This window comes from Mesoplodon bidens (assembly GCF_964165515.1).
Source record: "Mesoplodon bidens genome assembly, chromosome: 9".
Lineage (NCBI taxonomy): Eukaryota > Metazoa > Chordata > Mammalia > Artiodactyla > Ziphiidae > Mesoplodon > Mesoplodon bidens.
The window spans coordinates 55,943,636-56,087,814 of NC_138166.1; the positions used below are offsets into that span (position 1 = coordinate 55,943,636).

The 144,179-nt window shown below is 40.9% G+C and overlaps 3 protein-coding genes and 1 long non-coding RNA gene across 9 annotated transcripts; 1 reads left to right on the top strand and 3 right to left on the bottom strand.

Annotated features, from left to right (window-relative positions):
* Positions 1-9,083: 9,083 nt before the first annotated feature.
* Positions 9,084-11,269, bottom strand: CYCS (cytochrome c, somatic). Of its 5 annotated transcripts, none has more exons than XM_081243720.1 (3): positions 11,134-11,269; positions 9,606-9,782; positions 9,084-9,492 (listed from the first exon to the last, which is right to left on the bottom strand). In XM_081243720.1, exons 2-3 carry the CDS (start codon positions 9,772-9,774, stop codon positions 9,344-9,346), a joined length of 318 nt encoding a protein of 105 aa, XP_081099846.1. In that variant the 5' UTR covers positions 9,775-9,782; positions 11,134-11,269; the 3' UTR covers positions 9,084-9,343. The 5 variants fall into 5 exon arrangements, with proteins under 5 accessions (XP_081099846.1, XP_081099850.1, XP_081099849.1 ...); XM_081243724.1 differs by lacking the exon at positions 11,134-11,269 and adding an exon at positions 11,047-11,105; XM_081243723.1 differs by lacking the exon at positions 11,134-11,269 and adding an exon at positions 11,043-11,066.
* A 110-nt stretch (positions 11,270-11,379) lies between these two features.
* LOC308622495 lies at positions 11,380-93,116 on the top strand. 2 transcript variants are annotated; one of them, XR_014016646.1, is made up of 5 exons: positions 11,380-11,447; positions 19,178-19,289; positions 19,917-20,033; positions 53,439-53,559; positions 91,648-93,116. It is a non-coding gene; the product is annotated as an uncharacterized lncRNA (long non-coding RNA). The 2 variants fall into 2 exon arrangements; XR_014016647.1 differs by lacking the exon at positions 19,917-20,033.
* SPMIP4 (sperm microtubule inner protein 4) lies at positions 21,943-49,498 on the bottom strand (the record flags this gene model as incomplete). Its single annotated transcript, XM_081244402.1, has 6 exons — positions 21,943-22,001; positions 25,471-25,650; positions 31,433-31,464; positions 33,650-33,721; positions 41,443-41,619; positions 49,368-49,498. 6 exons carry the CDS (start codon positions 49,496-49,498, stop codon positions 21,943-21,945), a joined length of 651 nt encoding a protein of 216 aa, XP_081100528.1.
* NPVF (neuropeptide VF precursor) lies at positions 73,664-76,956 on the bottom strand (the record flags this gene model as incomplete). Its single annotated transcript, XM_081244382.1, has 3 exons — positions 73,664-73,715; positions 75,237-75,643; positions 76,819-76,956. 3 exons carry the CDS (start codon positions 76,954-76,956, stop codon positions 73,664-73,666), a joined length of 597 nt encoding a protein of 198 aa, XP_081100508.1.
* Positions 93,117-144,179: the final 51,063 nt, after the last annotated feature.

The following is a 144,179-nucleotide window of genomic DNA, read 5'->3' on the forward strand; positions in this document are numbered from 1 at the left end:
AGGTCTTACATTTAAGTCTTTAATCCATTTTGAGTTTATTTTTATGTATAGTGTGGGAAAGTAATCCAATTTGGTTCTTTTACATATAGTTGTCCAGTTTTCCCAATGCCACTTATTGAAGAGGCTGTCTTTTCCCCATTGCATATTCTTGCCTCCTTTGTTATAGATTAATTGCCCATATAAGTGTGGGTTCATTTCTGGACTCTCTATTCTGTTCCATTGATCAATGGGTCTGTTTTTGTGCCAGGACCATACTGTTTCAATGACTGTAGCTTTGTAATATTGAAATCAGGGAGTGTGATACCTCCAGCTTTGTTCTTTCTCAAGGTTGTTTTGAGAGAGACAAAACAACCTGGGGTCTTTTAGGTTTTCATACAAATTTTAGAATTTGGTCTAGTTCTGTGGAAAATGCCACTGGTATTTTGATAGGGATTGTATTGACTCTCTAGATTGGCTTGGGTAGTATGGTCATGTTAACAATATTAATTCTTCCAATCCATGAGCACAGTATGTATTTGTGTTGTCTTCAATTTCTTTCATCAATGTCTTACAGTTTTCCAAGTACAGGTCTTTTACCTCCTTGGTCAGATTTATTCCTAGGTATTTTATTCTTTTTGCTGCAATTGTAAGGAGGACTGTTTTCTTATTTTTTCCTTCTACCAGTTCATTGTTAGTGTATAGCAATGCAATAGATTTCTGTATATTAATTTTGTATCTTTTGGTGACATCTTTAGGATTTTCTGGATATAGTATCATCATCTGCAAATAGTAAGTTTTACTTCTTTCCTTACAATTTGGATGCCTTTTCTTTCTTTTACTTATCTGATTGCTGTGGCTAGGACTTCCAATACTGTTAAATAGAAATGGTGAAAGCAGGCATCCTTGTCTTGTTCCTGAATTTAGAGGAAAGGCTTTTAGCTTTTCACTATTGTGATGTTAGGTGTGTGTTTGTCATCAACAGCCTTTATTTTGTTGAGATATGTTCCCTCTATACCCACTTAGATGAGTTTTTATCATGAATGGATGTTTAATTTTGACATCTATTGAGAGGATCATGTATATCCCATTGATTTATTTGTATATATTGAACCAACCTTGCATCCCTGTAATAAATCCCACTTGATCATCGTATATGATCCTTTTAGTGTATTGTTAAATTCAGTTTGCTAATATTTTGTTGAGGAGTTTTGCATCTATGTTCATCCATGATATTGACCTGTAATTTTTTTTTTTTTTTTTTTTACAGCTTTGTCTGGTTTTGGTATCAGGGTGATGCTAGTCTCATTGAATGAGTTTGGAAGCATTTCTTCCTCTTCAATTTTCCAGAATAGTTTGAGAAGGATGAATTAACTCTTCTTTAAGTGTTTGGTAGAAGTCACCAGTAAAGCCATCTGGTCCTGGACTTCTGCTCATTAGGAGTTTTTTTTGTTTTTCTTTTTTTAATTACTGATTCAATTTCATTACTGATAATTGGTCTGTTCATATTTTCTACTTCCTCCTGACTTGGTCTTGGGAGTTTGTATATTTCTAGGAATTTATCCATTTCTTCTCAGTTGTCCATTTTATTGGTGTATAGTTGTTCATGGTAATCTCTTATGACCCTTTATATTTCTGTGGTGTCAGTTGAAAGAGGCTTCTCATTCATTCTTGATTTTACTTGGGCCCTCTCTCTTTTTTACTGGATGAGTCTGGCTAAAGGTTTATCAATTTTGTTTATCTTTTCAAAGAACCAACTCTTAGTTTCTTTCTTTCTTTCTTCCTCTCTTTCTGCCTCTATTTCATTATATCTGCTCTGATCTTTATTACTTCTTTCTTTCTACTAACTTTGGGTTTTGTTTGTTCTCCTTTTTCTGGTTCCTTTAGGTGTAAATTTAGGTTATTTATTTGTAAGCATTGGTTCTTTAAATATCTTTTTTCCCCTTAATATTATTACGTGCATACCAAAAAATTAAGTCTCCTAACCTAGTCTGATTCAGGAGGCTCGTAAGTTAAAAATCTTTCTCATAGATCTCTTCCCAGTCTCTAACCTGTGTACACAGCATACAGTGTTTGTTTGGCTAGCATAGTGATATTTTCTTATATCACACATGCCCCATCCAAGAATTATATGAGGTGCTGGTTTCCAGAACTAACATTCTTTAGCCCTATAACTACTGAATATTGCTCAAGACAAGTTAGCAACCATTGTGAGGTAAGAAGCTTACAGGTGGACTCTGCTATCACCTGGATTAAGCCTACAGATAAACCTTTCTGGGACAGGGAATAGTGGTGGGCTGGAGCCAGCCTCCTCAACATTTCCTACTCTAAACTGCCTCTAATGCATGTATTTCCATATTGATATGTCTCCTTTCTTGAGATTATCCTCAAAGGTTCAGGACAAGTTGGCTAGGGCTGGCATAATCCTAGTAAATACAGTATTAAAAACTATGTCTGTTAGGTTACTGGATAAGTTAGACATATTTAGATGATGAGTCTATGAAAATTAGGTGCCCATTTAACCTTTTGACCAAATGTCTCAAAAAAGCTCTCAAAGTAAATGGCATTGGTGAAGGTTGTACTTCATTGATTCTTGGTCCTGGTCACTAATAGAGAATGAGACATCACCTAATGAGTGAGTTATTAGAATTATGGACCGGAGTCATGGATATAAATCTCTAATTCCAGGCACTTCTCTCCCACTAAATCACTTCAGCTAAAAAAGTCATTCCAGTAAGCGTCCTCCCCCTTCCATGCAATCTGCCCAACTGCTAATTTGACAAATTGCCCTGTCCAACCAGTTCAAAATTAGCTAATATTTAAGGATTTACTGAGTGCAAGGCAACACGCCAAGCACATTCACTTGTGTATGCCTCACAATAACCCTAAGGACTAATATAATTAAGGTCAGTTTGCAGATGAGGAAACTTAAGGCACAGAAGAGCTAATGTGTCTAAGATTCTGTTAAGCAACATCAGCAGAGAAATCAGACCCTTACGCTGTCTTCTTCCAACATTAACCAGTAAAAAGAACAAGAAATTCTTGTCTTACAGACAATACAGTATGCCCCAACTCATACCATAGGCAGGTGACTCAGAAATCTATAGATTTCCCCTATCATCCCAAACTGGAAAGATTTGTCATCTCTTGGTCCAGACGTATTACCCCTGCCTGATTCAGGTAGGTATCCTGAATTTCATTAAACTTATAAACTGAATAAGAAAAGCCATAATTTCCAGAACTTAGGCAGTGAACTTGTTCTGTTGGAGTGTAGCTCCCAATGCAAAGTTTCTGCACTGAAATGAAAGCAAGCATTTCTCTCTTTCATTTTCTATGGGAGAGGGAGGCAGAGGACAAGGGGGTTGGGAATGGGTGTTAGATTGACCACGCTGGGGTGTCCGTAACATCTGGAGCTACGTTTCGATGTAATTGAACATTCTGAATTGTATCTGAATTAAGAATAACATTGTTGAAGGTAGGGACAAAAGGTTTTATGATGCCTAGAACTTCACAGAAAGAAGTTCTGTGAAGTTAAAAGGTTTTGACAGAAACCTTCCTTGTATTCAGGAAGTAGAAAATTCCTATCTGAAATGGGAGGCAAGGCCATCTGCTGTGAGAGCAGGGGAGACCAGTGATATAAGCTTGAGGAGTATGATGACCTTCTAAATTAACCACGAGGAAAACAGGGAGAGAATGAATATATAAAAGGACAACTGCAAAGGGTTTCTGCTGATTCAGTTGAATCAAAGATAAGTTTACAGTGGCGCAATCAATAGAAGTGTGTGATTTTCTCAAACAGTACCCAGATCAGGTGTGGAAATGGAGAATGCAGATCTGGAAGATACCAAGACCACAAAGCCTCTGCTGTGGACAGTGTGAAGAACATGCAGGCTCCACTTGTGAAGGCGGCATTAGTGCAGAAGCCCGGAGAAAGCCCTGTCTTTCGCAACAAAAGGTGTGGGAGTTATATAAAGAGGCTAATAGGGATTTCCCTGGTGGCGCAGTGGCTAAGAATCTGCCTGCCAATGCAGGGGACACAGGTTCGAGCCCTGGTCCAGGAAGATCCCACATGCCACGGAGCAACTAAGCCCGTGCGCCACAACTACTGAGCCTACGCTCTATAGCCCGTGAGCCACAACTACTGAGTCCACGTGCCACAACTATTGAAGTCTGTGTGCCTAGAGCCCGTGCTCTGCAACGAGAAGCCACCGTGATGAAAAGCCCGCCTGTCACAATGAAGAGTGGCTCCAGCTCGCCACAACTAGAGAAAGCCTGCAAGCAGCAAATGAAGACCCAACGTAGCCAAAAATAAATAAACTAAAAAAAAAAAAAGAGGCTAATAGAGATGACTCACTTAATATGAAGTTTCATAACCATGAAAAGGCAGTGTCAGTACATGTGATACTACCAAGGTAATGTACCTGTATGTGACCTTTGGCAGTAACAACCTGAGCCTGTTTACTTAGCTATAAAATAGGGACAATTCTTGTTCCACATACCTTATGAGTTAGTGAGGGTGAAATGAAATGTGAATATACCTTATAACTATAAAGCAATGTAGTGATGGGACTAGAATTTGGGTAAAAAGCCATGCTGACTTGGATTACTAACAGACAGTTACAGCTATATGTGTACAAAGGTTTTATGATGCCTATGTATTTTATTCCATGAGTATGTGAAATTAATTTAAATGAGGGAGGTAAAAAAAATAAGAGCAGTCTAGGGTGTCAAATGTCCTAGAGTCATCAGAGCCATTTGAGAATAGAAAAGAAAGCTAGACACGACAATTAGGTAACTGCTAACCTAATTTTCCACTATGTGGCTTTCAAGGAACTTGATGAGGCTATAAAGTAAATTATTTCAGTGCTTACCAGTTAAAGAGCTTTCAGATGCCACTCAGTGAACGCTCAACAGCAGTCTTATGAGGTACAGGTTATTCCTGTTCTCCAGATGGCAGAAAAAATGTAACTGCAAAGCTCTAAACCAGGGGCCGAGAACTTCTTTCTGTGAGCACCAGTCACTATTTTAGGCTTTGTGGGCCATACAGTCTCTGTTGCAACTACTCAATTCTGATGTTGTAGCACAAAAGCAGCCCTAGATAAGACATAAATGAATAAATGTCGCCATGTTCCAATAAAGTTTTATTTACAAAAACTTTGGGACAATGGGCTGCTTACTAACCCCTACTCTAAACACGTATTTTCCAATCCCAAACCCAGCATTCTTTGTTACACCACAAATAAAATTAACTAGTCCAATGGTTGTTTTTCAAAGGACACTTCCAGCTATAGACACATATTTAATGGCACCAATGTGAACACAGGCACATTTCTAATGAATAAAGAGCAAAAAGGAAGCAGCCCATTTATATGTCTGGTAAAATGGGGTTAGACTAAGACCAAACTGTGGTCAAAGTATCTTGGTGGTGGTTTCAGCTATGTCATTCAGCTAGTTTTTTCCAGTGTAAATAATGTTTTTTTTTACTTCTTTAATCTTTCTTAGTATACATTTTTTAAACATCTTTATTGGAGTATAATTGCTTTACAGTGTTGTGTTAGTTTCTGCTGTATAACAAAGTGAATCAGCTATATGTATACGTATATCCCCATATCCCCTCCCACTTGCATCTCCCTCCCACCCTCCCTATCCCACCCCTCTAGATGGTCACAAAGCACCAAGCTGGTCTCCCTGTGCTATGCAGCTGCTTCCCATTAGCTATCTATTTTACAGTGTAGACAATCTTTATTGGCAGGTGTTGAGTGCAAGAAAAATGGTAACAAATCCAGAGGGATGGAAAAGGAGGCAGGGCATGTTCCCCTCCCCTAAGTGAGGACTTTGTAACCAGGTCACTGGAGCAAGAGCACCTGACTATGGCCACTTTGGGTCCAGAACCCCTCAAGTAAGCTCCCAGGCAGGAGGGCTCCTCACATGTGGGAAGGGAGCAACACTCTGGAAAGGGTATGGGCTATGTCCCACCCCAGGCTACTTGCCTCCTGCCCACAGCATACCTCAGTTCCTCAAGAGGAAGGCGTCACAGCTCACTGTAGGGGTGTTTCAGGACTGAGTTACTAATAGGTGTTACTAACCCTATCCCTCTCCAAACCCAGGTATCTGCCATATGCCTCAGTTCCCCTGCTCTGTGATTTGCTAGGTTGGACTACCAGGTCCTGTTAGTGGTCCAGCTCAACTGAGTAGTTCCCATAGTTTCCTGAGCCTAAATAAGTTTAACTTCACCTCTCATCTGTATAATAGTGCAGCTGGATTCTAAGAATCTCTAAGATCTCTTCCAGTTCCAATACTGAGACCTCTAATGCGACTAAAATAGCCAACTTTAGTTCATATAGGCATCAGCCTTGCCTGTATGAACTGTACCTTAATAGCCACTCTTATTCTGTGCTCAGCAATCTTACTTGGTATCTCAAGGTACTCTAATATGAAGAGCTAAAAGACCTCATCACTAGAAATGAAGCTAAGTTGTAGCTAAGTTGGTTTTGGTTTACTCTTGTGTGACCTTGATTGATATGAAATAGCTTTAGCCTAGTCAACTGGGGAGGGCGAGCCACTGGTAAGGCCTCTTCATAGACAGCATGTGAATTTCATCACACCATTTTCAATTTACACCAATCTTTAGGGGTTAAAGCAAAAATGTACAATATAATGTCTATAAAGAAACTGAAGAGGGACTTCCCTGGTGGTGCAGTGGTTAAGAATCTGCCTGCCAATGCAGGGGACACGGGTTTCAGCGCTGGTCCGGGAAGATCCCACGTGCCACGGAGCAACTAATCCCGTGTGCCACAACTACTGAGCCTGAGCTCTAGAGCCCATGAACCACAACTACTGAAGCCCGTGCTCCGCAACAAGAGAACCCACCGCAATGAGAAGCCTGTGCACCTCAATGAAGAGTAGCCCCCGCTCACCACAACTAGAGAAAGCCCGTGCACAGCAACGAAAACCCAGAGCAGCCAAAAATAAATTAATTAATTAACAATAAAAAATAAAAAAAGAAACTGAAGAAAAGTTTGAGGAAAAGGATGACAAAAAGGTGTATCCCTACATACCATGAGAATAACACCTAACTAAAATAAATTGCCAACTTATGAATGGAATATGTAGAATGTATGGTAAAATTATAAAGGTGAGCATATCAGATTTAGAGACAGGAACTGGAATCAGTGTTCCAGGGCACTTAGTGTACTTGTAAGAATCCTAGATTAAGAAAACAAAGAGTTCAGAGGAAGCACTTTTGTTATAGACCATGCATGGTTCTAGTTCTAGACCTGTGCTGTCAACACTCTCGCCATCTGTGGCTACGCAAACCTAAACTCATTAAAGTTGAATAAAATTAAAAATTCAGTTCTGTAGCCACACTACCCAAATTCCATAACTACACCTGGTTGGTGGCTAACTGGACAGCACATATTCAGTCTGTCATCACAGAAAGTGGTATTGGATAGTGCTATTCTAGACAAAATCCAGAATATAGGGGGCACCTGCAAGAAACACTTCTTAAATACACCTGGCTCTCACTTTTGATACTACTCACCAAGCCACCTATGAAGAAACACTAGGAATAAAGACATATGGGTTATACAGTGCTAGCTCTTTGGGTTTCTTTATTTCTAAGAGAGCACACACCCCTTACAGCTAGGAATGTCCCTTCTTTTGAATTAACTATAGGAACTTATAAATCACTAGAGGCACTTATTGAGTACAACTGGCCTAGAAAGCAGCAGGGACTCAGCAATTCTCTGCCAGCATAGGCCATAGTTGACTTGGGAAACACAGAAATAAATCAGTTCCCTGGTCTCCATGTCTTCCCATATTGGTCCAGAACTCTCTCAGAAGCTAATTCCTACACCATCTCTGGATACCATCTGAATTACAGCAGGCTTTCTTTTGCTTCCTCAAACTGTTTCTGCACATGTTTCCAGACTGACTGCTTTCTCACATTTCTCCAATGATTGAAAATAAGATTCACAAGTTACAAAGTGTTTTGCCAGGCCTTACAGGCCCACCTACTCATCCCCATCACTGTTGGTAAGGCTTCTTCCTGGTTTCCTCACTGTTACACAAAGAGATGGCTCTCACCACCGGCACAGACTTACTTCCCCCACCGAGAATTTCTCTCAGCATTCTTTATGGCTTAGTTCAAGCTCACCATTCCATAAAGTTTCTAGGGACTACTCTAAACATGCACAAACTGTGTATAAAATAATTTAGTACATATACTACAACCATGTACTGTACATACCACAAAACTATGGCCAGAAACACATTCTTCTTTCTACATTTGGCATAAATGCTGCAGTGCTCATTCTGGCCAAAGAAACCAGATGGATTACTGAAGTGTTCTGGGGCAGGCTGTCCTAGAAGACCAAGTAAACACAATCTAGTACTATGACGAGTAATAATGCTGCGTATTTTGAGGTATTATATTTTTCAACCATCTTGGTATGTCATTAAATCAAGCACATTAGAAAAATCATGATCTGTGACTTTGTTTTTAATTCTCAAGCCTTATGATCAGATAATTTACAAATCTGTGCTAATGATAGAGCTCCTCTACCGTAACCCTTCTGAGTTGGCAAAAGCATCATTACCAATCACACATCTACAGTAGTTCTACAGTTGTGTTTCTGAATACCTGTTTAAAAGACAATCCTGAATTATAACTTAATCTGACTTTGTAAAGAATTCACAAGCAAGTTTCCCAACCTATCATGTCACAGTGAATTTTAAAAGCATCTGATCTTAAAGATCATCTATAAAATGTGAGAAGTACTAAATATTCTTTATCTGATGCTATACATAAACCACACTAAAATGCCCTTCATTAAGTAAAATGCAATATTTTAGATGGAGAATTTTAATTAATTTGGCATATTTAGGACCAAAAAGATAAAGTGGACATTCTCAGTGTATCTTCAGCCCTTGCCTTAACAGGTGAATGAACACAACTTGAAACACAGGTGAATCTTGCTGGTCTATGAGACAGTGAAGGGAGCTTCTCAATATTTAAATATATTAATATAACCAGTTATAGAAATCTAAATATAAAACCAATCTCCTATAGGGTTTGAGAAGGCATTCACCATATCCCTGAAAAGTTTAACATTCCTTATTCAAGTTTAATCATCTCTTTAGAAGGGGAAAACAGGGATAGTACTTGCTGAACCAGAATTACTATCAAAATTCAAAAAGCTGACCATATTCATTTAGCCACAAGCCAATCTTATTTAAATCAGGACAGAAATATTACATCAGCTATTCATGGTCTGAATTCTAGTGTATGAGATCAATTTAAATATGGTACACATAAAAAGTCATGAGACATTTGTTTCATAATAAATAAGGCAGTGGCCAACTATTACTCATTAGTAGCTTTTTTGAGATAAGCTATCAAGTCTGCCCTTTCTCCCTTCTTCTTAATGCCAGCGAAGATCATTTTTGTTCCAGGGATGTATTTCTTGGGATTCTCCAAATACTCCATCAGCGTCTCCTCTCCCCAGGTGATGCCTAAACAAGGAGGGATGTATTGTTAAGTATGTCACACTCCTGAAAAAGTGTTTACCAAAGGTTACATTCATGCAATTTGTGCTTATGTTAGTTAACAATGGCCCCCCTCTTACCTTTGTTCTTGTTGGCATCTGTGTAAGTGAATCCGACAGCCTGACCTGTCTTTCGCCCAAACAGACCATGGAGATTTGGCCCAGTCTTGTGCTTGCCTCCCTTTTCCACAGTATGGCACTGGGCACACTTCTGAACAAAAATCTTCTTGCCCTTCTCAACATCACCCATTTTTAAATCTAAAAATGAAAGACTCAATTAATTTTTTCTCCAAGTAAAAAAAGTGTAAACCAATGATCAACTCTAGCCACTAACTCACTGCAAACTTATGACATTATATACCAGGTTGAATTTTGTTTTACTTAGTTCACTTGCAAAAGATTCTTTAACACAAAAAACACTATCTGGTAGAACTTCCTTAAAAACACGTCTCTGTGTGTGTGTCAACTAAAAACTGGCACTTGACATCTGCCTCTATGAGCATGAAGGCACAAGCCACCGCAGCTGCTGACCTTCAACACATCCTGAAAAGTTCAGGGTAGAGATCAGGAATGAGGCACTCTGTGGTCTGGGAAAAACTGGCAAAACAGGCCTTTAGATAAATAACCCCTGGTTGGGGAACCAAGATCCCACAAGCACATGCTGGGGCCGAGAAAAAAAAAAAAGAAATGCTGTCTCGCAGTCTCTGGTCCCCATTTTGCCCCAAATAGAACTTACAACTCTTACGCTGTGCATTTTTTTCCAGTTGACATAAGTGATGAAAGCAAATTAGGAACCTATTTCAAAAGATGACATCAAGGTCACAAAGTCACAAATCTGAATAAGCTGAACTATGAATATATTAAACCCAAACCACCAAAATTCCAACTTTTAAGGCGGTCTAATTATTCATACTACAATTTAAAGCCACCTCTCTCTGAAGATAAGGCAAAATACATTTTTACAAAAAGGGAGATAATGGTTGATTCAGCCTGCTCAGGTCCCTCTAAATTGCCTTGCTGTGGGTGGGAGGCCAGCAGCAGGCTTTTGAGGTCTCCCCGGGAATGCCCATTCTCCAGCTCTGGGATCCCCGGGGGAGACCACGAGGTCATCCATCCAAGCCAGTTTCAAGGAGACTGTGATGAAACCTACCTCTCCGAGGTGCCTGAGCAGGTTAAGGGGGGAAGCGACAGGTGGCCAAGAAAAGTAATGACTTATTGGAAGAGCAGCAGCTTCTGCTCTCTTGGAAAGAGGACGTGAAGCGCTGCGCACCGTCCCCCGACTCCCGCCCTCACTCCGGAGGAAATCTTGTCTATGATTGTCATAGCCCCGCAGTCCCGACAACGGAGGGCCCGCGTCTCGGAAGGAACCGCGAACAAGCCGCCTCCGAGCTTTCAGGACCTTGACCGAGACCACGCCACGACCTAGTTAGGGTCCCGCCCCACCTCACGCCGTAGCCCGCCGGGCCGGGCGCAGTCCGGGGCCCCCCACTCCCTGTCCCCCACCCGGCCCCCGCTCACGGGCCTCAGTCCACACGCGCACCCCCCACGCAGGCGCGCGCCCTCATGGCTCGGTTTCTCGCCCGCCGTGGCGTCCGCGCCCCGCGCCCACCGTTCTTTCTCCGTGTACGACTAAGCCGTTCCCGCTCCCAAGCCAAACGTCCCGCTTTCTAATCTCAAGGACACGCCGGTCCGCGTCTAAGTACGGGTGAAAGTGCAACCAAACTGGCTCCGCCCTCTGCCCTCCTGACGTGAGGCCCGGCGAACTGATACGTAGTGACGTCGCCGCGCCCCATTGGCTCGGGTCTCCGGGGCTGAGTTAGGACCCTGCGCGCGCGCATGCCGGCTAGTACTGTGAGGGGAACAGCGTGAATGCCCTTCCTCTCCCGGCCTTTTCCTCCCGGCAGTTACGACAGGCCATTAGAGGTACGACACCGGGGTTGTGCCGGGAGGGGCTGACATCACCTCGGGCCTTAGGGTGCATGCGCGTGCCGACGGGGAGGGTGGAGCGGAGTCGAGGGGTGGATCGAGGGCATTAGCCTGTAAGGTAACGGGTCTCCTGCTGGTTGATGTAATGCTGTTTGAGCCGCAAGTTTTGCCTGCTTAGAGGGAGACGGTCAACTTTGACAAACCTAGAGGTCTCCTGGCTATCATCCCTTCACCTGGCGACCTTTACCCAGACTCGGTCGTATCTCCGCGGCTGGCGCCAGCTGCACCCCAGAGAAATAACCCGAAACCAGGAGTTCAAGAGTTGGACACGAGCTCCTGACCTTGTGCTTGTTTTGCTTCCACCCTATGACTTTAAGTGATCTTCTTCCAAATCTCCCCTTGATGGAGCCTAGAAGACTGGGGCAGGTGCGGCAGCTGAGGCAGAGACTGGATTATAGCTCCGGTCCTTCAGCCGCCGGCTTCTTTTCTGCCAACACCTGCTTCTCGCGTTTGTGTGCAGAAAGAGCGAGGAGTGGGTGCGAACAGCCTCCAGGAAGAAACATTTTTACGTGGTTAGAGAATTCTTGGAAATCTAGAGAGAATTTGCATCCCAGCTAACCTAGGCGAAGGTCATATTCAATTAAACTAATGTGGTTGGCCTTTAGATAAATAACCCCTGATTGGGTAACTAATATTAGAAATTCTAATTCTAATATTAGAAATGCAGTTTTGATCACTACAACTTCCGGTAATCATACTTTTCCTCCAGAACTAGCTCCCCTTCCTGACATGCTCCGTTTTGTCAGTGGGAAATTTCTCGACTCCCTTCTCCCTCAAATTAAGCCCCCGAGTTCGAATGCATTTTCCTCCTTTCCCATATTCTGTCTAACGCTGCCGTATTCATTCAGTCAAGTGTTTACTGAATGCATATTATGTGCCAGGCACTGTCTAGAAACGTGGAGTAATCAGCGGGGACTTCTTCTCTGGTGGAGCTAACATTCTACCATCTTCCTCTCGCCTCCAGATTAAGCAATAGATACCAGGAGGTTAACCTAGATTGCCTCAGATCCCTTTTAAACCACAGTTCCTATAATTTTTGCTCCAGACCATTTATTTCCCCATATGACTAGATTATTTTTATTGTTTTCTAACTGTGTTCCGATTTCCCATTTCCCTCTCTCTAATCTCACACACTGCTGCCACAGAAGTGTGCTATAAAACAGAGCAGAAATCACAACTTGAATATTCAAGACATTTTGTGCCTTTTGGAGGGGACCAAGATTGTGTTTAAGTGTACTACTGAAGTAGGCTCATTTGGCTAGGTACCCAAGTTTTTGAAAGACCAAACTTAGCAACACTTTGCAAATTCAGCCTATACTTCTGAAGCCAAGTCCTTATCCCTTAAGGGATATCCCCATATCCCTTAAAAGAATACTTGGTCCTTAAATAGGTAATTGTCCTATTAAAATCTTCTGTGTTTGTGGTATCAGAAGTTACTAGTCTTTGTTCAATGGACTGATGGGGAGTAACAGCATAGTGCGGGTACTGCAGGTCATGTAGAAGTAGCAATAAATCAACTGGCTTAGTGAATTGACTGACATTTCAAGTTTATTCCTATGAGGGGGAGAATAGAAAACCAGAAGTTCTTAATACTTTTAACTAAGGAAATTGTGGATTAAGAGTCTTGTTATTGAAAGTAATGGGAAAATGAGGAGAAAGAGAACAAGAGCAAAAATGAACACTTGGTACATTCCTGTAGTAAAGCAGATACCATAAAATGTGTGCTTAATATCGTGTATTCAGGTTCTAAAGAGATTCATAGTGCTTACAGTGTATTCAAGATACCTGAGAGAATTAGTTGAGGAAAACAGTAATATTCTGCAAGTTGCTCTGTTTCGTATTCATATATCTGTTCTCTCCACCTCCATCTTTTCCTAGAGTAGTGGCTGGTAAGAGGTATAACCATTATAAAACAAATGCCTTAGATTTCTCCTTCCAGCAACACAATGGGTGACATATTTTTAAAAACCTTCGTGATGAAAAAAATCGAGTAAAATACCACCCCCTCAAATCAAAATATAATGAGGCTGCAAGAAAGTGAGGGAAATCTGGTTGGGGGCAGGGGTGGGGCAGGGAATAAGAACTGAAAACTGTGATAAGCATAAGCTGATTTCTAGAGCCACCTTATGGACGTTTGCTGAAGTGAAAGAGCCTTAGGCTTTAGGAGCAGCTCTGGAATAGAAGTAAAGCTTATACAAGGGAGGAGTGGGGGAGAGGGGAGGGGAAGGTTGGCTGAGACCCCTGCATAACGCTGGAACACTTGAATCTAAAGGATAAAATATAGTCTGCTTACTGGCAAAGGGAAGAACCAAGGTAGTCTTGTCTGGCTTGGCCTTAGGTACTGGGTGGGAGGAAAAAGTATCCCCTGATAATTCATAACCACAGGTCTGCCCTCATGCAGGTTTAGGGTTTGATTTTATTTTACCTGCATGGTCTGAGGAACCTCTAGCAGAAAAATGAGCAAAGTAGTTGTGTATGGGCAGTGTATTCTGGTGTCTGGCAAAAACAAACTCAAATTTCCAGAGGAATGTCTCAACCCAGGCCCCTTGAATTCCCACACTCTTAAGAAATGCCAAGCATGAGATGATGATGAGAAACAACAAAGAGAAAAATTACAGTCCATAGGTGTTGGAATTATTAGATATCGTTGGGGAAGTAAAAACCTTACCAACAAAGAGAGACCTCTTCACATCACTGTGGAAAGAAAGCAAACACATTTATTGTTGAATAAGCACATTATAAAATAGCTGTATATAGGTAATCCACAAGAAACTACCAAATCAGAATAAGACCTCACACAATTTATACAGCTAAGCTAATTATAATCCTTTTCTCTCATGCTATTTTTAGCTAGCATATAACATGAGGGTTTGGGATCAGTAGTACCCTATTTTCCATTTGGCAGCACGACTATCACTTATTATTTGGATTAATAGTAACTTGTTTTCCATAGGAGGATTTGACATCACAGTTTGTGGCCAGATCCTTCTTAGTTAAGTTTTTATTTTTTCACATTCCTTCACCCTAAGTTCACTTGGGATTTGTGGTAGCCATTTGTTTAATTAGTTGTCCTCATCTAAAAGAAAAATAAAACTTTTATTTTCCTGAGAAACAAATGGTTACACCTACATTAAGCTCCCAAGGTGAAGCTGTATCTGCCTAGGTGTTTACATTTCAAAACAGTTGAAGCCCAGGCCTTCAGAGAGACTTATTTATATTCCAAAAGGTTAGAGTGAGAATTTAGGCTCTTTAGAGTTTCCTAGGAAACACTCTTAGAAGGAGGGAGAGAGCAGAAATCGTTTCTTTGTCCTTTATAAACAGAAAAAATAATTTTTATTTATCTTTACAACGTATAGTATGAAATGACATTGAAAACATTTAGATAAACAGAAACTTGCAACAAACAAGGGACTATCAAAAATAATGTGGCAGATTTTAAAAAGAGCCAAAGATAATTTTGGTAAATTAAAGTTATAATCATTGAAATAAACTTAATATAGTATGATAAGCTTTATAGAAAATTCAAGGACAAGCAAATCTAAGCCTTAGCTACAACTAAAGGAAATGATAAACACAAATACATACTGTAATTCTGAGAGGGCAGGCCAGGGAATGGAATGAGGAGGAGCATATAGGTAGGTAGAGGTTTTTGATAATATTTGAGTGATTGGATTATAGATTAATTGGTTTTTAAAAAATATAAAATAAGTAAATATGGCCAGCCATCCCACATTTAAAAACTCAAAAGAATGGGCCACAAAGCACAGTTTAAAAACAATTTTAAAAAAGACACAAATGAAAGAAATAATGAACTGGAAGGTAGATATAAAGAAATTACTAAAGGTAATATAGAAAACAAATGGTAGACTATAGAAAAGAGAAATTAGAGAAGTTAAGACATAGGAAAGATAGAACAAGGAGGTCTATTTAGAGTTCCAGAACAATAAAATGGAGAAAATTGGGGAGACGCCTATGTTTGACAATATAGTGTCTGAGAATTTTCCAAAACTGATGTAAGACACGAGTCTCAGATTCAGGAAGCACATGAATGCAAGCAGGATAAACAAAATCAACATTAAGACACATATTGGTGGAACATCAGAACCCTCAAGACAAGGAGAAGTGTTTAAAATAATCAGGTATAGAGACTTCCCTGGGGGTCCAGTGGTTAAGACTCTGTGCTTCCACTGCAGGGGGCACAGGTTTGATCTCTGGTCAGGGAATTAAGATCCCACATGCGGTGTGGCCAAAAAAAAAAAAAAAAAAATCAGTTGTAAAATATTATCTACTTAAAAAATCGCAAATAGACGTATAACAGGTTTCTCAATAGCAACAATGAAAACCAGAAGTCAGTAGAGTAGCTGAATAGTAAAGTAAAGCAGTAGAGTAAAAAATAGAAGTCCTTAACATCTCAACTGATTGAAAAAATAGGTGTAAAGCCAGAATTATGTATCTAGCTAAACCTTTATTCAAGAATGAAGGCAAAAAATATTTACAGAAAAGCAAAGTGAGAGTTTATCACCAACAGTTTCTTACTAGAGAAACCTCTAAAGAATGTACTTCAAAAAAGGTAGAAAATTATCCCAAAGGAAGCCTGAAATTCAAGAAGGAAGGGTGAAAAAAGTAAATACGTGGGGTCTTCCCTGGTGGCGCAGTGGTTGAGAGTCCGCCTGCCGATGCAGGGGACACGGGTTCGTGCCCCGGTCCGGGAGGATCCCACATGCCGCGGAGTGGCTGGGCCCGTGAGCCATGACCGCTAAGCCTGTGCGTCCGGAGCCTGTGCTCCGCAATGGGAGGGGCCACAGCAGTGAGAGGCCCGCGTACCGCAAAAAAATAAATAAATAAAAATAAAATAAATACGTGGATAAATCTAATGAAAACATTAACTGTATAAAAAATAAAAATGTCTAATTTGGAAAGTAAAAGCCAAAGTAGTTAAAATATTCACTGTAACATTTAAGATGGGAGAGTATGATCAGAGTTTAGTTTTTTGTTTAAACAAGATGTTGGGGGTAGGAGTTTATTAATTAATTTATTTATTTTTGCTATGTTGGGTCTTCGTTTCTGTGGGAGGGCTTTCTCTAGTTGTGGCAAGCAGGGGCCATTCTTCATCACGGTGCGTGGGCCTCTCACTATTGCAGCCTCTCTTGTTGCGGAGCACAGGCTCCAGACACGCAGGCTCAGTAGTTGTGGCTCACGGGCCTACTTGCTCCACGGCATGTGGGATCCTCCCAGACCAGGGGTCGAACCCGTGTCCCCTGCATTAGCAGGCAGATTCTCAACCACTGCGCCACCAGGGAAGCCCCCAGAGTTTAGTTTTAAGTTCAATATATTGTTCTTGAAGTAGTCATGTTAAAACTTTAAGCATAACCACTAAATGGATAGGAATAGAGTGTATAACTTCTGAAACACTTAAAGGTAAAATGGAATTTAAAAATTTACCCAATCCTGAAGATGTTAGGGAAGCAGAAAAATAAACAGAATGTCAAAAGTTCTGCTTCCAGGAACAACAGAGTAGTTAATGCAGATGAACTCTTTGCTGAAGACAATTTGAAAAGCTGGGTGTTTTAGTTATCTACTGCATAACAAGTCACCCTAAAACTCAGCAGCTTAAAACACAAACATATTTATCATCTAACAGTTTCTGTGGGTCAGGAATCTGGAAGCAACTCAGCTGTGTTCCGATTCTGGCTCAGGGTCTCAGGAGTTTGTAGTCACAAACTGTTGGACAGAGAGCTCAAATAAGACTGGAGAATCCAATTCCAAGCTCATTTGTATGGTTGTCAGGCTTCAGTTCCTTGTTGGCTCTTGGCTGAAGGCCTCTGGATGGGACTGCTTACACTGTAGAAGCTTGCTTCCCCCAGACTGAGAGATAGAGAACCCAAGACAGAGGCCAGTCTTTTATAACCTTTTATAATCTTATGATATACCATCACTTCTACCATTGGTCACAGAGACTAACGCTGGTACAATGTAGGAGGGGCCTTCCCAAGTGTGTAAATACTATGATGCAGAGATCACTGGGCACACTAGGTGATAACAGCCACATGCTTATTTATCTATAGATATCTAGGTATCTACCTATATCTCTATAATATCAATTCAGCTCTTGCAGAGGTTATGGAACCTGGTACCTGGTAAACAACTCTTGCATTAGGTCAGCATTTCAAAGGGCTGCACCCTGGGTGTGAGGGTGAACTGGAAGGAAAACAGTTCATACAAGGTTTGTAGCCTGACTTCTTTTCTGGTTAGCCAAGGGAAACCTAAAATTTTGAATATGGAGTAAGGAATTCTGTTGCCTTCAGCCACCTGGCAAAACCAAATGAAAATTCTCTCTGGAAGAAGATAAAATCAGACTAGATCTCAAATTATTTCTACAATAAAGTTTTAAGATAAAGTGCTCAGCAAAGAAAGAAAGATAACTAGATACACAATATGAGTGAAAACCAGCAGAAGCAAGGAAGAGATCATAGGGACTCCAGATTTTGGAATTATCAGGCAGACTATAAAACATTTGTTTATTATGTTCTAGAGATAAAAGCCAGGCTTGAAAATTTTAGAAGGGAACTGGAAAGTATATTTTCAAAAAATATGACATAACAAATGTGAAAAAGAATCAAATAGAAATTTTGGAACTGATAGAAAACAGAAGAGAATACAAGATTAAAAAATAATACAAAAAAAGAAAAAAATTTAGGAGGATATGGTGATAATGTATAATGTACTTTTCATAGGGTCCCAGAAGGAGAGAAGAGAGAATGGGGTAGAAGCAATATTTGAAAGATATAAGTCCAGAGATTCAAGAAACCCTGTGTTTCCCAAATCTGTAAAAAACCAAAGACAAAGATAATAAAGCAAAATGAGAAAAACACATTCGAAGACCTTTTAGACAGTTAAGTTTTCTACAGCAACAATAGAAGCCAGAAGACAGTATATGGATAGCTTCAACGTACTGAAATAAAATAACTGTCAAGTTAAATTCTTTATCTGGCAAACATATCTCTTAAGAATGAAAGAAAAATAAAGACATTTCAAACAAAAACTGAGCTTGCTACCAGCATACCCACACTGAAGGAAATTCTGAAAGGTGTTCTTTAGACAAAAGGAGAATGATTCCAGATTGAGAGATCAGAGACGAAGTTAGACATTAACTCATTTTTTTAAAATACGTGATCGTATTGGCATTTTATTTATTTATTTATTTATTTATTTAAATTTATTTATTTATTTATTGGCTGCGTTGGGTCTTCGTTGCTGCGCGTGGGCTTTCTCTAGTGCAGGGAGCGGGGGCTACTCTTTGTTGCGGTGCACGGGTTTCTCATTGCAGTGGCTTCTCTTGTTTTGGAGCACAAGCTCTAAGTGCGTGGGCTTCAGTAGTTGTGGCATGCGGGCTCATTAGTTGTGGCTTGCAGGCTCTAGAGCGCAGGCTCAGTAGTTGTGATGCACGGGCTTAGTTGCTCCGTGGCATGTGGGATCTTCCTGGACCAGGGCTCGAACCCATGTCCCCTGTATTGGCAGGTGGATTCTTAACCACTGCACCACCAGGGAAGTCCCGAGATTAACTCATTATTGACCAAGGGATTTTTGCAGAAACTAATGCCCATGACCGGCGATTTTTATTTTGGCTGGCTAAAAATTAATTCTGTTATTTCACTATCACTTTGCAGGTTATTTACATTCAATAGTTACACCTGACACACCTGTAAAGTCTTCTAATTTTCATGAAATGTTGTCTTCAATCCACTCTTCTGTAGAAGCAAAGGAGCAATCTCCAGCACCGTGAGTTTCATTTTCACTTTCCACATCAGAACCAATCACTAAGGTTTTTTGTCTTTTTCTTGGCCTAATATTCACATTGTCAGAATCAGAACTATATTCCGAAGAACTATCATCTTCTGAGACATTAGTATATATGTTGCTGAGACAATCAGAGAAAGTATCTGCATAAAATTCACTGAAAAATTCTTCACTCAAAATTTTGTGATGCGTCATTTTTGAAAAATTTACTTTTATAATATACACAAGGTTGGAACAAAAACCTAATGGAGCAAAATGTGAATGATAACGACAATCACAAGTTGTATAATGAACCCTTGATAAATGTTAAGCTCTAACAACTTTGCATGGTGATGTTAATTGTGTCACTCTCTAAAAATGTATTAATATGTCTCCAGTCAATCATGTGTTTAAGAGCAATAAAATAGGTAAATATGTGGTTGAATCCAAATGAACACTGGTCAAATAGTAATGTCCTTTGTAGTTGAAATATATACATGACAGCAATAGCATATATGTCAATAGAAAAGTAAATAAAATTGAAATATTCTAAGATCCTTGCATTATCCAGGAAGAGGTTATATTTTCTTTCTTTCTTTATTTCTTTTTTTTTTTTTTTTGGCCATGCAGCTTGTGGGATCTCTGTTCCCTGACCAGGGATCAAAGCCGGGCCCCTGGCAATGAGAGTGATGAGTCCTAACCACTGGACTGCCAGGGAATTCCCTATTTTCGAGGGAAACTAATAAGGTAATATATCATATTAAAATAGTATATTTTCAAAGCAATGGGAAAAACAAAATGGTGTTTAATTTTTTAAAAAAATACAAGAAAAAAGAGAAAAACAACTTAAACAGGCAGAAAAAAAAACACCACATTGTAAGATGGTAGAGTAAAACCCAATTAGATCAGTTGTTATATTAAATGAAGTTAATTCTGTAGTTTTTTGTTGTTGTTGTTTTGTTTTGTTTTGCTTTTTTAAAAAAATCTTGGCCAGGCCACACAGCTTGCAGGATCTCAGTTCTCTGACCAGGGATTGAACCCGGGCCATGGCAGTGAAAGCGCCAAATCCTAACCACTAGACCACCAGGGAACTCCCTAAATTCTGTAGTTTTATTTTTTTTAAAGCATTTATTTATTTATTTATTTATTTATTTATTTATTTACGGCTGCATTGGGTCTTTGTTGATGCTCACAGGCCTTCTCTAGTTGTGTTGGGTGGGGGCTACTCTTTGTTGCAGTGCGCAGGCTTCTCATTGTGGTGGCTTCTCTTGTGGAGCACGGGCTCTAGGTGCACAGGCTTCAGTAGTTGTGGCACGGGGGCTCAGTATTTGTGGCTCACGGGCTCCAGAGTGCAGGCTTGGTAGTTGTGGCACACAGGTTTAGTTGCTCCGCGGCATGTGGGATCTTCCCAGACCAGGGGTCGAACCCGTGTCCCCTGCATTGGCAGGTGGATTCTTAACAACTGTGCCACCAGGGAAGCCCTCACAAATTTATTTTTTAACCTTATAATTTATTGAGCTGTAATTCACATTCCATACAATTTAAATTGTTTAATTTCAGTGATTTTTAATATAGTCAGAGATATGAGTAATCACCACAACAGTCAGTTTCAGAACATTTTTATCACATCAAGGAGAAAAACCCATATATTTAATTATTACTCCTCTGCCCCTCTATCCCCCCATTCATATCACCCCAATCCCCCAGCCCTAAGCAACCATTAATCTATTTTCTGTCTCTATAGCTTACTAAATCCTGGATTTTTGTATCAGTGGAATCATGTAGTATGTGATCTTTTGTGGCTTCTTTCACTTAGTATAATGTTTTTAAGGTTCCTTCATGTGGTAGCATATATTAGAACTTCATTCCTTTTTATGGCCAAATATTCCATTGTACTGATATACCACAATTTGTTTATCCATTCATCCATTAAATGATACCTGGGTTGTTTCCAATTGGGACTATTACAAATAAAGCTACTGTGAATATTCATGTACAGGTTTTGGTGTGAACATAGTCTTCATTTCTTTGGAATAAATGTCCATCAGTACAATTTATGGATCATATGGAAGTTGCATGTTTAGTTTTTAGGAAATTGGCAAACTATTTTCCAGCACTTGCTAGCAATGTTTGAATGATTCAGTTTCTCCATATCCTCACCAGCCCTTGGTGTTTTCACTATTTATTTTCGCCATTCTGATAGATGTGTCATGATATCTCATCGTGGTTTTAATTTGCATTTCTCTAATGGTTAATGAATGATGTTGAATGTCTTCTCTTATGATTATTTGCCATTTATATCCTCTTTGGTGAAATGTTTCTTTATGTCTTTTACCCATTTTCTAATGGGATTGTTTGTTATTTTACTGTTGAATGTTTAGAGTTCTTTATAAATTGCAGATATTAGTCCTTTGTTATATATATGGCTTGCAAAATATTTTCTCCCAGTCTATAGCATATCTTTTCATCCTTTCACCAGCCAAAGTTTTAAATTTTGATGAAGTTCAATTTGTCAGTTTTTTCTTTTATCGATCATGTTTTTTGTGTCAAGTCTAAGAACTCAAGCCTGAATGAAGCACAGACATATATTCTCAGTAAGGTACATCACAGACTTCCTGCACTTAGGAACAGTGCACATGCACTATCTTGGGCCATTTTACACAGCAAAATCACCAACAAAGGGCACAAAATGTGAAAAACGTGGCATGAAGTAGACTGCAAAAACGACACATGTTTACAATATGAGAGCTGAGACAAGAAGGGAGAGCATTGCCTTGTTCAACCTTAGCTGGGAACTCTTTCTCCTGGAGAGTTGATGTCTGTCAGTTTTCTGGTAGCCTAGCGGGGAAGGGAGCTGCACCTCTCAGCCCTCAGGAGTCACTGCACTGGTTGTCCTCTTTTTGCCTCTATAGATTCATTTCCCCCTTCTTTGCCTTAGGACATTGTTATCTAAGGACTGCATCACCTGGGTCCCCTTGCTCTCTGACTTCTGGTTGGATTTGGCTAGTGGGAGGCACTGTAACAGTGGGCCCTTCCCTTTTCCTTAAGGGATGGGAGTGGTCTTGCAATCACTAGTTCCTGGGAACCTCATTGGAGGCTCCCTTAACTCTGCCCACATCTTGTAAAGAGTCCTTTCGCTAAACTCCCCTCAGTGAAATCCTTTGAGGGTCTATTTCCTGCTGGGATCCTGACTGATACAAATACTTACTCCCCTGTTTTCAGAACAGTATCCAGTCCTCAGCTATGCCTGGTGTTCTCCACACCAGGAATACTCTTTTTTACCTTTCTTTGGAAAATAATCCCTCCAGACTTATATCAGGGTGGGCAGTTGTCTAGCACTGGGGAATGGGGTGGGGTGGGGCAGGGAGAGATTCTAAGAGTCTTAGCTTTCACCCAATCTTCCTTAATTTAGCAACCCTCCATCCCCGCCCTACGCCCTGCCTTTACTCCCAGACACGGTCACTCCTGGGACTGAGTTCCAGAGCCTTTTGAGGATTCTGCTGTATAAACTGGGCTGTTTTGCCCACTGCCAGTATAGGGTTCTGGTGGCTTTAGCCAGCAAGGATCTGTCTTTCATCATCTCCTTTCTAAAATGTTCCTAATGTCCCAGCTCTGCTCCCCCAACTGACCTGGCTAGTTTATGCTCTGGATAAAACAAAACCAAAATACAGTAAAAACAAAAAACAAACAAACAAAAAACAAAGCTAAAAGACTTTCCTGTAGTTTTACTGTGCTCTTTAGAGTGAGTGAAATTAGACGCATGGAGTCAATCTATCTTAATCCGGAAGCCTCCATAAAGATTTTTCAAAATTGAGTTTGTGATGAGCAAGACTTGGAGTGTAGATATTCTCTGCCACCAAATGAGGCCAGATCCATTAGCTTTAACAACCAGCAGAGTTAGGAGGAGAGCTGACATCCTCTTATGAGAGTTGAGGAGGATGTCTAAGACAGATGTCTGAAGAGAGGGTTGCATCACTTCTGCATAGAGGCGGATGGAGTGAATACCCATAGTCAGAATGCAGTTCTGCAACCCTGTGCCCCAGTGCAACCCAGGGAAAAATGTTCAGTTAAAATTCCAAATTCCTATACTCCAAAGTTTTTTCTTTGGGAGTCTAGTCTGATGATATGCTCTGTGATAAAAGGATCAGATTAGTTTGAGAAACGTGCACTCTATCCCCCTCACTTTAGACATTCGCAAATATGTTTACATGTTAAAGGCTATGGAGAATCCTGTGATTAAGTCATGTGATTGGCTTTCTTGCCCCCAGTTTTCCCAAATGTTATTTTATCATGTAACTTTTTGCTTTCTACAATACCTAATATAACTAGTGCTATAGAATAAAATTTGGAAAAAATTCCATAATTTTAGCCGAGAATAGTTGTAAAGAGGGTGTAACCAAACGACATGTTGGTCATGAAACAAAACCAAAAATTTAGAAAAAATCTCAACAAAACACTCATAGAAATTCCTCATGAACTTTCCATGGTAAACTGTGTCTAAAATGTACCTCTTGGCATAGTAAATGAGTTGACTCACATTTAGGGGTTAACTAAACCCTTGGTGGACACTTTCTAAAAATCATGATATTTAGAGACTTCCCTGGCAATCCAGTGGTTAAGACTCCGCGTTTCCACTGCAGGTGGCACAGGTTCCATCCCTGGTCAGGGAACTAAGATCCCGCATGCTGCGTGGTGTGGCCAAAAATTAAAAAAAAAAAATCGTGATATTTGGCTTTAGAATAATTGATATCAAGCCATCTGCTATGGTCTGAATGTTTGTGTCCCACCTAATTTATATATTGAAATCCTAACCCCCAAGCTTATTATTAGGAGGTAGGGGTCTTTGGGAGGTGATTAGTTCCTGGAGGCAGAGCCCTCATGAATGGGATTACTGGCATTATAAAAGAGGCCCAGAGAGATCCCTTGCCCCTTCTACCATGTGAGGTTGTGGTGAGAATACACCTGTCAGTGAGGAAGTAGGCCCTCACCAGACACCAAATCTGCCAGTGCTATGACCTGGACTTCCCCACCTCCAGAACTGTGAGAATAATGTTTGTTGTTTATAAGCCACCTGGTTTATGGTATTTCATCATAGCAGCCCAAACAGACTAAGACACCATCCTTTCTTGCCACAGAGTTCATCAGTTACTAATTAAAGAGCCATTGCTACATCTTCACAATGAAATCGTTTTTTCTTCATAGAAGAAATGGTTATGTTTCTATATCAGAAGGTTAAAGGAAAAGAAACATCCAACTTAGAATGCGTGCATGCAGAGCATTTTGGGTTTCGTCTTTTCTACTAACTTATTTTGTCCACATATTTGCATAAAGGAATAGGGTGCACACATTTACTTTATTAAGGTAATGTAGTTTGTAGAGCGGTCTGTCCTCAATTAACTAGGTTTTGTCTTTGTACCTAATGTTATTTTGTACAAACATTTACATATAGGGACAGTGTTCATATATTTATTTTATTAAGGCACTATAGTATATAGTATATACAAAATATACTTTGAAATGTCCCTGGAAATCCTCTACCTCCAGTGAAATTTTATTAGAGATATAAAGGTCTCTGAGGTACTCCTTTGGCTCAGCTTAGCCAAAATTGTGTGCCTCCCACTTCTCCTTCCCTGCCTGAAATGACACCATATGATATCTTTTATGGATTTCTGACGAAGGTTAAGTCACTGAAATTCAAATAAAAAATTTCATTCTGTAGACATAACTGCTTTACAAATAGAGTTTGTTTTGTATTTTCAAAAGGAGGTATGAGCATAAAAGTGAATGAATGAGTTTCAAATTGTTCTCATTACTTCCTGAGTCTTATTTCAATGATGATCTTTTCAGTTTTATCACAACAGCTACACCCATGTCTAGACTCTGATGCTCTGAACCAAACATTGACCTTTGTGCTGATCACTTGAGCTAGGATGGAATTTTTAAAAGCTAAACCATAGAATGGTAAGGAAATAAAAATTGAAAATACAAGTAGAATAAAAACAACTAATTCTACAATGTTTGGTTTCTGGTTCTATCATTGGAAGCTCTGTCTAAAGAAGAAAGGGCATCTGCAGAGAATCTGATTTCATTGGTCTGTGACGGTGTCCTTTCTTTAATTTTATTATTGAATAAACTCCAAATATAAAAAGAATTAATGCTGTTCTGATTTCAAATCACATTTTACCTCTTGTCTTCAAAACTGCTGCATTGTAAGGCCTTGCTGGCACAGTGGGAGGAAGTGGCTGTTGGCTTTGGGCTTTAACGCCATGGTAGAGACCCTCAGGTGATGGAGACATCGGGAACGTGGCTCCGCTAGAGCTGTGTGTGTGGTAGAGGTGTTCAGGCGGGTACGGGCAGCAGACTTCTCTGAGATTTAGTTGAGCCAACAAAACAAAACAGAATACAAAGAAGTACAATTGAAACAACTTAATCATCAAATATTTATTGGGACCCTTTCTTTGTGGCAGGTACTGTTCTAATCCCTGGGATATGACAGTGAGTCAAAGTCCTTGTACTCGTGGAATTAGCATTCTGGTGGAATATATACCATAAAACATATGAAATTTTCTTAATTTTTCTAGATAAATAAAAAATAAGTTTTATTTTTAAAATAAATCATACTGAATTCTTTATCAGTGCATAACTTTTGCAACTGATATAAAAATATGAAGTGGAAGATATATGAATTTTGTAGTTTTTGGAACATTACAGGAAGAATTTCTCTTTGCTTTCCATTCCTGCCCCTTGTTTGTAGAGGATCCCAGTACTTTATTTTATGGAATCCTTTTAGGCATTCAATTTTAATGTGCAAAATGATCCTTTACCATCTTGGACTGACCTTTCAACCAGATCATCTGTTTCTTTAAGCACTCAATCAACAAAATATGCCACCTGTTTATGTACACAGTGTACACAGTAAGTACTGTTTAGAAATCAAAAAGCCAAAAATAGCTCATATACTGAAAGGAAAAAAACCCCAACAATTTTAAAAGGCCATGGGGATACAATTTTCCTATCATTTGAAGAACTAGCAGAGTTCTTAAAAAGAACTAGGAGAGGTTTAAGAAAAAAACTGTGAGAGCTGTCTAAATTAGAAGAGAATCAAAGTTAGGAAGTCCATGGAATAGAGAAATGTTACATATAATTAGAAAAAAAAGTAAAAAATCCAAGACCAGGGCTTCCCTGGTGGCGCAGTGGTTGGGAGTCCGCCTGCCGATGCAGGGGACGCGGGTTCGTGTCCCGGTCCGGGAGGATCCCGCATGCCGCGGAGCGGCTGGGCCCGTGAGCCATGGCCGCTGAGCCTGCGCGTCCGGAGCCTGTGCTCCGCAGCGGGAGGGGCCCCAGCAGTGAGAGGCCCGCGTACCGCAAAAAAAAAAAAAAAAAAAAAAAAAAATCCAAGACCAGTGTTAGTGGGTGAATTATGTCCCTCCACCAAAAAAATGTGTATGTTGAAGTTGTAACATACAGTACCTCAAAATGTGACCTTATGTGGAAAGAGGGTGACTGCAGATGTAATTAATTAGGATGAGGTCCTACTGGAATAAGGTGAACCCCTAATCCAATATGACTGGTATCCTTATAAGAAAGAGAAATTTGGACACAGACATGCGCACAGGGAGGATGCCATGTGAAGATGAAGGTAGATCAGGGTGATGCATCTGTGAGCCAAGGAACACCCAAGATTACCAGCAAACTGCTAGAAGTCAGGGGAGAGGCATGAAACAGGGTGTCTCACAGCTCTCAGAACGAACCAACTTGGCTGAAACCTTCATCTTGAATTTCTAGTCTCCAGAACTGGGAGACAGTAAATTTCTGTTTTTCTTCTTTTTTTTTTTGTTTTTTCCCCCAGCAAATACAACCAGAGAGAATTCAGACTTCCAACAGAGCACATGCAAGCAGTGAACAGGAAACACACACCAGGAGTACAGGTGCTCTGGGCTCTTAAAGGAGAAGAGCTAGAGAAAGGGTTTCAAAGATGAACTGCATTCCTAGTGCTCACAGTGAGAACCCACAGAAGCTATGGGAAAGCTGTGTAATGTCTGTATTTACCAGGCCAAAATAAATGTACAGGTTATGCCGTAAATGTTCATGTTAGTGTCTTGTTACAGAAATTATTCTTTCACTATTACCCATCTAAGTATTGGCAGAGTTTATATAATAGCTTCTGCAAGTCACTATGGATGGTGTGACTATGAAATAATGAGAATAATTTCTATAAGAAACATTTTTAAATGTCTCATTGCTTTTCCATCATATGATATTTTTCAATCCCAGTCATTTTTGGTTGGTTTGGCCATGTGTTCTCATGACGCTGATGCAAATCTGTACTGAATTTAGCAACCTTGGCATCTTGGTGGGCTCTCTGAAATACCTCTCAGTTCAAGATTCTTAGGAAGTTCCTGGTCTCTTACAGACGCCACAAGAAGTTAAGATTGATTTGTAAGAGAAAAAGCCTGGACTCTTAAGCAAAAGTCATTTCTGAGGCCAGTCAGCTCTTTTTGTTTTTGTGTAAAGTGATTCGGTTTTCTTGCTCTTGTCACTTGAACACATTTTTGAATTGGGTATAGCATTATTTTACCGCTAGTCACTAAACACTTTTCCAGTTTATTTACTTTGCTTAAAAAGTGCCACATCAACTACTAGGCAGCTTGGTACAAGGTATTGAATATAAGGTTGTCACCTCTGTGATGACAGGAGAACACAGAATCAGGGCATTCCTGAATTCCAAATGACTGATGTCCCTGGGAGTCATGAAAACACTGGTGTAGTGACTGCTCTTTCATTGAAGCAATACTGGCTGTACTTCATTTTATTTGCTACACAATGATTTTCATTTGTTCTAAAGAAATATTACCAGTATCCAATTCAATGGATTCTATGGTGAACTAACCCCCCTTTGTGAGAGGAAATTATTTCCTCTTAACAATCTGTTTGAAAATAAGTGAGCATTTTTATAGTTTGAGCAAACTGTTTGTGTGAATAAAGCAGGAACAAACATGTCTGTGCTTATGGAGAGTGTCCAGTCTACTTGAATCAGGAAAGGATGGAGTTTCCTGTGGTCTAGTAAAACCCACGTTCTAAGGGAGGTCTCGCACATGCAAAGCCTTGGAGGCTTGCCTCATTCACCTTCAGGTAGAGCAGTCAGGAAGCAGGGAAGAAGGAAACCCTAGGGACAGTGAGGAATGAATGAGAAAGGCTGGGCTTCCAATATTGTCCAATAGCCAGGAGACACTGAGTCATAAAACACACTAGAAAGAATGGCTAATGGAGTAAATCGAATGCGAAGATTGTCTTAGTGCTAATTAACTTTTTCGGGGCAGAAAATTCATTTTGATTCTCTTGGGTTCTTCCCAGTATGTGCCAGGTTGAGCTAAGGTGTAAGAATCAGTAGTTATGTGGAATCCGTGGGATTAAATTTTGAACTTCTGATACCTTTTCCCATGGACTTGATGCGGTTTAAGGAAATGTGGTATGAGTACTTCCCAAAACGGTCATGTCTGCCCACTGTCCCTAGAAAATATCTCAGTAGGTAATCTGGGAAGGTCCTCAGGCATTGTAACTGCTGCATGGGCAGGAATTATACTCAGAGGACATTGCCTTTAAATGTTGTTAACTACAACAGTAACAGTAACTATGATGCTAATAAAGCACTTATGTGCCAGGCCCTGTGCTAACTGCTTTATCTACAGAGAATAACCTGCTGATATGCATTTAGCCCCAGGTCAGAGTGCAGGGCAAGGTGACCCCATGTTTTACTAATTTGATGTTGGTAAGAACTTCCTGAACAAAAGCCATTACATTTGTTTTCATTATATCTTGTTTTTGTTACAGAGACACCAAAAAGTAGAGATTAACTGGTTAATTTAGAAAATAAGTTCTAAAGGCCAAGAGCTTGTTAAATCACCAAAAAAAGAACCATGAGGATTCGATAAGCTATTTCTTTCTGGGGATTGGTCCCCTTGATAGGAAGTAAATCTGCAAAATGTATATCGGTAGTTCTTGGGATCTTCTGGTTTTGTCTGTGTCCTGGATTTTCGCTTTGTGTAGAAGGGGTAAAGGTGGGAGTTAGGAAGGTAGGGAGAGGCCCCAATTAATTCTTATCACTTGGGATTGAGGCCAAAATTTTCTTCCCCTCAGATTCTAGAAATGTATATTTCCTAGCAAATAGCATTAAGTTATAGCTGGTAATGATTTAGGAAAATGATTTTTACTTTTAAGACCTGAAAGCTATGGACTCTGTGTGTCTTGTGTCTATTACATTATGAAATTTAATTTAATATCCTGTATATGTTGCAAAGGTTATTTTTGTTTGTTAAAAAAATTGCAAATTATACCTTCAACTAAACTTTCAAGTTGTAACCCATTCAAGTTTTGAGTACAATGACCAGAATGTATATTTATTCCTTTAAATTAAGACTGTGTAGAAAATAATTATATTATATTCCTGTTATATTAAATGATTTATAAATATTACTTTTCATTTTGAGTCCCTAAATAGAGAAGAAATAATAAGGAAAAGGCAGAATATCAAACACTCACCTAACTACATACACATTTAAAAGGAATTCAGTTTCTCTTTGAATCATTCAGTTAGAGGCATGGGCTGTCTCTGAACTCAATCTTCCCTGTTGAGCAGGTCTACCAAGATTTTAATCAAAATCTTACACAGCTCTTCCAAGGGGATGTTTGAGGAGTTGAGGTCAAAGGAAGAGACTTTGGAACTTATCAGGCTACAAGCAGAAAGGTGATCCGAGAAAAAAAAAAACAAAGAAACAAAAAGGGCTTTACTTTTCATGTCGCTACAAAGAGAATTTGAAAAGTCCAAAACAAAGGTCTTCACATAGTTGATTTTTAAAAAAGAAAACCCCGAACAACCTAGACTGTAATTTTAATAGCCTTTTGAGCAGATCTTTGCTTTAACTGAAACACAGTTTTTAAATGCCAGCTTAGTATTTCCGGTTAAGATTGACAGGGACTCCAGTAGTATCAGGCACACCTAGTACTCAGATCGTGGATTCTCATACCATTGTCCAGTGGAAGGAGCTGCGCTCCTTGGAGAAATGGCTGGTTCTAGGGCTGGGGCAGGACATATATAAGATGAGCCTGCAGTATCTTGTAGTGCCAGAAAGTAAGGAAGTGCTAAAAGGAAAAAAGAAAGAAAGAAAGAAACCCCACAGTGATAAGTGATGAAGTACTCAAAAACAAACAAGGAAAACCCCCCAAAAAATCCCTTATACACAGAACCCCACAATGATAGGGGTGTGGATATAGGAGCCAACTGAAAGAGCTCTCAATGGCCAATTTGAGTGACAAAATTAACAAAGTAGTACAGGACTACTACTAAAGTATCAAAGTACGAAATAAAATCCATGAGTCCATACTGATATAAATAAGTGATTAAATAAATAAATGAGGGAGAACACACACTTTTCCCTTACAAAATACCAAATAATTTATGTTGGTACTCTGCCCTCAAGAAGGTGGAGTATAATTCCAGACTTTTAAGTGTGGGCTGCACACAGTGACTTTCTTCTAAAGAGTACAAGATGGAAAAAGGAGAAAAAAAGGTTAACTGCACACTGGGGGAAACTGGTAAACACTACCTCAGCTAGGTAATCAAGCTTAGTGTCAGCAGTGATGTTATGTTGATAGCATGTATACTTTTGATAGGATGTGATGAAAATGGTAGTTGACCTCTGTGGTCTTCATCCCCAAAATACACTACTCCAGTCTAATCATGGGAACTCTGTACTATTTTCCCAGTAATTTTGTAAATTGAAAATAGTACTAAATTTAAAAGTTTATTTAAAAAAAGGTTAGCAGGGAATATAATTGGGGGAAATCAGTAATACTGTTACTTTGGACTTGTACCAGCCTCTTCTCCTGCTTGTTTAAAAAAAAAAAAAAAGGGAGGGAGGGAGACGCAAGAGGGAAGAGATATGGGAACATATGTATAACTGATTGACTTTGTTATAAAGCAGAAACTAGCACACCATTGTAAAGCAATTATACTCCAATAAAGATGTAAAAAAAAAAAAACACTTCTGTGAAAAGTCTCACTTGTCCTCACACTGTCTGAGATATACAGATGGCCAATATTTTTTTCTTGATTATAACAGAGAAGGAAAATATAGTTGTCTACTTACCCCCTAGTGTTGAATTAGATGGTGTGGGCATCCTAGAATAAAAACAGGAAACAAACCCTAATTTATATTAAGGACTTTTTAAAGCTTACATTCCTGTTAGAAACTTGCTTAAGAATAAAGATGTATCCCATTTGCAAACTGCAGTGTTTTTAAGATAATGATTTTGCATTTCTAACTTCTTCTAATGATAATAGAGCTCCGGTGCTTACTGACGTTCACTCTCACAGGTAGAGCACCAAAGTGTTCTGAGGTAGCCTGACACCATGCATGGGGTACAATTACATGACCTAAAGTGATCTGAATGTGGCCTGGTTGGAGAAAATATATAAGTACAGTGTGTGCTTTGTCCCTTTGCCCAGGATTGCTCATCTCTCATGATAGTAAATGTTGCCCAGTTGCAGAGAGGCTAGAAGAAAACTGAACAAGTTCCCAGAGGCATGCCTTTTCTTTTCTTTTTTATTTTTTTACATCTTTATTGGAGTATAATTGCTTTACAGTGGTGTGTTAATTTCTGCTTTATAACAAAGTGAATCGGTTATACATATACATATGTTCCCATATCTCTTCCCTCTTGCATCTCCCTCCCTCCCACCCTCCCTATCCCAGAGGCATGCCTTTTCTGAATCACTTCATTCAAAGGTTGTGTACTTACTAATTACTCTGAGCCCTACATGCCAAGAAATAACAATGCAGCCCAGGGACAAAGTCCACACTAGAGAAGGATTGTCCTCTGCTTTCATTGGATTTCAGCAATTAGTTTCAGCCTATGCAAATATTTCTGAAATATTTCAGTTATGAAAAATGAACTGACTTATCAGTTAATAGTAAAGGCAGTAAAATTGAATATACTGTTTGCTTTTTTTATATGTTTCTCTATTTAGAAAGTGGTACATAAGCCATGTAAGTTTATTAGTCCATAATGTATTATAAACAGACAATTCATGTGAACCTTAAAAGGTTTATATCTTTCTTTATTTGGACTCTAAGTTTGTTGGAACTAAAAAAAAAAAAAAAAGCATGTTTTCCAGTTATATTTCTGGTTGAGTAGGGGAATGGGAAGCAATGACTATAAGAATCTATGAGATCTAGAGTTACCAGATTGGCTATTATATATGAAACATTAAATCAGCAGCTAAATTTTTTCTCATGTGACAAATTTAGCTGATATTGACAAGTACATGCCTAAAATTGATTTGATTCAACATGGATAAAATTATACATACATACACACATATATATGTATAACTGAATCACTTTGCTGTACACTTGAAACTAATACAACATTGTAAACGAACTATAATTTTAAAAAATGGAAAAATAAGAAAAATTAAAAAAGAAAACTTTCTTAAAAGTTCCAAGTTTGAAAGGATAAAATGAAAATGAAAAATGCTCAGAGACAGCAATTCCTTGACCTGAGCCTATCCATGATTTTACTGCCACTCTATCTAATACTTTTCAGTTTACTAATCCCAAAGGGATATAACAAGGCCCAGCAACCACAAATTTCATGTCTTTTTGGCTCCCTCTTGTGGCTGAACTCTATATTAACTTCTTACCTATAAACAGATTCCTAACAATTCTAACAAAGGTAAAAACGAATGTTTTCATTTTTACTTCAGTGCTGTTGGTGTTTTATTTTTATCTGAAAATTTAAAAGCATGCCTTTGTAATATATACAACAAACTATTTCAAAGAGCAAAAAACAATATAGTAGAAAATAATTCCTCTAAGCAAAGGGTAAATTAAGTATTCTTTATCTAAAAAAGAGACTTAGGGAGTAATTTTATTAAGAGTTATTTGTAGATTGTCATAACAACCTCTCTCATAAAATTCTGATTAAAAATTTTGTTGAGGGCACTGGGGCTTTTTATATGAAACTTTTAAGAAACGTAACAGATTCTTATTAGATTGAATAACTAGGTCAAAGGCAGGGAAATGGGCCAAGACGATCTGTATGAATCTTTTCAAACATTACTATTCCATATTTCCTACTTTTTTCTTTGTTTAAATGCAACAAACTGTTAGTGGATTTTAGTCTATTTGTTTTATTTTTGTTGTTTTGGTCTTGGTTTCTATAATCAATTATCTCTATTAAAAAAAAGGAACACTTGTTTTTCTATAAGTTCCCACTTTGGAGCTTTTTTATTTTGCATATAACTCATTTCCACTTGAAAATGTTATTTGATCTCATGTAAGGAAAAGAAACCTCAAACTTACAAAGAATCATTTCCATAGACATCACTTTTTTTGTTCTGTGACAGATAATAAAATTGTTCAAGAGGAAGCTTTCTGAAAAGAAAGAAAAGATTAAATTGAACATCTTTTTAATAACACAGTGTAATGGTGAGATAGTAAAAGATAAAAATAGACTAATACAACGATGTATATATGGTAATTCAGTATATGAAAAGGTGGCATTTTAAATCAGTGGAAAGAGTTTACTTTTCAATAAACAATGCAGGAAAAATTCACTAGCCATTTGGAAAAAAAGATTTTTATTTCATATTACTCACAGATAATTTCAGATGGATTAAAAATCTAAAGAATTAGGGAAAAGCATACAAATATTAAAAGAAAATATACAAGAATATGTTTTTTTTTTCTTAGTGGTAGGGAAAACATTTTAAATAAGATTTTTAAAAAGTCAAAAATCAAAAGGAAGTTTGATAACATCAAGTGAAAAACTTCTGAAGACAAGACAGCATAAAAAAGCTCAAATAAAACAAAGATTGGAAGAAATGTTTACAATAAAGACACATAAGGGATTAATATCCAGAACATAAAGAACCAATAAGAATCTATAACTAAAAGACAAGCAATAAAAATGGGCAAAGAATAAGAACAGAAAAGGAAATATAAACGGTCATACATAAGAAAACATAAACGTAAGAAAAAAAGTACTAACCTAATCAGAGAAATGCATTCTGATAACCATGATAACATTTTTTTCATTAGATAGGCAAAAATTATACAGTTTGATAATATAATACAATTGGCCAATAGTATGGTGAAATGGATACTTTTAGACACTACCATGAGAATATAAAGTATTTGGCTATATCTACTAAAATTAAAAATATTCATATATTGTGACCCATAACTTCGACTTAGGATTTTCCCTAGAGAAGCACTCATTTGTGTATTGAGCTCAAGGCGGCCTGTACAAAGATATTTATTACATTCAGTTAATACAAAAGAAAAAAAGAAAAAGAAAATACAAGAATGGCTAAATAATCTGATGCATCCATATTGTAGAACACTGTGAGAAATTAAAAAGAATGAGATAGATTGTATTTACAATCTTTAGATTGCAGTTTTAGGTTCACAACAAAGTTGAGAGGAAGGTAGAGAGATTCCCAAACACCCTTTACCCTGCACATGCTTATCCTCCCCCATTATCAACATCTCCCACCAGAGTGGTACCTTTGCTAGGACTGATGAACCTCCACTGACACATCATTATCACCTGAAGTCCATAGTTTACATTAGCCTTCACTCTTGGAGCTTGTGATGGGTTTTTTTTTGTTTTCTGTTGTTTTTTTTTTGCGGTATGTGGGCCTCTCACTGTTGTGGCCTCTCCCGTTGCGGAGCACAGGCTCTGGACGCTCAGGCTCAGCGGCCATGGCTCACGGGCCCAGCCGCTCCGCGGCATGTGGGATCTTCCTGGACTGGGGCATGAACCCGTGTCCCCTGCATCAGCAGGCGGACTCTCAACCACTGCGCCACCAGGGAAGCCCATGATGTTTTAATATATATTGTAGTGCTGAACTGTTCCTCGCTGCTCAATATCTTTTGAACACCCACCCTGTATCTCATCTACCCAATGTAGATTCCAAAAAACTTGCTTTCTCAGCCTTTGAGATTGGCCCTAAAGTATGAGGGTTATTCATACCCCACAAGAACGCTCACCGACAGAACCCCACACTGAGGGTGTTTGTAATTAGGTAGATAATATGATCAAGTCTGTGGGCATCAGCCAGGCTTTCTCCAGTCACCCTGGTGCTTGCTCAGTGGCTTCATAAACTAAATTATCATGGGGGCAGGGGCAGAAGTTCTTATTTATGGACTCAGCAACATGACTTCATCAAAGCTGACCTGGCCACATGTGAGTTTACCAGCAGTAGTTACCAACCCTAAGTAATTCATAGAGAAAAATCTCTCTGGGTGTACTGGTCAGCCGCCTGGTGGGAGGCTGATTACATTGAACCCCTTCCATCTTGAAAGATGATTTATCCTTACAGGACACTTCTAATTATGGATTTCCCTTTCCTCCTCACTTCACTTCTGCCAGTTACATCATCAGTGGAATGTAACTGAATGCCTTATTCACTGCATGCCATCCTAAACAATATTACTCTTGACTAAGGAACTCAATTTATCACACAAAAAATAAGGCAGTGGTTGAATTTAAGGGTTCACTGGCCTTGTCATATTTACAGAACGGTAGCATAGCCTATTGACAATTCAGCTATGGCTGAATGTTATCCTGAAGTGTGGCACATGTTGTGAAGCGGTGACCAATAAATAGTTTCCCCCATAGCCAGAATGCATGGTCTAAAAAGCAATGGGGGGAGGTGGGAGTGATGCCTCTCCCTCTTATTATTACACTCGAGGAAATCTTTACTTCCTCCCCAGCCACCTTGGGCTTTGCTGGTTTAGAGGTTAAGGGGGAAATGCTTCCATCAGATGACACAACAACGGTCCCATTGAACGGGAAGCTGAACTGATGGGGTCGTAATCTGGGGCTCCTTATGATTCTGGAGAAAACAGCCAAGAAAGAATTATTCCAAGTAGGCTGGGATGATTGATCCTAAATATCAAGGGTAAGAGGATTGCTGCTATACCATGCTGGGGGAAAGGAGTATTTCTAGAACCTAAAGCATCTTTTGGACACCTCCTAGCATAGCTTCCAGTGGCATAAAATTAATGGAATACTGTAGTATTCTATTACTGCACAGGCAGAACCACTAAGAGCTTAGATCTCTCAGGAACAAATTTGGGGCTGCCCCACAAGGGAATGAATTCCTACTAGCTAAGGGCAAGGGGACTTGAACTGGGTAGTGGAGGAAGGAAATTATAACACCAATAATAGCCTCATGACCAGCTGTAGACTGCAGTCACTTCCCATATTTCCTTCCTTGCCATGTCCCGTATACATACATAGATATATGTATATACATATATATATAAAAAACTTTATTTCCTCTCCCTTTTCCTTATTATTTCATATAGGGTGTGTTGGCGATGGTTTACTTTATTTAATGCCTAAGTGTGGACTATCAGGACAATATTATGACTGAAATAGAGAGGAGTGACCATCACCAGGTGATCCTGGACTCGGAGCTGGATGCAGGAACTGATGAGACTTTGGATCTCCCCTTTTGGGGAGGTGAGTGCATTTTCATTTGTATGAAAAATGTTGCATTTTCTTACACTGGAGCAGCAATTCTCAAACTTTGCTGCACGTTAGAATTACCTGAGGGATTTTATTAAAACGCACATTCTGTTTCAGTAAATCTGGGGTGGGGTCCAAGATTTTGCATTCACCATTTCCTAGGTGATGCTCATGCTGCTGGTCCGTGGACCACTTGTTCAATAGAAAAGCACGTTACTGTTGTTGCTGCTATTGTTTAAAGTGACAGTCAGCTGGCACTGATGGCTATCTAACATCTTTACCATATCCTCTGTACATTTTGCTAGCTTCCCACATTTTGAACACCCCACTTCCCTAGGTAGCATCCAGAAAATCTACTTCCCAGCCTCCCTAGCAACCAGGGTGCAAATGTGTACCCTAAGTTCTGCTGTCATCCACATCTGCACTAGACTTTGATTTAAATGTGAGTAGCCTCAGAACACAGGCTTCAAGTGGGGGGGGCATCCATATTGCTCATTAGGTAGAATCAGAGGTGTCCACTTCAGGGGTGTCCACTTTTAGCAGAGGCACTTCCCTGGATGAGGCCAGTCCTGGGAATGAGTCTGCCTACTATTTCTGGAAGCTTAGCAATTAGACTATTTCTCTAGCCCTCCTACAGTTTTGTGAGTTAACCTATTATCCTCTAATAACCTCTTCTTAAATGAGCGAGAATGGATTCTGTTATTTGCAACTAAAAATCCTAATGCATACAAATGAATAAGTTGTACAATTAAAATTTAATTTAAAAAAGGGACTTCCCTGGTGGTGCAGTGGTTAAGAATCTGCCTGCCAATGCAGGGGACATGGGTTCGAGCCCTGGTCTGGGAAGATCCCACGTGCTGCCGAGCAACTAAGCCTGTGCGTCACAACTACTGAGCCTGTGCTCTAGAGCTCACGAGCCACAACTATTGAGCCCACGTGCCACAACTACTGAAGCCCGCACGCCTAGAGCTCGTGCTCTGCAACAAGAGAAGTCACCAAAATGAGAAGCCCGCATACTGCAACAAGGAGTAGCCCCTGCTCGCCGCTAGAGAAAGCCCGCGAGCAGCAACGAACACCCAACGCAGCCAAAAATAAATAAATAAAATTTAAAAATTCATTTAAAAAAAAGAGGAGTGAGAGAAAGGGGCAGAAAAAAATATTTTAAAAAAAGAACAAAAGTAGTTTTATTAGAAACATGAACTTTAAAAAAAGCAAATGTAATTTGGTCTAAATGAGATGTCTATAAAACACTTAGCACAATGTGTGATATATAAAAATTCTTGATTAATGCTGCTGTTTAAAAAAGATATTTTCTTATTTTTATGGAATGGCACATCCTTATAAACATTTCAGTAAGTACAAAAAAAGCACAGGTAACCTCATATAGAACATGATTCTAGGTATCTCTCTAAAAAATAGATGTAAAGAAGTAAAGAACGGAGAGATGGACAGCTCTAGTCAGAACTAAAGTTTCAAGAATTGGATCAAAGTCCATGCAATTTCTAAAAGAAAATTAAATTTTTTATTTTGTTTTCTGGCCGTGCCATGTGGATTACGAGATATTAGTTCCCCAACAGGGATTGAACCTGGGCCCTCAACAGTGACAGCATGGAGTCCTAACCACTGGACCACCAGGGAATTCCCCAAATACTTTTAATTTTATTAGCATCTAACAGATGAAAAGGTAAACCTGAAGGAATTCCTGAACTATAGATAAATATCTCTTTATTACATAGATATAATTTTATACAGATATTTTAGAAATTTAGGAAAAAGTTTTTGAAACATTTAGGACTTTGGAATCATTATCATTTTTTAGATAATACTGACTCTCAGGCATGAAAGATAAGATGATAAAACCCAGTTTCACTGGCTTCTGTTTCCTTTCCCTGATCTCCCCATTTTGGTTGTTTATATAATCTGTACTTTGCCAGGGCTTATAACATTATTGTAGAACACTGGTTCTATAATAATAATTTTCCCTCTACAGGGGAAAATTCCCACTCCTTCCAGTCAGGGAAGTGCCCATACCCAGGGGCTTCTGCTCATTCCCTGAAGTCATCACTGCATTCCGGAAGAGCACACATTCTGCAGAGCTTCATCTCTCTTGAAATCTTGCTGTTTTAAAATAGGGGCTTCTACCCTTGAGGCTTTTTATCTTTTCTAATAGGATTATCTACTCAATCTTTTAATCCCTTCAAATTGGAGAATTAGCAGATTTTGTAGACTCACCTTGCCTCAGTATGCATTTGGAATGTAGGGGTGGGGTTAGGTATAATGCCTCTCAACCAATAGTGTGGCTTCCCCCTGTACTCCCAACACTTACAGGGAGAGTTTGAAAACATGTGTGGGTGGTTTCATTTTGGTTGTCACAATGAATGCAAGATGCTACCGGTATTTATAGGTAAAGGGACAAAGATGCTAAATATCTTGCAATGTGTGCAACAAAGAACTGCCCTGTCCAAAATGCCGTCTTGAGAAACACTTAGGAACTGGAATAAACTACACAGAATTATCTTTCCTTGGCACATTAAAATTAATGGCATAATTTTATGGCATCTTTTTGTTGTTTGGGGGCTGCTGGTAAATTTTGTATTTGTTTCATTTTTTAGGAGATAGGAGTGGGATATTCTGTGATCCTATTCCCCACAGGGAGTGGGGTGAGTTGTATCACAACACCCACCAAAAATCTCCTCCAGGGAAGGTGACAGGGTGTGGTTATGAGAACAAGCTTTTACATGGGCCAGAGGAGGCTTGACCCGTCAGAGAACTGAAAAATACTCTGTTAGTTTGTTTAAAAGGCTCTTCTTGGGGAAAAAGAAAAATATTGTGATAGAAGTTATTCCCTGTTAGGAAATAAGATAAAACCTATTCTGTAGTTGTTTCCCAAGTGATTTACATTGTATCAGAAGATATTTATACTTTGTCTTAAATATATTTTTAAGAGATAAATATGCCAAAATGATAACATTTAACATAAAAGGGTGTGAAGAGAATCCGAATACATTAGCCTGCATTTCTGAATCAGGGATGGCTGACATTTTAATTGGAACAAATATTTCCTCTCCCAGTATCCTAGGGCTGCATTCAATAAGATACTAAACACAAACCTCTCATTTCAAGCTGGGTTTCCCTTAAGAAGCTAGTCTTTTGCTTTCTTTTTACACACTGGAATTTTGTGAGTATACTTCTAATTCTTTTAGAATATTATGCATTTTTTAAATATACAGATTTTCGGGACCAGGGCTGTAAACTCCCTAAGGAGCTATACCCCTAATTTCTAGACCAATGCTTGCTATACTCAAATTACTGAATAAATGAATAGCTGGAATAAGCAAATGAATGAATAGATGAAAGGAATGTGGGATTTGGAGTTAAATAAAACTGGACTCAAATCCCTGTTCGGAAACTTCATAGTTGTCTGACCCAAGGAGAGGTAATGAATCTCTTGGGTCTCTATTTATTGTAAAACCAGGATAACAATATCTACTTTACAAAGATACCATAAATCTATATTATATTAGAAAGTAAGTTCCATGAGAGTGGGGGCTTAAACAAATCTGTTGGATGAATTAATGAACTTGAAGTCCTATCTATAATGTGTCAATATTTGCATCTTTCCAATTGGACTTTTCATTTGTCTGCTTTTTATTGCTTTATTGAGGTGTTCATAAGGCTGCCACATGTCCCTATTGTTACTGTTTTTCTCTCTAGCTGTGGCTTGTCTTTCCTGATTTATTTCTTTTAATCTAGTTAGCTAGATTGTTAGTACACTCGGTAACCAAGATTGGATAAAGCAGGAATAACCAGGCTCTGTGTGGAGAAGGTTTGATGGATTTTGCTTTGAGTAAATTTCATACTTCTTAGTACTTAATGTGACATCTAATTTACTGCTCAGATTTTTTTTGTGCTTTCTCTTCAGTTTTAACCTGTACTTTGAATAAAGTTGCTGAAAGGGTAACTTTAAGACTTATAAATGATGACTGAAATATTTTAATACTTGAAAACAATGCCCAGTAGATTCTAATTGATAAACACATTACAAATCAAAAGTTAAGAACATCTGGGTGACTTCCCTGGTGGTCCAGTGGTTAAGAATCTGCCTTCCAATGCAGGGGACGTGGGTTCCATCCCTGGTCGGGGAACTAAGATCCTACATGCTGCAGGGCAACTACTGAGCCCACGAACCACAACTAAGACCCAATGCAGCCAAATATATAAATTAATTAATAAAAAATATTTTAAAAAAAGAAAGTCAAGAACATCTGTAAAATTAGGCCAGCTATTTGCTCAAGCCAAAAAATAATAATAATAATTTAATCTCTCTCAGGAGCCTTCCTATTTAGTTTTAGATAAAATGTGATTAGCAAGGGAATTAAATTAATCAAAATTTCTGATCACATACTTAAACATCTCTAAGGAAAGCAAAGTCATTTATAGCAGATATTTTTTACTGACTTCACAATTAGAAATTTTATAATTAGTGTTCCCATCTGCGTCTTTCCATAAATAGTAAAAGTTGGGGAGTAGATTTAAGTTAACAAAGGACTCACAATAGAAATATAGATAATCAAATAATAATGACCTCTGTGTGAGGGACTGAAAATTTATTTACCTTGGCCAGGTTTCTCCACCAAATCCATAATGCTGGTGTCCTTTGCCCATGACACGAGGAGGTTCACATTTTGGCCTGTGTTCCTCAGGGAGTGAAATGGGTATTATGCCACCATATTCCCTTTCAGCGCCCCATGGAAGCCTACATCGTTGGAGTGACTCCCTTAATTCCTGATACCTGGGAAAAAAGAGAGACTTTTGAAATAGCTTCAGCATGGAATGCTATGGTCTGAATGTTTGTGTCCCCCCAAATTTATATGTTTAAATCCTAATGCCCAGTGTGATGGTATAAGAAGGTGGGACCTTCAGGAAGTGCCTAGGTCATGAGGAGCCTTCATGAATGGGACTAGAGCTCTTGTAAGAGAGACTCCCAAGGGCTTGCTAGGCCCTTCTACCATGTGAGGATACAGCGAGAAGGAGCTGGTCAGAAATACATATTCTCAGGCTCCGTCCCAGACCTAGGAATCAGAATTTGGGGGGCGGGTGGTAGAGCCCTGTAATCTGTTTTACACAAGCCCTCCAGATGATTCTTTTGCATGCTTAAGTTTTAGATGCACTGCTCTGTTCAACAGTTACCTTCCATAGAAAACAGGTCTCCAATAGTCCCACCCTTTACAGCTGTACCATTCAGTAGGTTGGAGACATGGAAGTTTCCTAAATCTGGCGGGTAGGGCTAGTGTGATGTTGAAAACTGGTAGTTCAGATGACTTTCTCTGTTCTTTCTTAACAAGGGAATAAAGGGCAAGGATGCTTACTCACTGTTGTAACCATGTTTTACAGGAAGTACTCAGTGGATGTCTGTTAAATGAATGCATGCCTGAGTGAATGAGCAAGGCCAAAGAGACTGATTTGTTTCCTGGACTGCAACTTATGACACAGAATGAAAGCTTCAGGCTAGGGAGAAGCCCTCACAAAACTCTTAAGAATATCTGGCTAAAGATCTGCATCCTAATTAGGAAGGATTTAATGTCTTCCAGTTTCCACTAATGGCAGTCTGAAATATTTGGACTAACCTTCCCACTGAAAATAACTAAAAATGCTGAAAAAGCAGCTTTGGGGTTGGTGAACATGTGGAGATGGGGGGGCAGTGGCGCCCTCAGACCTCATGTAAGTTCTGCGCCCCTTCCCACATACCTTGCCCTATGCATCTCTTCCATCTGGCTGTTCTTAAGTTATATCCTTTTATAATAAACCTGTAATCTATCACCAAAAGATAAACAGTACAGGGTTCTAGAGAATAAAGAACATTGATTCATCACAGTTTCCACAACACAGCAAAAAGAGGACAGGTCATTGTAGACAAGGACTCTGGCACACTCACCACGGAATCCCCAGGATATAGTATAGTACCTTGCAAATATATGGCGCTCAACAAATATTCATTGACTAGATGGTTTTCCTTGAGAGCAGACAATGACACGATAATCTTAGAAAGGGAACCAATTGTACTTTGGGTTAAATTTTCTTGGAGAAGTTGAATTCTCTTTTTACTTGACTGTTTTGATTTGCTGGGAGAAGACAAAATGAAAACAAAATGCTGAAAAGAAAAAAAAGAAAAGCATCTTCTTAAAAACAACTCATTGTTAATAAGACAGAAAGGGATACCAGGGCTCCATAAGAGGAAAAACAGGAATCCAGAGAGGTAAACAAGCACAGAAGCCACTTTTGCCCTTAGGGCAGTGCTGATTCTGCCCAATTTTTGTTTTAAGGGTTTTGCAGGGTGAGGAGCACAGAAATCAGGCAGGTGAGGAACTGAAAGGACACCATCTCTGCAATAAGCTGGGACCTTAAAAGGCTTCCCTCTCATGTTAAAAGTGAGTCAGGAATAAACCAGCTCTCTCGTCTTCTGCCCAAGTTTGCACCTGTCCATGACTTGAACTTAGATTTAAGTGGTCTGGGATACCTCCTGTACATATATATGCAAGACCAACAGGATTCCCTTCTGGAGGGAGGATTCTTGTGGGAATCATTGTCCAGGATGAGTTCTAAAGGATGAGTAGGACTTACCTAGGTGCAAGAGAGGGAATACCCTAGACAGGGGGAAATAACATGTAAAAAGGCCTAGAGGTTAGAAAGGTTATGGAATTGAAAATTCCTGACAGTGCTGGCTCCAGAATCCTTCTTGGGGAAGGACTTGCTTGTTTTATAAAATACTTTGTTAGGTCGCTTGGTAAAGAGACAGAGACTCTGCAAGTACGGGTGTTGGTAAGGACTCAAGCAACCCAAGATTTGTTAAGCTGCTCTGCAGTGGAAGGGATTTGGTTTTTTGCTCTCGAGAGAGGCAGATGAGAGGAAAGGGAAGTAAAGGGAGAGGAAGAAAAGAAGCCAGCAGGATGGTAAGGGATTGCATTGGGTGAAAAGCCAGTGAGAGAACTCTGGTGACAGCTGGGCTAAAGAAATTTTAAAAATACAGAAGCTATGGCTAATAAGGGGCTTTTAGTTATGTATTGTATGGTGTGATATGATTCTTCCTTTTGACCCCTAACTGATGAGTGAAATTTACCAGGCTCACAAGTGCTCTGTGTGGATGGGGTCTTTGGAGGAACCTAAAAAAATGACTGAGTTTCACACCTGGGTCAAAACGTTGTTGAACAGAATCAGTATAGGTGGAACCAGGAACCCAAAGTCAGTAATGACCAACCCCCCACCCCCATCCTGGGAATTTGGATAAATTTTGAGGAAGCCTTTGGATTTCCAGAAGGCACGGAATAAAGATTTGAGTGGAACTTATCTGGATCTTAAGGGCTGAGAAGACAGAGTTGAATTTTGGGTTATATCAGTAGAGCTGTGTGAGAGGGGAAGCAAGAGAGGAAGACGAGGACAATATCCTGCACAGCCTTATGGGCCCTTTGGACTATACCGTCTGAGCAATGGGGAGCCAGTTAGAAGCATGGGAAGGGAGCTCAGAGAGAGAGGTGTGGACTGTAGAGCTGCTTTCTTCTTTGTACCAGGATAGCGCTTGGCTTAATGTAATCCCCCTGTACATATTTGCTGAATGAAATGAAGGAGTAACACTTGGGACTGTCTTATTCGTGGAATGCATTAGCTCATAAAGTCACTAGACAGGGGTTGCACTAGATAGGCATTGGCAAATTATGGCCCACAGGCCAAATCCAACCTACTGCCATTTTTGTAAGTAAAATTTTATTGGAATGCAGCCATGACCATTCATTTATATACTGGCTATTGTCTATGGCTGTTTTCACCCTACAACAGCAGAGTTGAGTAGTCTGACGGAGACTATAGCACCTATAGTCTGGTCCTTTACAGAAGAAGTCTGTCAACCGCTGCATTAGCTAGTGAAGGAGAACCTGGTGACCACTGATTTGGGGTGCTGTAGAAGGGATGCAGGTATTCAGTTCTCAGACCTCTGAGGTGTGATCTATGACTGTGATCAACAGCCACAGTTTGGGGGGCATGACAAGTGAAAAATATTTAAACACATTTGATTAATGACAACCTAAGCTTTAATATCTAAGCTTTTAAAAGTTACATTTAAATTAGATGAGTTAATTTCTCAGCATCTGACCCTCCTATATTACACTAGCCTAGGAAGATGAGCCAGTCGCGTATGTTCATCAGTCATTTGGGTTGGCATTCATCTAAAGCCAGTAAGTTGCAGGAAACCATTTAAAATAAAAGGCAAAGCAAAAATAAGTCATATTTCTCTTTCACTTTAGGGTCTTACATTCCCCGCCCTAGCTTTAATATTAACAGAATTTGTAGAAGGAACTAATTAAATTAAATATTGAAGTTTTAGGATTAAATAACTTCATAGCTTAAATAATACATGTCTCCAAAGCAAATAAAAATAAATGATTAGTGCTGCACTCTTTAGCCACATAAAATTAATGTTTACTTGTTTTTGAGAAAGATACATTCCCTATGGATGAATCAATATCTTGCTTTGGAGTCACTGTACAGAATTTTGACTCAGGGGGGCTGAATTCGGCCAGTAATTATTGGAAGACATGATTAAAGGAAAGCCTAGAACAAACATTTTTAGACAGGAAGCTAACAGTCAAAAAAAAAAAATTCAGGAATCAGAAAGCAATGGGATGAAGCCAGAAACAAAAATGGGAACTTATATTTAAATCTTAAGCAATTCTCAAGACACTTCCTTAATTGATGTTTATTTTCCTAATGGACTAGGGAACTTGCTAGAGGTAAGGAGATGTCAACTGAATGGAAAAAGGAGGTAGGCGTCTGTGATTTTGAGTATCTGTACCTGCCATTCTTAAATTTTCAATGGAAGAAATACAAAAGAATACCACCTGCTTATTAATATTTTTAAAGGAGAGCAAGTAATTATACATAATAGTGACTAATATAATTGTTCCAAAATATACCAGTGAAGAAAGTAACTGAAGTACAAAGATTAATTTGCCCTTGGTCACTGGGTAAGCCAGAACTGCAATCCTGGTTTTCTTTTTGTTTACAGTGCTTTCTGCTAGCCCAGTGGTTCTCAAAGTAAGCTGAAAAACTTCTAAAAATGCAGATTCCCTAGACCCAACTCAGACCCAGTGAGTCAGAACATTTACAGATAGAGCTTGGGAACCTGTATTTTCAGAACACTCCTCATGTGATTTTGATGTGCCCAGTTGTCAAACCAATGCTGGGTAACCATGGAGTTAGACTGTGTTGTCTATTCTGGAAAGAAGAAAAAATAGGTGGATGTGAGGAAATAATTTTGCATCTCTGTAAAATTGCCAAGTTAGTTTAAAATACATTATAATATTTAAAAAAATCATCCTTTTAAGTACATCCATGTTTAGAAAATTAAGCTGCTGAGAGCTAACACATGCTAGGACTCACGTTCATCCTTACCATTATGAAGGCAATCCCTAAAAGCCAGGAGATTTTGTTTTTCATTGTTTTGTTTTGTTTTTGAGATACCTTGAGGTTTGAGCTGGGAGCTGTAGACCCTGAACCTGGTCTGTAAGAAGTAAGCCTCAGCATTGATAGGGCAGAGGTACCAATATTACCCTGATGACACTTTCCAGAGCAGTTCAGAGGAATACCACTGAGAGAAAAGAGAACTTCTTTTTCTGTAAGCTGCCCAGCTGCTTTTTAAAAGGAAGTTAAATGGAGGGGTTCTGAGAATACATGATCATCCTGGCTTTCCCATTTGGGGACTATGAAAGGAAAAAGTTCACATGGAATAAAATGGAAAGCAAATTTTATTTATTAGGAGCTAGGAACATGGTTGTACATAGATATTGCTTCGAATAATACCTTATTATAGTTTATAGGTAATTGAATATATGCTGTGTTTAATTTTGTAGTCAGTTAATGAAAAGCAATATTTTCTCAAAGATGTTTCTCTTAGATTTCATGCCAGTTAAAGGGTTTTGGAGCCAATTACTAACCAACCGTAGGACCACTTAGGTAGAGGGGATCAAAATTTCAGTGAAACGCCTACTCAGATCCCTTTGGGCCAAATATAAATCCTCACATTGCTGCTTTTGATCCAGGGACAATTGCCTATCCCCAGATCACACACGATCTGCTAAGGGTTTCCTCTGACTCCAGGGAAACCCTGTCTAATCTGATGGTCCTCGGAGCTGAGTAGGAATTTAGGGCTCACAGCCACTTTTGGGAAGCAGGTAACAGCAGGTGCAGCAGGGATTGAGTCAGTAGAAGTGAGCTGAGCCCTCTCTCCCACAAATATGAAAATATTTCTTTTCATTAAGTGAAAATAGCAGTTTACAGAAAATATGTTGAATATGATCTTTAAATTTAAAAACTGGAGAGGACACATATTGAGATATTAACAACGGTTATTGTTTCTGGATAAAGGAAGTACAGAGGTTTTCTTCCTTGTGTTTTAATTTCATAATTTTTCCTTCGGTTGGAAAAATGGAAAATTTGTTTTCTTTGTGGATTGCCATGATTTCTATATTATTTATATGGAAATGTGTTAGTTTTTGATTAGGGGGGAAAGCTATCTTTTTATTTTTTCATATAAAGAGTATGTTTACAAATTGGAATAGATCCATGAAAGTCTGATCAAGACAGTGAAAGCCTCGATGCAAGAAGAAAGAGTAAAGTCTGTTGAGAACCAGTGTTCGTCTGGCAAAGAGAACTTAGAGCCAAAAGAATCTTTAAACTCTTGAGGGCTGCTATCCTGAAGATAACAGATTATTCTTATTTTGCATGGCTTTAGAGGGAACAACCAGGGTCAGCAGATGGAAGGAGGAAATATTCTTAGTAGAAAGAAAATTATCTAACAATCAGGTGCATTAATGTGGTAGTGATGTCCCATTTTGGAAGTGTTTAAACTGAAGCCAGGTGACTTGTCTGATTTGTTAAGAAACAAATTCTTTTTAAAAAAAATTGAAATATAATTGATGTATAACACTATATTAATTTCAGGTGTACAACATAATGATTCAATATTTGTATATATTGCAAAATGATCACCACAGTAAGTCCATCCATCACTATACATAGTTACAGAGTTTTTTCTAATGATGAGAAGTTTTAAGATCTTTTCTCTTAGCAACTCTCAAATATACAATGCAGGGCCTCCCTGGTGGCGCAGTGGTTGAGAGTCCGCCTGCCGATGCAGGGGATACGGGTTCGTGCCCCGGTCTGGGAGGATCCCATATGCCGCGGAGCGGCTGGGCCCGTGAGCCATGGCCGCTGGGCCTGCGCATCCGGAGCCTGTGCTCCGCAACGGGAGAGGCCACAACAGTGAGAGGCCCGCATACCGCAAAAAGAAAAAAAAAAAAAAAAAAAAAAAATATATATATATACAATGCAGTATTATTAACTATAGTCACCATGCTGTACATTACCTCCCCATAACTTATTTATTTCATTACTGGGTGTTCGTACCTTTTGACCACTTTCTTAAGTGAGAAAGACTTCTTAGATGAGAGATTTGACCAAGTGAAATTATAAAACAGACAAACAAGCAAAAGCAAGAAAACAGGCTATTTTTCACCAAGGATTTTGAGATTTTTTTTTTTTTCTTAAAATGATTCAGGGGCTTCCCTGGTGGCGCAGTGGTTGAGAATCTGCCTGCTAATGCAGGGGACACGGGTTCGAGCCCTGGTCTGGGAAGATCCCACATGCCGCGGAGCAGCTAGGCCCGTGAGCCACAACTACTGAGCCTGCGCGTCTGGAGCCTGTGCTCCGCAACAAGAGAAGCCATGATAGTGAGAGGCCCGTGCACCGCGATGAAGAGTGGCTCCCACTTGCCACAACTAGAGAAAGCCCTCACGCAGAAACGAAGACCCAACGCAGCCAAAAATAAATATAAATAAATTAATTAATTTTTTAAAAATGATTCAAATAAATACAAAAAAGCTGGCACTAAGATCTTGGAAAATTACTTGTTTGTACCTGTTCCTCCATATGTGAAATGGGGGTAAGAATAGAACTTATAGGGCTGTTGTGAGGATTAAAAGAATTACTATATACAAAGCATTTGGTACAGTGCCAACACACAGCAATCACTCAGTGTATGTTAGATGCAATTTTAAGCATAATCTGCAATTAATGTTTTACAGGAAATTTGGTAAAGCAGAAGTTTAGATAGCAACTCTGAATAACAGATTCTAGGAGTATTTCTGAGCAGATGATATTAGCAGATGATAAGAACCCACTCTACCACTCTTTATAAAATAAAAAAAGTTTGATTAAAACATTAATTTACAAATGAAGGAACTGATCATTCTAGAGTTCTAGAATGTGGTAGATGAATTTGATGTTTGCCTTTTAAAAATACACACTAACTTTTTACTTCTTGCCAAGTTCCTAACAGATGTGGACACTTCAAGGTTTTTAGTTAATTGTCAGGTTATGCCTTCCCTATGATGTGATAAACAGAAGAGGCTCATAACCTTAAATGTTTTTTCTCACATGACAGAAGTACACTAATATATTTAAACCCTTCTTAGTTGTTTGCTTTTGTTTTACCTGTCCTCTGAGGCTGTTGGGCGAGCTGTTTGTAGTGGGGTGTGCAATTCATTAGAGTAAAAGGTGTCTGACGGTATGTCAGCTCCTTCAAGCTCCCTGCAGCAGTAGGGCCTGCCATGAATTACCTCCATGCTTCTTGGCTAAAAAGGCACAATCTGGAAAAAGAAAAGGAGGGCACACTTGGTTACGGAGTCAACTGACTTGGTTGCTATCACACTGACCCTCCCTCAGGGCAGGCAGGAAACGAGCTTTGTACTGCTAAATTGTTCAACCCAACGCTGCATAGAAATCATGGGCTTCCTTCCTCAGGGAGAGCCGTATCTGTGGACCATTGGGTGTCATGGCAGTAATAAATAGCAACTTAAGTTCTATGGAAATGAGTTTCAACTGAAACAAATCCACAAAGTGGAAGATGTTCTAAAGTAGAGTCTCAACACTAGGTGGATGACATGTGGGCCCATATAAGGCCTCTACCTCGCAGACACTGACTGACATTGGACTCTTGCCTCAAGTTTAAGAATAACTATTCAGGAAAATTCAGCTGATCCCCCCCGGCCCAGGTCTTTTTAAAAAGCAGGGGGACTCATCATCCAACGGAATCAACAGCTGTGCTTCTAAAGCCTTCAGGGATTCTGAACGAGAAGTTCTTTGCAGAGAGGTGGAGAATCAATGGTGCAATACGAGCGGGACCCCAAAGTGAGAATCCCACCCCTTCCTGGGACTTGGAGGGGGAAAACCAAAGATGCACCTTGGCTAGGACCTCTGAGGCGTAGCTTCCAGGGCCAATCATCACCGCCCCGCCCAGCGGTGCCTCGGGGGTTCGGACGCACCTGGGACATCAGCCTGGGAACCGCAGGCGACCGCGCCTCCTCTTCCCCTCCCCAGAGTTGGCGGGTCTCTGCGGGGCGTGGAATTACGCCGTCGTCCGCACCTGCGGCCCGGGGGAGCTTGCGTGCAGGTGCGGGTGAAGGAGAGCGAGGGACCGCAGGCAGGCCAGGGGTGGGGTTGAGGGTGCCTGTGACGGCGACCGTGACCGTGGCATTAGGGAATGCATTCTTGCGGGGCGGCGGGTTTCGGAGAGGCGGGCAGGGGCGGCGGTTGGCTCTTAGGGGTTTCGGAAGAAGCCAGCCCACAAGCTCTGGGACCCGTAGGAACTGGAAGCCGGACGGAAGGTGGGGAAAGAGGACTAGACTCCCAGTCCAGGGCGAAACGGGCTCTTCGGCTGCCCCAGGCCCTGGGCCCCGCCACTTGCATCGCCCCTGGCCCTGCCCCGCCCCCCGGCGCCCTCTGCAGGCCGCGTCAAGCGCTCCTTCGAGGGCTGATTGTCCTAGCGCTGCTCCCGGCCAGGGCGTTCTCTCCTGTGCACTGGGTGGTGGACAAGTGCAGGGCCAAGGAGACTCTGGTGAGGTGGGAGCCTCTGACTCATCCGTGTTCCTTACCCACACCCACGTTGGGGAACGGTGCGGCCTAATCGAGGGTGGCTTCCGCAGGACTCAGCACGTGCAGCCCCTGGATTGCGCCAGGCAGAGCCATGGCTCTTCCTCCCCTGGTTGGGTGTGGACAGGGCAAACGGGCAGTTGGCCTGCGGTTGCCCTAACCAATCCCCAAAGACCTCGCCCATTACCTCATTTACCCCCACCCCCTTGCCAAATCCTATCCAAAGAAACGAGTGTGCACCACCTTCCTGCACCTACAGGACCCTGAGATTCTGTAATGGCTGAGAACAGGGCCCTTGAGGAGGACCCGGATGTGGGAAGGTATTACCTTTTGGTGAGAGGTTGGCACTGATCCTGAGGGAACGCAGGAAAAGCTGGGGGCAAGAGTGACCACCTCTGACAAGAGAGGTGTAACAGAGCCGTTCTCTGCTTGTTTTAAATCAGCCCACCAGTGAGTATCGATTTTGTGCTGTGCCTTCTAGGTGAGTGTTAGCTGACGTGAGAGAAAGAAAGGTATGTTAGAGTACGCAAAGTGGTAATTTCGTACTTCTGGTCTATTTCTTAGTCCCTGCACCTCTCCCCGACTCCTGTAGTTATCAGCCACTAAGCCTGGAAGAGTAGATTTTTCTGGAGGTAGACTTGTGAATTAGGCGAAGTTTGACGTTCGTTCTCTTTGACCCCTTTAACATTTTTTTTGGTTTTGAAAAATTTCTCCTAGAAGTTCACCGTAACCTTTTTGCTGCTTTGTGTTTTCAGGGTCTCCCATGAAATTATCTTGCCAGCCCAGCCCATTTTATATACCTAGCCTCCCAGTACTTTCCATACTCCACCTTTTCCCATGCTTGACCTTCGTCCACTTTCCTCATGGCTTGATTCTTCCTGGAAGTTAATAACTCAGTGTAATAGATGCAATCGGGGATATCTGATGAAGCTGCGTCACTAGCCATGTGTTAGTATGAATGTGGATGGTTGTGATACTAGGGAAGTTGAGGCAACCCCAGGTTGACTGACCAGGATATGTGGTGATAGCCTCCAGATTGTAGTGGGTTTGAAATTTTATTTTCAGTCAAGTGAGTGTAAAGGGTAGGAAAATGTAATTATTTTTACCTTTGTTATTTTCAAATAAAATTTACAGGCAAGAAAATATTTGTTGCCAGATCTTTGTAAAACAATTGTTTTCTTTGGAAATGCTTCTATATCTGGGATGTCAGGATTGGTTCTATTTGACCAACACTCCTTAACGTAGGCTTTTATGATTCAATTCACACTGCTTCAGCCATCAGGTGATGTGTATGTGACCCCCCAGCAACACATAGTAGCCTCCTATCCAGGTGTGCTCAAAATGATTGACTTCTTATATATGTCGTGGCCACCAGTGGGGTCAGTAGGCTCAAATCCCCTTTCTATTGATACTTCTCCTGCCATGTTGACCTCTCTTTCACTACCTCATCTACCTTAATGTATTTCTTGTTTGCTTTTCTGCATCACTAGTAATCCTTACAGCATGGAAGATGAAATTTGGAAATGAAAAAAAATGTATGCATAGAATATTGTGTTTGAATTGACAGAAATCCCAAACTACTAAAGAACTTTAACCTTTAAGAAAAGAATATGCAGGAAATATATAATAACGTAAAGCATGAATTATAGTCTATAACCTTTTTAAAAGTTAACCAAGTCGCATTTGATAATGAATAAAATAAGGTTTTGAGGGACTTAGTACTTCTTGGCAGATATGAATTTTTTTTTGATGTGGACCATTTTTAAAGTCTTTATTGAATTTGTCACAATATTGCTTCTGTTTTATGTTTTGGTTTTTTGGCCACGAGGTATGTGGGATCTTAGCTCCCTGATCGGGGATCGAACCTGCCCCCCCGGCATTGGAAGGCACAGTCTTAACCACTGGACCACCAGGGAAGTCCCAGATATGAATATTTTTATTTTGATCTTTTTTCCAGTTTTATTGATATAATTGACATATAGTACTGTATAAGTTTAAGGTGTACAGCATAATGACTTGATACATATATATTTTGAAAATGAATAAAGGAAACCTCATTCAAAATGGAGTTGGGAAGCCCTAAGGGGGAGCTTTCACGCACATACCTCTCATCACAGCTTAGTTTACACATCCCAGCCAGAAGAAGCTTAATTTACTGCAGGAAGAAGGAAGATTTTCTTCTTGCCTAGAAATAACCCAGCTGATGAGAAACTGCTACAACCCTGAAATCTCTCTCCTCCAGTGAGCTTTTTTTTTTTTCCGGCACACAGGCCTCTCACTGTTGTGGCCTCTCCCGTTGCAGAGCACAGGCTCTGGACGCGCAGGCTCAGCGGCCATGGCTCACGGGCCCAGCCGCTCCGCGGCATGTGGGATCTTCCCGGACCGGGGCACGAACCTGAGTCCCCTGCATCGGCAGGCGGACTCCCAACCACTGCACCACGAGGGAAGCCCCTCCAGTGAGCTTTTAAACAAACAACCCCTCCCAACTTCCTATTTTCCTCTATAAAAGAGCACTCCTTCCTTTGTTCTCCAAACTGTGGTTTGCCATAGTTTCCATGGCCCAAATTGCAATCACGTGCTATTTCCAAATAAACTTGATTTTGTTGGCTAAACCGTTACCTTTTTATTTTAAAGGTTAACATTACTTGGTGTCAGAAGAGGGATCCGAAGATGAACCCCTGAAGAATTAATGATCCCTGGAATCATGCACGGTACCTGCTTGATCCCCTTGTGCTCCCCACTTCCATTTGGTTCGGTAAGTCTCCTCTCAGATTCAAACTCCCTCCTTTTGATTGAACTCTCCAACTTTATTTGGGATCTGTTTTTGCTTTTATGAAGTCATTGCCCTTTTGGTGAGTACTCATTTGTTTTTTGGACCTCTGGTTTTTTTTTTTTTTTTTTTTTTGCGGTACGCGGGCCTCTCACCGCTGTGGCCTCTCCCGTTGCGGAGCACAGGCTCCGGACGCGCAGGCCCAGCGGCCATGGCCCACGGGCCCAGCCGCTCCGCGGCACATGGGATCCTCCCGGACCGGGGCACGAACCCGTATCCCCTGCATCAGCAGGCGGACTCTCAACCACTGCGCCACCAGGGAGGCCCTGGACCTCTGGTTTTGAAGTATGGGATCCCAATTCTCTAAATTCTCTCAAGAGTCCTCCTTCTGGGACCACGGCTGATTTTACGTTCAAAAACTATGGTCCTTTCTTTTGCATATTTTTAACTAAGTGGACCAACTTAACCAAAAATAGTTTATAACTCCAGGGGTCACTTTTGGAAACTTTCAACCTCTTCAAACTTGTTTTTCTCAGAACTAAATGGAAGACCATGGCTCTAAAATTAAACAAACCGAATAGGATGTGTATTTTAATTGGTACCTGGAGGCTTCCAAATGCATTCAATACTCTAAAATTGCCTCTTTACAAAATATCATTTCTAAATTAACTAAGGCAAACAAACAATTGCAAAAAAAATGAAAAAGTCTTCTGAGGCCTCTTTTACTCCTCCTCTTTGTCTTCAGCACCATATTCTTCTTTTCCTTCTGCACCATCCCCCTCCTCTATACCTTTGTTTCCTCATTCTAATTCTCTCACTGAACTTCCCTTTTTCTCTGAACCTCTCCCTCTCTCCCCCTCTCCTGAACCTATTAAAACCTGCCCCTTTAAAATCAGACCCTCTGAGGATCCAAATGCTAAACCCTTAATTTCTTATGTTCCCTGGACTAAAGCTGAACTATGTGCCATAGTCAAAGATTTTTCTCAGAGTAAGTGAGGCTCCCCACAGGATTGCTGAGGAATGTAATATAGTCATTCAAACTTCCTTTTGGTTTCTGGTTTCTCTGACTTATATCAGCTAGTTCAGATGCTTGTTGGCGAAGGCCAGGCCCAACACTGGATGAAACTACTAATTGGGATGGTCCCGAGACCTGGAGACAAACCGTTGCTGTTGCTGTTTTATCATATGATGAGGCTCAGGGAATCACCAGGTGACTCCATTTGGCAATTCCTAGGGCTTTCCCAAAGCCAGTCGATTGAATAAAGTTCAGGCTTGTACCCAGAAGCCCAGTGAGCCTTGTATGACTATCATATCTGGCTCTAAATTGTCTTTAAAGAAAATTCTGGTCTTCCTTTGAATGTTGAACCCACTTGGGTAGCCTTTAACTCTGTGTTCAGTAACGGGCTGAACCAGGATCTTTCTCTTCTAGTTGAAAGGACCAGGATGGAATGAGAAACTATGTCCATTCCAGATTTAGTTAATTTATCAGACTAGCTTGCCCACACCCTAGATGATTCAGCTAAAAGGAAGACCACTAAAGTCCTCAATTTTCAACTCCAGCAAATGGAGGCTTGTAAACAAAAACAAAACCTTCCCAGTCTTTGCCATTATTGCAAAAAGCCAGGACATTGGAAGAAAGACTTAGAAGCTTAAGCACTCCAGGTACCTTCAACCCTCTAACCAGCCTTTCCCATGCTCTCTTAACTCCCAGAGATGGGACTGCAAGGAATTACAGGTTTTTCCTCTCAATTTTCCCCCTTAATTGACTTGGAAAAACTACTCTCCAGATTAGGAATGAATCTCTCTCTGTCCTTATTGAACTGGAGCTACACCCTTGGTGCTCAACCCCACTGTTATTAAACAGCCCCTACCTTGGAATACTCAAATGGTTCCGATAGTGGGGATCTCAACTAAATCTCAACAGATTTCTGTTACTAAACCCATCCCCTTTTGTTTAAGCCCTCTAAGAGATAATCACCCCTTTCTCCTTAGTTCCTCTGCCCCATTCATTTATTGGGCCAAGATTTCTTAGAAAAATATCATCCTGGAATTTCTTTCTCCTAAAAGAAGGAAATAATTCTAGAATTTGATAACAGCCAAAATACCTGACTGGGTGAATCCGTTGACCCTTTAACATCTTTTATTTGCTCTGCCTCTGGCAGCACTAGAGCTAATTCTAAGGACACTAATCATTTGTCCCTAATGGATCAGCTACCACCCTCCTTATGGGTAAAATCTTCAACTGATATTTTCAGAATCCCCAGTGCCCCTCCCATTAGGGTACAAGTAGATTCCTCAAAGCCTCTCCCCAGAATCAGTCAATCCTCTGTAAATAAAGAGACCCTCCAGGGCATTAAGTTGATAATAGAAGACTAAAAGACCCAGGGCCTCGTTATTTTCTGTACTAGGCCCTGCAACATCCCTATTTTACCTGCAAAGACATCCAGTGGTGGAGGGTGGAGATTGGTCCAACACTTCTGAGTCATAAACAGTGTTGTCTTCCCTTGTCACCCTATTTTTCCTAATCCCCATATTTTATTAGCCTCCATACCCATCGAAAGCAAACTTTTTTTTTACCATGATTGATTTATGTAGCGTCTTCTTTAGCATCCCTGTGGATAAAGCTAGTCAATATGCATTTGCCTTTATTTGGAAGAACAACAATACACCTAGACAGTAATGCACTAGGGTTTTACTGCGAGGGTTCTTACTTCTCACAAACCTTAAAAACAGACTTAGGGGCTTCCCTGGTGGTGCAGTGGTTGAGAGTCTGCCTGCCGATGCAGGGGACATGGGTTCGTGCCCTGGTCCGGGAAGATCCCACATGCCATGGAGCGGCTGGGCCCGTGAGCCATGGCCGCTGAGCCTGCGCGTCCGGAGCCTGTGCTCCGCAACGGGAGAGGTCACAACAGTGAGAGGCCCGCGTACCAAAAAAAAAACAAAACAAAACAGATTTAGATAATATAAAATTTCCTAGAGACCATTTTATTGCAATATGTAGACTTGCTTCTCTGCTCCCCTTCTCAGGTCTCCTCACAGGAAGACAGCATCCACCTGTTAAAGCTTTTAGCCTCAAAGAGGCATAACCTTTCTAAGGAGAAACTGCAGTTTGTTCCAACCCAAGTTATTTCAGGCACCTGGTCTCAGATCAAGGGCTCACCTTGATCCAGATAGGCTTCATGGCATCTGGAACTTACCAAAACCCCAAATTGGATGTCAACTACAAGGTTTCCTTGGGTTGGCTGGCTATCATGGGAACTGGTTTCTGAGCTTTTCTCTCATGACCCAGCCTTTCTATGCCTTACTAAGGAACACCAAACCTGACCCGATTACTTGGGAAAATCAGGATGACCTAGCTTTTAATACCTTAAGGGAAAGCTTGATAATCCTTCTTTCCTTGGACACACTAATCATCAACTTCACTATTTCCTCTTCCTATATGAGGAGGGAAACACTCTTGGAGTACTTACCCCCAAAAATGAGTATCACCATTGCCCCATAGGGTAGTACAGTCAGCAGGTAGACTCTGTGGCATGTGGATACCCCTGGCCTCAGAGCCATTCCAGCCCCATCCTTTTAGTTAAGGCCACTGAAGAACAGTCATGGGATCCCCTCTAACGATCTTGACCTGTGTACTCCATACAGTAGAAACCCTCCTGAACTCTCTTCACACTTAACACCTTTCAGCCAGTTATCTCACCTCCTACAAAAATCCATTTGCTAACTGTACCCCACATAACTCTTTCTTGCTGTAATAGCTTTAACTCTGCCACCCTTCTTCCCTCCTCTGCAGACGATGTACCTCATGACTGTTTCACTTTGATAGATAACATTTTGACCCCTCATGATGATTTACAGGAAACTCCCCTAAGGCTGAGTTTTCATGGCTTACTGATGGTTCTTATTTAAAGGATTAACATGGTAAATTTTGTGCTGGATATGCAATGGCAACTCCTTTTGAAGTTATTGAGGCAGCACCTTTGCCTTTGGCTACCTTGGCCCAATAGGCTGAATTATATGCTCTTACTTGGGTTTGCACTTTAGCTAAGGGCAAAACTGCAAACATTTATACTGATAGTATACCTTTGGGCTTGCCCATGCCTTTGGGCTTGCCCATGACTTTAGAATGCTATGGAAACAGCAAGGTTTCCTTACTTCGAATGAGGATAAAATTTAAAATGGCTCTTGTGTCCAAAATTTATTAGATGCCATACTCCTACCAGCTGCTTTGGCTATTATTAAGGTCCCTGGGCATTCCAAACTCAACTCCCTGGAGGCAAAAGGAAACCATGCGACTGATATTTCTGCCAAGAATGCTGCTCTCAAAAGACCAACAATCAAACCTCTGATATGGTCCAAAGTGGTGTTTCCCCCAAATAATAATCTAGAAAAATTAACTAGAGGTGCCCAACAATTGGCCTCAGAAAAGGAAAAAACAATACTGGAAAACTAATAACTTGGTTCTATAAAAAGAGAGAACTCTGGTTTGGGCCAAATAATCTGGTCTTACCAGAGACTCTAAAATTCCCATTACTGATAACTTTACATGCATTAAACCATTGGTCTGTGGATAAAATAATAACGTTCACGAATCAATACTGGTGAGGAAATATTAATAAGGCGCACAAAGTGTCTACTTTTCTTGTCCCATCTGTCCAAAATACATTCCTGGGAAACTGTCTGCACTGCCCCCAAACACTTTGAATTGCCCAATAGACCATTCGAGTTTCGGCAGATGGATTTTATACAACTTCCCCTGTGTCATGGGTATAAATATGTTTTAGTCATGGTTTGCTTGTTTTCCCACTGGGTCAAAGCCTTTCCATGTAGATAAGGTACTGCCTCTTAGTGGCTAAAATACTATTAGAGAAGTTTTCCTCTACCTGGGGAACCCCTCCTGAACTCCATAGCAACTGGGGAACCTATTTTACTAGTTAAATATTACAGCAAGTCTGTGCTCTTTAGCCAGTCCTATAGCATTTTCCCAGTGCATATCATCCTCAGTCTTCAGGACCAGTCGAAGGAACAAATGACACCATCAATACTCAACTGGCAGAATTTGTGGGAACCCTCCAACTACCTCAGGCAAAAGTATTGCTGTTGGTCCTTCTAAATCTCAGATCCACCCCGACTGGAACTCATAAACTCTCACCATGGGTGAAATAATTGCTGGGTTCCTCATGCATCTGGCTCCTGCTTCCTTTAATCCACAGCTAATAAAAGGAGGTATACTTCAGTATTACAAGGTATATACTACAGTATTTCATCCATTGAAAATAACCATGCTTTAGTAGAGCGATCTTTCCATGGTGTGCTCCCAGGAGATGAAGACCTCAAAACACCATACTTTGTGACCTGGAGATTTTGTTTATTGGAAAAGACATATCCATTAAGACTCTCTTCAATATACTCCAATAAAGATGTTAAAAAAAAAAAAAAGACTCTCTTCAGCCACATTGGAAAGGGTCTTATCAAGTGTTACTGATCAATTCTTGTGCTGCCAAACTTCAAGGAATTGACTCCTGGATCAATGTGTCTCATCCAAAGAAAGCTTCCCCCCCGCCCCCCTGCCCACCACCACCCAAAAGAAAGCCCTAAACCCTGACTGGACCTGCACACCAACTGATGAGTTCAAACTGAAGGTTTCCAAGAATCAAAGCAGACAAGGGCTAAAGGAAACAGCTTTCACAAGATGACTGGACCAGGCCTGTACATCCTTTTCTCACCATTGCTTCTTATCTTACCTTATTTTCTCCCTCTCTTTCTTAGAGAAAGATAATGCTCTTATCCCAATGCATTTCCCAATCTGTTGCAAAAAGGAGAAACCTTTCTGACTGTTGGATCTGTCACCAGAAACTCTGATCTGTTCATGATGTTGAACATCCCTTGGTCTTATCTGTAACCAATTTCTCTTTAATCGCAAGTGTTATTGCTGATTATACCCATAAGCCTATGTTTGTTACCTATTAGGCTATTATGACCGAGTGTTCCCATACTTTATTTCAATCTTTCCCCATACTAAACACCTCTACCTTGGTCAATTGTACAGCCTTCACTCCCCCACATTCTTTTCTAAATACAATCTGTCCCCATGCACCCAAGGGAAATACAAACGGACTGACTCCTCTATGCAAGGCTTTTAGAAAAGACCCTTTTAGGATGGGATGGACCTTCACAGAATGTTATCCTAATTCCTTGTATCCCTGGCTTGAAAAGGTCAATCAGGAAATTCCAGCTAATGGATTTATCAATAACCAGACCTCAGCTGGAGTCCTCTGTGCTATAGCTGTAGGTACTAGAGGCTTCAAATTCCTCTAGTGTCCTTGATTTTGTCTCCCCTATTGACTTTGGATTTCCCTAAGAACTCCTTCTTAAATAGAATCTACACCTTGCAGCTCTTTCAGATGTTATCTGCTATTATTATACTAGAGCTTGTTGATGTGGTAAGGTGTGGAGGAGGGGAAGTGTTCTATAATATTTTGATAAAATCTCAGTCTTATAGTGGGCCTGTGTTCCTGGACTGTGGCCTTTACAAGTCCCCTCCCCCCCCACCCCCCCAGGTGGGATAAGGCTCTGGTAAATTCTTTCCTCCTAAGGAGTAGTAAGCATTTGTTATGGAGAACACTCTGGGCATATTTTTAAATGACTACTTTTCCCCTACCCTGGTCAGAGCCAGGAGGGAATCTTTCTTGACTCTTTATCATGAAAACCTGGTGGGGTCCCTAGAGACAAAATCCACAAAAGATAAAACCCTCTAAGACTGCAGCCTCAATAAGTTTTTTACTCTCTTGCTAATCCACACTCAGCTTCCAGAAACTCATCAAAATTATTGTTTAAGTATTACCACCAGTTTATGGCTCCAATAGCTTCTGCTCCAGGTAAGCAGAACTCAGCTATAGTTTTTTGTATTTGTCTGTGTCTTCAGGTTTTAAGATGATGGTTTGCCCTGTGACCTCAATTCTCTGATGGGTCCAAGAAAAGTCATTTTTTTTTAGTTCAGACTTTTTTTTGTAAGGACAGGAGTAGGAACTTCTAAGGTCTTTACATGTCTGAGTTGAAACTAGAAGTCTAGTTTATTTTAAAACATCTTGACAAAAACAAAAACAAAAAACATCTTGACCACAGTTAATTTCATACCCATTGGCTCTAATTTATGAGTCATTTCCGCATCTGCTTTATTAAATTACCAGCATATTACCTGAAGTTTTTTGAGGCTTGGTTTTAGACTTTGTTAGGGTGAGCCTCTTCCAGTTTTGTCCCCACTCCTAGAGTGTGGCCTTTTAAAAAAGGGTCTCAACTGAATGGCCAGAATGTTTATCAGAATCTGTCCACTCTAGCTGGGCCTGAACGCCAGTGTCTCACCAGCACAGTTCAATGTCCAGAATCTCTCTTCAGCTCTCATGCTTCTAGCAGCTGTCCTGTTCTAGGCCTCCTAGAGTCTTGCTATGTGGCTGAGACCGCCCCCACCCACAACCCCCACCTGCTAGTGTTCTGAGTCCAAGATCTGTGGGTTTCCTTTGAGCTTCCAGTATTTGATAACTCCTACTTTTTTCCTCTGCTTCCCCAGCCCTAGGGGTGTAACTGCTCACTGTCATTGGGTTTTTTTTGTTGTTCTTTTTTTCTAGTCTCCTTTAGCTCATTCAGGCCTCTAACATCTGTGTAATCAATTTCCTATATTAAATTCTCTCTGCTGAGATGCCTAGTTTGGTTTCTACTTTCCTAACTATACATATCATACTATGCATAGTTAGAAAAGAAAAAAAATGTTGAAAAGTAAGAAACAGAATGAGATCTAAAGCACCATATCATTTACTTAAATTAAACACAGGCAGAAAGACTGTTATAATCAAGATAGTGGCATTGGTCATTCCCAACATCAATTCCCTTCACAAGAAGCCCAACTAGTACAACTATCCATAGATAAGACACTGTTGTGAAGATACCCAGAACCGGTGAGGCTGAAGCACCTCTGTGTCCACAGAGACTGAGAAGAATCATATTAGAAGGGTAAGAGGAACAGCTACACTCTGACCACGTTGCCCCTCCCTGTCTGGCACAGCGCCACACTGAGAGGACCCCATAACAGAGCCCAGCCTACAATGCAAAGCTCCTTGACATTGGTCTTGGAAACAATTTTGGATAACACCAAAAGCACAAACAACAAAAGCAAAAATAAGTGGAACTACATCAAACTAAAAAGCTTTTGCACAGCAAAAGAAATGATCAACAAAATGAAAAGGCAACCTATGGAATGGGAGAAAATATAATATTTGCAAGCAATATATCTGATAAGGGGTAATATCCAGTATATATAAAGAACTCATACAACTCAATAGCAAAGAACCCCAAATAATCTGATTTAAAAACTTGCAAGGCACCTGAATAGACATTTTTTCCAAAAAAGATGTTCAAGGTGCATGAAACAGTGCTCAACATCACAAATTGTCAAGAAAATGCAAATTAAAACCAAAATGAGATATCACCTTTTACCAGTTAGAATGGTTATTATCAAAAATACAAGAGGTAACAAGTGTTGCTGAGGATGTGGGGAAAAGGCAACCCTTGTGCACTGCTGGTGGGAATGTAAATTGGTGCAGCCACTATGAAAAACGGTATGGGGGTTCTTCAAAAATTAAAAACAGCTACCATATGATACAGCGTTTTCACTTCTGAGTATATATGTATCCAGGCAACTGAAATCACTATCTTGAAGAGATCTCTGTACCCCATATTCATTGGAGCAGTATTTACAATTGCCAAGAGATGGAAACAACCTAAGTGTCCACTGATTGATGAATGGTTAAAGAAAATTTGGTACATATATATAAAATGGAATTAGTAAAAGGAATTTAAGCATCAACTCTTGTGTGTGTATTTTAGTTACACACATATCACTTTATCAATATATATCATAAATATGTACACAACTCTGACACATATTGGTGTTAAAATATGCACATTAAAATGAGATGTCTTAACAAATTTATGGTTACCAAAGGGGAAAGGGGAGGAGGGATAAGTTAGGAGATTGGGATTGACATATGCACACTACTCTATATAAAAGAGATAACTAATAAGGACCTACTGTATAACACAGGGAACTCAACTCGATATTCTGTCATAACCCATATGGGAAAAGAATCTAAAAGAGAATGGATATATGCATATGTATAACTGATTGACCTTGCTGTGCACCTAAAACTAACACAACATTATAAATCAACTATACTCCAATAAAAAATTTTAAAAGAGACATTTTATATGTTTATATATGCTACTAACCAAGTTTCTTCATTTTTTTCCATTCATTTATTCCATAAATGTTAATTGAACAACTACTGTGTGTCCAACACAGGGGATGGAAAGTTGAAAATGTCTGCTCCCTGATTTCAGAAAAATCCTCCTGTTTAGTAAACCATTGCCTTCCAAAGTGGGGTGTACCATCACCAAGATGGCACAAGATGATTCAATAGAGCATGGAAAAAATTTTAGAACTTCTATACATTTTTAGCCCAACATTTATAATGTCTTTTTTGTTATATTTTATACTGGACTCTATTAATTCAGTGATACAATAAAGGAAGCGTATGAGGACATAGGCACTCATATATTTTTCAAGGGAGTATAAATTGGTACAATATAAAAGGAAGGCAGTTTACCAACATCTATCAAAATTATGACTAGAGCATTTTGGCCTAGGAATCCCTCTTCTAGGAATTTTTCCTACATGCATGCACACATAGGGCTTGAAAATATGCACAACTGGGCTCTAATGCACACACAGATTATTCAGTGTAACACTGTATGTAATAGGAAAAGATTTGACATAACTTAAATGTTCACCAAATAAATTGTTATTTCTGTGCAGTGGGATACCAGGCAGCCATTAAAAAGAATGATGATACTTTTTATATATTGTAACAACCTCTGAGTTATATTTTAAGGTAAAAAAAAAGTACTGAACAGTTGTGGAGTATGCTACCATTTGTGTAGCAAATGAAAGAAATTATATGTTTCCTTATAAATTATGTGTGTGTGTGTGTATATATATATATATATATAAACATTTCTTATATATGCATACTATTTCTAGAAATATGCACAAGAACCTGGCCACTCTGGTTGACTTTGAGAAGGGGAACTGATAACTGGATCTCAGTGGAGGGAGGGAGGTGTTTCACCATATTCCTTTTTTGCACCTTTTGAATTTTGAACCATAGTACCTATTTGTTGCAGATTGGGTTTTCTGGAAGCAGATGCTGAGATGGAGTTTGGGGTACAAACTGTTTATTAAAGATCTTTCCCTGGAAAGCGGGAAAGGAAGCAGGATTGGGCAGAGGGACAAGTCCATCTGTTATATGAGCCTGACAAAACCTTGGCTAACCTCTGGGGAGCTCTGGAGCACTGATGGCCTCTCAGAGCAGTCCTAGGTGGGTGGAAAGGGTCTTTTTACCCCTGCCTCAGTCAGACATTGGATGCCTCTGATCTGGGAAGGGCGTTATGGTGGGGTCAGGTAGCTCTCTGCAGCTGAGGCAGTCCCTGACAGGGCTGACAGCTTGGGTAGCAAATCTTATTTTGAAGGGAGATCGAGGTAGTGTGTCTCAGCAATGTCATTACTTTTCCTACCCGTACACTTTGTCAGAATTTGGATGGATGTAAAATCCCAACAATGTATGGAGGAGGAAAAGTCATTTTCAGATGAATAAGTCTTCAAACAATGTACCTTCCAGGCACCTCTTTCTACCTGTTTAAGTCAATGGTTTTACCCCCGTCTTTGAATTCTAATGCAGTTTAAACTGATGCAAGTAGTATAATCATGTTGTTGTTTTTTTTCTTAGAAATTTGAACCCATATAGAAAAAAATCCTAAACATATTAAAAGTAATTGCTTCTGGGAAATAGAAATTGGGGGTAATGTGGTTGGGACTTGAGACAGTGGTTTTTCATCCAACTGGAACACTTTTGAGAGTGAAAGAGGGGGCACTATTAATAATTACACTGGGATAATAGGCATAAATCAGAACTGTCCCTGGAAAACTGGGATGCAGTCACCCTAACTGTAAGCCTTGCAGGATTCTTTTGACTTTTTAAACTTGCGCATGTATTTCTTTGCTAAACATAAAATTAATCTTAAAAGAAGATTGATAAGGTTTTCGAAGTCAATTAGTACAGCTTCACACTTGCAGAAATGACATCTGTGATAACTCATTTTTGATATTCCTATCCGTTGTATAACCATCCAGTCTCTGCTCAAATGCCTTTCCGTTGCACATATGGGTCAGATCTATTCCTGGGCAACTATAATTGTTAGGAGCTTATTTCAAAACTGCTAGTTTATAACTTTTGCCAATAGGTCATAATACAGAAGGCTTTCTGACTAGCTCTGGTTTTAGATGTGCATCACTTTCATTAGTCCAAAAGAGGTGACACCTCCTCAGCTTTTCTGCACCACTGTGCTGTATTTATTAGTATTAGAGTAAACAGTGCACACAGATCTGAAAAGTGGGGAGAGCAGGTTTGCTTAGGCTAAGAAACAAGGCTTCAGAAATGATTTAGTGTCTTGGGTAAGGTCAGGAATAACTCTACAAGGTAAAAGCCTTATCAGGTTTGATTGGCAAGTGAAAGGCTCATGCATCAGAGAAATCGCTGACTTCGGTGTTGTAACCCCTGGCTCCATGCCTGCTCCATTCTTCTATCAGGCTGCCACCATTGCCCTCCTGCTGTCCTCTATGATGTAGGACATGGCCAAGATTCACACAGAGAGAAGGTTGAAGGGACAGTTGTTAAAATGTCACCCACACAGACTGAAATCCAAATGGCTTAATTCACTGTGATATGTTTGAATCATGAGAGTGAAAAAGTAAAGAGGTTGTGGTTTCTAATCAAAGGAAGTAATGCTTTAGTTACTGAAATACAAATGGCTTAATTGGGAGGGACAGAAATTAATAGAAATAATTAACAAAAATTAATCAGGTCAAAAAGTTATATTAAGAGGAAACAAATCATCTCTGTCACAATTAGATCTGCAGTTGGTTTGTGGTAAAAGAAAGTACATATAGAAATTCAAGAGTCAAATGTAAATATTTTAGCATTTGATCAATTTGTGACTTCAGTTAATATTTCAATTTTGTGATAAATACGACCTTTGCATTCCATTGTAGATATTTTAATGTAGAAAGAACCTTGCTGATTCTTAATGGGTACTGTCTGTCTTGTTTGTTTAAGTATTCTGCCTTTCCTTAAGGATATGCTGATTCCCTAATGCTAATAATCCTTAACTCATAGGTAGGCTCAGGCTGCAAAAATGTTTACTTTTGCCTACTATAAGCTGTTGAATTGAGATGATTGTGCATTAGTTTAAAATTTTAAAGTTGTTAACTGAGCCTTCAGTGCACAATATATTGTACAGTATAAAACAAGAGGATCTTAAAGACTTTTTGTTGTGGTGGTGGTGGTGTGGTTATTATTGTTTTGGTCTAAGAATTTAAAATTATTTACGTACAAATGTGGAGCATTTTCTTCCCTCTAGTGGTTAAAAATAACTTTGCAATATCGGTTACAATTCAGTGCTTTAAATTACAAGGGAAAAGCTATGTGATATTTTAAAAGCAGTTTGAAAATTATGTAGGTGCATTGCCGTAGCTAATTAGTATTGCTGCATATTTTAAGAAAGTGAAACAATAGTTTTATGTTTTATTAACCACAATATACCAGTGCCTGGAAATCTGCCAAGAGGTAAAATAAATTTTGAGATAGTTTTTCTTCATGATTAAAATAATATTTCTCTATCTCTACAAAGAGAGTATTAATTCCACATTAATCTCATTATAATATTATGCCACTCCTCATTCTAATAGTGATTTTCCTGTTTGACTCCTATAATACATTAGTTCCTATATATAGGAAGAGAATAATGGGTGATAATACTTCCCATTTCCTAAGCTACAAATATGATAATATGTATTACCTTTGTGTTATATTGTGAGAGGAAAACTTCATGATATATGAAAAACAAAAATGGGCTATTAGGAAGAATGTGATAGAGCCCCGAAGTTCAAAGAGAAGTGCTATAACATAATAGGTTGGCTGTCGTCCATCCTCCATTTCTCAGGGAAATTAAACTAATCAAATGCTTCATTTTCATTACTGTTCGAAATAAATGTATTCTCATGTCTGACTGGTAACAGAACCTTTGCTGTCCCAGGTATTTCTAAAGAAGCACTAGCTTCTGCCCCAGGTGAATACAAAATAGTATGAACTAGTGAGATCATAAAATACTGCAGGAGAAAAAAAAATTAGCAACAATTACTTCCTTTCAAAATAAGCTTCAAGGGAATTTAGGGAAAATTTAATGTTCTGGTGAAAAAATCTAATATTCCTAAATAAGTCTGTCAGAATCAGAGCATCTCTAAAAAGCATCAACCTTACTGTTGTCAGAGGCATTTCCTGGCAGGCAAAATAATGTTAGAGCTTTGGGTATGGTTACTTAAATATTAGTAGTGAGTATAATTAGAGAATAGTGCCCGACTATGTAAAAAGTAAGTGAAATGGACTTAATACCACTGAATTGTACACTTAAAAATGGTTAAAATGGTAAATTTTATGTTACGTATATTTTACCATAGCAACATAGAATACATACAAAAAGGCAAATGAAATCTCCCTGATTTTTTTAAAGTTAATACTTCTAACAGTGAATAAAATGTGCAATGTCTAATAAACATTTTAGGAACTCAAGGCCACTTAATAAGTAGTAAGTTAAAATAAACATTGGGTATAATGTTCACCAGATAATATTTTCCTAATTCAGTCTGACTCCAAACAGCAAAGTGATTATATTTTCCACAGGGCTTTCAGTAACAAACATCAACCTGTGAGAAGCAGGGAAAGGCTGCCAACACCCGAGTACTCCCACAATTCATGTCATCGGGCTGGGACAGGCTTACTTCGGATTTATTTTAATTCCCTTATTGCTTTGTCCCACTTCATTAATGGGATTGATAGGAAACTGCAGACAACCCAGGGAGTGAGAGACCTAACCCGGCAGGAGCGGAGCGTACTTACTGATGCCTTTCTCCCGCTCCACTTGCCAGTGACTATGTAATTCAGTGGCTCTCTTGACCTGTACGGTTCTCCCACTGAAGCAGAAACTGATATTTGAGATTCATCAACAACAATAGCACTTTATTTGCTGTAAGGAAAAAAAATCATTAGTTGCTTCCTTGGAGTCTAAGTTAAAAATGGTACAGCGTTTCTTCTGTGATGTCTTTACCCTTTATGGTCATTCATTCTGATAAGGTAGGCACCTCCCTACCTGCTCTTAAGGTAGATACCTTAAGGAGTGGCTAGGTTAAAGCTGTCTAGGAATCTAAGGTCTTTTTTTCTCTCTCTCTTCCTTTCTTCCTCCCTCCCTCCCTCCCTCCTTCCCTTCTTCCCTTCCTCCCTTCCTTCCTTCCTTCCTTCTTTCTAAAATCTGTATATAATGTTTAGAACATTGAAACTTTCTTCCTAGGCTCCATTGCACTCGTATTTTCTGTTTAAAGCTTCATTCAACAAATGTTTCCTGAATGCTTACAGTGTTTGAGGGCTGGATGGGAGGTGGGTGACGCGGTGGTGGATAGGATAGTGGATGCAAGAGGAAGAGGGTAAACTTTGACGTGAAACAGACCTCGGTGGAGCCCATTTGTTAGCTCCCGTTTTTTCAGAATGTTCTCTGTGAGCTCAGTTCTCATGTGTAAAAATGAACGTAACAGGAGTGGTTAAAACAGCATTAAATGTTAAAACAGAGTTATCATAACAATCAACAGTCATTATTATTTAGCTGGGGATGGAATACAAAGAAGATTAGGACAGTCTAGTGCAGGGGCTCCTAATTAGGGATGATTTCGCCCCCCCCCCCAGGGAACATTTGGCAATGTCTGGAGACATTTTTAGTTGTCCCATTTGCAGGGTGGCATCTAGTGGGTACAGACTGCAGGTGCTGATAACCATCCTGTGATGCACGGGGCAGCCCCACAACAAAGAATTGTCCAGCCCTAAATGTCAATAGCGTTGACCTTGGTCTAGTGAAGGAAAAAAATTTTAAATATGCTATATATTTTATACAACAAGGAAGTGAGCTTGAGGAGAGGCTGGGCAGACTCGTCTGGTTGCCTATCCGATATCCATGCTTTTTTTTTCTATTATCATCGTGGTTGAGGCAATGTGCCCAAAGGAGAAACTACATTTCCCAGCTTCCCTTGCAGATTGGGGCAGCCATTGACATGAAAGAGGAAGTTGTTGGATGGGGCCCTTTGGAAAAAGAGCACGCCTGTGCTTTGCCCCTTTGTTTTTGCTGCGAGATGGCCTGGTGGGAACCCTGTGCTTAGGATGATGGAGCAGAAAGATGGGAGGAGTCTAGATCCTTGATAACTGTGGAATTCCCACACCAGCCCAGAACTGCTTCCTTCCAGGCATTTTTATGTGTGGGGAAAGAAAAGCCTCTCTTGGTTAAAACAATTTTATTTAGCTTTTCTGTTAAATGCAGCTGCATCCAAATTTGACCAGGGTCTTGAAAGATTTTTGATAAGTATAAAGGGGGCCTTTGAGCCGAAGGAATTAGCATGAACAAAGGCACAGAAATGTGAAAGTGCATGTTTCTAGGGAATAACATGTAGCTTGGTATGCTTATTAAATAAAATGATAAGTTGCATAGGAAAAGTGTCACGTAATGTTTGCAGGAAGATCTTTAGGGAAAAAAAGGGAAAAGAGAAAACACACATGAAGTAAGTAGAGGCCAACGCTTTCCCCTTTCTTGACTATTTCATTTTGTAGGACCTTTCATTTTTCTCACTGAGAAATTGGTCCCAGAGCCAGTACATTTTTTTCTCCTTTTTGTGTTTCTCAAGGTCATTGTCACAGGATGATGTATGAAATGTGGACTTGAGAGCACATGGAAGTTCCCTTCCCTGAAAATCATCGACGTATAGCGTGTGTCATCCCCAACTTCCCCCTGAAGCTCCACACTTTGCTCACCTTAACAGACTGGCCAAGGTTTAGGTTAAGCCCAATCCAAATGGAATTTCCTTGAGGAAGTGAAGTGTTGGAAGAGAGGAGGAGGGGTAGAGAATGAAGTATTTGGGAGGAGGTGCCTGGGAAAGCACACTAAAGAGAAGAGCACAATTACCACCTCGATTCTATTTTCTGCTACTATAAAAAGCCAGCATTTGGAGGAAGGTCAGGCTAAACCACTTGAGTGATTCTGATCGTTTTGGCACGTTATGTTCTTAGCACTTAAATGGTCAGTCAGATAACAATATTCATTTATAAATTGAATTAGATGTTAATTTAAAATAATTCTAGAAATAGAAATCTTCTGTGGCAGTAATTCTTAAACTTTATGGGGTACAAACTCCACTGAGAATTTACCCCAGAACTCTGAACTCTTCCCCCAGAAAAATGCACATATATGTGTAATGACACAGAGACAATGTCATTTTTAGCAGCTGTAAGCATTCTTTACAAGTAGAGATCCATCTTTGTTGCAAAGAATATCAAAAGTGAAGTTTTAATCAAAACACCAAAATCTGACATGTAAAATTCCAAAGCCAGATCACTATGTGCAGACTTTTTAAAGGAAATGGTTGGAAAGTGGTTCCACTAAGTCCTCAATTTTCTCACCCACGTGGAGACCATGAAAGGATAAGATTTGGGTTTATGAAGAGATTTCTTTGGGGAGCATTGTTACCCTACTGCGAATGCCCCCCACCCATGCCCACGTGCTGGGGATTACTGAGTCCATTACTCTTCAGGGAGGATCTTCTATACGATGAGGAAACGTGTTCCATGTGGTTGAGAGAAACAAAAAATTGGTGCTCAACTCCAGGTCAAAAAGCTAAAGAGTCTGGGGGCAACAAGATAGAAGAGGCATGTTGGGATCACACCCAGTGTGGAGGGCGAGCTGTGGGTAACCAGGTATGAGCTGCAGGGAAGAGAGATTTGCAGAAGCTGTTTCGAGTCCTACTCGAGAGGACCCCTAGAAGACCGTGTCCCAGGGTGAGGGCTGAGGCCAGCCATGATGCCTGGTACCATCCTCTGGGTCCTGAGAGTGAATCCATACACCCTGGCAAGAACTGTTCTGTAACTCCTTGCCTCTCATCTCAAATTCTCTTCCATCCCAGAAGAGTCCAACAGAGCCAGAGAGTGACGAAGCAGTTGAGGTTGGAAAAGAGAGCAGAAGTCGATCTCATTCCTGTCCCCCAACTCAGACCTCACATGGGAAGTGTTGAAGATGAATGAAAGAATGTAGATTGAAACGTTGATTACAATGGAATTGAGACTGTGCATTTTGACTTAGGCCAAAGAACAGCTAAGAGCATCAGGGAGTTTCTTGGCATCTGGCCAAGTTTCCATGCAGGGCCAGGGGAAGATATCTGCGCATCTCCTTCCCCACCCTTTACATTTTAAAGGGGGTAGTGAGACACACACAAAAAATTGCATTTTGACTACATTTCATGAATTGTGCAGTTATATTTTTTACCCACTGTGGGATGTAAGTAGACCTTTCAGGCCTGTGTGACAGGCTGGCCCTTGTGTTTCATGTAGAAAACGAAAGCTGCTCTGATTAATAAATGGGGGAGGGGGCACTGGATTTTGGGAGAGTAGGCAGAGGAGCCAGCAGGGCTGAGATGGGGGGGGAGCAGGACAGACTACATAATTTGTGGGGCCCAGTGGGAAATGAAAAATGCAGCACTCGTTCAAAGTTATTAAGAATTGCAGGACAGTGACAATAAAGCACTTAACCAAATGTGGGGCCCTGTGCACCTGCATGGGTCACATGCCCATAAAGCCACCCCAGTGAGCCTCAGAGGTTAGAAGAGGAGGAGACCCTGCTAGAGGTCCAGGTAAAGAGAGACTTGGGAGAAGAGGCTTGTCTAGTCAAGACTTTTTCAGTGTAATGATGTGCAGCGTGATCGCCTCTTTGAGATCCCACAAATCTGCAGAGAGATCGCAAACTTCCTTATGCGAATGGATTTCTTGTAGAAGCTGGTGAAGGGGGTGGCAAGTGGCTAAAACAGAATAAGCTACCTGGTTAAGGGGACAGCTGACCCCTGGTTATTCACCTAATGTTTTCCATAAATTTCAAAGGTTTAGGTAAAGAACCCATGTTCTACGACAAGAAATTTCCTTGCATCATGCAGTATCAAGGGATTGATTGGCCTTTTTGTTTATTTATTAGTGCAGCAGGATGTTGCATACTTTCATTTTGCTCAGGATGGGCAACTGGGGACCAAATCTGGAAGTACAGAGGCTCTAAATACTTGACATTGTAATGGAAACCATGGATGGTGGGGGCCAGACACCCCTTCTGGGTTTACAAAGAGATGGCAGAGCCACATCAGCCCCTGCCGTGGCCCATGCCCCTCCCAGTGATGTATGAGAGGTTGACTGGGAGGAGGCTGTGCAGCTGCCCCTCACCCCAAAACCAAGCAAGAGAGGTTCCTAGAAAATCACTCGTACAGAGTGGGATCACGAAGCAGGTACTGGCGGTTCATTTCTGATGGGTAGTTTGTATAGGCAGTAGGCTTGCCAATCTGCCTCTGCCCTTCCTAAGCAGGGCAAAGGGGGTTGGAGACAAATGGGGGCAGTGGTGGGGCAGCCGAGGAGCAGCTTCAGTCCTGCCTTGGCATGACAAGGCCATCTGCCTTTTCTATAGATGAAGTGGATGCTGAGAAGGTAGCTGTCTTAAGCCTTTCTTTCTAGCAATAAGAGGCCATGGAGAGTACAGGTGGGATGAGGGTGGTTGGAAGAGATCAAGGAGCATCCAGCTCTCTTAGGTCACTGACCTAGGCAGTGTGAAGTTCCCTCAGTGCTTCCCGAACTCCCTTGTAGAAGAAGCAACATTATATAGAGAGGATGAGACAGGGACTCTTGATTCCCCATCCCCATCCTGCCCATCCCCCTCCCTTGCCCACCCAACACCCTGGAGAAGATAGGAGAGGAGATATTTTTCCAGAGGCCTACCGTTTTCCCTCCCACCACCCTACCTCAGGGGTGAGAAATGGGCGGAAGAGAAAAAGAGCAGCCTTGCTCCTTTCCCACTTCACTTCCTTCCAGCCCCCTGCCCTGCCAGCAATGGGGGAGGAGAAACTTTGCTTTGGATATGAGGCTGCCATCTTCAGCTGGACTTGACTGAGTTTTTTAATATCAAGAAGTGACGAGGAAGTTTTAGAGTCTGTCCAGGGTATCATTAAGGCAGTCTCTACCCAGCAGGAAAAGGAGATTCAACACAGCCCAGCTGGGGGCAGGATGGGCGAGAATTAATACCATTTCTGGCTTGCACCCTAAGGTGCTCAATAAACTGATTAATATCTGACTAAGGACTTCTCATTCTATGACAGAAGTTGAATCACTGTGCATTCATGTGGTGGTGTACTGTGTTTATAAATTGTTAGTTTTAAGAGTGTGATTAGATTTTCTCTGCAAATCAAAAACTTGAAATATTAAGTGAGGAGAAAAGAGACACACCAGAAGGCAAATTTCCAGATATAGATAGAAGAGACACTTAGAGAGGTATCTAATAACTGCCTTTTTCTTTTATCTTTCTTTTAAAAAAATTTTTCAATCTGTCACGGATTCACTAACAGTTGATGCAATGGCAGAAATAGGTGTATAAAAATATTTGTAAATAATTTATTATTCATGTTCATTTATTTGTCAAGCATGTTATTCTGTTAAATTATTTAATATTCATCATAAAATTTGCCAGGCTACTCCTCTATTTAATTTTTTACTTAAGTGTGACTGTGTTCACACGATAGTGATGTGGCAAATCAGTCTCCCTCTCTCCTCTTCTCCCCATTACTAGAGGCTTCTTAAGTATATTCAATGCTCTTTTTATTTAGACAAAATTACTTCATCTTTCATTTCATCTTTACATTACAATATTCTTTACATTTTTTTTTTAACTTTCAATATGTTAGCTGTACTGAGAAGGAAAAGTTGCTGTGAATGATAATCTATTAAGAGAGGGCAATGACTTCATTCCTTGTTGTCTTCACCTCAGAGTTGTTACAGCTTTATGTCGTCTTTAGGAACAGGCTCCAGATTTCTTATTTTTCTTGTTTCAATTCTGCATCATCTATTTTCTTCAATTCCAGTCTCCTAAAATGTAAGTAGTACAAAATATTCTCATCCATCACAACAATAGCATGTACAAGAAAGCATATGCAAATGGAGGTCATGATCCTAATTGCCTAATTATACCTGAATTGAATTGTGTTGCACTTGAAATGAGTAAGATGTTGATGGGATCCTGAATTTGTCATGGGCACTTAGAATGACAATGTTACCGTTGACTCATCTCTCTCCCTCATCGCCACCCCACTCCCAACATCTGATTAGTTGCCAACCTCTACCTGTACAATATCTCAGGACCTCAGCAGAAACATCAGTGGTTCTCCTTTTCCTGATAAACAACATTCAGAATATTTTATGTGGCTCTGAATATCTGCACCCTCTGCTCTTACCCCACCCTTCTTGTCTTCTTTCCTCTTCTCACCAAACTGAGCCCCAGCTCTTCTTGGCTCACCTTGCTTTAGCACCTTTGCTCATACTCCTCTCTTTGCCTGAAAATACCCTCTCTCTTCCCTCTAGTCTCTGAATGTTCAAAACAGAGTCACCATTCAAAGTCCAACTCATGAAATATCCCTGGATTCCCACATGAAGAAACATTCTTTTTTTTTTGAATTTCTGTAAGACTTTATTAGTGCCTCTCATATCATTTCATTTATCCTATCAAATATTGAGGGCTTACTACCTGCCAGACAGTTCTAGGCATTAGGAATATGACAATGGACAAAAATTATGGGATTTATAGAACTGAAATTCTAGTAAAAAGGATGAACCCTAACTATATAATATGTCAGGTGAGGATAAGTACCATGGTAAAAATAAATCAGGAGTGCTCTGAGAAGCTCTCACTGATAAGATGTCACAACCTGCCTCCTTATTTCCTTCAGGTCTTAACTAAAGGGTCAGGTTCAATTTTATATTAAAAATTTTTTTAACATGTGCTCTGTACTAGAACATAATAGGTAGGCAGCTTATTAAATTTTTGAACCTCTTGTGGTAGCTTGTGCTCTGATTTGTACTAGTAGATAATTCAATAAATACATATCAATATAAAGAATGATTATAATAACAGGAATTATTTATAAAATGAGATCCTGGAAAAAGAATTTTTGATTTAAAGTTGAGGAAAAAGATCTTCTGAATTTGAGACCTGGTTATTGAGATGGTGTCCTTTGTACCTGCAGGCAACTCCCTCATGCAGGACCTTTTATGCTAGAGAGGTCAAATGTTGGACAATACGTCATAGGCATGAATTCCCGATTCTGTCATTGCCTGTTACTACTTAGTGAGTGGCTGTAGAGTAATGAGAGGGATGCCCATATGTGGCTTAGAGGAAGCTATCTCATTATTTCATACCTGTAGTCATGTTTATAACTGACCTTCTATAGCTCTCAATTTACAGGTGTTTGTTTCCCTGTGCCTTTTCCTTTTGCCTTCCAAGAAACTTAACTTTCTTAGAAACTTCTTTTGAAAACATGTAAGCCTTTTTAAACTTTCTGGATTAGCTCTACATAACTGCCTATGCCTTTTAATTGGTATTCAAGTATTTACCTTAGGTTCTTTTGATCAGGATTCTGGATTTCTTGGGGCTGGCAGGTCACGGAGTAAAGTAACCCATTGGCAGATGATGAATGCATGGATTGTTGGAGCAAATCACTCAGTGTCTTGGTGACACTTTTGGCTATTGTTGTTCTCCCAAACCTTTGGGGCAGATTAGGAACACATCTCGAGATGCTGTCCTCTGTATTGCTTCCAAATCTCAGAGGGGGGTTGGCCATTGCCCCAGTGCTTCTTTTTTCTTCCACGGTCCTCCCAAATCTCAGTGGCAAGTTGGCTACTGAGGGTGGCATTTTGTTGACTGCAGGTGTACTCATCTTAATGACGTTTCTTGGACCCCAGTCTTTTAACTCTTCAAAATTGAGACTTCTTTCTTTTTCCCAGCAGAGATCTCCTCTAGGCTATAATTAGAAATAACCATTAAAATAACATTATTATTATAAGCAATGGATTTAAACCCCAAATTAAGTTAAATCCAGACTTTAATCTGTAGAATTGTTAAAGCTATGAACAAAGTTTGTGCTTTCATATGCAGAATTTTTAAAATAAATAACTTGTATTAAGCTTCTTAAAGCAATCTAGTTTCACCGTCCCTGGACTATTGTAAGACAACTATAAAATATTAATAAAATATATACAGTGCATGCAGCAATGTGTTCGAGCAGCAAGAACATAATGAAGTATTGAAATGAGGCAAAAGTTTATTTTACTGCAGTTATTCTCCTTCAGTTTTGATTCATGTTGTTTATGAAATATTTTATAGATTTTTATATTTTGCTTTTAGAGACACCTCCCACTGCCTCTCCATTTCTCTTGTTTCCCTCCTCTTTAAAAGCCAAAGTGGTGGGCTCATGAAAGCAGAGATGCTAGCCATATTTTAGGGTACAGCTGGAGGAGACTTCTTTTTTACCTGCTCATATTCAGGGTTCCACTCTAAAAGCATTTCTCAAGAAATTGATTGTATTTTTGTCAGTATGTAAATTATATTAGTAAAACACCGATTGGTTTGTGGGTTACTACACCACTACTATACCAACTTTAAAGTAACCACTTAAAATACAGCAAATATTTAATTGGATTTAGTTTTACCATGAAAGTTTGTCCATATGAAGATTTTTAAATAACTGTTTTCTGATTGTAAAAAGTAATACCTACTCATTTCAGCAAATTTGGGAAATTATATAAAGGCATAGAGAAGAAAATAAAAATAACGTGGAATTCCACCACCTAGGGATAAACATTTCGCTTTGATATAGAAAGACAATTCAAACGTCCAGCTGAAATGTATCCAGTACTTATTTCTGCAACTACTTATTACACCTGTGCACTTCTGAGTCAAATCGAAAATTAATGCGCCTTATGCTTGCAAAGTATCAAACTCTGCACTAAAATGGTCATGAGAGGCCAGGCTGTGTGCTACCAAATACAAGTTAGAGCCATACGCTGCCATGGGAAGGCTGAAGTGTGACAAAAAACAAAACACAAACTTCTTCCTTACTGTTTACAAAAGCACTGGACTCAGGACAAATGTTCAGTAGCTTATGCTAGTCATGTTAGATAGAGTTAAAAAACTTACCTTAGAATATTTGTCGTAATTCTTTTTGCTGTGAAGATTGGGCATCATTGATTCATCTGAACAGAAGATGTTTGATGTTAATAAGCTTGAAGTGGCTAAAGTCAGTAAAATGAATTGTTTTGATGAAATAATTTCCATTTTGTCCAAAATCTAGAATTAAGTTTACATGTACAGCCCGATGTCTACATGAAGGGAAATTGTGGTCTTTTTATCCTGTCCAAAAACAAAGGAAAGTTCACTTTCACAGCGAACTCAATCTCACGTGTTTTAAGCACCAACATTAATTACTGTTTAACTGAAATATGTACGTAAGGAATGTGGGTAATTCATTCTAGGAGGTCAGCAATGTTTCTGCTTGCAAATTCATTAACTTTGAAAATAATTTTCTTCATTATGAAGGAGCATTTAATTAGATAAGTTTGGTGCCATCGTCATTAAGATTCCAAACAGAATGCTTCATTTCTCTGAGCGCAAACAAGAAGTATTTTCTTTTTGGTGTTTACGTCAATTCTTGGGAGAAGGAAAAAAAGTATTCAATACATGCTAGCTCTGTTTAAAAAAAGTGGTTTTTTTCACACAAGAGTTAGGCATAGTATTTTCAAAATGTCAGACAAAATTACAAGTGTGAAAAGAATTCCAAATCACATAAGACCCAAATAAAATGCCATTAATTAACTTCTTGTAAAATGCTGTTTGGTTATTAAAAAGCTTCAGGAGTAAATGTCAACTGTAACGTGAAGGGTGTGCATAAGACCCAACGATTGGCATTTTGACAAACTGGCTGTCTCAGGAGAAGCTGGAGGCAGCTCAAGGCTTTTTGTATTTGCCCTGTGGGCCTTATTTGGCAAAACTGTATAAATCACCGGGATTTTATTTCTATGATGATGCCGCATCCTACCTTCCACCTCAAACCCCTTAAGAACCCTGGCAGAGGATTGGTAAATCACGCACAGGCTAATTTTGTTGCTCCCCTGGCCCATATTATTTAGGTAATGTTGTGGTCCGTGCACGGGTTGGAAGAAGAATTTCCAGACACGAAGTATTTTAGAAAAGAGTGAGTTTATTGAGGACAAAGAGCAGAGTTAGTGATGGGCGCTACAGATACAGCCAGTCGGCTCTCCCTGGTCTACCAGGAAGTCGGCCCGCTGTATTGGCAGCACCAACATTCGGTGGCCCGTATGGGGACATCTCTTGGGGGGATCTCCTGCCCAACCTCCTCTCCTCATGTCTTGGGACCCTCTGTGAACAGGCAAGTTGCCATGGAAGCAACAGAGGACTCTGGCCAGGGCTACACCCTGGTGTGTTCCGAAGTCTCCATGGCTCACTTCACCCCAGTAACTGCCGCCCAGAGCAGGTGAGGGTCCCTCTGTCTTCCTTCTGACTGAGGACTAGGCCGATTGGTATTGTGCAGGCATGGGTCAGGCATTTAAGAGCCATTAGGGCTCCTGCTGCTTGAAGACTCCCGTGAAAGGATAAGGGGGTCACGGAACAGACCAGGCTGTTAGTGCGTCTGCCCCCAGCAAGACAACTTCCATGTACCATGAGGCACACATTGGTTCAAGCAAAACACTGAGCCCCCTCCCCTTGGCCGCTGCCTTCCCAGCAGGACTACAAGGTGGATTCCTCAGCCTGTCTTCTCTGTTACTTTCATCTTTTTCTCGATCTGGATTGACTTACAGGAGCCTAGGTGTTGCCTCTGAGCCATCCTGGTCCCAGGAATCTCTCCTTTCTTTCTTTCCCTGCCCAAGTCGCATGGTGCCTTAGTCGCACGGTTCGTACCTCAGTTGCATGGTTTGTGTCTTAGCCACACGCTCAGGGGTCACCTCTCACGGTCAAGATGAGATTTTCAGTACAGTCAGCCCATTTTGTGCCTTAGTCACGCGGAGAGATCACTGGGACAAAGGGAATGCCTTTCTGTCAGCCAGTGACCCTCAGGACTCCCGTTCTACGGCATACAGGCTAAGAATGGGTTCTGGTACGTCTTGGGCGCCTCCCTCAGACTCACCTCTCGGCTGTATCCTTAGGAACTGGAAAAATTTGACCCTGAAAATCTCAAAAAGAAGAGGCTCATTTTCTTTTGTAACATGGCTTGGCCCCAGTTTAAACTGGGGAACCAAGAACGGTGGCCTCTTAATGGCACACTAAATTATAACACGAGCCTCCAACTTGATCTCTTTTGCCAGAAACAAGGAAAGGACTCAGAGGTTCCTTATGTCCAGACCTTTATGGCCCTTAGTCAGAATCCGGATCTGAGGGACTCATGCCGCATGTGTCTTTCTGTTGCTGCCTTATCCCCCTGACCCCCTCTGTCTCCTTCTCCAGCAGATCTCCTAGATGACCCTCTACTCGACCTTTCCTGTCCCCGACCTCATCAACCCCCTTTGCTTCAGCCCCCGCCCCCGCCTCAACCCACAGCTCCCCAACAGGCACCCCCTTATCGGGGCGAAAGCCCCCTCTCCCCACACAAGATCAAGGAAACAGGTTCTAATATGCTTCCCCTAAGGGAAGTAGCAAATGGAGACATGGACATCATAAGAGTCCATGTTCCCTTTCCCATGTCTCACATTTTCCCAAATTCAAAACAAGTTAGGTTCCTTCAGTCAGGATCCCACCACTTTTATTAAGGAATTTCAGGCCCTCACTGTAGCCTTTGACCTGACCTGGCAAGCCATTCACATAGTCCTGACCACTTGTACTCACGAAGAGAAAAACAGGGTATGGGCATTAGCCCAAGCTCGGGCAGATGAGTCACAGCTGTGTTTCCAAAACCTGGATGGATGGGGACCCATTTGGGGCTAGCTAAATGACTCTCTTTGTAACTACACCCTCAATTTTAATCAGACTAGCCTGGAGTGGAATCCCTGGTCAGAGGAAAATAAATATGTTGTACATGAGGGTCATTTCACTTTGTATTGGGGAAATTCAAGGAAAAATGAGACTAAGAAATACATTAATGAAGACCATATACCCATAAATTGCTCGGCCCTGGGAACTAAGTATGTGGGGATTGGTGTGACCACCCGACACTTACTTAGTTTAACCTCCCGACAAGACTTTCCTCCAAAATATAACATAATTCAACTAATATTTAGAAATTTGTTATGCCAATCCCCCCATCACACTCATAATCAGTCAGAGCCTGGCTTCTCCCCTTTATGTATAGATGATTATTTCCTCGGTGTTTGGCCTTCCCAATGTAATCCTAGGCCATGGGACTCCAGTCTATTTCCAGAGGAAAACTCCCAAAACGTCAGGGCCTGGCTCTGGGGACCCACAACAGGGGTATCCTTGAGGTGCACCAGATTTTCATTTCTATGCAGTAACAGCATCTGTATGGATCTTCTCACACTTTGGAGGGGCTCCTGCACAATTACTGTGGTGGTCCCAGAGGTGACCATTATGACTACAAAGGATTTAGCTTCCTTTGGAGTCATTCCCAACCTTGGGTCCTTCCTCGAGGAGGCCTTCAGACCTGTCTGGGAGAGACAAAAACGAACCCCTGATTGGGGGGACATGCTTATGATAACCCAATTCTTGATCTGCCTGAAATAATACACAGCGTCTTTAGAGGGCTCTTTGGTTTGCAGGCATACCCCTCTTAGAGAGGAGCGTTCTCCATCTCACCATCATGGTCTAGGAATCTTGGAATGCTACAGTAGCAGCCATTGAGGAACGGCAGTCAGAGAGAACCTAGGCTCTCTGGCCAAGGTGCTTTTACAAAATAGGACGGCCCTTAATGTTATAACAGCTGAGGCGGGAGATGTCTGTGCCTTACTAAATGAGACAGGCTGCTTCTATGTTCATACCTCCAGCCAGGTTGAAGAAGACCTTCAGAGTCTAAAGAAAAAGATCAAATTAACAGAAGATTTAAAAGAGAGAGCAGAACAAGGCCCCAGCTGGCTTTCCAGCCTCCTCTCCTCTATGGGGATCCAGATATGGACATGGCTATTTCCCTTGTTGGGACCATTAATACTGATAGCCTTTGTTTTGTTTGGCCCCTGCATATGAACACATTATCTAAGTTCATCTCCCAACAGGTTCAAAAGATTCAATTCCAGATGGTGCTACAACAAGGATACCAGCCAACTGGCACTTGAACTACGTTGGAGCAAGCTGCCTTATCATTCCGCGGGCTCTCATCTCCCTCCGTAAATACACCCTGACAGAGAGCGGGCATCGGGAACCCAGGACCCCTGTGATGCCCCTGTCCAGCAGGAAGAAGCTAGGTTCAGTCATCGCCCCTTTCCCCATTAACCTGGGTTCCTCTGGCCGGAGATGGGGATAGGTAAATAGACAGTCATGAATGGGGTGTTAAGGGGCCAAAGATTTGTCCCATAAATAAAAAGAGGGGAGAATGTGGAGTCCTGCATCAAGGACACCCTACATCAAGGACACAGGACAAAAACTCTGGAATTAACCAATCCCCCATAACAACTGTTGCCATGGGCTCTCCTGATCTAAACTGGACAGCCCCCCGACCCCATATCAGGTAAAATATTCACCATGTAGCAACCTTATAGCATCCTGACCAATCACCTAATGCCATCCTGCCAGCAGGAATTTTCTTTGTCTTGAGGCTATAAAAGTTGACTACTAGCCCACAAAGGGGGTCGACTTTCCCTGGCTACCAGGAAGTCGGCCCACTGTTCTTGCAGTGACCCTTCTCTTTAATAAACTCTGTCTTCCTTACATTCTGCCTTGTGTCTGGAAATTCTTTTCCAACCTGCGCTTGGACCACAACAGGTAATCTCGCATTGCCACAGGCACACGGACATCATGGATTAAGAAAAGAATTTACAGAAATAAATGCTTATTTACTGAAATGCCAAAGCAGGTCTCTTTTGGAGCAGCTGACTGGTATTCTATTTACTTATTTATTTGCTTATTTATTTATTTATTTATTTATTTGGCTGCCTTGCATCTTTGTTGCTACACCTGGTCTTTCTCTAGTTGTGGCGAGCGGGGGCTACTCTTGATTGCGGTGCGTGGGCTTCTCATTGTGGTGGCTTCTCTTGTCGTGGAGCACAGGCTCTAGGCGCGCGGGCTCAGTAGTTGTGGCTCACGGGCTCTAGAGCGCAGCCTCAGTAGTTGTGGTGCACAGGCTTTGTTGCTCCGCAGCATCTTCCCGGACCAGGGCTCGAACCCATGTCCCCTGCATTGGCAGGCGGATTCTTAACCGCTGTGCCAGCGGGGAAGTCCCTAACTGGTATTCTTAAAGACCTCCTTTATCACTAGACTGCCTAGGTTCTAGAGAAATCATTACTTGTTCCCACCTCTCCATTCAACCCTCTCAGGAGAAAAAGACCTTGCACTGATCGATTTCTAACACTCCAGCTACTTCTAGATACAGGCACTTAGAGGTGAATTCACAAAAGAGCAAGTCATAAAATTGCACCTTTTATGTCAAGAATTGTACCACCTCTAGCTTCTCTCACCAACCTACCATAATTTGAGGCATGAGATGGGCAGAAGTGAAGACCTTTCTCTCTATTAAAGATCTACAGAATAAATCAGAAAGTTGAAAAACAATTGTGGGTAAACTCTTGGGTACCCCAAGGTCACACTTGCCTGGGGCCTCTCTTAAGGCAGTTGACATCACTGGTCTCATTTATTTTGGACTCTGGTAGCCAGGCATCCCCACAGCAGGAGGCAGTTAATTCAATTCATAGTCTAATGTTAATTTTGTAATGTTGTTATTGGATTATTTGGGTTTAATTTCCCTGAGGATTTAATACATTTCTCTTCCAAATTGTTCCTTTGCAAACTGCTGATGGAACTTCCTGTTTATTGTGGTCAGTAGATCCAAACTTTTGAGAAATGGGTGAAGCAAGGAGCAAGTTATGTTGGCTGAGTTCAGACTCTGGAAAAAGTGGAATGGATCAGCCTGGGTCTCTTTCAAAACATGCTTGTATGTAGTTGTTTCAAACTTTAGCAGTTCACCAGTTTTCAGTGCTGCTACTTAGGGTTTTGGCACATCAAATAATTTTTCTGACTGCAGTCAGTATCCAGAGTAGCTGATGTGACTAATTACTCCCTTGCCTCGACTGGGTTTAAACTTCCAAGTTTAGAGTGTAATTAGAGCTCTAATCTCATTAATATAGGGCTTGGCTCTTTTCAACTACATCTTCCGTTAGCTTTGAAAATGTTAACAGGTATAAGAGAACATTACCTAACACACACAATACGAAATCACCATAAATCTTTTGATGAAATGTGCTGCCATATACATAGCACATTTAGGGATTCTTGATGAGACATATGAGCATACAAAAATAAAATCTATCTCCCTGACGTGTGGCATTTCCACACATGCTTCGTTTACTAAGACTTTAGAGAACTTAAGGCTACTCCCTTCTAAGTTTTTCTCTCCATCCTGGATACTTCTGAGCTTTGGAAACCCCAGATACTTAGCTTCCTACCAGACAGTGCTGTTGGGATGTCCCACAAGCATCTCAAGTCCAGTATGTCCAAAATGGAATTTATCCGTTCAATACCTGTCTCTCCTCCTGTTTTCCATTTCAATGAATAGTTACTGTATTGGTCAGGGTCCAGTCAGAAGACAGAAAACACACAGTAATTTGAATAGGAAATGGTTAATATAGAGAATTACTAGTTATAACAGGAGATTAGCTATAAAGGGGTAAAGAATACTCAAGGGCCAAGGGAGATATCCAAGGGAAGGACAAACTGACTGGAATTCAGCCTGTATTGGAGACGGTGTGGATAGTAGAGAAGTCTGCTGGGTCACCCCAGGCTAGAGCCTTGTCCATAATCACAGGTGTGAGACATGCTTCTGCGGTGCAGATGGGCCAGTGCTGGGGAGGCAACTTCTGAGATATTCCTGAGACTTACTGAGAATCTGCCACTGAAGCTCGATGGGGGTGAGTGCTAATGGATGTCCCCTATATGGATTGCTGGCAGCCATGTGTAGGAGTGCAAAGAAGCAAACCTGAACCAGGAAGAGAAGTCCCTTCCTCCTGCAGTATCCCTCTGGTGCCTTCTACTGACAAAGCTTAAAACTGTGCCAGCTGCAAAGGGGAAACGCTTACTGGGTCCATCTCCATTATCAGTGAAGGAATAAAGGGTGGATTTGGCGCTGAGAGGCAGTAGATAACTGGCACAGTTACTATCATCCACCCATTTATCCAAGCTAAAATCCTTTGTGAGATCTTTGACTATTTCCTCTCCTTGTCTTCCACATCACAGTCTACAGTTAATTGTGTTGTTTCTAGTTTTGAGCTACTGAACTCAATAATAATGGCCTATATTTTTTGACCACTTGTCACGTGCCAGGAACTGTTCTGTTAAAGTGCTGTTAAGCACTTTGTGAATTAGCTTCTTTATCTTTCATGATAATCCCGTGAGCAGGTACCATTATTGTTCCTATTCTACGGAAAGGGAAACTAAGACACAGAAAGAGTAAGTAACTTTCCCTATAGGTGGCAGATCCAGGATTTGAATGCAAGCAATCTGAACACTTACTCCCTATGCTGGTCTGCCCAATCAAGCCTGTTATAACTTCTAGATAGCTCTTACAGCTGTTCATTTGTCTCCATCCCCATTGCTTTTACTCAGTTCATCGTTTTCTCTTGCCTAGACCTTTGTCTTTGTCCTCTCCAGTTCTTCCTCCACCACACAATCAGAAAAATTTTCATAATACAATATATTTATGATTTCTTCCTTAATATCTTCCAATGGTCTCCCACTTCCCTCGGAATCCCTAAGCCCACTCTTTAGGACCTGTTCTCTGCTTATTTCTCCAGCATTCTCTCTCACCACTCCCTACCAACTCTGTTTTATGACTAACTTCTTTCTGTTCTTCCAAATGGATGAGGTTTCTCTTGCCTCCAGGCCTCTGCCCAGGATTTTCCTGTGCATGGGGTATGTATCCACTCCCCTCTGTCCTTCTTACACTGATTCATTGTTTGGGTCTCAGCTGAGGCATCCTACGTTGGGAGAAGACTCTTCTGACTTCGTGTTCCGTCAATGGCTCCTTTCACTGACTTGCACTGTTTCTTGTCTCCTCTTCTGCTGCTCTGTAAATTGTGTGAGGGTAGGACCTTGCTTGTGCAGATCATAGGAGTATTTCTATTGTCTATCTCACAGATGCTCAGAAAATGTTATTTCTAAATAAATGAATAAATTTTTTATTAGTATTGGGAATAGGAGTTAAAACTGAAGTTGCTTGTTAATTATTTTTCCCTGTTTTGGCCACCGACCAGAGTTTTCTCTTTACTGAGACTTATATATTTTTATTTATTTTTTATTTTTATTTTTATTTTTTTGCGGTATGCGAGCCTCTCACTGTTGTGGCCTCTCCCGTTGCGGAGCACAGGCTCTGGACATGCAGGCTCAGAGGCCATGGCCCACGGGCCCAGCCGCTCTGCGGCATGTAGGATCTTCCCGGACCGGGGCACGAACCCGTGCCCCCTGCATTGGCAGGCGGACTCTCAACCACTGCGCCACCAGGGAAGCCCGAGACTTATATATTTTTAGACCTTAAGTTTGTGGCTTATTCTGAAACCATAACATCTTAACATTCTCTTGCTGAGGATTTGCATCGAGGGCTTTCCCAGACTGAGACCTCTACATGGACAGTCAGGGATAGGTAGGTTGAATGTGAATTTAGGTTTATTCTGTTGTAGTGGAGCATGCAGCTTGATAAGTTCAATATGTCCTGATAGATCCTGCTGTGTTGATGGGCCAAAACACGAGGAAGGGTGTGAAAGGGGACTGCACAGCCCCAAGGAGGGCTTCCTGAGGATGCTTCAGGGTCTCTCACTAGGCAGACTTCTTAGGCCCACTGGCTGAGCACAGAAAAGGGTTCTCTGATTGCTTATTATTTGTCCACACTGACTAGCTGCACCCTAACCTCTGGCAGGCAGTTAGAGTTGGGGACAAATCATTTCCATCAATCAGGAAGTGAGCTGACTTGTTTTGGGTTTAGGACTTTGTAAGGCTCTGGTTTATCTGAACTCCTAGTAAAACATTTCAAATAGGAGACTGTTTTTGTGCCATGGGCTGTATGTTTTTATTTAAATCTTTATATAGAAGGGCCAGCTCACTCCACACATTGATCCAGGCCCCCTGAGGCCATGGCAAGATCTACCAAAGAGGTGATGAATTTTAATATCCAGAGGAACCTCATTATAGAGCCCTTCTTACCCTTAACCCAGCCATTTACTTTCCAGGCACTTGCCTTTTTACACTGTTTATTTCTTCCTTTCTCTCTAAGCATAATCCAATTGTTATGCTATGCAGAAGAATTGATGGCCATTATAGTCTTATTTTGCATTTCATCTTTGCAAAGTATTTTGCAACCATTTGTTAACTAATATCTGGCCCTCTTTAGAGGTGGGTGGTGGTATTACTGTATAATTTATTTCAGTATTATGTGTGCAAAGAGAAAGAAATACCTGCCTTGGTTCCAAACAAAAATATCCCTATGCAAATTGTGTAAAATTATTATTTTTAAAATGTGTGGTGGTGCCTTTGTTTCAAGATTTATGAGTGGCTTGTTATAATGAGCTTGTCATATTTTGGTAGCAGGGTTGTATTTACGATGACAGATTACAATGCCAGGGCCTTGGAAGGTGCCGATGTGAATGTGAGACAAAGATTATTCCTTTATGTAGTAAAAGCAGTTGAAATTCAATTCTGGTTGAAATAACTTAAAGAGTCAAATTGTAGAATACAAGAATAGACATTAAATATTTATAAAAATTAATTCACATGATTTATTCTAGAAGGTTGATTAAATGGCAAGGTTGCTATATCTAAGGGATGTATTTTAGAGCAATACATTGAACAAACTTGCAGTATCAGTATTAGATCTTTCAAACAATATGGTGTGGTACTGTTTAAAAAAAATTTAAAGCAATTGTGCAAGGCTGATTAGGAAGCAAACTCTCCTCAGCAAGGCCTTCCAACTCGAGCTTTTATGTTTTTTAACATTTCATTTTTATTGACATTTTTTCCCTTGCAGGAAAAATGTGTGATTTTTACTAGCCTGGCAGGGGGTTGTGGTACCTCTTGCCAAAGTGTCAAGAAAACTACGAATTCTCTACATGAGGGACAAAGGCCAGATGTTTAGTTAAAACAACACATAGCATTTATACAAATATAGGTAATGGAAACCAAGACCTTTACTGGGATTTCTTTTTTTCTCTGTTTTTGGCCAATCTTGTCTTTTGATATTTTTAAAATAAGCAAGCAGCCATCTTGTTTTTCTAGCCTGAGCAGAAGAATTTAGTTTCTTACAAAGTGTGTGCTTTTTCAATATCTTGGGTTTTTTTGTTTTATCTTTGTTTTGAAGGATTCTGCTCCAAAATGTGGAATGTGTTCTTCAAATAATAATTTGTTTTAATATAAAGAAAGTGTGAGACTTTGAATAGCTTAGGAAGGACCTAGCCTAATCCTTAGGCTGACTTTTTCCACTATCCTGGCCACACCTTCACTGGGGAGGAAATCTGTCGCTTAAACCTACACCGATGTGGGTTTTGGAGGGTATTTAAAAAGACAACTGTTTCTCATCTCAAACAGAGGAATAAGGACAGATGGGTGACCAATAAAAATTAGCATCATCATTCAAATGGACCCTCCTAGATGCTCTTTCATTTCTGATGGTAAAAAATGAAAAGGGGGTGAATTGAAATATGCGTACGAATGGGTTGTTGTTTGTTTATTTTGTCTTCCTGATGGGGGGTCACGTGGTTTCTGTACTCCTGTGGGCTCTTGGTGAGAGCTCCCACGAGGTCTGCAGGAGCCATGCAATTGCCTTGGTTCTGAGTAGAAGCTGGCCTGGCTCTGACCACACTTGCACTAACACACGGGCATTTGGACTTTATTCTTTTCAGTTACCAGTCCTTTGGCTTTGGCCGTACTTCCTGCCTCTTTGCTCTAGGTCTGAGCTCATGTGAGTACCTCATACCAGTGGGCCCCGGGATTACACTGGCTGGACTTCATCACTGAGAAGGGGGTTACACTTCTCTTCAACACTGGTTTTATTGGACCCTCAAAGGGATGTGTCCATGACATAGCCAGGAATTACAGCATGGCAGTTTTGCTGGCTAAACTCAGTCAGGTCCATGACATATAAAATGCAACCAATTCTGAGCAAAGCAAATAGAAAAACCCTCGGCCAAAATAGTTGTATTTGGAGGGGCACTTAAAAACATACTTTTAAACCTACAGTGACTTTGGGTATAAATTTAATTAAAGGAGAAGATTTTCTGGTAATCTCATTGTAAAAGGTGAGATCTAGGCAGAAAATTCTGTACTTATGGAGGTTAAATGAACTAAATAAGTGTTAACCTAATCCTATTAAATATCAACTGGAGTTAATTCTAAACTGGGTTTTGTACCAGGTGAATTTAAGAAATCAGATATTTCTTTTTTGAGTACCTATAGTAAAGAAAATAGACAAAGCTAGTAAAGGTTTCAGAATATATTTAGATGCACAAGCAGGCATACCATCTCTAGGGACAATAGAGCCAATTATAAATGCAGGCTTGAATGACCCAGAGCAGTTTAAGAATAGTGGGCTTTGGCTGATGGGCCCTGGTGGAGCCCCTTCTGATTTAATGATAGCAGTAGCCAATGATCCATGGTCTAGAAGCATCAATGTGGATCTTCCAGCAAATGCCTCCTCTATCTGTGCCCCATTCCCCAACCTCTACGTCAAGAGCAGTAGAATCGCCCTTCCTATGTTTTCATATACGTTAGGCTGAAGTTTATTTAAATTTATCTCTTTAAAACTTTCCTTAATGAATATCTTGACCTGATCTCATTTGGATTAAAATATCCAGGCGGGGGGGGGGCTTCCCTGGTGGCGCAGTGGTTGAGAGTCCGCCTGCCGATGCAGGGGACTCGGGTTCGTGCTCTGGTCTGGGAAGATCCCACATGCTGCGGAGCGGCTGGGCTCGTGAGCCATGGCTGCTGAGTCTGCGTGTCCGGAGCCTGTGCTCCGCAATGGGAGAGGCCACAACAGTGAGAGGCCCGTGTACCGCAAAAAAAAAAAAAAAAAAAAATCCAGGGGGGAAGGAGTCCTATAATCCTAGGCAGTCCCTGTTACACAGGCTAAGCAGGGCATGGTGAGAGATAGAATAGGAGAAAACTCACTGTGGGCTCACTTTGGACCTCCCTGTCTCCTGAGTGGTTTCCTGTTTGTGTAACTGTTTTGTAGTTGAGGCCTTCATTATTGAGGACAGCGGCAAAACTAGGCTGTCCTTTACCTGAGAGATTACTCAAATCCTTTGCTGCATATTACTAAAATTGCTAATGTGTTTAAACAAAATGGGGAATTTATTATAAGGATACTGGGATGTCTTATGAATGAGACTGTGGCCTATAGAACATCTGGAGCCTAGGACTCAAATCACCATCAGGACTTTCTCCTGCATCCTCGTTTCTTCTCTCTGTGCATCAGCTTCATTATTCCTTCCTACCGCTGTCTTGATCTCTCTGCTTCTCTATCTGTTTGCCAAAAACTTCTGAGTTTACACATCCTCACTTTCAGCCACCCTATGAGAAACTGCCTTGTCTGAGTTCCAGATTCAACATGCCAGGGAAAGATTATGATTGGCCCGGTCTAGATAAGTTACCCCATCCTGAACCAGTCATTTGTGGCCAGGGTGGGTCACACTGCACTAACATAGAAGGTCCAATTGCAAACCTGTGGAAGAGCTGGGGGTGGGTGGTGCTACTGGGAAGACAGTACAGTAGGTGTTCAAAAGAGCAGGAAAGACAGAGTATAAGGGAGAATCTGGACTCTTCTCTCCCTAAATCCAATTCACTTTGCAGAGGAAAACTACTTCCCAAGCTGACAAAAAACTAGTTCTGACATGCAGTCAAAGGGCATCTTAACCATCCTGTGATGGTGTGGCTATTTCTGTTGTTCTCTAAAGGTGCTGAGGAGGTCTTTATCCTAGCCCCGTGATACCAGCAGACAGTGCTTTCATCGGTGCCATCTGGATCTTTGTTTTTGCAAGCAGGTGTTCTTGTGTGATATTTTTGTGGCTCGTGTGGGGCTTTGATGATAAAAACAAAACAAAACAAAATAAATTCTAGATCTTCCTTCCCCAGGAGCAGCCGAGGGCACAATTCCCAGCTATTTCTCCATATATCCATGAAAAGCGGTGCCAACTTCGAGAGCCTGTAAGATTCCCTTTCTCCCCTGGCAGGTGAGAGCCCTGGCTCAAGTGTTCCTCTTTGGCATTTGGAGGCACTCCTGATTACAGCATTATGCTCAGCACCAGATATGAAGTACTGTCCTGAGAATTTCAGGACCAGGTGGTTTGGTCCCTAAATGGTCCTCTTTCCTAAATGTTTCACGCCCTTTATGCTGCTATGTGATACTGGCTTGTTTCATTTCTTTGCACTAAGTTTACCAAGGTCAGGTGAGTTCTGTGACCCACAGTAGAATGGTTCATTGCCCTCTGAGCAAGAAAGTTTATTTTTCTATTAAGTTAGGCAGATTTACCATTCTTTGCCTGATCCTTGGGTAGTCTTCCTTGGAAACACTCCAAAATTTCCTCTCCTTATATAATGAACTACGTAGAGATCAGCAAGGAGTGTTTATTTTGGAGATAGTAAAAATAAGACTCTTGTGTATAATTCCAAATATAGGCATATATTCTTTTGGTAATTAGCTTCATTGTTCTCTGTCATTTTTTTTGACAGTATTTACACTAAATTAGAAGTAGTAATAATGGGATATCCTAGTTCAATCCTACAACCATATCTGTCTACAATAAAATATTTGCTTTTAGTGACAGAAAGTATTTCAGAAGTGTTCATTAAAACAATTTGATAACTGTGTATCCATTATTAATAACCCAAGACGGGGATTACATGTTACGTGACTCATAACCAATAAGGAAGCTGCCATTTCCATAATTATAAAGAATTCATATTACATCCATTTTACTATTCTGTATCATTTGACCCATTTATGGCTCATTCTGAAAGAGTAAGATTTAAAAATTTATAAAGTTTTTCAAGTGAAAAATCTGCCAGGTAATTTCTCCCTTCCATTGCTGGCAGTAGATGCTCTCCATCTAAGAGGCTGAGTGTTTGGTTCCACAACCCTCTCCTCTAACTACATAACAGTAAAGAGAGTTCAGGATCCTCTGAGTTATGGTGACCCCTCTCCCTCAGGAGAGAGCCTGGGCAGAGGGTGTACACCCTCCTCTGGGAAGCATTCTGAGGTGTAAATTGTGAAAAGGGAGTTGGGGAGGGTGATGTCGGTTGGCTACGTCTGGAACAAAATTAAACGGTGGGGTGAAGGGTAGCCACTCAGTGTCCACGTGTTCTCTGTTCAGTGGTCCAGTCAAAGGTTCTGACCAGCCCATTTGGAGAAAAAGTTGAGCAAATGCTCTTCAGGGCTGGCTGAGTCATCAGCCTAGAAATTTCCCCCAAAGGGTTGCGTACTAGTTGCTGCTACCACTGCTGCTATTATTCTTACTGTCTTCTAGAGTTCACTGTGGGCTGGAGGAAGAGAAGGTGGGGTGCAGCCTGGGAGAGAGGAGAGCATAACTGGAAGGTTGGCAGAAGATGGATTTTTATCTTCTAGGTTTTCTTTCTGGCACGGAAGAAGGAATCAGGCCTAGCGAATGATTCTTGGCCTGTTCTTCTCCTTCACCCCCACTCCAAATCTCAAATGCAGTTCAACTTGGAGCGTCTTGTAATTAGGGTCAAGGAGATCCCGAGCTTATTGTTACACCTGAGAACCTGGGGCAGCGTTATTCCTAATACACTGCAAATTAGTACCGAGAGACTAACTCCTTTCCCACGGAATCTGATTGCATCACCCTCTCTCTCTCTGGACAGGCATGTTGAACAGCAGTTGCTGAAGTGATTTTGATGAAATGTGACCTGTGAAGACTGTGGCCACTGACCAAAGAATCTGAACTACAGTATCCAACAGTTTACAGGCTACAAAACAGAAGCTGGCCAGCATTTATTGCTTGTACTAACAGCTTGAGTCAAGTTTCCTAAGCCTACAGAGAAGACCTCTTACTGCTGCTAATTTTACTATCAGCAAAGAAAAGGGAAATAGGAGACTGTATGGAATGGCTGAATGAGAGCATTTGTGAGAGCAGTATGAACTCGGATTATCTGAAGGAGGGCAACTTTTTCCTAAAACTAAAAAGGACTCAATTTGCGTAGAAATAAAGTGGGAAAAAATGTAATGTAGAAAAAGTTATAAGCAGAGATTCTGCTCTGGCCTCTCAGGATGGCATTGATTGACATATTAGGGCAGTCACCAGGGAAATGTTAAAAACCCTCTAGGGAAATTTCCAATGTGATGGATAGAACTTTAATATTAATATAGGATTCATCATGATAATGTAAGTCATAGATCTAAGTCTCCCTTCATCAAATGAATAGTCCCTTTCCAGCCTATTATACAGGCAGCACATGCTTTAAATAGTGTCATGTGGGAGACTTGAAGTCTTTCTTTACCTGCAGTTTCTGAAGTTTTGTTCACAGGAATAGTGACCCACCGGGTCATCCATCTTTAATTATGTCATCCAGACCATTTGCATTTTCCCCTTTTTATTAATATTTAGTGTTCCTTAAAATATACTTCCATCGTACTTTTCTTCACAAATAGAAAAAGCATAATTCAACACATACCATTTCATACACGCAGTGAGTATGAAGGGAAGATCTGATTCTTAATCTATTTGTTGATCATTATACAAGGAAAAAAGTGATTTCTGGGCTGCTATTTGATTTAGTTATCTAGTACATAATTATCATAATTATCAACCATATGCATGTGTATTGTTCATCTTACTCTGGGTTTCCTAGTCTTCTAACACTGACACCCCACAAAATGGTGGCTGAGTCTCTCTAGAATCCTATAAGACAATGACAGTCTTTTTGGAATGAGAATGATTGCAGTGTTGATACCAATATAATAAATGCCAGTAATAATAAATGTTAAGATTCATCTGCTGCTTTTTTCAGCAGAAATTCGAATATTCATTAGTGGAGCATATAATTACCTTTTCTTACCTTAGCCCAAAACACGCATGAAAATAAATTCATAAGTACAGACTATGAATACAGACATAAATTGTGTACACAGACAAGTACACCCTCAAGTTCTATAAGGAAGAGGGGGCTTTCCTTAAGCCTGGAATCACTGCGCTATGTCTTTAAATTTGTGATGTGCATTGGTTTCTTTCTATTCCAGTTCTCCGCTCATAGAGTAACCAATGTCAACATTTGGGGTATCATTTCATGTATTTAGTTGGTATCCATTTTGGGGTGTAAAGGTTCTGAGAAGTCCTGCTGTAAAAATTATTTAATGGGTAGACTCTAGCATTCCTAACTTTCTTTTGATCATGAAATCCCTTTTTTCAAATAAGATCTATAAACACATTTGGAAATGCTGGCCTAGTGGAGGTGTTCATAAACTGGGCCCCCTCGATTTTTTTTTTTTTGGCTGCGTTGGGTCTTCGTTGCTGCACGTGGGCTTTCTCTAGTTGCATCTAGCCGGAGCTACTCTTCGTTGCGGTGCACAGGCTTCTCATTGTGGTGGCTTCTCTTGTGGAGCACAGGCTCTAGGAGCCCTTGGGCTCTGGAGCGCAGGCTCAGTAGTTGTGGTGCACGGGCTTAGTTGCTCCGTGGCATGTGGGATTTTCCCAGACCAGGGCTCAAACCCGTGTCCCCCCATTGACAGGTGGATTCTTAACCACTGTGCCACCAGGGAAGCCCACCTCCTCGATATTTAAGCTTTGGTTTTCACTGGGAACTTTGAGATGAACTCCAATTCATCCTTTAAGTTCTGACTCAGATGTCACTTCCTCCGTGAAGATTTCTCCACTTGCCCTAGAATGAATATGTAATTCTTCCCTTCGCCCCCTACCCCCCATAGCATTTTTTCAAGTCCATATCAGTGTTTAGATCATGAGTTATTTATTTTTAATTTCCCCCCTTCTAGTCTACAATTTCCTTTATTTTAAGGAGTGTGTTTTTACTCTCAGTGTCCTACGGAACACCTGGCTCATTTTAAGAGTTCAACAAATAACTGCTGAAGGAATGAATGAGTAAGTAAAGCTTGGGAACTTAAGCAGAAAAATTATCTCTCTGGGGTGTTGGTATGTGATTAATGAATGAACCCTTCTGAGTTAAGTACTTTTTCCATTAGAGTGACTAATTCCCATACAGTTGATTAGATTGAAATTGACTCTGATGTGAAATGGTTAATCATTTAGTCTGCCAAAAATACAAGATTGACTGTTATTTAGTCTGTTTTTTCCCCTTGTATAGACATGAGTCGTCTACTGTATATGAAAAATTCTAGTACCCATTCATAGCAGAGATATTTTTCTTATCTATACTCACTATCAGTCCATAACTCAGAATTTTCCTTTATTTAACTGCTAAAGGAAAAAAAATGACATTTATAGACCCTTTTACTTTTCCTCAAAAACCTAGCATTATAGATTAAAAGAATTGCAGATTAGGCTATATTATGCTTTTAGCCCTTTTCTTTATAATAGTTAAAACATTTTTCTGATATACTCTTAAGTTTCAAGCTTATAAATTTTATTGTGGTTTAGGCATATTTTCCTCCCCTCCTTCCTTCCTTCGTTCTTCCTTCCTTTCTTTTTTTTTTTTTTCCATCTTTGAAAAGATAAACATGGACTAGAATAAAGATAATAATCTCCCTCCCTGGCTCTATCCTGCTCTAGTTCAATGCCAATGTTAACCCTTTGGTGTATCACTTCGTATATTTGGTTGGCATAAATTTTGGAGGGTTTAAGGACCCAGAAGGCTACATTTATAACAGTCTTTTCTACACTACCCTGTTCTCTTTTGAAGATGTTTCACAAAGCCCCAACCTACTAAGGACATTAAGAGGAATGAATATGCCCAGGAAACTTAATTATGTTTCTGTCATAGATACTAGGCTGGCAAATTAGCTGGGGTTAAGAAGCTCACTGTGAAGTGTTGTCAGAATGTAAAAAAAGAGGCAGCACACCTGATTGGAAGAGGAGGAGGAAAAATAGAGTTAAGCCAGAAAGGTTGTTAGACACCTGCTCTCTCCTCACCTCCCCACTTAATGTTTTTAGCAATGAAGACTACCACTGCAGCTAAGTGACACTCATAGGTACTGTTGGCCCCACGGGGAGGCCTAAAACAAAAACAAAAGGGATGACCGTAGTTGGGGAGGGAAGGGAGGAGGAAGAAAGAGGAAGAGGAGAGGGAGACCATGTGATGTAATGGGAAAAGCATTCAATTTAGTAAACTCTGGCTTCCCAGCTTCCCTGTAACCTTGGCAAGTTAGCTAGCTCAGAGTTTCTTCAGATGAAAAGTTTATGGATTGCTGATGATCTCTAAGGGCTCTCTACCTCTAAAAGTTTACGTTGGTGATGTGAGATAAAGAATTTAAGAGAGCTGGAGAGAAGTAAAAGATATGTGTGCACAGGACTGTTAAAGCCACCCAACTCAGGTGCACCTGAATTTGCTCAGGAGCAATTCCTGCTTTCTCAAATCTGGGGAACACCTGATTAGACCCAGAAGTTTCTGTTCATTAGCTGGGGTGGAGATGAATATCTAGCTTACAAAGAAAGGAGCTGTTTTATATATAACCCCTGCCAGGAAGCCAAAAGATGGTGGGCAATAGATAGAGTCCTTGTTTATCATTTAAGTCTGGCACCTGCTGCTTCATCCCAGGAAACCAAGCATGGAAATAGTGATTGGATCTTCAAACCCTCATCTTTAGATGGGGTAATTTTGACAGGGCACAAACTCCTTGGCTAAGGGGTTCCTGGGAACCAATCCTCTGTAGCAGGGTTTAGACTCAAGACTATTTGAAGGCCAAAACAAAGAGAATGAGTTTCACATTCTCACGCAACTGCTCTGATGTCTGAATTCCAAAGGCATTCCAGAAACAGAGCTCAGACTTGGTCCCTTGACCATCAGAGTTCTCCCTGTAGCCCATTTCAGGGTAAACCTGGGGACAGTCAGCTGTGGAATGTTAGAAGGGTAGAATAAGTTTCCAGGGCTGTAGGCTGTTAGTTGATTCCCCAGAAAGCAGTCCTGTGAAGCCATTCTTATTTTTACACATGGCATATCTGAAAAAGGGATTATCTGGCAATTGCAACATTTTTTGTTTTATGTGCCTCTGAAGGCAAGATGTGTTTTGTCCTCCATCAAGTCTTAAAAAATATTTATCCTGGCATCTTCCCATTTTTCTTTCCACATGGAAACTCTGATATTTTTAAGACTAGTTGTGAAATCATTCCTAGGTATGCACATTACATGGAGATCTTAGAAAAACTTTTAAAGAAAATGAATATAAAGTGATATTTCTTTTATGAAGCAGACGTTACAAACTATTCTTTTGCTGGGCTTTTCTTGATTAGCAAGATGTAATAAAATGACGTATATTCTCACCCTGTGGTAGGTACACTTTATCTAGTGGAACAGAATATTGAAAACAGCATGGAAGTTAAGAAAAAAATGAGAATTTGAAAAAATGTCCTCATGATAGCATCATGAAAGCAATGCTATCTTCTGGTTAAATAAGGCATGAACAATAATTTTGTGTTAGGTATGTTTTTCAATTATGCATTTGACTTTGGTAATAAAAGACTCATGTTTTTCAATAATGTTTGGAATTTAAACATACTGTTCCTTTTTTCCAGTCTTCAGGAGAGCACTTACCAATGCAAAAGTTACCTCTTACCCATTCTTGTCCATTAAAAATTAAACGCTTTTACAGTAAATTATTAAAAGTGGTAGGTTGGCGGCAAATCATCAAAGGTACCATAAACCATTATGCAAGCAAGCAAGTGAGTGTCTGATTAAATCTAAGAGATCAGAAGGCATATACATCCCTCGATATCCATCACAAATTCTAAACTGCAAAAGCAACCATAAAATGCTACATTAAATTACTTTAAAAAACTCTTCCAGGATTTTCAACATTCAAGAGCAACTTGCTTTTTAATTAAGTATGAACTAAGAACTTCTACCGCAAAGTACAGATATACCACTATTAAAGGTTATTTCCTCTTTCTTTAAAACTGCTGCAAAATTAGCCTCATTTTTCCAACTGATATCACTCACTTCATGGTATTGAAGCATTCTAGCAGAGTTTGCTGAAAAGCTAGTTATTAATTAGGTGCTGTTTTCCCACCAAGTGTCTTTACTATCATTTAATTACATTGAAAAAGGAAATGATGGGCCCTGAATGTTGCAAAATCATGTTGAAAATGTTAGTAGTATTTAAATAAGATATGATTAAAGAAAAAACCCCATAACTCATGGTTTTGGTTTAAATGAGGTAATATACATCAAATGTGAAATGCCTAGCATAGTTCCTGGAACCTAGGAGATACTCAATAAATGGAGGCTTTTCTTGTTGTTAACCCCATTTTTCATTTGAAAAACTCAGGCTTCACCAAGACTAACTTGTCCAGTGCCATCCAGATGGTGTGAACTGAGGGCTATTTGATTTTGAGGCCTGTGCTCTTTTATTTGTGTCCCACGAGGTGCTAAAATCTGCCGTGCAGGCAACCATCTAGCTACTCATGGAAGCACAAAATGTCTATTGAACCAAGTCCTTGACAAATAAAAAGATAGGAGGAAGAAAAATATAAACATGAAGGTAAAATTTTGTCAAATTGCAATAATTGTGGACAAGAGCAAAAGCAGCCCAAAGTGTTTATAATTGGGTTTTAGAGCAGGGTCTACTCCCAAGTCTCCCACCCACTGTTCACATCTGCCAAGTGGGGTGAGGACAGATAGTTCTGCAGCTTATCTGGTATTGGTTTGGGTGGCTAATAAATCTGAATGAATAAGTGAAAAGCAGACACTTGAAGGTCAAACAAGTGTCAACTGATTTCATCTGTCAGTGGTTCTCAAATTTTAATGTAAATCAGAATCACCTGGAAGGCTTTTTAACCAATGCAGCTGGGCAACCCCAGAGTTTCTGCTTCAGTATGGGGTGGGGCCCAAGCATATGCATTTCTAAGCAGTTGGCAGGTGATGCTGGTGCTGCTGGTCCAGGGACCCCACTTTGAGAACTACTGATTTAGGTTATCTAATTTAACCGTCACCACAACCCTGTGATGTAGGTGTTATCGGCCCCACTTTATAGAAGAAATAATGGATGAGTTTGGGATACATGTCAGAAGAATAGTTTGAATCCTGGTTGAAGAGAAATTGAGAAATTGCCTTCAAAGAATCTTCAGAATTTCTGAATCACTCCACTGGTGACAGTAAAACAAGACTACAGCTGTTCATCTCTTCTCCCACCACCCTCCAGAGGCAAAGATATTATCAAAATGAGATGAAAACCCACTGATAACATACTCAGCACTGCATGGTCCCAGAGACAACAATGAAAACTGAAGCCATGCTTTCAGAGATCCTTGAGCATTCTAGATGGGGAAACTGAGGCATGGAAAGGTTTGATGACTTGTTTTATTTGACTTAGTGTATGAGTGGCAGCACTGAGATATCAGATAGCCTGAAACCCAATCAAGGTTTAACTATAAAGGAAACACTTGGAGCTTCTATTTGACAGTTTGATTGCTATCTGCAGTGAGCACCATCCAAAAAAGTGACTGAATGTAGAGGCAGCCTAATGCGGTGGAATAGGTACTAGGACAGGAAGCAGAATTCATTTGCTGATTGTATATTTACTACCTTTCACACACTAGGCACTATTCTAGGTGTGGGGATAAAGTGGTAAACAAGATGGACAAAATTCTTGTTTTTGCATTCTAAAGGCAGTAAGGTAATCAACAAGTAAAAAAAAGGCAGGAAATTTAAGAGAGTAATAAATACTAGGAAGAAAATTAAAACCAGGTAATGTTGGAGAAAATGACCACAGACTCAGAAATTTATAAACATGGGTTTGATGGTTTACTAAAGATACAGAAAGAAATGCAAGGGATTGACTACCAACCAGAGGTTTGAACTTTCACACCCCACTGCTCAACATTTCAATTTTATGGGTTCTTTTTTTTTTTTTTTTTTTTTGCAGTACGCGGGCCTCTCACTGTTGTGGCCTCTCCCGTTGCGGAGCACAGGCCCCGGACGCTCAGGCTCAGCAGCCATGGCTCACGGGCCCAGCCGCTCCGTGGCATGTGGGGTCTTCCTGGACCGGAGCACGAACCCCTGTCCCCTGCATCGGCAGGTGGACTCCCAACCACTGCGCCACCAGGGAAGCCCCTATGGGTTCTTTTTAATCTATGAGGATAACCCAATATTTTCCCCTAGACTTCTCCAGAAATTATTTTAGGATCCTCAGAGGAGGGAGGCTCTTGTACTACATGTAAACAAACTATAAAAAGTTGATAATATACACTTGAAAAGCTAAGCAGGAATACATTTCGAAAAAGGGAAATAATAGTATGTGAAATCATGTACAGAACTAATAAAAGATTCAAATATGTACTTCAAAGTCAAGGGCAATAATCACAGTAATAATTGATTCAAATAAGAATTACCAATGGGAGGTTTAGCAAGTGGTGATTCATCTCTTCCCAACCCTGACTTGAATGATGTCACAGTGGTAGCTTGAAGTCAGCCATGGTGGGAGTATTTAAACCAGGAAATTGGTAAATGAATGCTACAGTGCAGACCTTTTAAAATTATTACTTTTCTCCAGAGGGGTGGTTGTTGTTGGGAGAAACACCACCATAGGTCTCTCCTGCTTCTATGCATCTTGCTGAGTATGCCAAGAATGGAAGACTCTGACCTCTCTTAACCCAGGCTATTTCTTAGGGTTGTATCTGCAGTGAACAACTTTGAAGGACGAGGTAACATCTCCCTCTGGGGCAAAAAGCGAACTTGCTTACTACTTGCTATAAAATTGGTAGATTTTTGAAGGTAAGTGTTTCTCTCCCATAACACAGCACACTTCATTATTTGGGCACTATTCGAAGCAGGGAAGGGTAGCTAAAGTGGCCTACTGGGTGGGGCTCCTGGGTCAATTCAGTGTACTGTTGTGGTTTCCACTGCTGAATGTCTAATTGGTAATGATGCTTTATATACATGTATTGCAGCTTCATATGTGGGTACCTATCTGGGTACTTCACATTGCTCTCATGGGATTTGGGGACAAGGGGAACCCGGTAAGCATGCTAACACTCATGGTGCTTGCTGTGCTGTGAATAATCAAGTCTGTGGTCTCACTAGAGTTATCCAGCTCACTGATGGTTCAGCAAAGTTGAAAGTTGATGGTGTTCACTAGGTGGCAGCAGCCATCCAGCCCCAATGACAATTCTGGAAGACCAAATGCAGCACAATGTGCTAAACCACCTTTGCCTTGGACAACACTCTTAAGGACCCCTAATGACTTTTGGGTTGTTTATCAATGGCCTAGCCAGTTGGTCTGCCACTTGGAAGACTAAGACTGGTAGATTAAAGATATTCCTCTTTGTGTCATGAACTGGGTAAACACATCGTGTCTGCCCATCAGACATCACCTGGGTGATGGTAAAGGTCTGTTTTTTGCTCAGATGAACTAGAATTAGGCTATTGATCAAGATAGCCCCTATTGCCATCTGGTTTCATCATTGTACTGGGCATGGTAACACATCCACCGTCACAGACTGGGCACACTGTAAAGGATGTTTCTCATGGATGCAGAAGCTTCCACTGCATACCAGACTAGTGACTCCTGCAAAAATTTGGCCTATTTGTTCTGTGGTGATGGAGGCCACGTTACATGGAATATTAGCTCTGTCTGTTCCTGGCAGATTGACTACATTGAATCTTTGACCCCGATATTGCTTCTCTGCTTTGACATTTTGTCAGAGTATGGTATTGCTATTCCAGTCCAATTAGCCAACTCTAGCCACTTCACTGTGGCCTTTACAACTAAACTGTGTCATATGTTGTTAGGCTTTCTGGATCATTTGCAAAGACCATCCAACAATGGGCTAATAGTCAAAGAATTTGATGGACATTCCATATTCTGTACCATCCACAGTATTGTTGAGCGCTGGAATGGCAATCTTAAAAATCAACTAAAAAAGTTTTCTGATTTTTTATCTCTTATCTTTTCCTGGTCCACATACTTAAGTAAGGCAATTTGGTCACTTAACATGGCTGTTTGAAGAAGGATTTATTCCTCTTGTACACTCCTGGTCAGTGGTCATGACAAAAGGAGTAGAGAGTTATATATACCTATTTCGAAAATTTGGGATTCCACCCTGGATATTCCCGGGTTTGTTATGTGTTTGTTCTCTCTAACAGCAAACCCAGGTCAGCTTGGTTGGCGTGCTTTACAGGTAGGTGGCAGCCTGGGCAAAAGAGACCTTGGACATGATTGGTTCTGAACTATTCTGCAGTGTCTGATGCCATCGATGGTTACAGACACACAGCCTGGCACAACCTTGTTTCAATTTGACTGATAGAAATTTACATGCTTCTTCCTGAGTAGTCTTGGGTTATACACTGTATGGAGGCTAAGGCTGAAAGTACTTGGTGACACCACCTATGTTTCTTTTCTGTTTTTTTCTTCTTTTATTTATTTATTTGTATCTTTGCTTGTTTATTTTTTATTGAGGTATAGTTGATGTACAATATTATATAAATTTCAGGTGTACAACATAGTGATTCACAACTTTTAAAAAAATTTATTTATTTTATTTTTCAATGCATTGGGTCTTCGTTGCAGTGCACGGGCTTCTCATTGTGGTGGATTCTCTTACTGCGGAGCACAGGTTCTAGGCTGGCAGGCTTCAGTAGTTGTGGCTCGCGGGCTCTAGAGTGCAGGGTCAGTAGTTGCGGTGCACGGGCTTAGTTACCCCATGGCATGTGGGATCTTCCCAGACCAGGGCTCGAACCCATGTCCCCTGCATTGGCAGGTGGATTCTTAACCTCTGTGCCACCAGGGAAGCCCTGATTCACAATTTTTAAAGGTTATACTACATTTATAGTTACTACGAAATATTGGTTATATTCCCTGTGGTGTACAATATATCCTTGTAGCTTATTTAGTTGATATAGTCATTTGTACCTCTTAATTCCCCTAACCCTAACCCTACTCATCTGAAAACATGTGATACCTTTCGAGAAAAAGAAGGAATTACTCCAAGAGCAAAGCCTCAGGCCCAGAGGATTATTCCCATGCTTTGAAAACTATTAGAATTTGCCCTGCCAGATTTCAAAATTGCTTGGAAGTGGTGACTTATTCCTTCTTTTCATTTTATTTCCACAAAATGCTTTCTATTACACAGGAAAAGTATAGTAACTACAGTGGCAAAATCTAGCCCCTTTAACCAAGTAATGAAAATTAACATCACCAGGAATGGGATAAATGGAAATTGTGTGCTACCTGAAAAGATGCACCGAGAAGAACATAGTATCTGTGAGATTCCTGTCAAAAAGATATAATCTGAATCTAATCTTGAGAAAATATAAGACCAACCCAAATTGAGAGACATACTACAAAATAATTGACCTATATTCTTCCAGATGTCAAGGTCATGAAAGACAAAGATATACTGAAGAATTCTTCCAGACTAAAGAAGACTAAGGAGATTTATGATCTTGGATTGGATCCTTGAGTAATACTGTACTGTGGTTATAAGAGAGCATGTTCTTGATTTTTTGAAAGAAATACATACTCACATATTTATATCTGTAACTTTCCCACAAACTGTTCAGGAGGAAACACACACATAGTTACATATATACACACAGCATAATAAATACATGTTGAAAAGCATTAACATTTCCTGGAAACAGTTTAAAAAGAAATGAGGAGTCACAATAGACGAGGTAAAATATCCACATTCAGAGAAGATTTAGATACAGTTTAAGAAGAAAGGGGGTCACGGTCTTCCTAGTCTTCCTTCAGGGGAGTAGGACTTTGAGGGCCTAAAATATTAAGGATATTTTTATTCATTGAGTTTTTAACTTTTAGAATATTCGACATAGGGTTGTTTTAATTACGAATGGCCTGATTTTGTCATCAGCTGTGGAAAGGAAGATATAAAAGGCTTTAATTGGGACGATCAAGCAAAGTCTCTTTGACCAGAGCCCTGAAGGATGACCAGACAGCCCTGTAAAGATCTGGGGGCAGTGGGGAGCTAAAAGAGCCAAAGGTCCCACTGAGCAAGATCTTGGTGTGCTCAAGACACTATAAGAAGACCACTGACATTGGGGACCTATGTGCTATTCCTAATTCGAATAGCTTGACTTTGAGCAAGTCATTTTACCCAGTTGTGATGTCAGGTTCCACATCTCTTGTGCAGCCCAATCTGTCAGCACATTACAGTGCTGTCAGATAAATATATATTGACTGAATGAGTGGATGAAGAAATTAATGTGAAAGATGAGAGCAAGATTGGATAATCTCTAAAGGCTTTTATAGCTGTAAAAGTATATGACATTTAATATTTATTGAATGTTTGCAGAATGCATGCCATGGTGTGAAATGTTTTAAGTGGGAGGGAGTCGGCATGAATGGTGCATGGTTTCTGCTTTTGCCACATTTATAATCCAGTGAAATGGGCATCTAGGAAAAAGTGATTCAAAACTTGGCATTAAAATAAATTTACCAAGGAGTCGACTCTCTTCTCCTCTGCTTTTAGTAAATGTATTTGTCCTCGTGCTGTAAGTTAGTTTGGTCCATTATTCTAGATTTGAAGATGTGTACAGGAAGGTTCAAAGCAAAATATGCTTATACCTGCTTCTGTAGGTGAGGTCAAATTATACGTTTCTTCAGCCCAGGCAAGCTTTTCAGCGGAGCCAATAGCAGGCTTAGTGAGTGCAGGAAAGAATGATCTCTGCAGTGAGAGAGTATTTTGTTCTTTTCTCACAGGGCCTGCAAAATGCTAATGATAATAATCACCTATAGAAGGCTACTGTGTTCCAGGCACTGGGCTTGCCTTTTATGTCTGTTATAATCCTCAATCATGCTGCAAGACAGATATTCGTTTTCTCCTCCTCCTCCTTCTTCTTATTTATAAAATTTCTTTAAAAATTAAAGGCCTTGGGCTTCCCTGGTTGTGCAGTGGTTGAGAGTCCGCCTGCCGAGGCAGGGGACGCGGGTTCGTGCCCCGGTCCGGGAAGATCCCACATGCCGCGGAGCGGCTGGGCCCGTGAGCCATGGCCGTTGAGCCTGAGCGTCCGGAGCCTGTGCTCCGCAACAGGAGAGGCCACAACAGTGAGAGGCCTGTGTACTGCAAAAAAAAAAAAAAAAAAAAAAAAAAATTGAAGGCCTGAAGATGCTTGCCCAAGGTTCCAAGGTAGTGAGAAGCACATCCAGCATTCAAACCCAGATTTCTCTGATGCCACTACCCATACCCTTTCCACTATACAGTGCTTCCTAGGTAATTTCAAATGTTCCTTCTGGTTCTGGCCCCTTAATACTCAATGCACCTGTTGTTTTAAGACTAGTGCTTCCATAGTCAGTCTGCATAAGCAGATATAAGCATGTGCTAGGTGCTGGGAAAGTGGGTTGACCCAGTGTGTGATATAATCTCAGATAAATTGTTTTCCCCTATTTCAGACAGTGCTTTGGTCCTACAAGTGTAGAGCACAGAGTTGTGTTGGTTAGAATGAAAACTAAGCTGTCATAAGAAAGACAGTGGCTTAAGGAACAAAGATCTTTTTTTTTTTTTCTCATTCACAAAACAGTCCAGGATGGATAAGTGGGCCCATTTGCTTTGTGCAGTCTTCAGGGTTCCTCCTTCTATCTTGTTTCTCCCCACCCCTTAGGGCACCGTTTTGTTCTGCATAGTTGAATCTAGTTTGCAGGCAAATCCACGTTCCAGCTCAAAAGAAAGGGCAAGAAAGCATAGAACACACGTGCAATGTTTTAAGTCCTAGCTGTGGAAGTGGCAAATGACATTTCCAACTTGTATTCTTGATGGGGAGACCTTAGTCACATGACCATGCTTAGTTGCCCAGGAGGGAGTTCTGGGGGTGCAGAGCTGGCTCTACACTCGCCTAAAACTCTATTACTGGGGAAGAAGAGTGGAATAGATCTTGGTGGGCAGACATAAATCTTTGCCGTGAGTATCCTGTGTAAATAAATCTCTATCATAATATTTGTAGCATAGTTTTATTTCTTTATCTTCCCCTACTAGCCTGTTGAGCTCCTTGAGGACCAAGGCCTGTGCTTTCACTTCTGAATCCCTAGTATCTAGCTCACTGCCCCTCCTATATGAAGCACTCGTTCTATTTCTGTTGAGGAATGAATGAAGCAAGTAAAGTGTATGAATGGGGGGGAGCAGGACAAGGGGAAGATGAGCAATACTTTCATTACCTAATTCAGAGAGCAAAGCTGGTTTACCTAGGGCCCTGCTCTCCAAGTTTACATAAGGCTTTTGATGAAAAGCTTTGCCGTGAAAAGAATGAACCAATTCAGCCAAAAAAAAAAAAAAAAAAGGCAAAATTCAAATGTGAGGTTCTGTAGCTCAGCTCAAAAGAAACAGTTGCCTGATTGTCACCAGGTGACCTCACTTTTCTCCTCGGTCATCAGCAAGGGGAAGATATAAAACAGGTGAACCTGTGAGTTGACACAATTTTTAAACAGAGGTAGGTGATGTAAAAGTAGTTTTGAAGCATATGGGAGGAGCTGTTTATACAAAACCTGATTTCCCAGCCACAGGGTGAGATGAGAGCAGGGACCAGGGACCTCTGTTCGTTTGCAGACCCCACCCCCCAATCCCTATAGAAGGAGAGTTTCCAGCTGGCCTAAGTCAGCAGAACCAAGCAGGGCTGCCCACCCTGGCCTCCTGGAGATAACAACAGATGGCAAATAGGCAAAGCAAATTAATCAAGCCACCAAATGTTCTCAGATTTGGTTTTCAAATTCACTAGGCTAGTTACATATGACCACTGTTGCTATTGTGCATCATATTTATTTGACAGCCTTGTCCAGCCCTTACATTTCTCCCTCTGGCTCAGGCTAAAGAACATGTGCATTGCATTTCAATTAGCACTTCTCAAAATTCAAGGCAGTTCTGAGGCTAAGAACACCAGTGTGCCAGCAATTTATGCACAGAGACTATCCATGGGGCCCATTTTAGTGTTCTAATATAACCTAAAGGTCAAAGGCTTGAGCTCAGTTTTTTGAAATACAGGTTTAGAAAACTTCCTTGAACATGTCCAAGTTCAAGGAACTTCCTTGAATGACACCCTGTTGGCCTATCTTGTCCATCTATCTGGAGGAGTCAGTCATGACTTTTGAGATCTCTTTCCATAGTCCATGTGAGAACCTAGCTTAGTATGGAGCAGACTCTATGACAGTCTAACAACCCATCCATCTCCCCATTTGTGGTACTTACTCCTCCACATGGAAGGCTTTTGGCAGTGAGTCGGCAGCCAAACGTCAACATGGCATCAAACTCCAGAGAAAGCCCTAGTCTACTCAGATAACGGCCAGCAAAACACAGGGTGTGGGTTCTGTTCCTACAGCATCTGGATGTATTATGTCACTCCTGCAAGATATTTTTACCACCGAAAGAAATGCCTTCTGGGAAGGGCAATTTTGCCAAAGGCACAGAATGAGGAGAAGGGGTGAAATCAACGTATTGGGCCCCGTAACATGGGCTTGTTACTGACCCTTTCGAGTCGGGCCCCAACAAGGGTCCTCCTGCCCATTTTTGTTCAAGCCAGTAGAACAAGACGAAGTTTGCTTCAGAAGCAAAGGAAAGCTTTATTCTTTTGATCGGAGAATGGAGAGGGATAAGCTCCGGCTCTAGAGCAGTAGTACCCCCCCCTGCCAGGCCGCGGGCAGGGCTGCTTTATAGGGCGGGGCAGCGGAAGGAGGGGGCGGAGCTCTCGAGGGGTGGGCGCGGCTGCACGCCTCAGGCTCCAGATCATCGCGGTGCTGGGCGCAGCCTCTCTGCACACAGCCCGCCGCCGCCATCTTGAATCGAGTCGTCCCGTGCTCGGCGCTTCTGCACACGGTCCCGAGCCGAGGTGTCGGCAGGGCGGTTCTGCACCAGGCACTCTGGGCTGAAGGGCTGGTGTGAGGCCTCTGCCCGTGGCTCCCTGTGAGCAAGTGAAACGAGACGAAGCGCCAAGGCGAAGAAAAAAGGTTAGACTTTATTTCATTACCTAGATACTATTTTTATTTCCCGGGAACTGTTAATGGGCTTTGCCAGTAACAGGCACATCCCTAAGGACTATGAATTTGTCCCAGAGCCATCTTCAGGTGCATTTGGAAACTGACCTTAAAGCAGTGTGATGTACTGGTTTGAGAGAAGATGCAGTCTTAGCTCTGCTCGGACCTTTTGTCACTTCTGTGGAGCAGTTTTCCCTTTTGTCAAGTAACGGGGTACGACTCCTTGGGTGACCCTCAGTAGGCCACATCCACATGGTGTGACAGGTCTAGTGGTGAGGAGAGAGAAGGACAAGGAGGATGAGCTGCAGGCAGGGCCAGCTCTGGGAGCTCCAGCCACCCTCACCAATCAAAGGACATGTTTGACATAGACTTGGCTGGAAGGACCTTAATCAGAATTTTTTGCTTGCTGCCTGGAGAGTGGAAATCAGGAAAACAATGGCCATAATATCTTTGAATCAGGGCTGGTCTCGAGATGAATCATAATAACAAATTCTTTTTATATACTACTTTTCTGTTTCTGAAGTGCTTTGAAACCCTACTTTGGGAATAAATAGGGATTATTATTTCATTTTAGAGATAAAGTTGCTGAGAATTTCAGATCTGCTAGCAAATGGTTCAGTCTAGACCTAATGATGTGATTGAGAAGGCCAAAGCTTTCCTTGTCTGTCCCAGAATATGTCCTTTAAAACTGCTAAAGTGTAAGAAGTACCTACCCATTAATCCTCTACCATGGATTCCTCATCAGGTTAAATTGATGAATGTCATCTAATGAACAGCAAAAGCCTGCGAATATCAGGCACAGATGAGTTACATTTTGTTGGACAGGAGAGTGGATGGAAAGGTCTAGATGCTCAGAGAGTGCTCATATGGGCAAGAAAAGTCCAGGCTGGAACTTCAGGGGAGGCCCAGGAGCAGTGTGAGTGCACGGATACATCTTCAGGGCCGAGGGTTGCAGAAGGCATTTGGGACAGTAGGTTCAGGGGCATAAGCGGGTCCACAAAGCAGGGATTTGAACATATTTAGTAACTGCATGTTTCTGCCTGAGATAGGCCCTGTCTGAAATACAGTGAAGGAAAACAGAGCAAATACTTGGAAGAATGGACAAGAATGCCCTCAATTGCTTATTACATACACATCCATATTCCAAGGATCTATCTCCAGGATTCTGACTGTATAGGTCTGGGATGCTGCCTAGGAACCTGCATTTGCAAATGATCATTCTTGGTGATTCTGATGCAGGGGGCTGATGGACTACACTTAAAGAAATAGAGTCTGTCATACAGAGTGAAGTTAGTCAGAAAGAGAAAGACAAATACCGTATGCTAACACATATATACGGAATTTTAAAAAAAAGGAATGTCACGAAGAACCTAGGGGTAGAACGGGAATGAAGACACAGACCTGCTTGAGAGTGGACTTGAGGATGTGGGGAGGGGGGAGGGTAAGCTGTGACAAAGCGAAGGAGAGGCATGGACATATATACACTACCAAACGTGGGGTAGATAGGTGGTGGGAAGCAGCCGCAGAGCGCGGGGAGATCAGCTCGGTGCTTTGTGACCGCCTGGAGGGGTGGGATGGGGAGGGTGGGAGGGAGGGAGATGCATGGGGGAAGGGATGTGGGAACAGATGTATATGTATGACTGATTCACTTTGTTATAAAGCAGAAACTAATTAAAAAAAATAAAATAAAATAAAATAAAATAAAAAAAAAAAGAAATAGCCAAAAGATGAACAATGAGCATTTGGTGTAATTATTTTTTTGTTTGTTTGTTTTGTTTTTTTGCGGTATGCGGGCCTCTCACTGTTGTGGCCTCTCCCGTTGCCGAGCACAGGCTCCGGACGTGCAGGCTCAGCGGCCATGGCTCACGGGCCCAGCCGCTCCGCGGCATGTGGGATCTTCCCGGACCGGGGCACAAACCTGTGTCCCCTGCATCGGCAGGCGGACTCTCAACCACTGCGCCACCAGGGAAGCCCTGGTGTAATTCCTGAGTGGTATTTAGGTCTTCCCTCTCCTGTGAGTGTTTTGTGCACCATGCATTATTGCTCCTGGGACTGATCAGTGCTGGCCAGATCTGGCGGCAATGGATGGACATTTTACCGTATTTATATCTGCTATGAAAGAGAGGTTTTGCCACCATAATCCTGTGCCGAGTCCTTGGATTGGGAGGGTTATGGGGACCTCCTTCTGCATTTCCTCAACAAAGATGCAACTTAGGGGCTTCCCTGGTGGTGCAGTGGCTAAGAATCCGCCTGCCAATGCAGGGGACATGGGTTCGAGCCCTGGTCCGGGAAGATCCCACATGCCGCGGAGCAACTAAGCCCTTGTGCCACAACTACTGAGCCTGCGCTCTAGAGCCCATGAGCCACAACCGCTGAGCCTGCGTGCCTAGAGCCCATGCTCCACAACAGGAGAAGCCACCGCAATGAGAAGCCCGCGCACCGCAACGAAGAGTAGCCCCTGCTCGCCGCCATTAGGGAAAGCCCGCGCGCAGCAACAAGACCCCAACACGGCCAAAAATAAAAACAAACAAGTTAATTAATTAATTTAAAAAAAGATGCAAGTTAAATACCTGTCACACTTTTTGCCTCTGAGGCAGATCGTGAAGTAGTTAGGGGGCTTCCTGGTGTGACTTGAAGGGAGTGGAAGCCAGAGAGTAAACAGGGAAAGTGCACAGGAGCCCAGTCCTCCAGTACCTCCATTAGAGAATGGAAAGAGCTGGCAACTTTGAGTTATGGGGCCATAATTCCATCTCAGGTTTCTGACAATAGTATAAGCCACTTGAGTTCTTTCTTGTTAGCTTATGAACATTTCACCCTCCACACCCCCACCCTACGCCTGCCTTGGAAGATTAATAACTCCGTAAATTACAGTTGTGTTATAATACACATATTTTTACCTCAATATGAGGCTTTCATCTGGGTATGGAAATGCCCTCAACTTACATGTCCTAGGGTGACCTGTCCTGCTCTGTGCACTAATGCAGTTTCAGTTTTGCAAAATAAGAAGGGACTTCTGCTGACATAAGCTTCACAGAAGGCTGGGGTCCTTGAGTCAGACCAGTCTGGGTCGGAAATGAGCAAATGAAAAAGCATGAAGGTGAGAAGACGATGGATGTGGGAGGAAACCCAGGAGAGAAGTGTGGCTAGAGTAGAGAACTTGAGTGTGTGGGGTGTGTGTGCGTGAGAAAGAGATCCTGAATGCACGAGGTATTCAGATGCTGAAGGCAATATACCTTTGAAGGTTCATACCTATGAAGATATCTTTGAAAATTTCTGTGTAGGAAGATGATATGATGAAAATGATACCCAAAATGGATTGCTTGCTCGGGATGGCCCTAAGGACGGCAGGCTGGTTGGAACAGGGCCATGAGGGGAACAAGGAGCTTTATCTTGAGGCTGCCTTTGCATAATGAGCATTGTTTCTGATTATTTAGGGTGTGTGTGGGGTGGCTTACCAAGGAACTGGTGGGTGCCCTTCTGCTTTTCTTTGCCGAGGGCAGAGGAGCCCACTTTACCTTCCTGCCTCCTGCTTCGCTATGAAGTTGTGCCTATGTCCAGGTTTCTTGATTTTCCTGCAAACATGTTACATCCGTATCATATTCCAGGAACACAGCCAATGCCAGAGAAATCCATGTCTCCCAATTTTTTGTTCAGTGTCTGCTAGGATCTTGATGTCATGGTAGTACCCCTTAGGGTGATTAGTCTTTAATGATTTATTGAAACTGTATTGTCTGAATTCCTTAAACCAGAGTTCAGATCTTCTCCCCTGGCAGAGGGTCTGTACTGGTTTTAGCCCTCTTGGCTGGGCTGCATAATAATAATACTGTGGATAGCTCTCAAATGCAAGGGGAGGGGGGAAGAGGGGAAGAAAAAGAAAGAAGACAAAAGGAAGGAGAAAAAGAAGAAAAGGGGTTTGGAGGACAGAGGGGAGAGAAGCAGTAAAAAGCAGCTCATGGATAGGACAATGGTGAAGGGACCAGATGCTCCTAATACCCTCCCACTGACCTAGAAAGAATGAGGTGGGCGTCCTGGAAAGTGAGAGCAGCCTCTCACTTTCACCACGTGGGGGCAGACTTGACTTACGTGAAAGAGCAACAAGGTGCGAAGGCTGCAGGGAAAACGCAATCGTCCTGGTGGAGAGAGGATTCAGCGTTAACCTCATCATTCACTCCCTGTGGCCCTTCATGTCCCTCAATAGCTAGAGCCCTATTTCTGGGCACAATGCCTGGGTGGATTAAAGACAAAAAAAGCCAGTTTTGCTCAAACTCAGATTCTTACATAATATGGCATATAGAATTACAGTTAAACAGATATAACCTACAAAAAAACGCTTTGACATCTCACCTGCTTCTTTAAAGTGTAGAATCACCCAAGCTTTTATGCAGGGCTCTCTTTTCTGTTTGTCTTTTTTTTTTTTTTTTTTACTGGAGGGTTACTGCCTGTACATTACATGTGCATTATTATTTCAGGCATTTCAAAAGGTTGGAAAGGGCTCTTCTGTATTTCTTCCAGCTCCTTTGCAGTCTTTGCTTCTCTTACACTTTCAGTGCATGGTGATCAAGTGCATGGAAGTGTGTCTCTCAGTTTCAAAAAAAATTAATAAACTCTGAGCCTTTGTGTTAGCAGAATATCTTTATTTGGAGAATGGATGGAAACAACCAAATTACTGCAGCTAGTTCCTTGGTGCTTAAAAAGCAATTGTCGTATGCATGTGATTGTTTCTGAACATAATGTGACTGACATAGTGATAACAAAAGGAAGTCTGAGCTGAGATATTAAAGAGGAACTACTTCCTCCACCTCCCCAAGTTGTTAAGTATTATTATCCCAGATAACTGCATTCCAATGTCCATGCTATTTTCCTTTTGGTAGAATTTGCCCTTTTTTGAACTATATAGATTAACTCCAGCGAGAATGTACATTTTCCAAAATAGACTTTCTAAGTAGCCAATTAAAAACAGAATCTCTTAAAAATAAAAATCTTCTCTTTGAAATGGTGATTGGGCCTCTGAGATAAAGAATCCCATTTGCAAGTTTAAAAGGAATAATAACTTTCTACTATCAACTGGTTGAGTAAGGACTGAGGAAAATGCAACTTGGCTCTTCTAAAAAAAATTTAAAAATAAAGGGATAGTAAATTGATCAAATAATTATGGGAAGTTTGGCTCCATTAGTCTCATGCTTTTCAGTATGCCCCAGTTAGCAATAAAAGTCAATTTATGTGAGTATGCGAGGCCACAGTTTTATTCAAGTTGTCTTAAGTTTGGTGGCACAAGAAGAAGTGAAGCAAAGGTACTGTTCTGTAGCAAGGTCTTGGGTCTCACTGTCTCCTCATCCCTAAGTATAATGAGAAGATCATTACCTCCATTTAAGATTTACCTACTTTAGGACTTCCCTGGTGGTGCAGTGGTTAAGAATACGCTTGCCAACGCAGGGGACACGGGTTCGAGCCCTGGTTCGAGAAGATCCCACATGCCGCGGAGCAGCTAAGCCCGTACGCCACAACTACTGAGCCTGCATGCTGCAACTACTGAAGTCCGTGCGCCTAGAGCCCATGCTCTGCAACAAGAGAAGCCATCCCAATGAGAAGCCTGCGCACCGCAACAGTGAGTAGCCCCCACTTGCTGCAACTAGTGAAAGCCCGCGCGCAGCAATGAAGACCCAACACAGCCAAAAATTTAAAAAAAAAAGTAAATAAATAAATTTATTTAAAAAGGTTTACCTACTTTATGAAACACCATCACGTTAATTTAATTGACCGCCCCTTTAACATTTATAATCCATTACAGTGACTGGGAGATGATTATTTCTGGGTGTGGTTTCGGTTTTCTCCTTCTAATGTTGCAAGCTGCATCCCAATGTTATGAAGCCCTGGCAAGAAAAAACAAAAAAAGAAATGCCTGCTAAAATGAGTTGTTCTTAAAAAATAGGAGCACTAATGATAAAGAATGATTTACCATTAGTTTCTGTCTTTGCAGCAGTGGAAAATTGGGAGAGGATCAAACATCCTCCCCAATTTGGCCACCACCTTCTTGGTTTAATAGTGTTTTTAAATGAAACCTCTGACATGGTCTTTGTCAGGGCTGTTAATTTGTACCTTGCAGAAACATGATTCAGACTTTTCTGGAATACAGACTGAGGAGAAGTTTCAATAATAAAGAAATACAGGGACATCTGGAATTTCCTCTGAAAGTTGATGTGATCTCTTAACTGAAAATCAAAGGCTTTGCCTCAGACTTTGAGATTCCCTCTCTTAGTTAATTAGTGTTAGGAGAGAAGGTCTGATAGATGCAGAAGGGCTGACAAAACTCATGATGTCTATTTTTTTCAACTAAGTGTGAGCGCCAAGGCTTTGGGTTTCTCTTATTTGGCTCCATCCCCTGAGAGCCTCGTTTGTTTTTAGTACATAATTTTAGTGTTCATTCTTACCAACTATCAAGTCTGATGCACTTTTAGAAAAAAGTAAACCAAAAGTAATTACTTGGAGAACACAAAGGCCGTATCTATATATGAGATCAAACATTTCCAGCTCTCCCTTGCTATTTACCTCTGAACAACTACTCTTCTTTTTAGTGCTTTCCATTTGTTTTCTTGACAAACAAAGAGCAGGGTATATCTTCAGGCTAATTATACAGGACCATTATGGGATCCCGCAGGGACCAGGATGAAGCAAAGCTCCATCTCCGCTTTAATTTTAGGGGGAAACTAAACCTCAAGGGAGGTCATGCCTATGCTGGCTTCTCAGATGGCAGGTAATCCTGGTCTAGGCGTCCTTTCCTTCCACTAAACAGAAGGACCCTAGGTATCCAGAGGTTGGCTTCTAGCATCTCATGGATCGGTGGCTTCATGTGGTCTAGTGTTGTTACATGACCAACCCCTCCCTTCACCTCAGCTGGAAGGTTGAGTGTGGGTGTGAAAAGATGAGAAACAAAAAGGAGTAGAAAAAATAACAGCAGTGACCAAAAATATAGACTAATCTTCTTTTTTGAAAAAAAGTCTCAACATAAAATCTGGCAGTCACATAAAGAATTGTGAGAGATTCTCAGAAGACCCAGTGTCCTGCCCATACTGCAAACCCAGCCCCAAGATTCTGCCAAGTCTTGCTTGCTCTCGGGAGCAGTCCATGTTGGCCTCTAAGAGGAAGGACTCCTTCAGCTGCAGGTGACAGACACCCAATTCAGACTTCTTTTAAAAGGAACTCCAGGGATGCCTCTTTCTTTAGGGATCAAGTGATGTTACTGGACTTCTCTGCATTTTTCACTTGTACTTGTTCATTCTTTAGCCAGGTAGGCAGCATAGCTGCCAGATGCCTGAGACTTACAATCGACCCCCTTAGGGACCTCAGCAGACTGGGGAGGGAATGTGAAGTCAGGTCAGGGTCACGTGCCCACCCCTGGAGCTAGGGGTGGATGAGGTTAGCTCCACCCAAACTACAAGGAATGGGCTTTCCTCCGGAAAGGTAGCTTCCATTACTAAATCATATGGGGAAGTGATTCTGGGCACCCAACACCAAAAAATGTCCATTACATGTCTTTATCTATACACATCAAGAATGCTACTGCTCCAGGGAGTAATACTATCTTGCCATTGCCTTATAGTGTGAGATTGTCCCTTAAGGAAACTGTGATGCTGCTTTCTCTTCTTTGTCTGTTGCCTTGGGTCTAGTTTGAAGCCGCACCTTTGGCTTCTGGCCCTGCCCTCACATGGGGCTTCCATGACAGGACATGATGCTCATTTTATCAATATTTCTTAATACTTGTGGATTCCTTAAATGGTGGCCCAATACCCCCTTTGGCTTCATCTCGGGCACCCCCGGAATCCAACACCTGTCTTCTAGAGTGCATGGGGTCCTCTGTCCTTGCTCTGTTGACGACACCTTGCCTGTTTGGAGCACTGTTCCTCCCTCCTGTCTGGTTAGATTGGCCTGCTGTGTCTCACAGCTGGGCCTGACCAGGTCCTGACGGGGAGATGGCTCGTTACACTGCTAAGAACCTGTGCACAGACTGCTGCCTGGCCAACATTCTCATTTACTAGGCTTTGAACAGGGGCCTGGAGAATGGAGAGGACATGAGCTTCTAGATGACAACATCCAACGTGAGCAGCAGGTACACTTTTCCCTTTCATGTGTGTGGAAAGTATTAGGAGGGAAATATTCCTCTCAGGACGTATTTTACATCGGCAATCATGTTTTCCTGGAAATTGATTTAACTTTTAACACTTCAGTAAGGATCTGATGTAAAACACTTAATAGCCAGGGGAAGGACTATATTTCCTGTCTTTCAGCACCACTACGGCTGTTAAATGCCTTTCCCCACTGACTGGGGTGTACTGTTCCATACATTGTGATCTCGCCACACTTGGTTCATTCACTCCCTCCTTCATTCATTCACAAGTGTCAGGCCTTGGAAAGCCACTTGGGGTGCAAAAATGAGTAAGACCCTGTCCTTTCCCTCAAGGGTCTCTCAGTCAAAGTCCTGATGAATAAACACAGGATAGGAACGTGATGGAACAGATGTTCTTAGGTGCGTCTAGGACATCAGACAGGGGCTCAGAGGAGATAACGTTGTGGGGTGGGCCGGGGGGCAGGCAAGGCTTCAGTGGGGAGGCAGCCCTTGGGTTGAATCTTGTAGAATGAGCAAGACTTCATCAGATGGAAACAAGGAGGAAGTGTATTCCAGGAAAAGGAATGTTCCAGGAAGTATACTCCAGGAAGGATTATGTCGGATGATATAGGGCTTTGACTAGCATGGTAGCTTTGAGAGAGTAAGAGATACAGTAGACCATAGGGTATAGGGCAGGGAAGAGAGGGAAGCAACAGGACACAGGGTGGTAGGCAGAGGCCAAATCATGAAAGGTTTTTAAATTATAGTAAGGAGTTTATATTTTATCCATGGGGAGGAGGAAAAATTAAAAGGTTTAAATGAAATGGGAGTATACCATGATTAGGTTTGCATTTTTGGAAGATCACTTTGGCACTCTTGGTAGTATTGCCTAGAGAGGGGGACAATGAGGCGGGAAGACCAGCTATGAGGCTATGGCAGTAGTTCGGGCCTGGGATGGTGAGGGCTTGAACTAGGGAAGTAAAGGTGGGCTTGGAGGGAAGGGAGCAGATTTAAAATACAACACATAAAAGGTATCAGGAAGTGGCAGAGATGAAGGGTAAATGGCTGGTTTTAGCATTGGGTGATAGAGTATTTGGTAAAGCCACTGGAACAGTCTGGAGAATATAGACTTACTAATAGGTTTGGAGATTAAGGTATCAATTCAGTTTTAGATCTATCCATTTGGAATTGAAAGAGGGACATCCAGGTGCAGATGTCCAGGAGGTGGCTGATATATGAACTTTGAGCTCAAAAGAGAAGTCTGGGCTAAAGATACAGATCTGAGAGTTGTTCATCATAGAAAGAGTGGCTAAACCGTGTGTGTGTGTGTGTGTGTGTAAAGTCATTTAGGGTGAACATGCAGAGTGACGAGAAGAGGGCAAAGGACAAAGCCCTCGAGAATTCCAGCTCTCAGTGAAAAGCAGGAGTAACTGTCAGAGGACAGGGAGGGCAAGGGCAGATGAGGAGCATGAGTGGTCATAGAAATATGGTAGAGCTCATTTTAATAAGAAAGGAATGGTGAACTGTGCCATAGAGAAGAAAGGTGAGATGAAGACCGATAGATGGTCACTGGATTTGTCAATGAACATTTCTCCAGTGATGTTGCCTAAATAATAGCAGGCGTATGGGGTGGCAGCTTGATTGCAGAGAGCTGAAAAGTGAATGGAGGGTGGGAAAGTAGGGATATTGAATGCAGATTATTTATGTTGCTTATTTAAATCTAAGTTCTTGCTCCCAGATTGTAAGCCCCGGGGGAGTAGGGACATCACTGATCTTGGTCAACATTATAACCTTAGTACCGAGTGCAGTCCCCATCAACAGTAGCCATTTAATAAATATTTGGTGAATGGGAAAAGAGAGCACAGTGGTAGATAAAAGGCATAAAGTACAATGGAAGATTTTTATTTTCTTTACTAAATTTGAGGAAAAATGTAGAAGAGCTTGAAAAATGCACATGAAGCAAGGTTTCAGAGAACTTATAAAGAGACAGACTTCGGCTGTGAATATTACAATATAAATTGGGCATTTCCGCTAGCTCTTTCTAGAAATCATCCCCACAAAAATGAGCACAAGAAAACCCTGCAAACTCCCGGACAACAGTTTTGATGAAACTAAGGAACTGTAAATTCCCTGAGCAATGGTAATAGAGAAAGGGAGAATTTATGAGAATGTAGAGATTGCAGATCTCAAGGAGCCAGCAAAGGTAAAGTGGAAATTCCTTGAGGTACAAAACCTCAAACCCTCATCGCAACAGGATGCATATCTAGGATGCAGGGGTGTTTTGGGGCTTTGTTTGCTTTTAAGAATCTGAGGAAGCAGGACCAAATAAGAAGTCACTCAGAAAAGCTATATATAGAGGAAATAGATTCCCTGTCTCATGGCATCAGGGGAGAAGAGAAAGTTTCTTTTGTGAGTCACTGCTGTCAATCACCGCCACTCACAAAAAACTGGGTAATGAGAAAATTCCACCTGGATTGGAACATGACACCAGCCCCTGCAATTAGTTGTTCCAGAAAAACTCATCCCTTTCAATAATGAGGAATACAGAAAATTTTCTATATTTTCTCTGTATAGAGGGAGTCAAGCACATCTGCTAGGGAAAAGGGGGGTGGGGTGGAAGGAAGGAAGAGGCATCAGAGAGGACTGGAGATGTGGAAAAACATCTGTGTGGAATGGAAGAAAGTGTTAACTGGAAGATGCAAAAGGATTGGGTGCAGCGTGTCTCTGAGTTGCTGGTCTGACAATGTGGTCTCCTACAGCATGGTTCAGTTGTCTATTTGGGGAGCGAGGAAGACAAAGCTTGGGGGTTCCAGAGAAGATCAAGTGGAGAGACAAGGGGGCAAGAGTACTGGCAACAAATAGTTGAAGTGAAAATGGAGGGGTCAAAGGAGGTTGGTAATTTATTGGATTTTAAGATTTCAAAAGTTGAGTATTCCAAATCATGGGCCTCAAAGAATGGGGAGGCTCCCTATGCCTACGTTTTTTCCTTTACTCAAAGTAGAAGACGTGCTGATCTCCTTGGTCAGATCCAGGATATTGATTAGACCACATTTACTCATGGAGAAGTCATTTTGAGAAAAGATGTCAGTTCATGGATATGACTTACTCTCTTTTCTCTTTCACCCATGTGGCCAAAGTGGCTAGCTGATCAGGGTTTATTCTGAGGGCTACTGCCCATCTTTTCTTCCTCTGCCTTCCTTGTCCATGCAGCTTAAATACATAAGCACAGTGGCCTCATACCCTTGTCTTTTTCTTCCTTTTGGCTACCTGGTTTTTGGAGAAATCCAAGATGCAGTGAGGCCCTCATGTATTGCTTTAGTCTGAGACTTACTAGGTTATGGGAAAAGGGTGTTCCCCATGGTCCAGCTCAACCCACTGTGTTTACTTTCCCTGGTTAGGGAGTCCTTTGGGGAATGGTGGCTAAGACCAGAGACTCTTAGCAAATACCTTCTTTACAGCACAGACAACTGCCTCCAACACATAGCAGCAAGAGGAAAGAGTCTAGGGTGTGGCCAGGGTCATGAGAACCTGCAGTGAAGAGGGGCTGAAGGCCACTGAAGGAGGAGAAGATATAAAGCTCTGTGTCTCGTTTTAGGCTTAGAAAGGTCAGAAGTACTTCCAGTTTAAGCCTGTAGTGAAATGTCTCAGCAGGGAGTTGACAGTTGTAAAAGAGCCACCCTGAAAACCACAAGTGTTGTGGTTTTTACAGTATTGAAAAGGAGAGGGGCTTAGGACTAGGTGAGAAAATAATAAGAAGAATTTAATAAATTAATAAGTTCACTAATACCTTAAATGAGTACTAAAAAGCAATTCCTGAGCTATCACTATTTACAGCAATAGACACACATCTTGATATAGATGTTCATGTAAATACAGAGCTTCACATTTTAGATGGGTAAAGGTAAGTTCATGTGTCATTAGCAAATTTGTCATTAGGGAAATATGAATATTTTTACAGGAGGTATAACGGAGATCTGCCACATATGACAGAACCGAGTGTTTGTTAAATTTAATCTTACTTTTTCTTATTCCTATATCATAAATATGGCTTCCTTATTAATACAGTTGATGGATTTACATCACTGTTTCTGAATAAGCAAAATACTTAATTTCATATCTAAATGACATTCTCCTTTCTGAAAAAGGAGTCTGTATTTCCATGGGGACAGGAATGGGGTTATTTTGATCAAATCCCGGACTGGAATGGGATTGACAGGATGCTAGCTCAGTGGATGGGTCCTAAAGACGCCATAGTTGGTAAGTGGGGTGAAATGTTTGATACAGAGAGTGGAGATAAAGAAGTCAGAAAAAAGAAGTCAGAAAATTTCTGCACAGTACCTGTCTCTTAACGAGTAGTCAAAAGATGTTTGTTAAAATAATTACTTTTATATCTTTTTTTAAAATTTAAATGATAGAACTAACTTTAGTGAAGGTACCACTATAAACCACAAATTATAATTTATAATTATAAATTATATAATTATTATATATAATTATAAAATAATTATAATTTATAATTATAAAATTATAAATAATTTTATAATTATTTTTATTAATTAACATTGCATAAGGTGACAAGATTTCATCTAAAACATATATTCTTTTTTTTTTTTTTTTTTTTTTGCGGTATGCGGGCCTCTCACTGTTGTGGGCTCTCCCGTTGCGGAGCACAGGCTCCGGACGCGCAGGCTCAGCGGCCATGGCTCACGGGCCCAGCCGCTCCGCGGCATGTGGGATCCTCCCGGACCGGGGCACGAGCCCGCGTCCCCTGCATCGGCAGGCGGACTCTCAACCACTGCGCCACCAGGGAAGCCCTAAAACATATATTCTTAACAGGGATGATATCACCCATAAGAGGGAAAAAATTGATTCTTTTTTTAAAAATTTAATTTAATTTATTTTTTTATACAGTAAGTTCTTATTAGTTATCTATTTTATACGTATTAGTGTATATATGTCAGTCCCAATCTCCCAGTTTGTCCCACCAAGGCACCAGTTATTTTTCATTGATTGAGTGATTTGTGAAGGTAGAAGAAGAGAAGACACCATTACCTAGCAGTGGCTTAGCCGTCCTCACTAGACCAATTTTCAGAGCCAGTCAGCTCTGGAAGTCAGCCTCAATAGCTCTGCCCTGGGTTGGTCAGTCCATCTACCTGTCTCTCTGCCGGCTACCTATCTACCTATCTATCTATCTATCTATCTATCTACCTACCTACCTACCTACCTATTTATCTTTCTAATTATCTATTATTTTTGTACTAGCTGTATTGAGATATAATTCACATACTATACAATTCACCCATGTTAAAGTGTCAGTGATTTTTAGTATATCACAGGCTTGTGCAACTGTTACCACAATCAATTTTAAAACATTTTCACTCCAAAAAGAAACGTGTGCCTTCAGCAGTCACCCCTATTTTCTCCCAGTCACCTTCTCCTCCAGCCCTAGGCAACAACTAATCTACATTCTGTCTCTGTAGATTAGCTTATCCCTGGACATTTTATATAAAAATGGAATCATACAATATGTGGTCTTTTGTGACTGGCTTCTTTCACTTAACATAATGTTTCCAAGATTCATCCATGTTGTAGCTTGTGTCAGTATTCATTTCTTTTTTTATAATTTTCTGTTGTATGACCATATATTTCCATTCATCACTTGATGGATATTTGAGTTGTTTATACTTTTTGGGTATTGCTAGTAATGCTGTGTTGGACAGTGTACAAATTTTTGTGTGGACTTACGTTTTCATCTCTCTTGGTATATGTGTGGAGTGGAATTGCTGGATCATATGGTAATTCTATGTTTAACCTTTCGAGGAACTGCCAGACTATTTCCCAATTAGCTGTACCATTTTACACTCCAACTACCAGTATGTGAAGCTTCCAATTTCTATGCATCCTTGCCAATATATTATTTTCCATGTATTTGATTATAGCCACTCTAGTGGGTATGAAGTGGTGTCTCACTGTGACTTTAATTTGCATTTCCCTGATGACCAGTGATACTGAGCATTTTTCGTGTGCTTACTGGCCATTTGTATATCTTTTTTGGAGACATGTCTAGTCAGATCCTTTGCTTGTTTTAAAATTGGGTTATTTGTCTTTTTATTATTTAGTTGTAAGTGTTCTATTGATATAAACATCCTAGATAGAAGTTTGTTATTAGATATATAATTTGTAAATATTTTCTCTCTCTGGGTTTATTTTTAGTTAGCAGTTTTAGCCACTGCAGAAAGCCTTCTGAAAAGAATGAAAGAGAATTGCTGGGATACTATATTTATGATCACTATGAAATTCTACTCAGGGGCTTCTTATATGTGGCTTTAGGTTTAGGGAGAATGTAAAATGTACTTGCTGTATAGGTTGTCAGTCACGAATTTCATTCTGTTTCCCATTTGGTGGTAATACAAGAGTGGGACGAAATTTGTTTGTACTATATATAAGCTCCTAATAGTCTGCATTAGCTTAGTGTATTTCCCCACGTTTCAGAGCTGATTTAGAGTCACTGTGATGGAACAGCTAGACTTTGTGCTTTAAACTTGAGAGGCATTTGAAAGAATTTTAGTGCAGAATGTAAGCCCTTTCCAAAGTTCACCCTTACTTTACTGCCCTTTAAAGGAATTAAAAGTCTTGTTTACTCTGTTTTTTCAATCTATTCTTTTAGAGAAAATTTATTTATTTCCAGTTATTTAAAATCAAGGTCCCTCAAACAAGCTAACTCTTTATATGTTGCTCTTTTTGACAGCATCGCAAGGAAAGTTTCAGCATTGCCAACTGAAATGACTTTCCATGACTTTCCATGAGTCACCTCTAATTACATGGGCCATAGCCATTTTAATTCCTTATTTAAATTGCCATGGAGATTTACATACTAAAAATGTTGCCTGATGCATGTAGGTTATTCAGCTGCTTTTTTAGGCTAACTCTCTGAGTACCAGGAACCATGGAATGTGGGAACTCACCTTAAAGATGGTTTACTGCAACTCCTCTTATGAGTTGTAGTAACACCCCAGTAAGTAAGTGCATATTAATATATGTAATCTTTTTTATACTCTTCTGTATTTTCCAAATGTTCTAGAATGAACAGGGATTATTTTATAATTCAATAAGCAATTATTTTAAAATTTGACCTTTTATTATTATACAAGTAGTACTTATTATAGAAAACATAGAAACTACATGTAAGCAAAAAAGAGCAAAATACATGTCGCTTGTAATTCTACCACACAGAGATGACCATTATTAACATTTTGATGTGGTTTCTTCCAGAAAAATTAAAATGATAAGGTAACACTGATCTTTTACCTTTTTCTGCTAACAGTATATTGTGACTATCGTTCTATATAGTAAACAAATTACACACATGGAGAAAATAACCTTCAAATCTATGTCCATGTTTGACAAATTAACTTTATGAAATAGGGAAGGTATTATTTACTCTATTTTATGCATGAAGAAATAGAGATGGAGAGAACTTAATTAACCTGCTTAAGTGCTCAAACTAATAAGTAACAAAAATGGGAATAATATTTGCGTTTTGACTCAGAATCCAGTGTTCCTTTCATTCCTGTGCCAATAATAGGCTGGTGACACTATAGACACTGAGTCATCAAGGCAGGAAATGATAACAAATGTTAATTAAGGACATTCCCGAGTCTGAGTGAACAAAAAAAATTGGATTGAATTATGAACAGCTGGTGAAAGGAATTTTGTGGGGTTTTGTGCCTCATTAGTTGCTAATTAATTGCTACACATAAATACCTTAATTATTCAAATGGCTTATGAATAAAGGAGAAAATAATGTATAAACAAAGGAAAGGATGGATGTAACTCTGCACATTAGATGATAAAATGATTACCCAAAAAGTACTCAACAGGTTAGCGAGGTGAGCTGAATCTATCAAGATGCTATGTAATATAAATGAAGGCAAAGTTCTCCATTTGGGAGCTCCAGATCTGCTGTGTATCTGTGGAAAACTTCCATCACGAGGGAATCAGATTTTCTCTATGCCAAGAGTGCAGTCACTCGACTCTGACACTGTAGTACAAACACAGCTATAAACAGTATGTCAAAGAATGGGCATGGCTGTGTAAAACATCTCTCTTACAAAAGCAGGCCATGTTTGACCAATGGGTCACAATTTGCTGACCTCTGTTTTAGATGATATTCTACTAAAGAAAGATTCCCATTTTCAATGGCCATGCCCATTCTTTGACATACTATTTATAGCTGCGTTTGTACTGTGGTGTCAGAGTCGAGTGATTGCACGGAGACTGTATGGTTAGTAAAGGTGAAGATATTTACTGTCCGGCCCTGCATGGAAAATGTTTGCCTATCCATGATCTAGAACAAGGATATGCGGTAGGGAGAAGAGTTCAGCTCCGATCTCAACTCCAGACATTACAGTTTTTAGAGAGGTAAATGTCAATGGAAGCGTGCTTGGAGGAAATTCATCATCATGGTGCAGGAACTCAAAATTAAGTCCCATCTGAGATGATAGAGAGATTGAGACATTTAAACATGGAAAAGAGAAGCATTAAAGATGGGGGGCGGGGGCTGAAGGAGGGTGGAAGATTCTTAGCTGAATTAAAGTGCTGAAAGAATACCAAATGGAAGGACGTTGTGCCCCAACTAGAACCATAGTGACTTGCAGGAAGACTATTTAGTGGACTTTCTAACAATGAAGAATTAAAAAATGTAACAGGCCAGCCTAAGAAGTCAGGTTTCCTTGTCAAAGTTTGAAGTGCTCATGGCTGGACTGGATGATTACACGTTGGGGACATTAGTGAGCAGATTCAGAATAAGAGTAGTCACCATTTTGAGGATGCCTACTGTCTACCATCACCTCTAAGCCTCATAAATAACTTTGTATTATTATGAACCTCACTTTGTGGATGAGGAAATAATTCAGAGAGAGTAAAACACTTGCTCAAACTCACAATGCTGGTAAATGTCAGATCTATAGTCAGATAGGTTGGTAGATAAGAGTTCTTTAAAAAGATTTTTTGGAGATATTTTTGAAAACGGAAAAGGAAAAAGAATAACATAACTAACAGATATTTCTGCCAACTAGAATTTACAATTATTAAGAGTTGTCAGTTCTGGGTTGTGAAAATATCTGTGATAATTATTTCTAAGCTAGTTATATTAATTATACAGTTATAATTACACAAAATGATTCTGGTTAACATCTCTACCTTAATGATATGGAAAGTGAGAGTTTTCTTCTTTTCCCAAGATGAACAGAGCAATCCCAGAAGAGAACTCAAAGTTATGAGTCATTTTCTTAACTAAAATTCTGATCAGATTAAACTGGTTGTTTCAGTGTCTTTTGCTCTTCTTGTTGGTGGGAGAGTTGTACCTCCTGCTTGGTAATAGCCCCCAAGGTGTTCATGGGGGTCCCATGGGATGGGGGGGATGGGGGGTTCATGTCACACATGCCTTCCCAGACAAGTGGCAGCCTCAGCTTTTCCTCTTTCCTTCTACTCTGGGATTCTGCTGGGTCCCCCAAGCATCCCATTGTGCCAGCCAGTTCTGCTGGCTCCTTTGGTTACGACCCTGAGCACCACTGTTGATGAAAGGAAGCCTGTGAGATGCCAGAGCTTCATAAGGTTCATGGCACAGTGGGGTGACACTGGCTCCTCTTTGTACCCTCTCTGTTGAAGTGGCACCAAAGCCACTTGTGCCCAGTACCCCTCAGAGATTTTGGTGAAGCCATTTGTATTAGTTTGTTAGGGCTGATGTAACAAGTCCCACAACCTGGGCGACTTCAAGAAAAGAAACTTATTATCTCAAAGTTCTGGAGGCTAGAAATCTGAAATCAAGGTGTTGGCAGGATTGTCTCTTCTGAGGATTATAAGGGAGGATCTGTTCTAGGCCTCTCTCCTAGCTTCTGGTAGTTTGCTGGCAATCTTGGGTGTTCCTTGGCTTATAGAAGTGTCACCCTCATCATTGCCTTCATGTTCACATGGTGTTCTCTCTGTGTGTGCATGTCTGTTTCCATATTCCCCCATTTTATAAGGACACTGTTCATATTGGATTAGAGTCCACCCTACTCCAGTATGACTTCATCTTAACTAAGTACGTCTGCAACGGCCTTGTTTTCAAGTTATGAGATACTAGGGGTTAAGACTTGAACGTCTGATTTTTAAGAGGACACAATTCAACCCATAACAGTGATCCTACAAGGTTTTTTGAGTTTTTTCTTAATAAGAATTGAAAGAGACCCTTTGGTCATAGGATTGTGACCAAAGGAAGGTAAATAGGATAACATAGATGAATCACTTTGTAAATGGAAAAGTGCTATCCAGATGGTAGCTGTTACTAAGGGATAATGCTGATATATTTGCATATAGGCTCCCATCAAGAGATCTGCATGGAGAAACACTAAAGGAAACTCCTCAAGCTCCTGGTTCTCTCATCACGGCTAGAAAGACAGGGATGGGTCATTGGATTTTCCTCCATAGGAAGTTGTTGGTGTTATAAGGGAGCTGGTAACAAAGTAAGAGACATGCCTAGCACTCACCTCCCTTCCACTCAGAGAATTGATTACTACCTTTCCCCAAAGAAAATGAACTACAGCAGTCCCTGAATCCAACCTTTTTGAAATTCTTAGTATCTGACTTCAAGTTTGATTGTAATCTCCTTGTGGAGTGGAAGCAGAGAGTCACAGAATTCGGAAGGAGAATCAGAGATCCTGTATTCGGACTAGACTGGTTTCAGCATTTTTGATGTTGTTGTTCCCTTGATGAGCACAGAGGCCTGAGATCCCACACCTCATTAAAGAACTTTTTGTTTAATTCCTTTTTTCATAATTCTTCACAGTGCAGTGCTTTAGAGTCAGTGGGCCTTCTCTGAATTCTACTGGTCAGTTTACTTTGCTTTTCTTCTATGTTTTTATTAGTCTGGATGTCGTTCGTTTTATATATATATATATATATTTTTAAATTTATTTATTTATTATTTATTTTTGGTTGCATTGGGTCTTTGTTGCTGTGCGCAGGCTTTCTCTAGTTGCGGCGAGCAGGGGCTGCTCTTCGTTGCTGTGCACGGGCTTCTCACTGTGGTGGCTTCTCTTGTTGCGGAGCATGGGCTCTAGGTGCATGGGCTTCAGTAGTTGTGGCACGCGGGCTCAGTAGTTGTGGCACGCGGGCTCTAGAGTGCAGGCTCAATAATTGGGGTGCGTGGGCTTAGTGGCTCCGCAGCATGTGGGATCTTCCCGGACCAGGGCTCGAACCCCTGCCCCCTGCACTGGCAGGCGGATTCTTAACCACTGTGCCACCAGGGAAGCCCCCGTTCATTACATTTTAATGATTTATTTACCTGGCCATCTGTTGCACTCACGTAGAGAAACTTTTGAAGCCAAGGCATGTGTACTGCTCATATTTTTATCTAAAACAGTGGTTCTCAAACTTTAGCAGGCATCAGAATCACCTGGAGGGCTTGTTAAACCACAGATTGCTGGCCCATCCCCAGAGTTTCTGGTTCAGTAGGTGTGGGTTAGGGCTGAAAATTTGTATTCCTCACAAGTTCTCAGGTGTTGCTGCTGCTGCTGCTGGCCTGGGGGTCACACTTTGAGAACCAGTGATCTAGAGCAGTCGCTGGCAGATGATCAGTGCACCATAAATGTTTCTGGATGCATGAGTTCATGAGTAAAGGTGAGGAAGATTATCTTTTATATGACCCTAGGAGACTGTGGAGAGAAAAAGGGAGGTTGCTTATCTGCCCCTTCTGCTTTCCTAGCGTGATGAGGATAAAATGACATCATCTACTGAAAGCACTTTGAACGCAGCTACACCTTTGGCTAGTCCTGTCAGTGCCTATTCCTCAGTCCTGAGGCTTGTTTGGGGGAGTGGGTTCAGGGCTTCCTTAATGTGAGAGCAGAGGAGACAAGCCTTGAGTTTCTCTACTTGCTGTTTTTGGGGCAAAGATAGTCAAAACTCTGTACTTCCTATTTCAAAGAGAGTTGCAAAAGCTGGTTTTCAGTTATTTAACTGGCACAGACTTTAAGTTCAGTCTAGTCCTTTTAAGAGGAGAACTGACTTCTCATATATTTTTCTAGTCTAACAAGAGCAATCATAAATTAATAAAACCATAAGCCAAAGAAAATAAATTAGCAGTTGGTTGAAAAAATTTAACCTATTTGCTTAAATGCAAATTAAATTAAAAATTACATTCATACAATCATGTGTTCCATAAAGATTTCCATGAACACTTCTGAGTAATTTCATGGAAATATAGAAATGTGGCCTGTTTCAAACAAGTTATTAAATACATATTGATTTGCTGTAAGTGTAACACTGTTGTGTTAGCAATTCATTTACAACACATGCTGCGTTAAAAACAGAATGTTTCCTTGAGCTGTGTCGAACTCATACTGTTTTCCAAATCACTTGAAAACTGGAGTGGTTGAAAATGGATTAGATGCAAAGGAAGAAGCATGGAGTCTGCGAGAAATCTGCTAATTGGACTCTGGAGAAAGAAACCATAGACGTCATTGGTCAGTTCTTGACAGTGAATTGGTAGTAGGGCTTTTGGTAAAAAAAAAAAAAAAAGGGAAGAAGTTAATGAGAAAAGAAAGGGGGGGGGATCAAAGCTTCAAGAGAAAGCACAACCACTTAACTGAAGCCAGGAAGGGTGAATTTGGAATCTCAGTGGAAAGGAGAGTCTTAGAATGAAGAAGTTGTTCCTCTTCTGAGTCAGGAGGAAGTGGAGGGGAGCAAGGAGGATGGTGACAGTTTTACCTTGTAAAAGTTCAGAGACCTCACCTACTCCTCATTTTAAAAAAATTTTTATTTATTTATTTATGGCTGTGTTGGGTCTTCGTTTCTGTGCGACGGCTTTCTCTAGTTGTGGCAAGTGGGGGCCACTCTTCATCGCGGTGCGCGGGCCTCTTACTATCGCGGCCTCTCTTGTTGCGGAGCACAGGCTCCAGACGCGCAAGCTCAGTAATTGTGGCTCACGGGCCCAGTTGCTCCACGGCATGTGGGATCTTCCCAGACCAGGGCTCGAACCCGTGTCCCCTGCATTGGCAGGCAGATTCTCAACCACTGCGCCACCAGGGAAGCCCTACTCCTCATTTTATGGCAGAGGAAACCAAAGCCCAGAGAGGTGCAGTGACCTGTCCAAGGTCACCTCACACAAGGTCAGTCCCAGGTCTGGTACCAGGTTACAGCTCTCCTTCCTCACTCCATACTATCCCCTCTCGTTTTCACTTCCCTACAACCTCACTTTTGCTTCGTTAGCACATTAAGCAATTGTTTACTAGATGTTGTTGATGGCTGTGGAAAAGAACAAGGGCAGGAAAAAAATAATAAAAGCAAATTCAATTTAGATGAGAAACAATTCAAATGCTTAATTGGTTGAAAAAAAAATCAAGAACAGGTGGTGCTCTAGTCTGCCAGGAATCTTGAAATGAGCGTCTGGATGTTATTTTGTATTCAAAATGAAAAATGTAGAAGTCTTTGTGTGTAAAGATACATCACAGCATGCAAGGTGTAGAGATTATATGAAGAAATCCAATTTGGACTGGAGAGAACATGGATGCAGATGCCAGTTGCACAGCTGCTATTTACATAGACTCATGTAGATTGCATCAGTGGTAGTCGTCTAGTTTCCATGTAGTCATAAAATGGCGTCCTGGAAGAAAATGGCCACACAATCACTACTTCAGCTGTGACACACCACTATTTGTACCACAGTCTGCCATGGTCCTACTTTTTCAACCTTTGTTTCAAATCCGTCCTTCCTGTCAATGCCCTGCAGTCGAAGACCCACAGGAACACCCCTGTATTTGAACAAGTGTGCTTATTACTCATCCCAGAAAGGGAGAATGCACACCGTGGGCAACCATGGTGTGTCTCAGCGAGAGGCTGTTAGGAAGGACTTATTATAGAACTTGTTTGATTGAGTACTTTGGGGGAAGACCCAAGGAAGCAGAGGTTCATCCTGGATTGCTACTCTCTGAAATCAAGGACAATTCTATTATTGAATATCCCTGTAAATCTTATATATGGGGAGTGCAGCAAAGCTAAAGCTGTAATTGGGAAGGAAGCAGCAGTCACTCATATTAGCCAGGCTGTCTGGTATTTTGTGGTCTGGACAATGTTCACGCTTTGTCTGTGTTTAGATACGATTCCTAAATGGCTGTGTTTTTGTCTTATTCCATCCTGGTCACACAGTGGCCTTGTCTGGTGATGATTTTCTGTGAAACTGTTTATGTTCAACAGAAGAATGTCAAGGCCCAGCTAACAGTACTAGGTCAGCTCCTTGGATGTCAGGGGTGCTTTTCTCTTTTTCTGAATGAATTAAGTTAGAGGAAAAAGGCAAAGCTTTGCGATGTGATTTCCAAAATTGAGTGTTTTGTGTATGTCCACCGATCTCTTCATTGATACATGCAAACGAGTGGTATGTAATTTGGATAGGCTTACTAAGTGCTTTGGAGCCCTTGTACTAACCACTCTCACTTTTTCACTTGAACTATAGGAACTGCTCTGTGAATTTTGGGTTAAAGCATATGTGGAACAAGAATAAACAAATTACCACCTGAAGATTGGACTTACCTCATTAGCATGTTGCCTAAAAAGTAAGTTTGGCACAGTTTGGGAATAGAGGATGTGGAGAGCCAAACTGCTCTGCATAACTGGGGGTGAACACACAGTTGGACTGTTCAGAGGCAATCAGGGAGAGAGGTGGTACAGAGAGAGAAATGCGAAGGAAGGGAAGAGGAATAATCAGCAAGAAGGCAAAAGGTCCAGAGATATACTGAAGGCAGGCGCCTAACAGAATTTTCAAGAAGAGTGCTGTGTGATACATGCTTTAAATTTGTTTGTTTGCAGTGCAGCAGTAAAATCCTCCACTTATGACCTTCAGTAGAAAAACACAAGAGCTTGTAATGAAGGTGGGAAGAGGCTGGGTTGGGGATAATCTAGGAGGAAATAAAAGCTAAGAAGTACAAGACAGAGAACAGACATTCAGTATAATTTGAAATAGAAATAAGCATAGAACATAAGTTCCCCCAGGAACACAAAGAGGTCCTGGGCAGGCATTCCAGAGTGTACAGAACAGGAGGTTGAACCAATTTTATGGACCTTAAGGGATGGGGTGACCTAAGATGATATGCGGATAAGGAACATAAAAGACTTGGGGAAAACAACAAAATAAGTTCTTAGCATGATCTGAGGAGTCAGGACAAATATCTAGATAATTTAAACCAAAATAAATTTAAAAACCCAAACCTCTATTCTTCTAATATATAGATGCTTTAGGAAAAAGTTTAGTTTCTAAGTTTCAGTCTTAAACTCTCAGTCAAGAAACAAATTTGCAGGACCTATAAGGCAAGCAAATATGCACCCTCTTTTTTTTTGGTGTCAAAAAAAGACAATGAATTTAAAGTGATTCTCTGATATTCATGACGGTGAGGATAGATTCAAAGCTTTCAGATTAAGTTTTCAGTGTTTTCTGGTTGTCGGTGTCTGCAAACTGGGCTGATATTTTAAACCTGAGGTCACGGTTGGAGTTTAATTTTCATATCCAACTTGGAGAATTTTGAGGTTCCCAAGGCTATTCTTGAGGCTTGATTGTCATATAGTCTGTAGTGCTTGAGTGAGAGAGAGGAAAAGTTAGGGAACTGGAGACCTTTGTTTTATTTTTCTTCCTTTGAACACTGCCGGAAGCAGGTAAAGCTGTCTCCATAGTAACCTCTATCCTTGCCCCTCAAAGTGTGGTCTGGGAACCAGCAGCATCAACATTACCTGGGAACTTGTTAGAAATGCAGCATCTCAGGACCCCATCTGAGACCCGCTGAATTGGAACCTCCATTGTAGCAAGATCCCCAGGTGAGATTCGTATGCACATTAATGTTTGAGAAGCATTCATCTAGGAAGTGTTACACAAATCCGTTTCTTAGGTGATAGGGGAGCTAGCCTATAAAAAAGGGAAGGGACATACTAGATGTACAAACTTCTCAGCTAGATGTCTAGCTGCTACTAGAAATTTCATTAGGGATTTTGTTGTGAATTTGGTGTGAATTATATAGCTTAGGGACAGTAGGGACTTGGCTACACCTGGGACTCTATATAACAGCTTACTAAAAGGCCTAGTTGGTTTCTTGATACACTCCTCACTGAAAAGAGACTAGCAGTTTCCTACCAGGAAACCAGGTGTAGCTGATGTTCCCATTATTCTGATATTCCCATTACTCAGGATTTTAAAGCTGAAAGATTTTGAGACATAATCTAGCTGTTATGTTCCTAGTGAAGGGCTGAGAAAAGAAAAAGGTAACATTAGCTTCTGAGGTCAAAAAAAAGTGTCTTCTGTTTCCTTTGTACCATCTTATAGCTCTTGGTAAAGTGGGACCCTCGCAAAATGAGCACTCGATAAATGTCATTAACGGTGATTTGAACCAGAGTGGTGATATTTTTAATGCAGCTCATTCCAGTGAATGTTCTGCTTCCCATGTTAACTTTTATATACCCAGCAACCAGAAACCTACACTGCTGAGTGTACAGAATATCAGGCTCCAGCTTAAGTGTGATTAGATATTGATTGCTGAGCCCCGCAAGCATTTAGCGATGCAGAAGCTCTTGAGCGCTGGATCATCATGGACTGCGGGGCTGACGCTGGCAGAATTCCAGCAGTCACGATCTGTGGAAACATTCTAGAGTGGCCGTAAAACCCAGGCTATGGATTTGACCCTTTTGTGTGGCCTGATCTGTGTCCTGGTCCACTGATTGTCCTTCTTACCCTGTCTTTGCCCCGTCTTTGTAGACATAATGTTTTTGGTCACTGAGGGAACTAGGCAGAGAGAAGAGATATTTGGTGCAAACTCATCCTGACTGCTGGAAAAAACCAACTCAGACTTATAGGTGATGAGCTTGCAGTGAAGAATAACACAATATTACTCTTTTATATTTGTATTGCATATAGTATTGCTCTTTTTTATTTGCTGTGGGAGTTGCTATTAAAGAACTGTGAAAAAATATCCACTTAAAGCTCAAATATATGGTGTTGAGAATAAGAGCTAATCTGTTCATAAGTTGTGGAAGATTAAAGATGGCTGTATTTTTGACATTCCTCTTTCGAGATATAGGGTCTAAGTCCCCTCTCTTAGAATCTGGGCAGGCTCTGTGACTGCTTTAATCAACAGAATACAGTCAAGACATGGCCATGACCATTAAATGACTATGAAGTTGCTCTGATGCTGTGCCAGAAGAACGAGCTGGAAATCTTCACTCTGAAACTTTCTGGAAACTTGCCCTCTGAGGTGCCTGGAGAAACCTCCCACGGGGCAGTGGCACTCCTCAGAATTTGTTGTGAACCAAACCAAAGGAATGCCAGGGGAAGCTACTTGCTGCTGCGTGCTGCTGGCTGCTTTGAACTGCAGAGCCAGGAGCTACAGAAGCTACAAGGTGACAGGAGCACATCAGAACCAGGAAGAGAAAGCCCCTTCCTCCTTCAGCATCTCTACTGACAAAGCTTAACACTAATTCTGCTGACAAAGAAGAAATTACACAGCTGAGAGGCAATAACTTGATCATTGTCACAGGTAAAAAAAAAGCAAACAAAACAAAAACAGAATATAGTGGAAATGATATTTGCCAGTTTCTGGACCCAGACTTTGAGAAACTGGCAGCTTCTACTTCCTGTCTTTTGGAATCTGGCCATCATATTGTGAGAAATCCAAGTCACAGAGAGAGGCTACATGTAGGCATTCCAGTCAACAGTCTAGCTGAGCTCACAGCGAGTGGCCATGTGAGTGTGCCATCTTAGATATCCAGTCCCGTGGAGCCTTCAGATGACCCTAGCCACTGTCTGACCACAACTGTGTGAGAGAACCAAGGGAGAATCAGTCAGCTGAGCCAGGCAACCCACAGAACTATGAGAAAGAATGATAAATTGTTTCAAGCCACTTCATTTTTGAGTCATTTTTTATACAGCAGTAGATAAGTGGGACACAAGTTACTCTACTTACTTATAGTAGGAGGCCACTTTAAAGCTATATGATTCCATTTTTACTCTTTCAGACATGTTCACAAGCCTCACACTTGGAAGATTCCCTGCTGCCCAGTGCAAATATTTGGCCCACCTAAGCTTACAATATCATGCCTTCTAAAGTTCAGACTTTGAAAGGTGCCTTCTCATTGAGAAAAGCTCATGCTTGCTTTATTGAATTGTCACAGAGACCACCACAATGGTGAGACCATTGGGTGTTCCTGGTTCTGTTCTCAAACACAGATCCAAAAGTAGCATTATGCACACTCTGTGAGTTTGTCCACTCCTGATTCCATGTGGCCAGTTCTTCATTTAGTTCCTTCAAGTGGGAGCTGTTCTGGTAGGGAGTCCACCAGAGCACCAAACAGTGTCCATAAATGTCCTATGTTATTGCCTTTCATCTGATAAATGGAACTTCCCAAAGGACTATGATTATGTTGAAGTCAGTATTTTGTTTTGGCCTCTCTTCCTATATCTTATCTGTGGGGCATTGTGTCAATTCATGAGTTACGACACACTGGGAGCTGGTATTCTTACAGAGTTTTGTTACAAACTTCCAAGGGTACAAACTACCAGTCTCCATGTCTGCCCTATTCTAGCTCAGGATTCTCAGCCTTGGCTGCACATAACAATCACCTGGGAAGTGTTCAAAAAAGCAAAACTACCCATGCCTGGTCTTACCCTGGATTAATTAAATAAAAATATCAGGGGGTGGGACACCAGTCCCACGTAGTGTATCTGTATGTCCAAATCTTACCTTTTCTTTAAGGCCCAGCTCAAATACTATTTTCTGCATGAAGCTACAGAGTCCCACAATTGGCATCGTTTCTTCTTCTTTCGAATTAGTTATTATTTTATTTTGGCCTGTTTTTTCTACCTATCATATGCTTTATTATCTCTTTTCCTTCTCCTTATACTCATGATATGCATCTGATATGTATGTATACACAGTGGGAACTCAATAAGTATTTATTAAATGAAGACATAAATGGATATTGGGAAAGCCATCCTGCTTCCCTTGGACACCAAGTTTGCTTTTGTGTTGATGGAGGTTGAGATGCCTATGTATGGCCTCAGTCTACACTCCTCAATTAGAATTGCCTCATAGCCATCCCCCCACCCTCACCCCAGCCCCCAACCATGGCAGAGCCCAGCTGCCATTGCTCTTGAATCTCTGTCTCTGGTTGCTCCCAGTCCCCATCTTTCTTCTTGTTACTATTCAGTTAAGTTTTTTCTTTCTTATTTGAATGACTCTTCTTTACAAAGTTCTAAATACTTAACTTTCTAGGCATGGATGGTCATCAGAGGGAAGATGGACGTTCCACAGTGTGCTTTTGAAAGTACCAAGACTGATAGGGGTGCCTGCTTATCTCCCTGCTGACAAAGAACTAGCTATTTACTGAGCTAAAATGATGAATATTCCAAGAGCAAGTTCTGAAATCACCAAGCCCCACAGTACTCTTTGCAGTCTCTGTGCTATCTATACTGATGAAGCCACTAGATGTAAGTCTTAGCCAGTAAAAGAGACAATGGATAATTGTTTTGGGTTTTAGGGCCTCTGCTGAAATGTTACTGATTTTCAAGTTTCCAGTAAACTAAGTTTACTAAAGTCAGTAAACTAACTGACTTCAAACAGATGGATCAGTGCAGTCCTTTTTCACTTTTTGTATGTAGCATTTTTTCCCACCTGTTATTTACTCATTCATTTTTACTTGTGCTCTGAAACACAAAAGTCATCTTATTTTTTCTTTAGAATTCATAATTTTAAGAGGTTACTGGAAAAGTCCTCTGATTCACCTGTAATTGAAGAGTTCCCCATTAAAGTTTAAATGTTTCTTAGCTCTAATTTGAAAGGGAGTTACATTTCTGTGATGGACTCACGACATTTCTTACTGGAAAAGGTCAGATTTTAATGCCTTCTTGTGATATATGCACCTGGCTCAAGATCAGGCAGTTTTGAATGATGGAATTTAATTGTAATTTAGTAAAGGGGTAAGAGATAAGAAATTATGGCTTTGCTGTAATGCCTGAGCCAATTCCTTAGCAGCCTTCATGGGGGTTTGTGGGTTAGAAGCTGCAACTTCAAGAAGCCTTTCAGGGACACCATGATGATGCTCTGAGTAAAAGCAAAACCTCATCTTGGCTCAAGTTCCAATGATTACCTGACATCCTACCTTAGAAAAACAAAGACAATTGCCAAGGTATAAATCCTTGTCTTCTGAACATTCTGGAAATCCAGATGGATATTTATTACCTCCCATTTTGTCCACCTGCCTCAGACTTCTTACAGTCACTTCCTTTTTCCCCAATAAAAGTTCTTGAGTATACAAAGATACCTACCTACCTTCCTTCCTTTGTTGTGTGAAAAAAGGACTGCTTAAGATCAAATTAACTGAATGAGAATTCTCCCTCCCCAATCTAAGAAAGTCACTTCTCTCTATTCTGTTTTAAATGAATCAAAGAACCGATCCAACTAGGGTATGAGTCATACATTTATTAACAACAGATAATGTGATGTGGTAGAAAAGTATTGGGACTGGATTTAAGCCCTCAATCCTTATTAGAACTTAGACTCTCTGAACTTCAGTTTCCACATCTTTAAATTACCTGTTAGCCTCAGGTTTCTTATCTAGTAAATTGCTTTGAGGCTTAAATAAAATGATAGTCTCCTTGGGATTGTTCTGTTATCCTGTGTTCCGGGGCATGCTAATCCACTGCTCATGGTGCCTGATAATGCCCTCTTGTAGTGAATTCTTTTCTTATGTTGTTTTAATTTGTGCTTATGGGCTCATCCTCAGCTGGGATTATTATCATAATGTATGAGTCATATGTTTCCTGGGTTGTGGGAGTATGTTTACAGAGATGGTTTATATTTGTCTTGTCTGGGTGTCCCCAGGATTTCACTTGTCTAGGGTGAATTTTCACAGTAATATGTCCGTTTGAGATTCCAGCACCATGTGGATAGTATTCATTTGGACTCCATATCTATATGTGGCACAAACTAGGGCTTGTGGGCCCACCAGACCTGATGCTTCTTTGCTTCTTACTCGGCCCTCTTGTGAAGTTCTCCCATTCACCTTACACAGTGCGGGGAGGGTTTATGTAGAAGTGTAAGTTCTAGCATCACACTTCATATGGACCCAAGGCCTCATCTCTGATTTTCATTGGGATTTTATGATCCTAGTCTCTCTCTTTTAGGGTCTGCTGCCCTCCAGGGTTCTGCTGCATTCACTCAAGTTGTATGAGTTCCTATGTAGTTTTTTGGAAACCAGAAAACTCCCCTGTCTGTCTTTTGAGTTTGACTTTAAAAAAATACTGTAGTTTATCCAGCATCTCTGCTTTGTAAAGGGAAAGAGGATCTGAGTTCAGTTTGCAACACTGCTGAAACTAAAAATCAAATGTGTATTTCTTATGAGAATCTTCTCTTGTTAACAACTTAATTTTATTTCATGAAGACACCACTGTTCACTGGTAGAAGCACTGCTTCCCAGATTCCCAAAAACCTCCCTGGGGATTTTGTTAAGGTACAGATTCTGATTCCTGTAGGACTGGGGTCAAGATGAGATTCTGCATTGCTACCAAGCTCCCCAGTGACGCTGATGCTCCTGACCACACTCTGAGTAATGAGGATTTGAGAGAGACCAGTAATGACTTCTTCCCAATTGCTAATTTATCAGTTGCTGGAATTCATCTGGTGTGGTTGCCTGATAAAATCTTCACTCATCTGTCTGGTCTTGAAAATGAAACTTTGTGTTGAAAGCAGTTTGAAATTGTAAAGAGCTATATAATATTTCTCCATTTGGGGAAAAGAATCTATAAATTCAAAATGGAATTAAGGGGGCTTCCCTGGTGGCGCAGTGGTTGAGAGTCCGTCTGCCGATGCAGGGGACACAGGTTCGTGCCCTGGTCCGGGAAGATCCCACATGCGGCGGAGCGGCTGGGCCCATGAGCCATGGCTGCTGAGCCTGCGCGTCCGGAGCCTGTGCTCCGCAACGGGAGAGGCCACAGCAGTGAGAGGCCCGCGTACCACAAAAAAAAAAAAAAAAAAAAAAAAAAAAGGAATTAAATTGTCCCTGAAAATACCCAGAAGCCCTCATCAGCATTTCTAAAACCTCCCTTCTGCCTCCTCATTTTCTTTTTATTAAACCTGTTTTTCCTCAAGCTGAAATTCTGGGCAAATTAATAAAAGAATTAACTTTCTAATTCAATTTAAGTTTTCTTTTTAAATTACTTATATTGTTAGTATTAATCTTGATTTTTTTTTGTTGTAATTGTATTATTTTGTATGCTTTAGCCTGGGAACTTATTCATTATGGTTAATATCAGTCCTAGAGAACGGAATATTTGAGTTCCAAACAATTGGTGTATCAGGCAAATCTTCGGGATGTGAGATTATTAGTGTGATCAAAGATTCACATGAAGTTAGAAGATTCTGTTGCCCTTATATAGGATGGGAACCATTTTCCAAACTTTCTCCTTGTACCCCAAAACTTTAAAAAAGTAAATCAAAGGTTGATTGGCATCCTGGCATGGCTAATTTTGCTACTTACATCTTAATTTTATGGACTTAATTTAATGGACTAAAACTGGTGTGACCTTTAGAATTAATCAGGGGTGTCGAGTAAGGTGTGTTACAAGCTGGCTTTCCCCACATGGACTTATAGAAAGCTGGGTGTGACCTTATTATAACTGTGGGGTATGGTGGGAGGTGACGCAGTGGGAGGTGACAGGGAAGAGAAGCAGGGTCCTTCCTGTGCCAGGTGCCTGACTCTGTTATGGCTCTGTCATCATGTCACCTGAAGTACCTGGACAAGGCACATCCCCTTGTCAGGTCTCCGTTACCTCATCTAGGACATGAGGGTTTGAGCGAGGCCATCTTCTGTTTCTTCCGTCTACAACATCATTCCCCACTTCCCATCACTTATGCACATGTTCCATCTGAAAATCCATGAGCCACACGACAGGAAGAAAACAAGTGTTACCATATCTGTGAAGAGTCTGATCAGGAACAGTGAGTGAAGAAATTTGTAGGAAAAAACTGACCCATGGGGGCTTCCCTGGTGGCGCAGTGGTTGGGAGTCCGCCTGCCGATGCAGGGGACGCGGGTTCGTGCCCTGGTCCGGGAGGATCCTGCATGCCGCTGAGCCTGCACGTCCAGAGCCTGTGCTCCGCAGCGGGAGAGGCCACAGCGGTGAGAGGCCCGTATACCGCAGAAAAACAAACAAACAAACAAAAAACAACTGACCCATGTCCTGCTGCTTCACACAGGGAGAATAAGTTTGAGGCTCATGTGACCTAAATTGACATTTTTATTTGGAGAGAGGGTGTCGTGGGTTAAATGGTAGCCCACTGAAAAGGTATGTCTACCTGGAACCTTATGGATTTGACGTTATGTGGTCATCACCATATTACATTTGCAGATGTAATTAAGTTAAGGATCTCGAGATGGGATCATGTTGGTTTAGGCCCTAAATCCATTGACAACAGTCCTTATAAGAGAAAAAAGGGCAGAAGACACATAGAGGAGAAGGTTGCTTGAAGACCTAGGCAGAAATTGGAGAGATGCAGCTGCAAGCCAAGGACACCAAGACATGCCAACAGCGATCAGAAGCTAGAAGAGAGGCATAGAACAGATCTTCCCTCAGAGGCCCTGGAAGGAACCAACCCTGCTGACATCTTGATTTCAGACTTCCAGCCTCCAAAACTGAGGGAGAATAAGTTTCTGTTGCTTTAAGCTACCTAGTCTGTGGTAATTTGTTATAGCAGGCACATGAAATCTAATACAGAAAGTATAGCAGCACCAGTATTTACTAAATGTTCTAAATAAGTTTTACATTCATTATTTATATAAATTTATTCCTCATGATCATTTTATAAAGTAGGTACTATCACTACTGACATTCTAGAAGTTAGGAAACTCAGGCGCAGAGAGGTTATATAACTGGCCTGAAGTCACACAGCTAATAAGTAGTGAAACTGGAATTCAAACCCCGAGTCCATTTTCCTTTACCTCTAAGGTCTACTTCCTGTCTGTCAATAACGTGGTGGTTATGGAGCTCACCATGTGGTATTTTCTTCACTGGCCAGTGGGACCAGCACTTTGTATTCTGTCACAGCTGATGGTGCTCACTGCTGTAAGGCTATGGTGACAGGGCCTCTTGAAAATCCAACAGAGTAGAACGTAGAGCTTATTGTCTTAAAGTGAGTAATTTTCCGTAAAAGGCAATTTAAGGGAAAGCTATACTCTCCCAAGTTGCAGAGGTATAGGAGATACAGAAAGCATTCCTCCCTTTGAGAGCACAATACAACCCTGAGGGTATCTGGGCAGAATTTCGCCCAGTTCAGTTTGGCAGTTTTTCAGGAAGTTAGTGCTGGGAGAAGAAAGTGGAAAATGTGAAAATATAATTCAGTTCTTGAAGGGACAGGGGATTATTTTTAAAAATAAAGACTGAGGAAACACTTAAAACCCTAGTTAGCAGGAAGGATAGCCATTAAAAGCATTTCAAAAAAAACAAACCGTATGTTCTTATCAGGGTATTCAGTTCTGGAGCAAGCAGCCCAGAGAGCGGTACAGGAGGCCTGAAGCCCCTTTAAGATGCCCTTCCTTGCCTGAGGGGCCTGTGGGAGGGAGCAGGTTTCCAGCGGCCTCTTCAGTCTGGGAAAGTTTCCAGAGAGCAAGGCCTTCTTGAATGCTGACAGCCTCTTCTGCTTTCATGGAAACTTCTAGCTGGGGAGGGGGGTTGTCAAATGCATGCAGATTACTTTATGTCACTGCTTTATTGTGAGGGAGAAGGAGAGATCAACCTCCCAACCTTTACGTTGGCATTCACTTAGTTTAGAACATTTTGTTAAATTTTGTGAAGGATGAATGAAGCTGGTTTCTCAAAGATGATGCTTGGGTGCCTTGCTTTGTGTTTGAGGGTACAGGGTTGAATGCTAGGGGACATCTATACTTGATCAGGACTCAGCTATGGCTTGGGGACTTTTTCCTTGAATGTTCTTGGAAGGAATGGAACCTCTATAATAATAAGGATAATAAGGAATATTTGTAAGTCACTTTAGAGTTTAATAATTGCACTTGTCTCCATTTTTTCATTTAATTTTCACAACATCCCTGTTATGTAACTATCATCTCAGTGTAACAGATCTGAAAATCAAAGCCTTGGAAAGAGAAAGTAGTCTGACCAATTTGCTTACACTGGAAATATTATTAAATGAGATACGTGTAAGGCACTAAGAATGTAGCCTGGCATCCAATAAGTACCAATTAAGTGAAGCCACCTGTTGTCACTCTCACGCTGCTTGTTATTATTATTGTGTGTTAATTACTATCCGATAGAGTTGGCCCTGCAGCCCAGATTGTTGACCCCATACTGCCAACATTTTCTGAAACAGGAGGATGCCATTTCCTACTTGACCATATTTCCTTAGAGTTTTTTCCTTTCTCTTTCTTTTTTTTTTTTAAGTTCAAAGAGCCAGCCAACAAGTAGAACCAGTGGGTTATGAGAACAATCTGGACGCAACATGTCATTCCCTGGATCACCAGGTTGATTGGGGCAATCTGGCTGGGCAGTACTTACATATAGATCAAAAAGAATGGTTCTTTCAGATAGGGGACTGAGGTCAAGTAGAGTCAACAGTGGAAGCCTTTTAGTAATGCAGTAAGACTACCTAAGAACATGGAGCATTTGAGGAGCTTGCAGAGAAATGATTTTCCTGGATGTACAGTGAGCACACAGGTAAATCTCTCTCCCTTCAGAAGAGGTGAGATTTACTTATACCAGCCCTGGTTGGGGGCTGTGTTGGAGAGGAGGGGGAGGTCTACAGTTCTTTAGATTTCACTTGAGCGTGAGTATAGACTCTTTGACCTTTGCCCACAATAAAGAGAGAAGCTGGCATGGAGGATGTATTCCCTTACATGTCTTCTAGATGCTCCCAGACAAATAGTTCTTGTTTTCTCACTTTTAACCAAGAGGACAATAAACCCCATTCTCCTGGGCTATTGAGCAGAAGGCTCAATCTATCCTACAGACATTTGTGAAGAGTTGGGTGGGGTGTGTAGGTTGTGGAATGAACAGCCAGTCTAACTGACACACTTAGGATGACAAGCCTGGTGATCGTGGACTGGGTGTTCTCTCTGCCCACAGGGTAGCCACCATTTGCAGAGCCTTCAGAAAGTATAAGAACAGAGAAAAGGCGGAAGTCAAAATTCAGTCCACCTGGAGAAAGAAACCAAAGCTAGCCTCTGAGCAGGTGTTGAGTCAGATCGCCTATCCAAGTTAGATGGAAGGAATCCGCAGTTTGATTTAGCTGACCAACACAGCATACAGACTGAAATCTCATGGTTAATAACCTACCAATGGTGCAGGACCAACTAAACTGACTAAATTTCCAATATTAATTAGCCAGTAGATGTTTGAAGGGCTATGAATAGAACATTGAACTCTAGAAACTGGTTCTATGTTGTAGAGATCTAGTCTCATGGGCAAAAACCCTCCACTGTGTAGGAGTCAGCCTGTAGTGGTGGAGACAGATGCACCTGAGGTCAGGGGCAGCTTAGCAAATTCCACTAGTTCTCTGAGTTTGTGATTCCCAAATAGATAAAATAATAGCATGATCTTAAAGATTCTCTAGTGATTTTGATTCCAACTCCCAATTCCATTCATTTGACACCTTATTAAATTCTTCCATAACACGTGAACCTTTATGTCATCACATAGAGTGAGGGTCACCGTGGCCCTGAGGTTGGTGATGGCTCACAGTCTCTTGATTTGGGAAAGCTATATTCATTTCTACAATGTTCTACAATGCAATACTATTGTCTCTCTCTCTCTCTTTTTTTTTTAAATTTATTTCTTGGCCACACGGCATGTGGGATCCTAGTTCCCTGACCAGGGATCAAACCTGCGCCCCCTGCATTGGAAGCTCAGAGTCTTAACCACTGGACCACCAGGGAAGCCCCACATTTGTCTATTTATAACCACAAAATAAACCATGTGGTTTTATCATCTGGGCTGATTAGCTTATTTTATTCACTGGACAAATATTTAATTGAATTTATACCATGTGCAACATGTTATAGTCATTTTGTTCAAGCAGTATGAGGTGAGCCATGGATCATTCCTGTAGAGACTGGTTAACTTCAGGGAGACTAAAGTTTGTTGCAGTAGCCAGGGGCTGCTCCCCTCCTCACCAACCACTCAGCAAGTGTGCTGGGGTCACCAAAGACACCTTGCACGTATACAGATGACTCAGCTGAAAATGTAAGCAAGGAGGTGGGGAAGAATGAGGTTGGGCATCAGGAGACCAAAGTCTTTTGTCCACAGTTGTATGACCTTGAAGAGGTCATTTATGCTCTTCACACTCAGATTCCTTAGCTGTAAATAAGAAATTTTGTTGAAGTGGTCTATGAGGTTCTTTCAGCTCTAAACATTTTACAATTGTAAGTCCATCACCATGACTAGAAAAGAGCTCAGAACACATGTTCTGGGGATGGTGGGTCACCAGTGTTGTCCTCATGAGTATTTGTGCTTGGAGCTTCTTAGAGAGAGAAGACCCAAGGCCCAGAGTCACAAGTGATTCTCCTAAGGTGACGTGGGTAAGAATAGGAAGCAACTCTTACATCTCCTAAACTTGTAGTCTGTGCCTTCAACTCTGAGTTATATTAACCCAGATCACAGAAACACTCTTAAGAAATAAGGGATTTTCATCTCTATTAGGTTACTGGTGGACAATATACACATGTGTGTTTCAATAATACCTGTTTACCTAGAAACAGCCAAGGTTTCATTCAGATTTACTGTGGAAAATCGTGCTATTTCCTAGTTTTCTACACAACCAAGGGGAAAGAAAAAACGGCCATTGTTTATACCAACACACATATGGAAAATATTTTCTTAGAAGAGACAGGATATTTTAAGGTATAATGGTGGAAATGGTGGTGGGGATAGTGGAAAGAGTGGTGTTTTTTCAGAGAAAACAGAAGGATCCAATTCTTTATGTTTCTGATGCTTTTCACAGATGTGACCTCTTGGTTTCAACGTCAGATGTTCATATGTCGGTTTGATTTATAGAGCGGCTAATTCTGAGGATGGGGAAATCAAGATGGAAATTTTGGAATATCAATTACAATCTTCATCTGCTTCCTTGTCTGGCATGGCTATAATTTGTGGACTCTACATGTAAATTAGACATTTTCTTCTTTAACGAGGACTCTAGAAAAAGTAATTTGTGTGTGTGTTGGTAAACAGCACTCACATTTGCTTCAAGGAGAAATGATAGAGTTTTGACTTTATCTCATAAATGGGGACAATCTTTGTCTTCAATTATTTGTACCCAGCTTCCGACAACTTTGTTCAGACTAGAGGTCTGTCTCAGTGTTTGAAAGAGTAATTAAATTTAGTTGACAAAACTTAGACCTCACTTTGATGTTTTGCATTCTTTGCCCTTTGTTTGGGAGGGAGGGGGGTTGCTGGGGCAGATAAGCAAAGGGCAACCATTGTGCAAAGATGGGAAAGGATGCAGGAGAGACTGAGCCCAGAGCACCCCTCCTACTGTGACCACCAAATCAAGAATGGGGGACGTGCCATGACCTAGGCAGCCAAGGCTCCCTGAAGAGATGCTTCTGGGTGGAAAGGGTTGAGAGCAGATCTTGTAAGTTCTGGGCCTCTGGGGAAAATTTTACCAAAGTTTCCCCCTCCTTTACTTATTTTTATAGTCTGTCTGAAATTCACCAGAATGAGGGAGATCATTTAAGATTTGGGTTATTATGATTGTCTTGAAAAACTGTGTCCTCGGTTGAACAAAAAAGTCTATGTTAGTATAATGCTATTCAATGTTTGATGTGGCTTCCTTTTTCAAACTGTCACTCTGTAGGTCACTTTGGAAGATTAGAAGACAGTCTGGTTGAGAGTAAAGAGGCCCCAAGGCTGATGCAGAGGAGTTGGGATTGAGTCTTTCCTATTATGTGGCCTGAGTCTTAACGACCCCTCTTACTTCATTTGTGAGATGAGGATAAAATAATACTTGTCTACTTTGGAGGATGTTGTGAGTTGGGAATGTGCCGTGCAAACAAAAGATGCTAGAAGCATCACATCTTGGTTTCCGTTTATGTTGAAAATTTGTTTTTCATTCATTCTCAGTGGGGCTGGAGAGTGGCAGAGGATGAGCTGAGAAATTCAGGGTGCAAGCCTTTCTGCAAG

What these genes read in the sequence shown, in the direction of transcription:
- CYCS (XM_081243720.1), bottom strand. Translation starts at nt 9,774, where the DNA reads ATGGGTGATGTTGAGAAGGGCAAGAAGATTTTTGTTCAGAAGTGTGCC. An exon ending in AGATGCCAACAAGAACAAAG is followed by an intron (nt 9,493 to 9,605) that starts GTAAGAGGGGGG and finishes CTCCTTGTTTAG; the next exon opens with GCATCACCTGGGGAGAGGAG.